General features: G+C 42.2%; 1 protein-coding gene across 6 annotated transcripts; it reads left to right on the forward strand.

Annotated features, from left to right (window-relative positions):
- The first annotated feature begins 17,154 nt into the window (after positions 1–17,154).
- Positions 17,155–106,325, forward strand: LOC135540234 (neural cell adhesion molecule L1-like protein). Of its 6 annotated transcripts, XM_064966750.1 has the most exons (28): positions 17,155–17,480; positions 77,421–77,635; positions 79,589–79,606; positions 80,117–80,225; positions 80,510–80,700; positions 81,231–81,353; positions 81,508–81,678; positions 81,992–82,030; positions 83,568–83,679; positions 83,811–83,992; positions 84,314–84,445; positions 84,546–84,686; positions 85,612–85,723; positions 86,106–86,272; positions 86,457–86,622; positions 86,733–86,857; positions 88,052–88,153; positions 88,482–88,679; positions 88,883–88,953; positions 89,951–89,995; positions 90,098–90,173; positions 90,869–90,984; positions 91,234–91,438; positions 91,586–91,708; positions 93,480–93,659; positions 102,790–102,921; positions 103,692–103,764; positions 105,103–106,325. In XM_064966750.1, the coding sequence occupies exons 2-28, from the start codon at positions 77,527–77,529 to the stop codon at positions 105,308–105,310; spliced, it is 3,426 nt and encodes a 1,141-aa protein (XP_064822822.1). In that variant the 5' UTR covers positions 17,155–17,480; positions 77,421–77,526; the 3' UTR covers positions 105,311–106,325. The 6 variants fall into 6 exon arrangements, with proteins under 6 accessions (XP_064822822.1, XP_064822816.1, XP_064822818.1 ...); XM_064966744.1 differs by having other exon boundaries at positions 89,951–90,173; XM_064966746.1 differs by lacking the exon at positions 81,992–82,030 and having other exon boundaries at positions 89,951–90,173.
- The last annotated feature ends 37,854 nt before the right edge of the window (positions 106,326–144,179 follow it).

The raw sequence follows: 144,179 nt of genomic DNA on the forward strand, positions 1-144,179 counted from the left end.
TAAGTATTGTCTCTTTTCATATGTGAATAAAACGTAAAACACTTGTGAGTAACTTGTTAGTAAGACTATTGCTATCTGTTGAAGTTTGTCTTGTAGGACAGTTGTACAGATCTCCTGTAGCTGAAGATGTATGGGAATGAAATGGGCTTATGGATATTTGTGCAGTGGTGGAAAAAGTACCCAATTGTCAAACTTGAGTAATAGTATAGATACCGTAAAAGAAAGTTACTCAAGTAAAAGTAGAAGTCATCCAGTAAAATACTACTTGAGTAAAAGTCTAAAAGTATTTGGTTCTAAATATACTTAAGTATCAAAAGTAAATGAAAAGTATGACTCATTTCCAATTCCTTCCATTTAGCAAAGCAGGCGGCCACATTTTCTTGTTTTAAAAATGTATGGATAGCCAGGGGCACACTCCAACACCCACACATCATTTACAAAAGATGCATTTGTCTTTAGTGAGTCCGCCAGATTAGGGACAGAAGGGCTGACCATGTGCTGTCTTGATAAGTGTGTGAATTGCACCATTTTCCTGTCCTGCTAAGCATTCAAAATGTAACAAGTACTTTTGGGTGTCAGGTAAAATATATTTTTTAAGTCATTTAGCAGACGCTCTTATCCAGAGCGACTTACAAATTGGTGAATTCACCTTCTGACATCAGTGGAACAGCCACTTTACAATAGTGCATCTAAATCATTTAAGGGGGGGTGAGAAGGATTACTTTATCCTATCCTAGGTATTCCTTGAAGAGGTGGGGTTTCAGGTGTCTCCGGAAGGTGGTGATTGACTCCGCTGTCCTGGCGTCGTGAGGGAGTTTGTTCCACCATTGGGGGGCCAGAGCAGCGAACAGTTTTGACTGGGCTGAGCGGGAACTGTACTTCCTCAGTGGTAGGGAGGCGAGCAGGCCAGAGGTGGATGAACGCAGTGCCCTTGTTTGGGTGTAGGGCCTGATCAGAGCCTGGAGGTACTGCGGTGCCGTTCCCCTCACAGCTCCATATTCTTTAGTCATGTCTTGGAGATACTCTGCCTTCTGCATCAACGATTACAGGCCAACATATGTTCTCAAGCTATTACTCACTTCCTTTCTTGCTAGCTTGTTGTCCATGTCGTCTTATCTATTCTATAATTGTGCCTTATTATACAGGCCAGATAAGCACGGATGAAGTCGGGACGCCGCCTCTCATGTAAGCAATTTCCATGTTTTGGCTTTGATCTAAACTTGCTGCTTCTCAGTGTCACTATACTTGTGAGGACCAGAAGTCCTCACAAGAATAGTAAACCAAGGAGAATTCAGACAACTGAGGACTGTTGACTGGTCATAAAATGGAAAAAGGCTATTTTAGGTTTAGGGTTAGAATTAAGGTTAGAGGTTTGGGGTTATAAGGTTATATATGGAGTAAAAAGTACATTATTTTCTTTAGGAATGTAGTGAAGTAAAAGTAAAAGTTGTCAAAAATATAAATAGTAAATTAAAGTACAGAAACCCCCAAAAACTAGTAGTACTTTAATTCTTCGGGATCGGTGTCCCTTCCATGGGACGGTTGAGCTAACGTAGGCTAATGTGATTAGCATGAGGTTGTAAGTATCAAGAACATTTCCCAGGACATAGACATATCTGATATTGACGCAAAGCTTAAATTCTTGTTATTCTAACTGCACTGTAGCTATTACAGTGAAAAAATGCCATGATTTTGTTTGAGGAGAGTGCACAATTGTGAACATGAAAAGTTACTAATAAACAAATTAGGCACATTTGAGCAGTCTTAATGCAACATTTTGAACAGGAAAACAATGGTTCATTGGATCAGTCTAAAACATTGCACATACACTGATGCTATCTAGTGGCTAAAGTCTAAATTGCACCTGGGCTGGAATAATACATTATGGCCTTTCTCTTGCATTTCATAGATGATGGTACAAAAAAATACAAAAGAACAGTTTTTTTTATTTGTATTATATTTTACCAGATCTATTGTATTATATTCTACTACATTCCTTTCACATTTCCATAAACTTCAAAGTGTTTCCTTTTAAATAGTACCAATAATATGCATATCCTTGCTTCAGGGACTGAGCCTCATGCAGTTAGATTTGGGTATGTCATGTTTTGCTTAAGTACTTTACACCACTGTCTTTTTGATGCTGAAAATGAAAATAAACTATGACATTCTGATTGTTGTCTGATTGATGAAAATAACCTGTGATGTTTAGCTTAGTCCATAGGACCTCACCTCGGGTATGAAGAGATGGTGTAGTACAGATGCAGGAATTGATATTTATTGCATAGTTAACGGGATCAGGGACTGGACCATGGGAATATTTTAAGAGTATTTATTTGTTAAGGGATGTTTTAGTATACATTACATTACATTACATTTAAGTCATTTAGCAGACGCTCTTATCCAGAGCGACTTACAAATTGGTGAATTCACCTTCTGACATCAATCAAAAGTTTGGACACACCTACTCATTCAAGGGTTTTTTCTTTATTTTTACTATTTTCAACATTGTAGAATAATTGTGAAGACTTCAAAACTATGAAATAACACATATGGAATAATGTAGTAACCAAAAAAGTGTTAAACAAATCAAAATATATTTTAGATTTTAGATTATTCAAAGTAGCCACCCTTTTACTTGATGACAGCGCTGCATGATCTTGGCATTCTGTCAACCAGATTCACCTGGAATGCTTTTCCAACTGTTTTGAAGGAGTTACCACATATTCTGAGCACTTGTTGGCTGCATTTCCTTCACTCTGTGGTCAAAATCATCCCAAACCATCTCAATCGGGTTGAGGTTGGGTGATTGTGGAGGCCAGGTCATCTGATGCAGCAATCCATCACTCTCCTTCTTGGTCAAATAGCCCTTACACAGCCTGGAGGTGTGTTGGTCCATGCCTGGAGGTATGTTGGGCCATTGTCCTGTTGAAAAACAAATTATAGTCTCACTAAGCTCAAACCAGATGGGACGGATTATTGGTGCAGAATGCTGTAGCAGCCATGCTGGTTAAGTGTGCCTTGATTTCTAAATACATCACTGAGAGTCACCAGCAAAGCACCCTCATACCATCACACCGTCTCCTCCATGCTTCACGGTGGGAACCATATGTGCAGAGATCATCCATTCACCTGCTCCGCGTCTCACAAATACACTGCGGTTGGAACCAAAAATCTCAAATTTGGACTCATCAGACCAAAGGACAGATTTCTACTGGTCTAATGTCTTCGTTCTGTAGTTATTATCTGAACCATTCTGACATCGGACCGTTGTCCTCACATCCTCGGAACAGGAGGTTATATTGTCGTCAAGGCTTTATATAGGAAGGGAGAGGAGGGCGTGTTTGAAAAGTTTTATAGCCCATGTCCCTTCACAGGGGCGGGCCACTGATTGAGCAGAGCCCTACCTTATGAAAACCCAAATCTCACATTTTAGAAGCTAAAATCACATTTCATCCCATGACAAATAATTTCATATTCAAACATTTAAATTGAACAACAATTCCATGTGAATCCGATAACTCTGATTTTAGAGTTTATGTCATCTTATCATTGATGAGAATGTCTAGGATGACAACCGAAATGACATCATATTAATTAAGTACCACCGCATATGTTCAATTGGTCGTATTACCAGAATATAATGCATTTCCTCCCACCTTTTGATGTTCCCAGAATCTCTATGTTAACCAAGGGTTTTGCAAATGTAACATCAGTAGGGTAGAGAGAGGAAAAAGGGGGGAGGAGGTATTTATGACTGTCATAAACCTACCCCCCAGGCCAACGTCATGACATCTGTTACTTGAACTCTGTGAAGCATTTATTTGGGATGCAATTTCTGAGGCTGGTAACTCTAATGAACTTATCCTCTGCAGCAGAGGTAACTCTGGGTCTTCCTTTCCTGTGGCTGTCCTCATGAGAACCAGTTTCATCATAGCACAGCAGAGGTAACTCTGGGTCTTCCTTTCATGTGGCTGTCCTCATGAGAGCCAGTTCCATCATAGCACAGCAGAGGTAACTCTGGGTCTTCCTTTCATGTGGCGGTCCTCATGAGAGCCAGTTCCATCATAGCACAGCAGAGGTAATGCTGGGTCTTCCTTTCCTCTGGCGGTCCTCATGAGAGCCAGTTCCATCATAGCACAGCAGAGGTAAGGCTGGGTCTTCCTTTCCTGTGGCAGTCCTCATGAGAGCCAGTTCCATCATAGCACAGCAGAGGTAATGCTGGGTCTTCCTTTCCTCTGGCGGTCCTCATGAGAGCCAGTTTCATCATAGCACTTGATGGTTTTTGCGACTGCACTTAAAGAAACTTTCAAAGTTCTTGAAATTTCTGGATTGACTGACCTTCAAGTCTTAAAGTAATGATGGACTTTACCTTTGCTTATTTGAGCTGTTCTTGCCATAATATGGACTTGGTATATTAGAAAATAGGGCTATCTTCTTAAGGATCCGCCCCTTGTTTTCAATTTTCACCTAAAATGACATACCCAAATTTGTCAACTGATTTAAGTACACCAATCAAATTATAGATGTATTTTGACATTATTGTATAGAGAAACGTGTAAATTACAGTTTTTTTAACACTGATGAATTGTTGATGTGATGAATAACTGAGATATTTGTACAGTGAATCTGTCCAAGTTCATATGTTGCAGAATGGTATTTGTCCCCTGGTAAAACCTGATGTGGCAGTGTGAGACTCCTCGGAAGCAGCTATAAGTTCCTGGACGCCATCCCCCCCAGGGCCTCTGCATGTTTCGGTCCTCTTATCCTTTTTTTACAGTATAAGGATTGCAGGATTCATTTTGCTTGAAAATGGTGTGTATTGCATGTTTATTTTGCTAGTCTTTATTTTTGTTGTGCTTTTGTATAGTGTGTTACATTTATAAGTAATTTTGTGTGGAGTTGTATAATTTATTTTGTGTCAAATGTGAGGACACCCAAAAAATATGGGGAAAGATGTCACAGGGTTGAACTGTCAACCTATTTTGAACACACAGGTCTGCCTGTGCCAGGTGTATGTGATTGTTAATTAAGAGAGTGTCCTTTTGTATAGACGCCTTCCTGTTTGTGTCCATCAGGGGAACACCTTTAGCATGTTAAGGTTGGCATGCCTTGAGGGGACAGTGTATCAAAAGTAAGTATGGAACTGTAGCAAATATAAACATAGTGTTTTGGGCTCAGTACCTTTGGTTCACCTTGACCTGCTCTCCTCCTCCCTAAGTAAGCCATCCATTAGTGTTGTACAACATACTTGTCTGTTTTCATATGTGAATGAAACAGATAAACCTAGTGATGTTTGTAAGACTATTGTCATCTGTTGAAGTCGTTCTTGTAGGACAGTTGTACGGAACTCCTATAGCTGAAGATGTATGGAAATGATATAGGCCTATGGAGATTTGTGATGCTGAAAATGAAAATCAACTTACATCCTGATTGTTGTCTGATTCCCATGCTCCACTCCTTTATTCAAATAACCCATTAAGTTAAATCCCCCATGTTACACTTTTCTTGGCATTGAAATAAACACATTTGCTTCCTTGGGATTTTATGGCTCCAAATTCATTCATAATTCACACTTGCAGTGTAGTCTTGTGCTAGCTGATTTTAGTCACGAGCAATGCTATCGTGTTTCCTCTGTGTAGTGGCGTTAGTAAATACGAAGGCTATTGTTTTAGGCCATAAAATGTATTTTATTCCAAGGTGAAAACCAGCAATTTTGCAGGTCTTTCTGCTGATGAGTGGCATGTCCCAGTGACGTCAGAAAAATTCCACAATATGGATGGGGTGCAATGCATTCTGGGTCCTTCTCCACAGAGCGCTAGTTGCCAAATTGGAGGGCTGTTAGCAAATGCTTTGGTATGTGAGGTTACACTGGCATTGATGCATGGCATGGGATTGAGTCGCCGTGGGTTTGAGTGGGATGCAGTTACTCTGCTGTATGCATATTAGTGTTAGTTTACACTGTACTCATATGTGTCTGTGGAGCCAGTTCATGCTTTCACTATTCCCCAGCCTCAGGGAAGAATGATAAATGTAAAGCAAGAGATCCCAAACAGTCAGCATACTGTATGGTTTACATGTTCCATTTCTCCCCTCTTGACTATGTGCATGCTGGATATTTATTTATACAAAAGATGAATTACGGAGGAATCACTGACCAGGCCTACTTTGCATAGGGCTGTAGTAGAAATGAGTGCCCTAATAGTGCTATTATAAAACCAGCATGATACCAGGGAATATCATAAATTACAGTCCCAGTTCAATAATTATTTACAATGTATGTAACATTTTAGACAGACTAATCCATTTGAACAACTATCTTTTCAGGGGCAATTAAGGACAAGAACATTTCTCAAGGGCACAAAAACCCCTCTTGGGATTCTATGTCACTGTTGGTAAATCACCAGGGCTTTGGCCCTCTGTGATAGCTCATGCTGACGTAGTGAAAACATGTTTAATTATACATTGAAATGAAATTGGTGGGAGTAATAATGGTAAGATCCCGAAGGCAAGGGGACTTCAAAGTCAAGGGAGCTAACAGTGTAACAGAGTAGCCTGCCTGGGTTAGTGCTACTATTATGAAGGAAAGAACAAAAATCATCTCCCTCTCAATGGCAATTTTTGGTCCAGTTAGTGGTGGAGTGTGTAAGGATTTCCTTTCTTAATGTAGATCATGAATTACGAATCCTATTTACGAGTACAGAAATGTATATCATGTGATAGAATGCAATGGAAGATTTTTGTCATTACTGAGTGCAAGAAACATTTTGTCCAGACAGGGGCGTTAAAGACAACACAATCTGTCAATCGGTTCATTTCAGTTTAGAGATAACAAGGGATACATTGTAATAGTGGAATAAAAAATATATTGTTTTAGTACAGTACTTAACAGAGAAAATGTTACTTATGGTGATGATTATTGAATGTCATGATTTATGACCAAATCACTAAGGAAAACTGTGCCTCTGCTCCTATCAGTTGTAATTACTATGACTGCCAGTGGGGAGTACTGTAGCACAAGCCAATTTTAGGAAAAGACCGTATAAACTGTAGGCACAGGGAGATTACATATGGTGGCTCTCCCTCTCTGGGCTATATGATTTTCCAGTCCCTATTTGATCCCTTTCTCTTGCCTTATTGAAAATGGTCTTTCTCGCTCTCTCTTTTTTTTGTGAAGATACTTTCAACAATCAGCCAATAACTCCATTACTCATCAAATTACATTAACTCCTAGCTCAATTACCTTACATGGAGTGCTGAGGCAGATACTGAAATGACTTGAATGTGATTCCACTGAAATTACACAAAGATATAGATGGTTTTGCATCAGGTCTGCAGGTAGCCTAGAGGTTAAACCAAAAGGTCGCTGTTTCGACCTGACTAGGTGAAACATCTCTCCATGTACCCTTGAGCAAGGCGCTTAAACTGCTACTGTAAGTCTCTCTGGATAAGAGTGTATACAAAAATGTAAGAAACATGTGAAACAATGTGAGAAACAAAGAACAGTACAAGTGTTTGTGGAGCCGGTGTATACAGTATCTGCGAATCAGAACAAACCACCTGTGAAGAATGGCCAACCCATACACCATTCTACACACCACTAGACAATATTTTGTCTCGTAGCAACCCCAAATATACACCATCCTTAATCTCTCCATTATTATGGCACCAAGAGACCACCAGCTAAGGAACCAGACATCCATTTTGCTATTACACAAAACTAAAAATATTGAATTCATAGCTTAAATACACCCGCAAAAAAGATAATATAACCAATGTTACAGTGCACTTATAAGGTGTTATTGCAGCAAAAGTATTCCTTATTCAGACTGTATTCATAACCTAGATATGAGAGAGACAGAGAGAAAGAGAGGGAGAGAGAGAGAGGAGAGAGGAGAGAGAGAGAAAGAGAGACATACTGATACTGTGTGGGGGAGCTTCATCTGAACACAAAGAGGGCAGACAGAAACTCGATTACTGGGAAATGTAACTCTGCTGTCAGTGTGACATTGCCAGTGTGGGGGGCAGGCTGTGACTCCCTGATGATACCATCAAAGTCCTCCTTTATTTGTCTTGATGAGGAAGCAATGCCGCATCCCCAGAGCTCCCGGGTGCACGCTGATGTCACCTGCCTGTCACCCACCATGACTGGAAGCCTCACTGCTTCCAGGAGTCTAGCACAGATTAATTAAGTCTGCTGCTCAATGCATCAGGTCTCACAATGTGACTGGTCAAGCCCAGTAATAACATCCAGAATATATTAGCATATTTGCTGTTATTAATGCTATGAGAATCACTATGATAAACCCACTATAACCACACTTAGCTAAGACTTCTACTAAAATGACTTCTACTGCTGGTGCTACTTCTACTACTACTACTACTACTACTACTACTACTACTACTACTACTTCTACTAGTAGTAGTCCTGGTACTACTACTTTTTCTTATTTCTTTGTTGTACGCCTTTTGTTGTTGACTGGCTATGCCCCGCCCTTGTTTCTCAGAGACACAAAAGCCAATGCCAGACAGAAAAAATGTGTGCTGCGCCTTTCCAGGATTTTGGGTGCACATGCACATTACATACAATCCTGCCTGCCCTTGTGTGTCTTTTGAATGTCTGAGTCTCAGGCAGCACTTTGTTGAGCCGACAGATTTATCAGCAAGCCTTTGTGAGTATCCCTTGCCTCCAGCACCTTTGGCTTCTACAGAATGACTGCAGACAAACACATGGTCTAACGAGAATATACCTAATTTGAGATGTAGAATGGTGGCTTTAGAGTGTTTAAAAGGCCCTCTGAATCCCCTGTATTCACAATGGTGACAGGTCACGGATTCAGGTTAACTGTTGATCGTCACTGTCCATTGAAGCACACTATAAAGCCGTTGTCCATTGAAGCACAGTAGAATAATTCTATGAATTGAAGTGAAGCATAAAGTGCTTCAATGTAAATGTCTGAAAATAAATCCTATATTCAGCTGCTTATCACTGCATGCAAGACAGTATATAATGACATACAGCTAGATTTATAATTGACTTCCTGAATTCCACCTAGCCTACGTCTCCATGGCAACCCCGTGGCTCTTTTCAAGGTTGCTGCAAAAGAAAAACAAAGTTCAAAACAGTCTTAGTCACTCCAGCTCACATCATGCCAGAGTCTCTGAATAGTAAATCAACACTTGTTTTTTAGGTGAAAAAACAAATATTCCAAACACTTTTTTAGTGTTGGTTTGAAATGATTTTGAAATCACTTGCACTATCTAGCTACCACAGATTTTTGTTGCAGTTATCATGTATAGCAGCTATCATGAATAGCAGTCTATGGCTTCTGGGAACTCGTAAAGAATGTGTCATTTAGGCACAGATGCACAGACATAGGAATCACAGAGAGGGCAGGCGTAGGAGAGCCAGGGAGAGATAGTGGGGGCTGGTTGTCAGAGCTGAACTCCAGTCCCCACTGACACTAACATGGCCTTCTCTGTTTTCTGTCATAGTGAGATCATCCAGTCCAGGCCTGACTCAATACCTGGTGTCCCACTCCTCCTCTGGGAGCCACTCTGAATCTCTCTCTCACTAGCACAGTGACCCCAACAGATCATGTGTCTACATCTGTGGGTATTAGGATAGCTTGTCTGCTGAAAAAATTAAAATAAACATCTTGTGCCATTGTGCAAGAACATAATTAAAAACAAACATTTGAAAACAAACTCTTGATTTGTTTAGGGGTTTCTGTAATCTCATTGTTATCAAACATGTTTAATCTGCTCTTCTTGGAACACAACCATCAGTTTAATTGTCCTCAGCCAATATGTTGTCACGGTTACTTATACTGGATTATCTTGGCAAATATGATCACACATGCAATGTCTTCTAATTACAGAGACCATTTCAACACCAGAGGAAAATGTGACTTGTCACCTAAATGTCATCTATGTCATCACCATACCACTGTTATTCTGTGCAGCATGCTGTGTGAAGGCAGAGTGCTGTGTGAAGGCAGAGTGCTGTGTGTAGTCAGAGTGATGTGTGAAGGCTCTCTTCACTGCAGTAAATGACATCAGATAGCTGTGGGGGATGTTCTTTAACACCAGGTCTGATAACAATATGCACTGGAACAAACTATTGTAGTAGAAGATAGGAATAGAGTGAATGTAGAGGAAACAACTCTGACAGAGTAGCACCCTTAGAAATGGACAATTCCCCCCTATTATGCTCTATGAAAGGACCCTAATGAGCACTCCTCATGGGTTTTACATGTTTTACCCACAGCCCTATGATGAAACAGGTGGTGCTGTTCCCCCTTCCTCTGTATCTACTCCATATGTCAGGGGGCATGAAGCACGAAGATTACAAATAAAATATTATTTGTATTGATTAGAATCTTTAATTTTCAATTAGGCCAAGTGGGCTGTGTTAGACTCTAAAACCACTCTCTTGCTAATAACAGATCTCTGCTGCCTCCCCCGTGGGCTGTGTTAGACTCTGAATCCACTCTCCTGCTTATTGCAGATCCCTGATGCCTCCCCTGTCGGCTGTGTTAGACTCTAAAACCACTCTCTTGCTAATAACAGATCTCTGCTGCCTCCCCCGTGGGCTGTGTTAGACTCTAAATCCACTGCCCTGCTTGTTGCAGATCCTGCTGCTTCCCCGTGGGCTGTGTTAGACTCTAAATCCACTGCTCCTGCTTATTACAGATCCCTGCTTTCTCCCCTGTGGGCTGTGTTAGACTCTAAATCCACTGTCCTGCTTATTAAAGATCCCTGCTGCCTCCCCCGTGGGCTGTGTTAGACTCTAAATCCACTTTCTTGCTTATTGCAGATCCTTGCTGCCTCCTCTGTGGGCTGTGTTAGACTCTAAATCGACTCTCCTGCTTATTGCAGATCCCTGATTCCACTCCTGTGGGCTGTGTTAGACTCTAAATCCACTCTCATGCTTATTAAAGATCCCTGCTGCCTCCCACGTGGGTGTGTTAGATTCTAAATCCACTGTAATTCCTTTGACAGATCCTTGCTGCCTCCCCATGTGGGCTGTGTTAGACTCTAAAACCACTCTCCTGCTAATTACAGATCCTTGCTGCCTCCCCGTGGGCTGTGTTAGACTCTAAAACCACTGTCCTGCTAATTACAGATCCTTGCTGCCTCCCCCGTGGGCTGTGTTAGACTCTAAAACCACTCCTCTGCTTACTATAGATCCCTGCTGCCTCCCCCGGGGGCTGTGTTCGACTCCAAATCCACTCTCCTGCTTCTTACAGATCCCTGCTTTCTCCCCCGTGGGCTGTGTTAGACTCTAAATCCATTCTCCTGCTATTTACAGATTCCTGCTGTCTCCCCATGTGGGCTGTGTTTGGCTCTAAAACCACTCCCATGCTTATTACAGATCCCTGCTGCCTCCCCTGTGGGCTGTGTTAGACTCTAAATCCACTCGCCTGCTTATTACAGATCTCTGCTGCCTCCCCCGTGGGCTGTGTTAGACTCTAAATCCACTCGCCTGCTTATTACAGATCTCTGCTGCCTCCCCCGTGGGCTGTGTTAGACTCTAAATCCACTGTAATGCTTATTACAGATCTCTGCTGCCTCCCCCGTGGGCTGTGTTAGACTCTAAATCCACTCGCCTGCTTATTACAGATCTCTGCTGCCTCCCCGTGGGCTGTGTTAGACTCTAAATCCACTGTAATGCTTATTACAGATCTCTGCTGCCTCCCCTGTGGGCAGTGTTAGACTCTAAATCCACTCGCCTGCTTATTACAGATCTCTGCTGCCTCCCCCGTGGGCAGTGTTAGACTCTAAATCCACTGTAATGCTTATTACAGATCTCTGCTGCCTCCCCCGTGGGCTGTGTTAGACTCTAAATCCACTGTAATGCTTATTACAGATCCCTGCTGCCTCCCCCGTGGGCTGTGTTAGACTCTAAATCCACTCGCCTGCTTATTACAGATCTCTGCTGCCTCCCCCGTGGGCTGTGTTAGACTCTAAATCCACTGTAATGCTTATTACAGATCTCTGCTGCCTCCCCTGTGGGCTGTGTTCGCCGTGTTACCAAACATGTAGTCTGCTTCTGATGGGGCCAGAAACCATTTGATTGAAAGTGACAAAATAACACCCCTGCTGTCCCGCGGGCCCATTTCTATTACCCTGTTATGAACTTCCCTTGGGGAAGAAGAAGCGCCTTGCATTCTGGGTTAGTGTGCAGAACAGACACTCCAGCATGATTCTGATCTTTAAACCTCATCTTGGGAATTATTCAGGGAATTTTAGAGCACAGAGAAGCACAGAACAGCCTCTAACGCCTGGAGGTTTCTTAGTGTATGTGAATCCTCCAGTGATAAAGCTAGTGAATGACATCCTCCTACAAGAATCAACCTTTCATATCATTTTTTTTTTTAAACAATCATTCACACATTAATGAGCTCCAATGTACAACATCACTCAGGGTGATTACTCTCTCTTAACATGAAGTCTTTGCTGTATTCACACAGATCAGATATGGCCATGCCTGCCAACCCATCTGGCTGAGCATGAGTGTAAAGACAATTATTTGCATGATTACACAGTCATTGTGTTGCATCCATCCATTGAGATATGGAATTATAGAAGGATGGAAGTGAAGACTGACTGCCATCCACTTTGATGCATGTTTCTCACTATGTATACAGTAACACACAAACCTTTCAATCCAAATTTGCCATATGTTCAGTAATGAACTTCAAACCACTTTCAATATTACATATTTGTATGGCAACCATATAACCCACCACTGGCTCTTTTGTTCCCCACCTATATCGGTCGGTTTCTTGTTGATGTTGTAGAAATATGTGTAGACAATATCATTTTTAACATGTAAGTGTAACACAGCAGTAAAATTACAAATATTAAATGGAAATATCGGTGACACTCTGGCATTTGTTTGCTATCTCACCTCAAATTTAATTTCCTCAACATTTTGATTGCTATGGTAACAACATATTAGCTCCCATATTTCCTGCCCCGACCCTGACCCCCATCTATCCACTGCCAGATCCTCCCAGATTTTATTGTGTGCAAGGAAGTTCCTTATTTCCCTCATTAAGAGTAAATTATCCCACGATGGCGGTATGATGGAGCTCATGCCAGCACTGGGTTGTTCTCCTGGGAACTCTCCTACGCATGCTGAAATCTGCCTCAGGAAGACGCCTGCCTCTCCCTGCCTGGTGATGATATTAAGTCCAAACCCTGGACAACATATGGCTGTATGATCTCAAGGCAGCACATCCCAGTCTCTGGCTCTGGGGCTGTGGGTTCATTAGAACACTAAGCATCCACAGATGGTTTAGGAACATTCTAATGCAAGATGGTGGCAAGGCAGATTGTAGGGCTACCTTTAATCCTACACATTGTATTCAACAAACAATTGGTTTGTTAATACCACTGAGGCATACATCTATGATAGCTTTCCCATTTAAAAAGAGATGTACGCTTTCTCCCCAGAGAATTCAAACTAACAGACAAGGACCTAATCCAAACAGACTATTTGTTGAATGAAGAAAACAATTGTTTTCAGAAATCTGTCATTCAAATCTGAGTTTTTAATCTCCCTGTTTCCATTTACTAAAAGCTGTGAATGGTTGCATCTTCAAGTGAAATGAATAAGCACTAGGCTTACCTTTGATCCTGCCCTAAAATGTCACAACAATAATACATATATGCCTAGACAATATTCATAATGATTTGTGGCAATGGCTCTAACATGTTTTTGAGTATTTTGTGTATTTTCTTATCAGGGGGGGTTGCTTGGGCTCCCCAGGGGAATATGCTCTTAGTCGATGAATGTGAAGCAGCCAATTTCCCTCTTTGACATCAAAGGTTTACCAAATAGAAGCACTAAGTGAGAGATTATCAGGGCCTCCTGAGAAGGGCTAGTGATCCCAACCGACTGTTCCACAAGACTGCTTACCCTCCTTCAGAGGTGGTCAATTGCAAAAGATAGACAGTAATATAATTCCTATTGAATGAAAGGTAAATGTCAATAATCAGATTAATATGTTTATTTTGCACCATTAACCCCAATTAAATTTGTATAATTTACGTCAATTAGTATACTAGCAAACAGAGTACAATTCATATTCAATTACTGCCAAATGGTATGCTCATCATCCATAACAATAAACAAATAAACTATTTACAATACATCCAATGGTACTTCTAAACATATTGAATGTAGTGTAACTGTATCCTCCAAAAGGGACCTTTATTCTGGGTAAATACAACACCATACAACATTGTGCTGCCTTTTGGCAACACAATATGTTTTCATTCTTTAGGAAAGCCTATGGGCTGACTGGTAAAGGAGCATCAGGCAGAAAACAGGCTGCATATTTCTTCCAGCTCATATATTCTCATTTTACAGCCCTTCAGACGTCAATGAGGGGATTTCTGCCCCACAGCGATACCCACAGTAGAAAAAAGGAAGGGGAGAGGGGAGAGAGTGAGGGAGAGTGAGGGAGAGTGAGAGAGAGAGAGTGAGCGGGAGAGAGAGTGCAAGAGAGAGAGATGCGTGTATAGATATCTGTAAAGGATGAGTGGTCAGAGTAACACAGGGACACAGAGGAATGAGGACGATAGGGCATATATTTATTCATGCTAGGCCTGTGAACTTTGACACCTCTGACAGAGGTTCCCTTTGTTTGCAAACCCAACTCTGACGACAGGAGCTCATTAATTTCCTCTCGCTTTGTATCCATAGGACATTTAGCATTCTGACTCATAATGTCATAGTGTCTGGTGGTGGCGGAAGTGATGCTGGAGGTGCTGATGATATCTTATTTTACTGTAGTTATTTACGGGCTAGTAACCACACAGAGTGTTCTCTCATTACTATCTCGGAATAGTGGATCAGTTGAGGACATAATCCACATTTCCAGTAAATTCTATTCACAATCTATGCTTCCCGTGAATTAATGACAAGTCATTTCATAGGCTGTCTTATCGAATGACCTTAGGTCACCTCCAGAGGCATTACTTCCAAGTGAAACAAGATCTGATTTGCAAAATGGGTTTTCCCAGATAGTCTTAAGGACTATGGCCCACTGCTCCCAAAACAAGACCGTGTTACTGCTATGTCTTCGACATTGCTGCTGTCACAACAGGTAGTGTTTTGAAAGTGTGTTTCAAAAATTATGTGAAACCCTTATTCCCTTAGCGCATTTCATATAATGCCATAATTTTGTTGGCACACATTTTAATATTTTGAAGGGAATCAGAATACATTGTATTGTATGTAATACTGTATGACTACTGTATGTAATGTGTCTAAAAACTATGACCTTTTCTCGTTTGGGCAAAAGACTGTTCTTCGTCCTCTCTTCTCTGTGACTAAGAAACTGATCGAGTGAAGTGGCCGAGTGCTCGAGGTATGGGACCCACCCCTGCTTGGGAACTATCCTCTACGAAACATGCCCTTACCCCTATTGCACATAGATCTACGTATAGCCCTGGTGGGAGTCTAGTACCCCCACTCAGGGACTCGGGACCTGCCCTCAGAAGACCCTACACCATAAGCCCGTCCACCTACGGATTTCGCACAGGACACACCCCCACTTGGGATCGATCCTACTACAGATCCTGCCCTTACCCCTATTGCATATAGGCCTACAACCGGTCGTATAAAAACAATGGGACTACTGAATAAACTCATGCTTTCTATGTCTGTATCCTATAAATTGTATTCAGCCTACGACCCTCTTCTCCCCAAGATGTCAGAATGAGTGGTAACAGGTGTAGGAACTTGCCTACCTTGTTTTGTGCCGGGCCCTGTTAAACTGATTCAGACTCTTCAGTTCAACTCTTCAGTTCAGTTCAAAAACTCAAACGGACAAGCAGAAAAAGCTTAAATCAAGTTGATTCAACCCACAGTGGAGAGAGGATACAGGAGTTAAGCAAATCTAATTGAGAAAAGTACAATATCTATCTCTGCTACACTGATTTCTATTCAATCCCTAAGTATTTTCTCACATGTAGCCTGTATGAGTTATGCATAGGCTGCCTCTAACACTCTGCATGCTTAGGTGGGATGGTACAGTCATTGTATTGTGGTAGTTAAAGATGCTACAGTACTGTATGTACAATCTGCTCTTCAAATAATGAGACAAGGTTTTTTCAGTATGACAAGAAATCAGATTGTATTTGATGGAGCACTCTTGGTATGTGCAGTCTGCCTCATATAAAGATCCTATTCCACTCAGTCCTCAGTGAACGCATTGTGTAATCCGGTCAATGTGATTAAAATGGCCTGAATTAGATTAGGTTTGATTCTATTCAGTCTGTTCATTTCCTCTCTCAGACGTATCAGGTTAAGCACTTGAGAGAACAGGATGAAATCTATCAAATAAGACCAATCTCTGGATATGAACAGGGATGTAGTGTTGAATGTAGCCTGTAACATTTTACAAGAAAGCCCAGGTTATGTACATAGGTCATGTTGTAGTAGTGTGTCATCTAATTACATCACTCTCAGCCATAAACATTGTTTTTCCAGGAATGATTGACCCTGTCCAGACCACACCCACAGCTGCCCAGTAGAACTGTATCCAACTATTTCCCATATGACCTAGTTGACAGCATTCATTTCCAATGTTTAGATGTACATTTCTCATCACTGAGCAACGCTGAGATGGCAGGTGTCTGCTGAAATCCAAATCAGCACCCAGTAATATGGTGGTGGTTGAAAAGCTAATTTGATTGCAAGCTGACCTCCCCCACCTCACACAGCTGTTCAGTGGCGCAGAAACAGAGTGAGTGCTTTAATGATGCTGCTGATGCTGCTGCTGCTGTCTGAAGTGCTGAAACAACTTGTCCACACAGAGACTAATATGTGGTCCGAGTCTCCCTCCCTAATCTGACCATTAGGTTCCCATAGGCTATACTGGGAAATAGCTGTTGATGTACTGACACAAATAATGTGAATGGTAATTTCAATATTTGTATTTTTATTATGTGGTTGCATATTTAGCCTAGCACTTGAATAATAATATCCTGTGATGTTGTTTGATTTACATTCACAATTCCAATTCCATTTTCCTTCCATTCAATAATCTTCATTCTAACAGCCTGGTTCTGTCACCCCCTCCCCCCCCCCCCACCCCCCAAAACCTGCGTGCCCATTCTGTGACTGGAATAATGCTGCTGTCATTGAGGGTCTTTTAACCCGGTCACAACATTGAGAAGTTGTGGAGGGTTTTCTCGGTTGCCATGGATTTCTAAAAGCTATTGACTGCGATAGGGTCCCTTTCTCTGAACGTCTTTGTAGAAGAAAACCTATTAGTTTTTCTTCTTTTTCACAAGGGGGGCGATAGCATCTACGCTCGAGGAAGCGTTTCGTGTCATTCTAGTTCTGTCTGACCAATTGCGCACGTTTTGAGATTCAGTAGTGCGATGCATCTCAGACCGCTATAAACTAAATTCAACCCCATCAAACGACTGGAACGATAGGAACTGCTCTTAAAAAGGTATGTGTATTTACTTTTGTAAATGTTTCTTTGCATTTTTTTCCCCGGTAAAGGCATAGTCTTGTAATTAGTTCTTAATTTTGTGATACTTTGCTCTAAAGTAGGCAGGCATACATTATCACAACCGGTACATCAAGTAGCCTACTTAGATATAATAACCAAAATAACCTATAGTGAATTGTCTATTATAGAACAACATACTCAATCAAATAGAAAATGTCAGATTGAATAGATAAATGACTCATAGGCAAATGACACTGTAGCCTAGAATGGATGTTTGCATCTATTTGCCTGGTTTGTTTAATTGTAATGATAAACAATGTTGGCTTAAATGCCTTCATCTCATTGATTTCAGTTACATCTACATGGATTTCTTAAAACAATATCCACTGATCTTACAGCATGCATAGTGCTTTATGTTGCATAGCAACATATATCACGGACAGTAATGTCTTGCAAGTCTTTTCACAATTTAGAATTATAGCCCACACAACTAAAGGACACTTTATGGACACCAGTATAATTTGTAATTGGGGGCAGGGGGGGAAACTAACCCCCTATCCCATTCCCACCCTCATACCCCCTTAGGCTACCCTCCAGGCATAATCAGACAGTAATATAAATAAGCAAGAATATGTGCAAACGGTATGTTTAGTTTGTATTTACTTTTCTTATAGTTAAATTATTTGTAACATACTTTTGATAGTACTTTGATATTACTTGCTGGTCATAATTGCTTGCTGGTCATTTCAGGAGGCTAGAGATCAGAGAGAAAAATGGTGTTCAACATTTCTTTATTGCAAGATGTTGGTGGTTCATCTCCTGACATGTTGAATATTCTCCTGAAAGACCAAGAAAAATACTGTTGTGTGGTCAAGCCCACAGTAGCCTTAATTACTTCCTAAGTGCAAACATGGCAAGAACTGAACTGAGTTTCTTCCTTTGAATTGCTAATGAAGACTGCAAATCACCTGTACAACTGTGTGTACTCTTCAAATCAAATCAAATCAAATTTTATTTGTCACATACACATGGTTAGCAGATGTTAATGCGAGTGTAGCGAAATGCTTGTGCTTCCAGTTCCGACAATGCAGTAATAACCAACAAGTAATCTAACTAACAATTCCAAAACTAATTTCTTATACACAGTGTAAGGGGATAAAGAATATGTACATAAAGATATGAATGAGTGATGGTGCAGAGCAGCATAGGCAAGATACAGTAGATGGTATCGAGTACATTATATACATATGAGATGAGTATGTAAACAAAGTGGCATAGTTAAAGTGGCTAGTGATACATGTATTATGTATCTTCGATTTGTTCTTCTGTCTTTTTGAATGATTCACTACCTAGACTACAATCAGGTAGATTAACAAGAGGCAAATGTTAGTGGGCAGACCCACACCGGATGCATCTCTGAGTACAGCAATCATCTGCCACTGAGAGCCCCTCCAAGATTCTTGATGACTTTTCCCCTTCGAGGAAATTCATCTCCATTTTATGCATTGGTTTGGATTATGGGGCAAGGGGTTTTTGTGGAGAGCACATGGCGTGACAAAATGATGAGTGATTTCTCTTTAATGAGTATGATTAGTCACTTTAGAAGTTCTCAGCAGATTGACGTTATTGCATTTCGGAGCTTCTACATTTCTTAATTGATTTTGTGCAAGATGGAACAGGTGATGATGATTTGTTTTTGTGTGAGTCTTAAAGATACCAGTGTGTACAGTATACTGCACACTTTGTTTTTGCCTCAACGATTCCTCCCATAATATGCTTTTGCTAATTAAAATAGGTAAGTAGTAAAAAAATAGCTCAGGAGGAATACGCCACCTTCAAAGATGTGTGTTTTGGTCAGTGGTTTCACAGCACACAGTGAAGTGCCTCTTGGGGGTTATTTGTTTAGAAAGCCTATATGCTTCTCCTATCATATTATTAAATTCCCTTTTCTTCGTGTGCTTGGGTGCAGCAACTCTTGCCAAGCCACATCAATTAGATGGACCTTGTGAAGATCACACTTCCATTTCTGGTCATAGCTCAGCTTGTCCCTCAGCACAGAAAAATAATAACAAGTTATTTTGAACTCCTTTTGGTAAAGGTGGATTGATGGGCCTATACCTTTTTATCCTGCAGTATGTATAATGAGTGTATACCACCTTAAGTGTGATATCCTGTCGAGATGTCATGCTGAACCAGTTAGTGCATATATTTCCAGGATGAGAGTCTATCATGGCACTTGGTGATCACGAGTCATCCCAAGCTTCTCAGTATTCAGGCCATTGGTGCTGTGTACCAAAAGGTTGGTTGAATACTTATCACCAAACAGGTTGAATGAAGTTCAGTGTAATTGGACAAGGAAGGGCTCCACCACCAACTACGTACCTGCAGGTCCATGTCAGTCAGGCAAACTTCTCTCACCACTTAACACGAGTCTCTGATCAGACAAATTTCATGCCTATTTTGTTTTAAAGGTAACAAAAATGCATGAAAAATACCGAATTGTGTAATGCTAGTAAGGCTACTGACATGGACTTTCAACATGGTTTGGACTGCACAGTAGACTCTAAAAAGTGACCAAGAATGACCAATCCCTCATTCATGCATGTGAATACATCCACATTATCATCTGGACTGTACCTGTCAGACAGTGTGACCAACTGACACGTACTCAGACAACATCAATTTCATTCACTTACTCTCTTTTCCATACACAGACCCTAATTCAGTCATACAAACAAACACCTGCACCCATAACTACGTCCACTGAATTTCTTTTTCATGTTCATGCAATCCTTAATACAAACACGCAATGCCTCCTGAGGCAGAATGACTTTTAAAGCTGAGAGACGCAGTGTGTGTATGCATGTGTATTTGTGTTTGTGCACACAAGCTTGTTTTCCGTGTGTGAGAGGGATAGAAAGAGGGCCTAGTGTCTGGTGGTTTTTGGTTATCCTTTCAATTAAAACCTAGATAAGCAGGTGAGGGGAGTTCTTTACTAATTAGTTACCTTCATTAATCAATCAAGTACAAGGGAGAAGTGAAAATCAGCAGACGCTCGGCCCTCCGTGGAATGAGTTTGACACCTGTGCTCTACAGGCACCCTGCTGACTGATGGAATACAGATTACACAGATACTTGTTAGAGATTACAGATGAGCTTGACAACGGGAAGCAGACATTAATTGCTATACAGATTTCATTGCCCATATATGATACCCCTTAATCTCTTAATCTATAAAACACTGGTGATTCATAACACAGATTAGCCTTTCTGACCGCCTCTGGACTGTGACAGAGAGCAATTATATTGACCCAGGAACAGATGCTGATATTGTAAACACTGATTATATGAAACATTGTGACACCTAGATGTACACCAGACAGCAGACTCTGTATGGTATGGATGACAGTGTGCTGGAAGATGTGTGGTGGAACCTAGCAAATATCTAGGCGTAATTGAACTTCAACTCAGGCTTCCGTTGGTACAAGCAATTACAGCGACGACTCCTGCTCCCTCTGCTGCAGCAGTACCTAAGCTGTCCTCTATCATGTAAACTGCTGGTGACAGGAAGAAGAAGCAGCATGTCTTGAATGATCTGGAAATATGTGTGGTTACATGAAATTATTCATTCATAATTTTCCACAATCTATGCCTGCTTTTCCGGAAATGTGCATATCTTTTTTTTAGTAGGATACCTATAAAATTGAGTCTGGGGAGAGATAGCGGCAAGGGAATTGTTCTGGCCATTCACCCTGGGGGGCAACGGGTTGGGTGGGGGATGATGAAGATGTAATGATAAGAGGTTGTGATCAACCAGAATTCACCTTCATATCTTATTTAACAGGCCGCTGCATTATTGGGGCCACTGGTGAATATGATCAATGGCAGCCTGCACTGCACGGACAATTAATCTGCAAAGTTAATACTGAAGGACAAACCTGCAACGAGGTCAATGTTATCACACATGTTCTGGAGTTCCTATCCCAGAACAACCCAGTGGGAGGGCGATAGGAGGCTGTCTCTCTCACTGGCAAGGTCCCCTGTACACTTCCGGGCTTAAGGCAATGGCTGGGCGTATCATTCTTCATCTTCTTTCAGTGCCACTTGTTCTGCCTCAGTACATGGTGAAAATGGCAACTTCTGGTACAAATTTGTACAGTTATATAAAAAACAAATCCACAAAATCATGTTAGTATTTTTCATCTTGCAATGTTTTCATAGGAATGAGAAGCAAAACCAATAGGATTAGATTTTACTGGAGGCCGTTTGAGCCAACTGTGCATTGCTTTTCTGAAAGAACAGGGTTTACAATCTCGCACTAAGCCACTGGAGCCCCTGCATGCCTATATTCAATCAGCATAGTGCCTTTTGTTTTTTGGTTGTTTGAATTTTCACAAGTGATTCTAATAAAAGTGTAAAAAAAAAAATGTCCAAAAGTACATCTCACTCCAAAATCATGGGCATTAATATGGAGTTGGTGTCACGCCTTGGTCTTAGTATTTTGTGTTTTAGTTAATTAGTTGGTCAGGCCAGGGTGAGACATGGGTTTATGTTTGTTGTATTTCTTAGTGGGGTTTTTTAGTTATTGGGATTGTGGCTGATTAGGGGTGTGTGTTGCATAGGTTTGGCTGCCTGAGGCAGTTCTCAATCAGAGTCAGGTGATTCTCGTTGTCTCTGATTGGGAACTGTATTTAGGTAGCCTGGGTTTCACTTTGGATTTCGTGGGTGATTGTTCCTGTCTCTGTGTTAGTGTTCACCAGACAGGCTGTATAGGTTTTTTCACGTTCCGTTTGTTGTTTTTTGTTATTTCGTGTATCGTCATTTGTTCCATTAAAAACATGAGTAACCAACACGCTGCATTTCGGTCCGACTTTCTTTCGACAAACGAAGAACGCCGTTACAGTTGGTCCCCCTTTTGCTACTTTAACAGCTTCCACTCTTCTGGGAAGGCTTTCCACTAGATGTTGGAACATTACTGCAGGGACTTGCTTCCATTCAGCCACCAGAGGGAGATTAGGACTGGGTCGCAGTCTGCGTTCCAATTCATCCCAAAGGTGTTTGATTGGGTTGAGGTAAGGGATCTGTGCAGGCCAGTCAAGTTCTTCCACACCGATCTCAACGAACCATTTCTGTATGGACCTTGCTTTTTTCACGGGGGCATTGTCATGCTGAAACAGGAAAGGGCCTTCCCCAAACTGTTGCCACAAAGTTGGAAGTACAGAATCATCTAGAATGTCATTGTATGCTGTAGCGTTGTGATTTATCTTCACTGGAACTAAAGGGCCTAGCCCAAACCATGAAAAACAACCCCAGACCATTATACTTCCTCCACCAAACTTTACAGTTGGCACAATGCATTCGGGTAGGTAGCGTTCTCCTGGCATCTGCCAAACCCAGGTTCGTCCATCTGACTGCCAGATGGTGAAGCGTGATTCATCACTACAGAGAATGCATGTCCACTGCGCTTTACACTACTCCAGCCGAAGATTGGCATTGCGCATTGTGACCTTAGGCTTGCGCTGACGTTGCTTCCGGAGGCAATTTGGAACTCGGTGGTGAGGTTTGCAACCAAGGACAGATGATTTATACGCACTACTAGCTTCAGCACTCGGTAATCCCGTTCTGTGAGGTTATGTGGCCTACCACTTTGCAGCTGAGCCGTTGTTGCTCCTAAACTTTTCCACTTCACATTAACAGCAGTTGACCGGGAAAGTTCTAGCAGGGCAGAAATTTGACAAACTGACTTGTTGGAAAAGTGCCACATTGAAAGTCTCTTTAGAACGGGCAATGTCCTTATGGAGATTGCATGGCTGTGTGGTCTAGAAGGATTTTATATGCCTGTTAGCAACGGGTGTGGCTCAAATAGCCTAATCCGCTAATTTGAAGGGGTGTCCACATACCTTTGTATAAATATGTAATGTATATTATATATTTTATACACCTGTCAGCAATGGGTGTAGCTGAAATAGCCAAATCCACTAATTTGAAGGGGTGTCCACATACTTTTGTATATATAGTGAATAAGGTCCTCAACGGTATAGCAAAATCTGACAGCCTTAACACAAAGAGTACGTTTTTGTTGTTGTTGTATTTTACCCCCTTTTTCTCCCCAATTTCGTGATATCCTATTGCGATCTTGTCTCATCGCTGCAACTCCCCAACAGGCTTGGGGGAGGTGAAGGTCGAGTCATGCATCCTCTGAAACATGACCATGCTCCTTAACCCGGAAGCCAGCACCACCAATGTATCGGAGGAAACACTGTTCAACTGACAAAGCCACAAAGAGTCGATAGAGCATGATGAGCCAAGTAAAGTCCCCCTGTCCAAACTCTCCCCTGACCCGGACGATGCTGGGTCAATTGTGCATAGTCCTATGGGTAGGACACAGCCTGGGATCAAACCAGGATCTGTAGTGACGCCTCAAGCACTGTGATGCAGTGCCTTAGACCGCTGTACCACTTGGTAGGCCAGAAGTTATTATCCTAAATAAAAGTCAGCTAAATTATTCCCATTTCAATTGCAGTCTCAATTCCAGATAACTCATGAATATAAGACTGAACAAAGATGAAAGACATAAAGGAGACATGGAATAGAGGGGATCACAGTCTTCTTGTGTGTGTTGTGTGGGCAAGGTTAGGAGGACCCCCTAGGGAAGTGGTGTAGAAGGGCTGACAGGATGAGGAGGACAGGACAGATGTGGACAGGAAAAGAGCCATTGTCTCAAGTGGTATGATAAGAGCAGGTATCAGACAGTTTCCCTCCCTTCCCTCTCAGTTGTTGGGTAAATGTAATTCGAAACCACTAGGTTAGAGATAATGGGGAGTGTAATTTAGGAGGATACATGAGGCTCATGTTTAACATCTACTACATGCAGTGCTATTGTAATAGAGCAGCCACAGGCCGTTTGTTTCTTGAGTGAATGGTCAGGGTGCCCAGAACATAATTACAAGTAATTTATAGACTGCAAATTGACCTAAAGAAGCCCAAACTGAAATAATATTTGACTAAAACATAATCATTTTGTCACGACTTCCGCCGAAGTTGGTGCCTCTCCTTGTTCGGGCAGCGTTCGGCGGTCGACGTCACCGGCTTTCTAGCCTCCACCGATCTACATTTCTTTTTCCATTTGTTTTGTCTGTATTTTACACACCTGGTCCCCATTGCGTTTGAATTATTTCCCTATTTAACCCTCTGGAGCCATCATGGTTTTGTCCGTGTTTATTGTTGTCAGTTGTCTCGTTTATGTGATTCTGGATTTTCGTTCTTCTTGTTGGAAGATTATTGTTGAGTAAAGTTACTATTATTACTCATCTCTGTGTCCTGCACCTGACTGCTGATTGCTGGGGGCTGTAAGCAGAGTTGTCTCCTGGCTGGCTAGGACTCTCAGCTAGTGACGGAGCTACATGCTGCACCCAGCCGCACCTAGAGTCAAACAGGGCTCTCCCATGACAGAGAACACTGACCAGCCATGATTAGAATAATGAAACAAGGAGGACATGCTGAATAGTTGGATGGGTTGCTATTACATGTGTAAACTCTTAATCTTCTCTCAGTTTGAAGGTGCGTCGATTCCTGTGTGCTATTATCCTTTGTTCGTTAGAAGTGTTTAGCAGCTGGAAACAAATTACTTTCTCATTTCAACCGAATGAGTGTTTTCAGAGCTTCTAATTTATCATAATGAAATTAGAATTGCTTTTCATAGTTGATTTCCCCAGCTCAATTTACAACTAGATGACACCCTAAGACTCATTAGCAATCAACTGAATATTATGATGCAGCTTTTTATTATAAAAGCCATTTTTCATGCCTACAAATTGACTGCTTTTTGGAGAAATGTCAGTGTATTTATTGGGGTTCTGAAAGTCTTTGTGTCTGTACCCAGCATACTGGGGATCAACTATACAGACACCCAGAACACAGCAATAGTCTACTTCTTAATGTTCTCGCCCCCAGACACGGCACATGTTGAGTAAAATTGCCAAACTGGTCGAGACTCAGCACCATTTATCAGCTCGGGGGTAACTCTTCTGCCCATTTCTACTAATCTAACCGTGGGACCACCTGCAGAACAGTGGAGACACTTTGACCTCATTATGTTTCCAACTTGGCTGGAACCATTCATTTTTATGGCACTACATTGGATTGGAGTGAACCTGCCACCTATCACCTTCCAGATTTGAATTATGTATTTTGCTAGTGCCTGGGGAGTGGTTTTCTATGGACTGGCTGCAGCTGTGTCTGGTTACATGAGGCTGAGGGGTTTTGTCTGCCAGTGGGTTAGGGGGCCCTGTCTTGATAAAACCACTAACTGAAATGCCATGGCGTCTTTCCTCTCAATCTTTACCTCATTATCCCCAATGTAGATAGAAACCATTCTCTGTGTGGCCACCCTTCAAGGCACAAGGCAAGTACCACTGATGCCATGTGAGGATAATACATGTGTCTATAACAAATCTATGGGATAGTATGAACTAGGGATGCACAATATATTGGTGAACATATCGGACTCGGCCGATATTAGCTAAAAATGCCAACATTGGTATCGGCCCGATGTCTCGTTTAACACCGATGTGCAAAACCAATGTCAAAACTTACGTGCATACCTATATAACGTAGGTACATGACGTAATGGTGCCATGTAAAATTTTGCGCTACACGTGCAACACAGCATTCTTAACTTAGCCCACAATGTCGGCTGTGTGGATCGAGCAGTCAACAAGTTGAGCAGTCATTTGAAAGAGTGAGAACATTTCAGCGAGACAACTCTAAGGTGAAATCCATTAACGCTAAGATAATGAAATGCATTGCCCTTGACAATCAACCGTTCTCTGTTGTGGGTGATGATGGCTTTCGCGACTGGTCGAGCACCGGTACACACTACCAAGTGCGCTATTTTTCAGATGTTGCCCTGCCGTAGTTACACAGTAATGGCGTCACTGGTATTAGTTTCATGACATACTATGGAATGCCGTTTGAATCTGTGTGTGTCAAAAAAGATACATGTATTAAATAAGCTTTAATTTGACACATCAAATAATTCTGTTATAGAATGTTGTGTGTTCTGAATTTGCACATGCAAGCCAAGTGCCACCACTACTATCAGTAGCACTGTCAAAACTGTGCAAAAAAGTCTGCCAACAAGCAAAACACCGGCCAGTAACGATGTGTTTACAATAACGCATTGGTAATAAAGCAGTATTTGTTTGACGTCAACTTTGACCAGTAGAAACTGCAGTCATTTTCATTATTTTTAGCAGTGATTTAGGAATACTTGTGAGTAAGTATTAGCTAGGTGTTGTTCGCCTATTGAAATTGAACTTCAGTTCATGAAAATAAATAGCAAGCCAGCTACTTAACCCTGTTGCCCAAAGCCAACATTATAAGCAGCCAGCTAGCTTCATCTGGCGAGTGAGGCTCGACCGTACTGGGTTATGTGTTGTGAAGCTAGCCACAATAAGGATTAGGCACAATAGTGGAATTTGCGATTTGCCTTCAAAATAAAAGTGTCTATTTGAAAGTGATGCAGAAGGTTACAATTGGTGGAATTTTTCCATATTTAGACTAGATAATGTTAAACAAGGTTTTAATGTGAAGCAATGAGATGTGGTATCAGTCTACTCGGTGACACCCACAGAACACAACTGTGAAGAGTTTACGCAAATATTAGCGTTGTAGGTTGTATTGCGGAACTGGGAAGTTGTGAAATCACCTCCCCATTCAGCCTATTGTGTGTATTGACATTCATATTTCATTGTACAGCTTTACCTAAGGATTGGGGATCAATGAAATGGAGTATCTGTCTCCTCAGTACCCAAGCTATTTTTCCCAACATCCTCCTCAGACTCTAAAATATCCACGCAGTATTGTTTTTCCTCAGGAATAGTGTTCAATACACATAGGTTAACAATAAATGTGGCTCAATTGTCACGCCCTGGTCTAAGTATTTTGTGTTTTTCTTCATTTATTTGGTCAGGCCAGGGTGTGGCATGAGTTTTTGTATGTGGTGTGTTTTGTATTGGGATTGTAGCTTAGTGGGGTGTTCTAGATAAGTCTATGGCTGTCTGAAGTGGTTCTCAATCAGAGGCAGGTGTTTATCGTTGTCTCTGATTGGGAACCATATTTATGCAGCCATATTCTTTGAGTGTTTCGTGGGTGATTGTCCTTATGTCCTTAGTGTCCTTATGTCTGTCGTGTATTAGTTTGCACCAGTATTAGGCTGTTTCGCGTTACGTTCATTGTTTTTGTAGTGTTTGTATTTTGATTCGTGTTTCTTCAGTTCATTAAACATGGATCGTAATCTACATGCTGCATTTTGGTCCGACTCTCCTTCACACCTAGAAAACCGTAACATCAATTCATAGTTGTTTCAGAGCGGCAGGGTAGCCTAGTGGTTAGAGTGTTGGGCTAGTAACCGGAAGGTTGCGAGTTCAAACCCCCGAGCTGACAAGGTACAACTCTGTCGTTCTGCCCCTGAACAGGCAGTTAACCCACTGTTCCCAGGCCGTCATTGAAAATAAGAATTTGTTCTTAACTGACTTGCCTGGTTAAATAAAGGTGAAATAAAAAAAAGAGTACCGCAATAAGAGCTATGATGCTAATGTTCTCTTGGTGTCACTGAGTAGACTGATACCCCATGTCATTGATCCACAATCCATATGTAAGCCTGTACAGTGAAATAAGTTTGCCCCCAATGCAATTCTAAAGTATAATACAGCCAGTGTGATTTCAACAGGTTTTTGTGAAGTTAACAAATTATTGTCTTTTGTTGATTTTATATCACAACATTCCAACCTCGTTTAGAATGATCTATTCAATTTTGACATAATTCTACAATTTGTATTAATTTGCATCACTGTCAATTAATACTTTTATTTTCGAGGCTAACCGCAAAGTCCACTATTGTGGCTAATCCTTATTGTGGCTAGCTTCACATAGATGGGTCCTACCACCATTAATCAAATAAGAACTGTCTTATAAATTAGGGTTATTTTAGATGATGACACCTAGCTATATAGTCAGCTAGCTATGGCTACTGAAACAGATTATGTCGTTTTGCTATGTATTGGGGGAAGAACATGGTTTGCATCCATGAGCTAGCTAGATTTTTTTATAACCGCACTGTAGGTGCCTTTACCAGCATCATAGCATATGTATCGTTGAATTGTTGTGACATATGAAATACGAGTGATAGTGTAATTGATGTGTAATAACTCCATAAAAAAATTATGAACGTGTTAAATTATTATTTGATGTGCAGTCATATTCGGGTCCTGATTGGTCAACAAGCTTATTTGACACATCAAATAGTGTTATTTGACGTGTATCTTTTTTGACACACAAAGAACCAAACGGCATTCCATAGAAATCCTGGTTGAGAATGAAACGACTGAACAAATGAACAATGAAACAGCACAGCAATAAGTGAAAGAAATAAGTTTTGATTATGTTTTACTGGTAATGGGGACATATGTAAATGCCAACAAAATAACATTTTGGTCAGTGTGTGTGTGTGTGTGTGTGTAACCTTTATTTAACAAGGCAAGTCAGTTAAGAACAAATTCTTATTTACAATGACAGCCTACTCCGGCCAAACCTGGACGACGCTGGGCCAATTTTGCACCGCCCTCCCAATCACGGCCGGATGTGATACAGCCTGGATTTGAACCAGGGTCTTTCGTGATGCCTCTTGCACTAAGATGCAGTGCCTTAGACCGCTGCGTCCATGTGTGTGTGTTAACTATTTAACTGTACTAGAAAGATTTAAAGACCGCTAAAATTTTAAATATCGGTTATCGGTATCTGTTTTTTTGGGCAAGGAAAATATCGGATATCGGTATTCTGCCTGTTGCTATTGTTTAAGACTCTTCAACTGATAATGTCTTCATCATGTCTTATTATTGACACTTCCCTCCCAGAGGAATTGAGCATATGCTTTAGTCCAAATCTACATTTGCCGTTCAAATGTGCCGTGTAAATTACAAATTGACAAACAAAAGAGCATGAAGGAAGGGGCAATCTCTGTGGTAAATTGTCTTTAATTGCATTAGTTAATCAGTACACTGCAGGTTTCCCTGAATGTTGCAACAGACTGACTCTACTGGAGTCATGCAAGGCAGTTCCATCAACATTTAGCTCTCATTATCATTTGCGTATCAAATTAGCATACACTAGATTGGTATTTAGGCTGTTGTGTGCTTGTTATTTGGGGAAAGAGCTTGGATATATTGGGAACAAAATATTCAAAGTACTCTGAAAACACAATTGTGATATTCCTTTTTGGAGAATGATAAGAGTAAACAGACCATAATGCTTTGAGTTCTGTTGTCTGTTGCCCTTATATTTAGCATTTACACGTGCCCTTAGGTTTTCCTATCTTATTTTCAAGTAAACCATCTCTAAGTAGCATCTGTGCCATATTTCTCTCTCAGTGATTGAGCTTGGGGGTTCTGAAGGATTCCTCAGTATGCAAAACCTAAGAATGAAATCTCCTGAAGGGGAGGGTACGAAATAAAACAATAGAATAGTAATGCCATGGAAACAATGATACCAACATGCACATAGAGGAATCTTGGTTTGGTTTAGGGACTTGAGAGAACAAATTTAATTCCAAATCCACTATTCTTTAATGGACTTTCATTTTTCAATACAGTCAGCACATAGACAGACCTCACACAGTCCAGTGTTATCTAAGTGCTTTGTGGATTTGAAATGGCTGTGAGGTTCCAGGCAATGTTTTGAAACAAAAACAGATCAATAGAGGTGATCTAAAATAAATTCTGCTTTGATATCTGGGGCTACAGGCCAGGAAATGTTCCCATCAGTCTTTGTTGAGAGTGCAGCCAGGTTGCTCAAGATTCCACTGCGAAATTCAACATCCGTCCAGGTAAGCAGGATGTCAGGAGATTATTTTGAAAACGCCACTAGGGGCAACAGTAAGCCGCAGGCTCTGGTTCTGAGGGTCGCATTTCAATCCCAGTGCTAGGCACTCCTTTAAAAAAAAGTTACCTTCATTTTTTTATACCCTTACCTTTAACCATTTGGAATGAATGCCTAAAGTTAACCTTCGAAATTTGACGTTTATGGACAAATGGTGGATTCTGCAGTGAGACTCTCCCCTGATTGGATGGACAGCCTGCGCTGGTTGTCATTCCATTGACCCTGCCAGTTTCCTGTGGCTTCTCTCAGTCAGACTGTGTATCATTTTTCCGGTGCAAGCGGCAGGTAGGCCTTCTGTTGCTTGAGTTACTTGAAACGCTAAAATATAGCTAATTGGGATGCAGCCGCAGCTTTGTAAGCATTATGTCGTCTACTCGCAAATGACAACACTCCATGGAACTGATATTTCACAGCTCAAATTCGTTAATGTCATTCCGATGTGTTTAATAGCACACTCTGAAGAGGGAGAGAGAGACTGTCGTGCAAGCATGTCTACATGTGTGCCTATTATTGTATCCTATGCCGTCATCTTAAATTGTCTTTTGTTTTCAGATGAAACCGTATTCTACAGGCGCAAGCAATCATACTGTCTGACCCATTATTGTCTGAATAGGGAGCTTTTTATCTATTCAGCATCATACACACAATAACTTTTCTCATGAATGAATTAAACTCAAAATATTGTGCGAACGAACATAATGTGCCTGAGACAAGAGGCTTTATATGGAGGATCTGCCTGCAGCTCTCGTCACCATTTGACAGTTATTGCCTCTGCTCCAGAATCTCCTCAACCTGTGCACACAGTAATCAATGCAGGGGGTTAAAGGTGCCAGACTGGGGCTCATGGTAATTGGGAGAGCATGTTGCTCAATAAAATGACAGGGTCTACAGAGGGTGAGCTCTGGTTTATCACCAGAAACCAGGTATGATTGACAACCTCAGCCTTGGGGACCTATCAATTCCCTCAGGCACTTAGCATTTAACTCTTCCCTTCTATAGCCTAAGTAAATAAGGCTTCCTCTTTATAAATTATTTTACACCTCAGTAATTCCTTGCTACTATTGGCTGCAGCTGAGCCCGTTTCCATTGGCAACCTGTGCCACTAGGAACATGTGATGAAACTATCAGAGTGCGAGGTGCCTGTGGCTCTGGCCCATATGTTCTCACACAACAAACCTGTCCACAAATGCTTTATGCCTAGGGGGCCCTCACCTTCTTGCTGAACACACTTGTATGGCCCCCATGTCCCCACCCCTGGGTTAACTCACCTGCAGTTGAGATGTTTGGAGCATGTTTAAATACTTTCCTGTTGGAGTTGCCCACTAGCACTGGAGGCAGAGAGAGATTGGGGGGTATGGACCACAGTCAGGTTCCCCCCTGCTGGTCCGAACCTAATGTCATTACTGACTCACAGAGGCTCCCTTAGTTACCCTCCCTCTGTTTGCCTCTGAGAGTGAAACAACAATCTCTGCTCACCCCACCCCGCTCACCCCAACCACCTGTGGCGTGAGTAGAGCTTGAGTAGAGCTCTAAGTGTGCCAGGTCACCCATTAACCCCCTGCATTATCCTATCTCTTTATGCCAGTGTATGAAGGGCACTCGGACAATCTCTTCCCCATTCATTAGAGAATAGTCTGCATTCCTTCCAGTGAAAATGGACATGGTTTGCTGGCCCTCGAAAAGCTTTCATTCCGATTGTGCTTCTGAACAGTAGCACCACTGTTCCCCCCATATAGATAACCCTCACAGTTCAGCACCGTTTGGACCAAATATACTCCTCCTTTCCAGTGGGCTCCACAGTCCAAAACAGTAAACATCTTTTCAATTCACTCTCTCAGGGCCCACATGGCCCCGGTAGGAGGAAGGTGGTAGGAAGTAACTTAAATGAACTATTTAAATTGTCGCTATTGTTCAGATAATGCATTTTAAGTGATTATAAGGTTTGGAACCCTTACTCAATTTACTACATTTTAGTGCCTGCCCACTGGGCACACACTGGTTGAATCAAGGTTCTTTCCATTCCATTTCAATGAAATTACATTGAACCAACATGGAATAGACGTTGAATTGACGTCTGTGCCTAGTGGGTGGTTAGCATATTCCGGAACACATGCAAGCAAGTGAGCATCAAGGCTAAGCAACTCAAATGGGTTAAATTAGTTATGGCTGATGTTAATTCAATTAACATTCCACCCTATGAATTCAGAGAACAAGAACATCAACAATCAGAGTCTCTCTGTTGTAACATTTGACCTGTGTCTACTTATGCGTACCACAAAGAGGACGAGTCAAAACAGTGTTCTCAGATGTTCTTGTGTTTTTCAGCATTATCAGTGTAGTCACGTCTACCTGTCTGTGAGCTATGAGGCTGTGAAGTGGGGCTGAGACTGCGAGCCAACACAGGGAGTGCTAGTACTAGCGGTGCATGCTAAGGGGGACTTCCATTACCTCGCTCAGCCAGGAAGATCTCTCTACGCTCAGCTCAGACAGGAACCAAGGGGGATTTGTTTTCCTCAGTATGAGCAGCAAATAACATCAAAATAGTTTCCCCCCACAGAGTGCCTGATACATTGGCCTGTGTTTCTTCAGCTTCTTGCTGCTGCTGGAAAGAGGGGAGATGGCTGATTTAAAGAGCCGTGTCTCTCTGTCACTATCACTGGACGGTAGATTGGGTGATGAGAGAGGTAATTTCCGTCTGATGCTTTGATTTGTTCCATTAGTGGAATCCAGAAGCCGGAGTCTGTAAACGACATGTGACTAAATGTTCTTTCCTCCATATTTCAGTTTGGTTTAAGGTTTTTATGAATGAGTGCAAATGTATCGGTGTGGTACATTTTTTTTCCTAAATGGCTTTCCTCAACCAACATGTTAACACCACATCCTTTACATTAAAGCATACAAGCTGAGTGCCTTGGGATGTTGCATATAAGGATAGCAGCAACCCACTCAATCAAAGAGGTTGGTTCAGACAGAAAAATACTATCTGGTCAGTAAATATTGTCAGCTAAGCTCCAGTGCTTTGCTGCGCCACAGCGATTATATTTTTGGCCGACCGGTTCCTCCCTGTTGGGCTGGTGAATGAGGAGAGACAGGCCCATCAGCAGCAGAGACCCCAGAGGGAGACCCCACTGTCAAAAAGGATCCTGAAGGCTCTGGGCTCATTTTGAGTAGAATGCAGAGCACAGCATTCTAGAACTCCGCCAGCTATCATCATTGAAGCGTCACTGTTCCAGATCATAATGGCTATCCCTGCTCTGTTCTGCCACCTCGGCACTTTCTGAGGGCTCATTGGAGACCGTCTAGTGTAAAGTCATGAATTAATAGTGTTATGCTATGTATAGCCTTCACCCCTTTTAGACTATAGGATGCATTGAGCAGCTCTTTGAGGAACCAACCATGGTGAATGGTTTGAAGGTAACGTCCTCTCTCCACCAAGCCCACATCCTCAAAGGCAGCTAATTGGGTCTTTTTGCCCTTGTTTATCTTCATTTAAAGACTGGAGAGAATATTTTTTGTTTACTGGTTTCAATATTGAGTTGGGGAGCAGGCTGGGGAGGAGTAGGGGCAGACAGTGGAGGCAGTGTTTGGCTTGGGGGATGGGGAGCTGATTGGTGCTGGTGACCTAATGAACGTGCTATCCTTAGACTCCTAATTACATTGGAAGAGATTTCAGATCTTCAAACACAGAAAGCATATCACTTTTCAAGATAAGTATTATCTTATTAAGATCTATGGTCTTCATTAATCATGATACTGTTGAGTGCCATAATTTTTAATCAATACAATGCCATGACCCATTAATCAACTGTGTTTACTGTTAGTCTTATTGAATGCTTGTAGTCTTTTTCCAATTATGTGCTGTAGAAGGATGTATAGTGGTGTAACCTTCCCCCCTTTTTCATCTTTTTGGAGGAGGTATAGATTTTTAGCCGGCCAAATGAACTGTTTGCTGAAGAGCCTGCAGTCATTGTGCTTAGCTGCTTTCCCCCTTTTTAAGCACACTCATCCCCAACTCCAAATGTACACTTTGCAGATCAATAACCTTCCAGTAATTTAACACTGTCTGCCCCAGAGAGGTTGAGGTCAATCCTCTCCCAAGTCATTCAGTGATTCAGTGTGGTTTAACGTCGACCAACCAGCTGTTGCTATTGAATAGGCTTGTTTGACATAGTCACAGAAAACAACACATTTGCAATTGTCGCCATGTTTTTATCATGTATTTTGAATATGGTAGCAGGCAGTCATTTAATTTGGAGGCAGCCATGAGAGGAACATGTTCTTATTCCTGATTTTTCTCTCAATCTACTTGTGACTCCCTTCTGACAGTGTATGAATCATCTCTGGTTGTCTTGACGTGATTCGTATCTGTGACTTGGTGCATCATTAATACTGATTAACCTGTGGCTGTGTTGTGGTCTACCTGATGTTGATCAATACTTATATTCCATTGGATCAATGTCCTGTGTCGTCAGTTTGGAAGTAGTGAACTACAAATAGCTCTACTGTATTTTGCAGTTGGTGGTAGTTGAACTAAATTATAATCTTGGTAGTGTTTTCAGTAGTGTATTACATTTTTTTGTAAATTCTCACAAGAAACATAGTTTTTTTGTTTAATAGGCCAAATTACACATTCAATTAAAGGCCCATTTTTATATCAATACGAAACCATTTCTGGGTAACAATTAAGTACCTCAATGTAATAGATATACGTTAAATGGGAAAACATTTATTTTTAGCAAATAAATATTTTTCAAGAATAATTTTGCTAGGACTGTTTGGGATTGGTCTGGGTGGGTAGGGGTACACAGAAAACTAGCTGTTATTTGCAGGGACTTTGAAACTCTCTTCATTATTGGTCTATTAACCAATTTACAGCATGGCAATGTCACAATGGAAAGCCAATTCTCCCGCTCATGCAAACCTGATGATTAGAAGGTCCTGTGTGGATTGTATTTTCAAACAGAAACTATCAGGAAATAACACTGCTACATGTTTTCATACTTTTACAGTGTTAAAGATGCACCATGCAGAAATCACTCTGCCATTTCCTATTTGCTAAAATTCTAATACTTTGCTTAATGTCAATTTATGTGACAAAACAAGCCAATATAGTGTAGAGAATTGCATTGAACCGCTGTGAAAATGTATTTTTCATAACCAAACATATTGTATTTTCAGCTCTTTGAAGCTTGTGTACTAAACAGAAATAGCGCACAGAGAACAGATGTACTATTTCTTAGACCTGCTTTCAATGCGAATGACAAATGTACAACAGCCATTCCTATGTGAAAGTTACATATTGCAGCTTTAATTTCATCAGCTGTTGCACAATATGAGGAAAAAATACATTTTGACTGCACTATTACATTTCAGATTTATATATGGTAATTAATCATGAAGTAGTTTGGATGAAATTAACTACTTTTTCAAAGTAGCTTTAATTATGTAAACTATATTTGTCTTAAGGGTAGCTTTAGTGTATCCAGTGTGAAGTAATTGGTAGCTTGTTAAACTATATTTTCAGAATAGCTTCCCCAACACTGTGTTGTCATGCAGAACAGGGGTTATTTGTTTTTAATGGCATTCCCTTTTCATTCCTGACCAGTGATCAAAATCAAATCAAATCAAATGTATTTATATAGCCCTTCTTACATCATGTAACGGTTTTCATGAGGTGAAAGAGTGTCGGACCAAAATGCAGCGTGTAGATTGCAATCCATGTTTAATGAACAAAACGTAACACAAATCTAAATACAAACCCTACAAAACAAAGAACGTAACGAAAACCGAAACAGCCTATACTAGTGAAAACTAACACAAATACAGGAATAAGGACAATGACCCACAAAACACACAAAGAATATGGCTGCCTAAATATGGTTCCCAATCAGAGACAACGATAAACACCTGCCTCTGATTGAGAACCACTTCAGACAGCCATAGACTTAACTAGAACACCCCACTAAGCTACAAACCCAATACCAACACACCACATACAAAAACCCCATGCCACACACTGGCCTGACCAAATAAATGAAGATAAACACAAAATACCTCGACCAGGGCGTGACACATCAGCTGATATGTCAAAGCGCTGTACAGAAACCCAGCCGTAAACCCCAAACAGCAAGCAATGCAGGTGTAGAAGCACGGTGGCTAGGAAAAACTCCCTAGAAAGGCCAAAACCTAGGAAGAAACCTAGAGAGGAACCAGGCTATGAGGTGTGGCCAGTCCTCTTCTGGCTGTGCCGGGTGGAGATTATAACAGAACATGGCCAAGATGTTCAAATGTTCATAAATGACCAGCATGGTCAAATAATAGTAATGAACAGGTCAGGGTTCCATAGCCGCAGGCAGAACAGTTGAAACTGGAGCAGCAGCACGGCCAGGTGGACTGGGGACAATAAGGAGTCATCATGCCAGATGGTCCTGAGGCATGGTCCTAGGGCTCAGGTCCTCCGAGAGAGAGAGAAAGAAAGAGAGAAAGAGAATTAGAGAAAGCATACTTAAATTCATACAGGACACCATATAGGACAGGAGAAGTACTCCAGATATAACAGACTGACCCTAGCCCCCCGACATATAAACTACTGTATCATAGATACTGGAGACTGAGACAGGAAGAGTCAGGAGACACTGTGGCACCATCCGATGATAGCCCTGGACAGGGCCAAACAGGCAGGATATAACCCCACCTACTTTGCCAAAGCACAGCCCCCACACCACTAGAGGGGTATCTTCAACCATCAATTTACCATCCTGAGACAAGGCCGAGTTTAGCACACAAAAATCTCAGTGATGATGTCTAATCTTATTAATAAAATGCTTTGCTCTGTGGTAAAACCCATGGGTGCACTGAGGGAGACAGCCATTTGTTCAAGTCTGTCCTACTGTAGCCTACTTCCTCCACCTCTTCTCATCGCCCCCCTCTATCCTCTGATGGATCCTCTACCTCTGCTGCCTCTGCTTCTGTTACCTCTGATTATTACATGGCATTGTTGAATACTCCTTTCTTGGCTTGAAGGGCTTTCTAGTGCTTGCATTAGATTATTCAGAACATCAGGCAAAGACCTGTTCCTCAGCTGTATATATAGGACTCGTTTTAATACCTTTGTGTGGGTGTGCATCAGTAATTCAATTACACATTCACCAGGAGTTTGCAAGTTCGAGAGGGTTACAATATAATGTTATAAATGTTAATGGATTAAAGGACTGGTGGGATGCTTTTGAAATCTGCACTGTGTAGATAGATTGTATTATTGGTATGGGCTGAATGTTATTGTAATCTAAACTGTATAGATAGATAGCATTACTGGTAGGGATTGAATGTTATTGTAATCTGCTCTGTGTAGATAAATAGCATATTGGTATGGGCAGGCTCACATAAATTTTGCAATCGACTGAACTTTGCATGCTCTTCCTCTATATTGTAGGTTAATCTGCTTAAAGCTAAGAAAACCATGCCAGCAAAACCACTGCCAACATCAAACATGGAACACGTCCAAAACTAAATGGACCAAGCCACTTCTACAGGCTCTCAGATGAGAGCACTCTAGTTCACTTCGGTTTTGATCAATTCTGTTTTTTAATAACCTCTCTTCATACTGTAGGGCATTACTGCGAATAGGGGCTGAAACCCACCCACTGCGAGCTGGACATACATGCACAGTGCTGTGGCACACCGTGTCTGCCATTATTAACAACCAGACACAATATTTAAAGGATGCATGCATTATGTATGATGTGGTAACATCAAATCGTAGTTTTCTACGGTTGAAGCTTTTGGCGTACCAGGATGAAAGCGTAAGGGAAAACCAGCTAAGGTACTTCCCTGGACTGACAAGGGGTCCTGCTGGGTCCAAAGCGTGAGCCCAAACCAGAGATGAATTGGAGCTTTCATTAGTGCAGATTACAGCAGAGGATAATTATGCTCTATTTATTACAATACCAACCTCTTCAAAAGCATTGAGATTCAAATCAATTAAATACAGCTGTGACATTTCAGATCCTTTGGTGTGTGTGAAAGCAAGATTATACGTGTCAGATTGAAGGGTAAGTATATCCTATGATGGCATGTTAAGGGCAGATGTAGTTTTTGCAGGTCTATTTAGTTCTCTGGGGCACGGAAGGTCACAATTGAGGATTATTTCACTTTCTTATTGATTTGTTTGACTGGTAAATCTCAACCTTTCAATCCCCACATAACACTGTCTATTAAGATCAATGCACTATAATGGTAAAATATTTGACAATATTTGAAAGTGCATTGTTTGGATCTTAGAAAGCTGTAGCACATACAGTGCATTCCGATTTTTTTCCACATTTTGTGACGTTACAGCCTTATTCTAAAATGGATTCATATATTTTTTTCATCGTCAATCTTACAAACAATAATTTTTTTCACCTTTATTTAATCTTTCCGATATCGGAACCCCTAGACAACATTCCGCTGAAGAGGCAGCACATGAAATTCTAAAATATTTTTTAGAAATATGAAATTTTCACACATTAATAAGTCCAATACAGCAAATGAAAGATAAACATCTTGTTAATCTACCCATCGTGTCCGATTTCAAAAATGCTTTACAGCAAAAGCACAACATATGATTATGTTAGGTCATAGCCACGTCAAAAAAACAAACAAGCCATTTTTCCAACCAAAGGTAGGAGTCACAAAAAGCAGAAATATAGATTAAATGAATCACTAACCTTTGATGATCTTCATCAAATGACACTCATAGGACATCGTGTTACACAATACATGTATGTTTTGTTCGATAATGTGCATATTTATATCCAAAAATCTCAGGTTACATTGGCGCGTTACGTGCAGTAGTGTTTTGATTCCAAAACATCCGTTGATTTTGCAGAAATACTTATAATAAACATTGATAAGAGATACTAGTGTTATTCACAGAATTAAAGATAGACTTCTCCTTAATGCAACCGCTGTGTTAGATTTCAAAAAAACTTTACGGAAAAAGCATAATCTGAGAACGGCGCTCAGAGCACAATCCAGCCAGAGAACTCTCCTCCATAATTCCATCCTCCTGATTCCTGCTTACAAGCAAAAATTAAAGCAGGAAGCACCAGTGACTAGATCAATAAAAAAGTGGTCAGATGAAGCAGATGCTAAGCTACAGGACTGTTTTGCTAGCAAAGACTGGAAAATTTTCCCGGAATTCCTCCAATGGCTTTGAGTACACCACATCTGTCATTGGCTTCATCAATAAGTGCATCGATGACATCGTCCCCACATTGACCAGAAGTACATATCCCAACCAGAAGCCATGGATTACAGTCAGCTTCCGCACTGATCTAAAGGCTAGAGCTGCCGCTTTCAAGAAATCCTGCTATGCCCAATGAAAAAACCATCAAACAGGCAGAGCGTCAATACAGGACTAAGATCGAGTCGTACTACACCGGCTCTGACTCTCGTCAGATGTGGAAGGTCTTGCAAACAATTGCAGACTACAATGCAAAGCACAGCCTAGAGCTGCCCAGTGACTCAAGCCTACCAGACGAGCTAAACTACTACTATGCTTCGAGGCAAATAACACTGAAACATGCATGAGAGCCCCAGCTGTACTGGAAGGCTGTGTGATCACGCGCTCCGCAGCCGGTGTGAGTAAGACCTTTAGATAGGGCAATGTTCACAAGGCCGCAGGGCCAGAAGGATTACCAGGACGTGTCCTGCGAGCTTTGACCAACTAGCAAGTGTCTTCACTGATATTTTTAACCTCTCCCTGTCTGAGTCTGTAATAGCAACATGTTTTAAGCAGACCACCATAGTGCCTGTGCCCAAGAACACTAAGATAACCTGCCTAAATGACTACTGCCCAGGAATGCTCACGTCTCTAACCATGACGTGCTTTGAAAGGCTGGTCATGGCTCACATCAGCACCATCATCCCAGAAACCCTAGACCCACTCCAATTTGCATACCCCCCCAACAGATCCACACTGCACTCCACACTGCCCTTTCCAACCTGGACAGAAGGAACACCTATGTGAGAATGCTATTCATTGACTACAGCTCAGTGTTCAACACCCTAGTGCCCTCAAAGCTCATCAATAAGCTAAGCACCCTGGGACTAACACCTCCCTCTGCAACTGGAACCTGGACTTCCTGGCGGGCCGCCCCCAGGTGGTAAGGGTAGGTAACAACACATCTGCCACATTGATCCTCCTCATGAGTGGGGCCCCCTCCTGTAATGCCTGTTCACTCATGAGTGCATGGCCAGGCACGACGCCAACACCTTCATTAAAATTGCCAATGTCACACGATGAGACAGCCTATAGGGAGGAGGTCAGAGACCTGGCCATGTGGTGCCAGGACAACAACCTCTCCCTCAACCTACTCAAGACAAAGGAGATGATTGTGGACTACAGGAAAAAGAGGACATAGCATGCCCCCATTCTCATCGATGGGGCTGCAGTGGAGCAAGTTGAGAGCTTCAAGTTCCTTGGTGTCCACATCACCAACAAACTAACATGGTCCAAGCACACCAGGACAGTCGTGAAGCGGGCACGAGAAAACCTATTCCCCCTCAGGAGACTGAAAAGATTTGTCATTGGTCCTCAGATCCTCCAAAGATTCTACAGCGGCACCATGGAGAGCATCCTGACTGGTTGCATCACTGCCTGGTTGCATCACTGCCACTCTCTGTTGTCATCTATGCATGGTTACTTTGATAATTCTACCTACATGTACATACTTCCTCAACTGGCCGGTGCCCCCACACATTGCCTCTGTACCGGCACCCACCCTGCATATATTGTTATTTTTTGCTGCTGCTCTTTAATTACTTGTTACTTTTATCTCTTATTCTTATCTATATTTTTTTTAAACTGCACTGTTGGTTAGGGGTGTTGTAAGTAAGCATTTCACTGTAAGGTGAATTCTCCCAGGTGGCGCAGAGGTCTAAGTCACACTATCTCAGTGCTAGAGGCGTCACTACAGACACCGTGGTTCATATCCAGGCTGTATCACAACCGGCCGTGATTGGGAGTCCCACATTGCAATGCACAATTCGCCCAGTGTTGTCCGGGTTTGGCTGGTGTAGGCCGTCATTGAAAATAAGAATTTGTTCTTAACTGACCTTTCTAGTTAAATAAAGGTTGAATTTAAAAAAATGTCTATGCCGGTTGTATTCGGTGTATGTGAATAATAAAATTTGATTTGATTTGAAACTCTCTCCCCTTGCAATTTCAATATTAGCAAAACAGGGGGTTTCTCAGTAAGCATTCTACCGCGCTCCACACTCCCATGCTCCGAGTGCATTCTCAGACGATGTTCTCTTGAGTACATTCTTGTGAGGATGAGATTGTGGAGAATGCATTAAACATCACATTTGAGATGCTCTCGCACTCCCCCTACTTTATTATCTCACGCTTCACCTCCCCATTCACTGAATCTTCTTCCAGCCAGGACAATAACAACAATAGACAAAACTAAATATACACAATGGAAACATTTTACTTCATAATTATTAGCTAGATATCAGTTAATCATAATAATCTAGCTAGCCTGCTAGTTAAGGAGCCAAACATTACCTATAACTAATGTTATGCAAGGTAGATGCACATTTTTTGTGGGTAGCTACCAATTCTTCATCATGGCTAGCTACAGTGGCTAGCTACAGTAGCTAGCCAGTTAGCTCTATTGACCTATAGACTTAGCCATTCACTGAACAGTCTTCCAGCCATGACAAAGGCAATAGAGACAAAACAAGATATACACAAAGAAACCGATACACACAAAGAAACTATCAGCTCACTGTAATTGAATCATAATAATGTATCTAACCAGATAGTTTAACAGACAAAATTACTTAAAACTAATATGATGCAAGATAGATGTAAATTCTTCATGGGTAGCTAGCTAACAATTCTTTGTTGCTAGCTAACAGCGGTAGCTAGACAGTTAGCCCTGTTGACTTAATTATTGGCGTTGGCAGGTAAACATGCCAAAATTAACACAACATATATTTATTAACATATCAAGATAAAGTATTGTAGTCAGGCAACATATGAGATGTGAATAGGCAACATTTAATTTCCGAAGTCGGAGTGCATTAACTCTCACTTCAGCTCAATTAATGCTGTTGATTTGAAGAAATTGTATGTTGTTTTTTATGTGGTTGTGTCATATTTCTTTGCACACATTCCATTGAAGCTTGTATCGATATTTTGATTTGGACTCCTACTCCAACCCTCCTGTGCTCCAATTTGCATGCTCGGAGTAAGGTTGTATGCATTTTCAGAAACACCCAGAGTGATCTCTAAAGCTCCTTTTAATCGAGTCTCAGGGAGGTGCAGGAAGAGAAACAAACTCACCCATTCAGCTTCTTCCACAATGCTGCCTCTGGCTCTTAACACTTTTTATTGGGGTTCCCATGTCAATACATGGCACAGATTGCCCTAATGGTGCTAGCGAATAGGGGCTTCGTGGAAAACATGGACATATTTTCAACAGAAGAAATGTGTGACAACAACAAGTGGAATTGTGGGGGTCTTATTATGTCCCTGTCTTTCATTCACAAAGACACATGTAAGTGTACGTAACACACAAGCTCACAAAGTGAGCCTCTATATTACTTTTCTAAACCTTTAGGCTATTTGGAAAAATATCAAGATTGCATTTGGCCTTGACATTTAAAATATCTTGTAGAAGTTCTTGGCATTGTTGGCGACTTGGCGCTATAACAACCTTCACATATTTCCGGGTGCTGTGGGACCTTGTGTGCTGGTTAGAGGGAGAACAAAGGCATTTCAGGGCCGACAGAACAGGTGCTTTTGTTGAGACCCAAGGCAATTTCAGAGGATGAAATTTAATTCCAGCAACTCTGTGTTCTCTTTGTCTTTAATGATGGCAGGACCAGTTCTGACTTGAGGAGAAACACGAGGTTGTTAATGAGTGAAGGAGATGCAGAGGACAGTCATTGCAGGGGAATAAATGATTTCCTTATCTAAATGGGTTTCCTAAAGTAGCAGGAGTAAAATAAGCAGTGCTTCTTTCTTTCTGGTACTGATGAGAAGAAACAGTACTGTTGAGCCAATACAGTAAATGTGGAGGAGGAGTTAAGATGGGCTGCTACTAGGACTGTGGCGGTCATGACATTTTGGCAGACGGTTATTGTCATGCAAAAGATGGCCAGTCTCACGGTAATTGACCGCTGATTTTTAATTTCATTTTACTTTTATTTAACCAGGCAAGTCAGTTAAGAACAAATTCTTATTTTCAACAACGGCCTGGGAACAGTGGGTTAACTGCCTGTTCAGGGGCAGAACGACAGATTTGTACCTTGTCAGCTCGGGGGTTTGAACTCGCAACCTTCCGGTTACCTTCCGGTTACCTTCCGGTTACCTTCCGGTTACCTTCCGGTTACCTTCCGGTTACCTTCCGGTTACCTTCCGGTTACCTTCCGGTTACCTTCCGGTTACCTTCCGGTTCCTAGTCCAACACTCTAACCACTAGGCTACCCTGCCGCCCCAGGGCATGTTTAGTATCTCCAGGCCTCCATACGTACAAGCTGCATGCAAGCCGCTGATGTGCAACTTTGCGACATCAACATTTAAAAGAGTATAATAAATCAATTGAATACACACCATCACAATACATCCATTATTTATTTTAGTCAGGTCTATAAAAATATATTTCAGAAAACAGAATATTTGTATTTGTATATATTATGGATCCCCAATAGCTGCTGCCAAGGCATCAGATACTCTTCCTGTGGTCCGGCAAAATGAAGGCAGTTATTCAGTTTTTAAAATATTACAATACATTCATTATAGAATTCACAACACACTAAGTGTGTGCCCTCAGGCCCGTACTCTACTACCACATATCTCAACAAAATATCCATGTGTACGTGTAGGTATAGTGCGTATGTTATCATGTATGTGTCTGTGCCTATGTTTGTGTTACTTCACAGTCCCCGCTTTTCCATAAGGCCTACTGTATGTTATCTGGCTATGCTCTATGCTCTTGTTCGTTTAGCTCAATAAAATAGAAAGGATATTTTCCCCATTCTGGAGCGAAGTGAATGTGTTGGGTGTAAAAGTGATGATTGGAAACAGGTCTTATATGCCAGAACTATTTGTTATTTGGCAACTTTAGTTGTGAATGATGAAAACCTTACAATGTCTTAGAAATCCCAACATATATGGGCTGCATGATGTGACTATAGGCTATTGATCATTTGAGACAGGAGAAAAAAAAGCTTTCACTCTGTTCCTTGCCTCAGGCTGCACAGCTGTTCTCTCATCAAGTGATCATATTTTCACCCATCAGACTATTCTCACTTTAACCTTGTCTTTACTAAAATGTTTAAAAAAACAACAACATTGATTTAGAATAGCCCATTATCAAATGGGCAGGAACAGGGGCAGGGGACAGTTAAATGTTGAGTCTTGAATTATAGGCTAGACCAATTATGCACCAAAGACATCTTAAATCAGTTTTGTTTTATGTTTTTCTGCCATGCCTAATATGCGGTAGGCTATATATTGTATAATGGCACAATAATACTTTTTTGGGGGCTTGGGCTCAGAAGCCTTTGGGTATTTATATGCTCTAATATGCATATGGATGTTTTGAATTAATCATCACGTTAGAAAGCTGTCCATTTCGTTTTGTTAGGCTTTGAAACAACATCCACAATGACCATAATTTACATTCCGTTTCAAACCTGCCATTGAACTTCTTTCTTCAAATTGATCATATCAGTGGGGTGTGTTTTAAAAGCATGATACTGTTTTGATGAGGAGTGTTTGATGTGGATTTTCGAATGCATTTGCATTGATGCCAGAGTAGTTAGAGGAACAATAGAGCCCTGAGTACCAGACCATTAGGACCTGATGGTCTTTAGCGAGTTGGGTACTACCAAAGCATTCCAGAGTCCATAACAGGAGATTAGCGAGACTCAACAGTCACACTGCCGGTGTGGCGGTAATACAGTCAACGCAACAGCCTTAGGTGCTACATGGGTGACTTAAGACAGGAAGAATGGTCTGGTGTGCTTTTTTAGGCAGAAGCCAGCAGAGAGGCACTCAACCCGTGCCCAAGAGCTTCACTAGGTTTATCAAGTGCTTGATGTCTTTCACCAAGTGACCTTCACATAAAGCTACATGATCGGTCATACTTCCTCTCTATGAAGTTATACAGACGTAGGATCTTAATTCTAGATAATTTTCTACAGCACAAAAATAATCCTGCAGCAACAGGACATTTGTATTATTATGTGGATTACAATTAATGGACAGTTTTTTTAAGGGCAAATCAAGTCAAACATTTTAAGGGAAAATTACAAACTTTAGAAGCCTTTTTTATACCTCAAATACAATACAAGTTTGCATTTCCTACTGTGTAGGAACATTCTCTGCAACAAAATAGTGATCAAATTAAGATATTGCATCTGTAACCTACCCACCAACAATAGGTTGATGAAAAGAATAAGAATAAGGTGTTTTTAGTCAAATCAAATCAAATCGGATCAAATCAAATGTTATTTGTCACATACACATGGTTAGCAGATGTTAATGTGAGTGTAGCGAAATACTTGTGCTTCTAGTTCCGACAATGCAGTAATAACCAACGATTAATCTAACCTAACAATTTCACAACAGCTACCTTATAAACACAAGTGTAAAGGGATGAAGAATATGCACATAAAGATATATGAATGAGTGATGGTACAGAACGGCATAGGCAAGATGCAGTAGATGGTATCGAGTACAGTATATACATATGAGATGAGTAATGTAGGGTATGTAAACATTATATTAAGTGGCATTGTTTAAAGTGGCTAGTGATACATGTATTACATAAAGATGGCAAAATGCAGTAGTTGGAATAGAGTACAGTATATACATATGAGATGAGTAATGTAGGGTATGTAAACACTATATTAAGTGGCATTGTTTAAAGTGGCTAGTGATAATTTTTTTTACATGTATGGCAGCAGCCACTCAATGTTAGTGGTGGCTGTTTAACAGTCTGATGGCCTTGAGATAGAATCTGTTTTTCAGTCTCTCGGTCCCTGCTTTGATGCACCTGTACTGACCTCGCCTTCCGGATGAATGCCGGGTGAACAGGCAGTGGCTCGGGTGGTTGTTGTCCTTGATGATCTTTATGGCCTTCCTGTGACATCGGGTGGTGTAGGTGTCCTGGAGGGCAGGTAGTTTGCCCCTGGTGATGCAATGTGCAGATCTCATTACCCTCTGGAGAGCCTTACAGTTCTGAACAGTTGCCATCCTAGGCGGTGATACAGCCTGACAGGATGCTCTCGATTGTGCATCTGTAAAAGTTTGTGAGTGCTTTTGATGACAAGCCAAATTTCTTCAGCCTCCTGAGGTTGAAGAGGCACTGCTGCGCCTTCTTCACCACGCTATCTGTGTGGGTGGACCAATTCAGTTTTTCCGTGATGTGTATGCCGAGGATCTTAAAACTCTCTACCCTCTCCACTACTGTCCCGTCGATGTGGATAGGGGGGTGCTCCCTCTGCTGTTTCCTGAAGTCCACGATCATCTCCTTTGTTTTGTTGACGTTGAGTGTGAGGTTATTTTCCTGACACCACACTCCGAGGGCCCTCACCTCCTCCCTGTAGGCCGTCTCGTCGTTGTTGATAATTAAGGTTACCACTGTAGTGTCGTCTGCAAACTTGATGATTGAGTTGGAGGCGTGCATGGCCACGCAGTCGTGGGTGAACAGGGAGTACAGGAGAGGGCTCAGAATGCACCCTTGTGGGGCCCCAGTGTTGAGGATCAGTGGGGTGGAGATGTTGTTACATACCCTCACCACCTGGGGGCGGCACGTCGGGAAGTCCAGTACCCAGTTGCACAGGGTGGGGTCGAGACCCAGGGTCTCGAGCTTGATGACGAGTTTGGAAGGTGTTAAATGCTGAGCTGTAGTCGATGAACAGCATTCTCATGTAGGTATTCCTCTTATCCCGATGGGTTAGTGCAGTGTGCAGTTAGGTTGCGATTGCGTCATCTGTGAACCTATTGGGGTGGTAAGCAAATTGGAGTGGGTCGTGTGTCAGGTAGGGTGGAGGTGATATGGTCCTTGACGAGTCTATCAAAGCACTTCATGATGACAGAAGTGAATGCTACGGGGCAGTAGTCGTTTAGCTAAGTTACCATAGCTTTCTTGGGAACAGGAACAATGGTGGCACTTTTGAAGCATTTGGGAACAGCAGACTGGGATGATTGATTGAATATGTCCGTAAACACACCAGCCAGCTGGTCAGCGCATGCTCTGAGGACGCGGCTGGGGATGCTGTCTGGGCCTGCAGCCTTGCGAGGGTTAACAAGTTTAATTGTTTTACTCACGTCAGCTGCAGTGAAGGAGCTTCCGCAGGTTTTGTTAGCGGGCCGTCAGTGGCACTGTATTGTCCTCAAAGTGAGCAAAGAAGTTGTTTAGTCTATCTGGGAGCAACACATCCTGGTCTGCGACGGGGCTGGTTTTCTTTTTGTAATCGTGATTGACTGTAGACCCTGCCACATACCTCTTGTGTCTGAGCCTTTTGAATTGCGATTCTACTTTGTCTCTATATTGACGCTTAACTTGTTTGATTGCCTTGCGTAGGGAATAGGTACACTGTTTGTATTCAGTCATGTTTCTGGTCACCTTACCCTGCTTAAAAGCAGTGTTTCGCATTTTCAGTTTTGCGCGAATGCTGCCATCAATCCACGGTTTCTGGTTGGGGAATGTTTTAATAGTTGCTGTGTGTACGACATCGCCAATGCACTTGCTAATGAACTCGCTCACCAAATCAGAGTATTCGTCAATCTTGTTGTTTGATGCAATTCGGAACATATCCCAATCCACGTAATTGAAGCATTCTTGAAGCGTGGAATCAGATTGGTCGGACAAGCGTTGAACAGACCTGAGAGCGGGAGCTTCCTGTTTTAGTTTCTGTCTATAGGCTGGAAGCAACAAAATGGAGTTGTGGTCAGCTTTTCCGAAAGGAGGGCGGGGGAGGGCCTTTTATGCGTTGCGAAAGTTAGAATAACAATGATCCAGGGTTTTACCAGCCCTGGTAGCACAATCGTTTTGCTGATAGAATTTAGGGAGTCTTGTTTTCAGATTAGCCTTGTTATAATCCCCAGCTACAATGAATGCAGCCTCAGCATATGTGGTTTCCAGTTTACATAGAGTCAAATAAAGTTCGTTCAGGGCCATCAATGTATCTGCATGGGGGGAATATCTGCTGCTGTGATTATAATCAAAGATAATTATTTTGGTAGATAATTCGGTCGATATTTGATTGTGAGGAATTCTAAGTCAGGTGAACAGAAGGACTTGAGTTCTTGTGTGTTGTTATGATCACACCACATCTCGTTAATCATAAGGCATACCCCCCCCCCCCGCCCCTCTTCTTACCAGAAAGATGCTTGTTTCTGTCAGCGCGATGCTTGAAGAAACCAGCTGGCTGTACCGACTGCGAAGACATTACTTGCCCCCTGTATTCTGACTCCCTTGCATGGCAGTCCTTATTCTTATATTGCCACTGAAATGGCAGTTGATTGAGCTAACATTGGAGTCAGATTATTGGGGAAATTAAATCAAATTCTATTAGTCACAATACAACAGGTGTCGGAAGACCTTACAGTGAAATGCTTACTTACGAGCCCCTAACCAACAATGCAGTTTAAAAAAAATATGGCTAAGAATAAGAAATACAATTAACAAGTAATTAAAGAGCAGCAGTAAAATAACAATAGTGAGACTATATGCAGGGGAGTACCGGTGCAGAATCAATGTGCGGGGGCACCGGTTAGTTGAGGTAATATGTACATGTGGTAGAGTTATTAAATAGTTATTAAAGTGACTATGCATAGCCTACAGCTGGGGATCTAGCCTCGATAACAGTATTGATGACTGATTAATCCTCTGCACACTCAACATTAGTGTAAATGGAATGTTTTCACTACAGAAACAGAGTGAAAACCTGATATTAATGCCACCTGAGATTCTCCCAAATCCTGATCATTAGCAATATTATGTTTTCATCTTAAAAACAGACGGTTGAATTAAATTGTTAATCCATCAGTGTTTTTATATGATACAGTACTGCATATTATAAAAACATTTATCTCTGGTTTTATATGGATTGTATTCATTTAATAACTCGAAAGGGTTCAAAGCCCTCACTTTTAGCATATATGCATTTTTATGAGTAGTGTCGGGGGACCTAACCTATTTTTTTTGTTGCCTTAATATCTATTTTACCTACTTTAGCAAGTTCCAAAAGCTCAACTGAGAGGAAACTATTTCCAGTTCTCTGAGTGATATTTTGATTCTGGGTTTCACTCAAACCGTGTGTTATTGCATGTGTGTGAAAGCAATGCATTCATTCCCACACACTGTGTAAAGCCTGCTGTTCAAATGCATCAGTAACCTCTAAGGGAGTGGCCCAGTCAAACATTTGACGATGCTGTCATGATCAAACATTCTATGGATCATATCACATCAAAGTGTGTCTTCTGCCTGGACATTTTATTGTAGATAAACTGTTCCATTGCCCGGTTGGTTGTTATTGTTGCACAGTTCTGTTTTTTCACTCCCTTGGTACATACAATACAATACAATACATCATCCACCTTGTTTGATTTAGACTACACGATACAGACTTTGAAGTGCCCTGCCTGAAACCCATTCCAAATCACAGTTTTTGTATTTGTTATTTGCTTTTAGATTACCTATTGTGGAGTTCACAATGCTTTCTGTTCAATCACTAGCTAACATTATAACCCAGCTGCTCCCAGTAACTATGCTACTGCTACAGAGAGGTCACTGGATGGGATTTAGCTCTGGCCAACCGCAACTATAGCCAAACCTCTCTTCCGCTCTGTAGTATTTTACCTCGGGCAATTACAATGCTGAGTACTCTATCCATCTTTTTAACTGCATTAACAATGTCAGTATACCTTGCAACAACTATGACCTATTCAACCAATCCATTTTTTTCATGGCAAAAATATCTCTTCAGATGACATTACGATTATATCCCACCCCACAACTGGTCATATCTCTACAGATGGCATTATGATTATATCCCACCCCACCCCTGGTCCTATCTCTACAGATGGCATTATGATTATATCCCACCCCACCCCTGGTCATATCTCTACAGATGGCATTATGATTATATCCCACCCCACCCCTGGTCATATCTCTACAGATGGCATTATGATTATATCCCACCACCCCTGGTCATATCTCTACAGATGGCATTATGATTATATCCCACCCCACCCCTGGTCATATCTCTACAGATGGCATTATGATTATATCCCACCCCACCCCTGGTCCTATCTCTACAGATGGCCTTACGATTATATGCCACCCCGGCCCCTGGTCCTATCGCTACAGATGGCCTTACGATTATATGCCACCCCGGCCCCAGGTCCTATCGCTACAGATGGCCTTACGATTATATGCCACCCCTGGTCCTCCATGAGTATCGATTTTATGATTCAGCAAATGTTTCCTAAATAAGATTAAATTCCATTTAGCTCAGAGCTAAACAGATAAATGCATTTACACTGTCTGTCACAGTAACATTTACACTGATACGAAGGACATCAGTGTCCTTTTGCCCAATCACTCCAAACTTAGAGACCTCAGTTAACCCTCTCTTTGCTCATATGAACGGCAGACCCTTACCATGCCACTTACATTGCCTTGCAAAAGTATTCATCCCCCTTCACATTTTTCCTACTTTGTTGCATTACAACCTGTAATGTAAATGGATTTTTATTTGGATTTCATGTAATGGACATACACAAAATAGTCCAAATTGGTGAAGTGAAATGAAAAAAAGAACCTGGTTAAAAATAAAAATAATAATAATTAAAAACAGAAAAGTGGTGCTTGCATGTGTATTTGCTATGAAACCTGTGTGCAATCTAAGTATCACATGATCTGTCACATGATCTCAGTATATATACACCTGTTCTAAAAGGCCCCAGAGTCTGCAACATCACTAAGCAAGGGGCACCACCAAGCAAGTGGCACCATGAAGACCAAGGAGCTCTCCAAACAGATCAGGGACAAAGTTGTGGAGTACAGATCAGGGTTGGGTTATAAAAAAAATATCAGAAACTTTGAAAATCCCACGGAGCACCATTAAATCCATTATTAAAAAATGGAAAGAATATGGTACCACAACAAACCTGCCAAGACAGGGCCGCCCACCAAAACTCAAAGGCCAGGCAATGAGGGCATTAATCAGAGAGGCAACAAAGAGACCAAAGATAACCCTGAAGGAGCTGCAAAGCTCCACAGCGGAGATTGGAAAATCTGTCCATAGGACCACTTTAAGCCATACACTCCACAGAGCTGGGCTTTATGGAAGAGTGGTCAGAAAAAAAACATTTGGTGTTTGCCAAAAGGCATTTAGGAGACTCCCCAAACATATGGAAGAAGGTACTCTATTCAGATGAGACTCAAAATTTAGCTTTTTGGCCATCAAGGAAAATGCTATGTCTGGAGCAAACCCAACACCTCACATCACCCTGAGAACATCATCCCCACAGTGAAGCATGGTGGTGGTAGCAGCATCATGCTGTGGGGATGTTTTCATCGGCAGGGACTGGGAAACTGGTCAGAATTGAAGGAATGATGGATGGCGGGAAATTCTTGAGGGAAATCTGTTTCAGTCTTCCAGAGATTTGAGACTGGGACGGAGGTACACCTTCCAGCAGGACAATGACCCTAAGCATACTGCTAAAGCAACACTCGAGTGGTTTAAGGGGAAACATTTAAATGTCTTGGAATTGCCTCGTCAAAGCCCAGACCTCAATCCAATTGAAAATCTGTGGTATGACTTTAAGATTGCTGTACACCAGCGGAACCCATCCAACTTCAAGGAGTTGGAGTAGTTCTTCCTTGTCGAATGGGCAAAAATCCCAGTGGCTAGATGTACCAAGCTTACCCCACGAGACTTGCAGCTGTAATTGCTGCAAAATGTGGCTCTACAAAGTATTGACTTTGGGGGGAGTGAATAGTTATGCACGCGCAAGTTTTCATTTTTTTGGGTCTAATTTCTTGTTTATTTCACAATAAAAAATATTTTACATCTTCAAAGTGGTAGGCATGTTGTGTAAATCAAATGATACAACCCCCCCAGAAAAACAATTTTAATTCCAGGTTGTAAGGCAACAAAATTGGAAAAATGCCAAAAGGGGAATACATTCGCAAGCCACTGTAACTTACTATATCCTCTGTAAACCCTTTCACTGACACTTACACAGATGCAAAGAGTAGCACATTCAACAAAAGAGTGTACGAACTATATCATATACAGCTTACATGTAAATTAATATATTCAACATACCACTTGAATCCTGTGATCCTTGGTATGAATATTAAATGGGAATCTGGAACAGAACACCCTTTGTTTTGGCACAAAATGTTTACCCAACCACAGCCATGAATGCTGGAGCCAGAATACCACCAGAAGGTTCCAAAAGTATACATCATTATACATGTGTCCATGGGAAAAAATAATAAGTAATAATAATGCCTTTTTCATTTATTTTGCAGATAGACTAGAATATGTTATTTTGTGGTAGGAATCACTTTCTAAATGGGTATTGCACTGGCACCAAAAAACTATTCACAATATGCTCTTTACACACTCTCGGTGTAGCCCAAAAAATGTTTAGGACTGAGATACAGTTTCTGTTCTGTTTCAGTGTGTATCTAATATGACATACATGAGGACTGAACATCCTTACTTACAAATCTTCTACGTAACAAAAATACACCACAATGCGTGGGAAAAGTAGTTCCTTCTACTCTGCGTGATTTTTAGAGTAGCAAACAACAAACTTTCACTCACACGCAGACAGACAACACAATGCAATACTATTCTCTTTCCAGGCGGGTTGTTTGATGTGAGCTTGACAAAGACAGCACTCTAAAAGGTCCTTTTGACTGGATTATTTAATGCTCCTTCATTCCTTTCAAGTTTCAGAAAGATACATTTCCGGGTGTGCATAGTGTTTCAGTGAAGCAGTTTCAGTGAAGCAGGCATTTGTTTCATTGATGTGAGAATGCTTTCAAGTGGCACAGGCTCTCGGACTCGGACAATAGAGAGCTTTTCAATCATTCTATTTTCGGATTTATCCCACGTTATACAGTGTGGCTGGTTAATATCCAATCTATAGGTTCAGATATTATTGATGAATGGGGTCATTATTAATGGGGTCATTGCTAAATAGTAGGTATGTATTAAGATAATTAGAACTTCTGTTTACTAAGCCCATGTAGCCCACCTGCTGCATTGCTTGCATAACAGATTTAATAGTGATGTTTTTGGTTTGAGATGAAGCTTCATCAGGTCAAACAGGATAATACATGTTGTTCCATGTTCTTCGCTGCTCCTTAATACTATCAGAACAGTAGGCCTAAACTGTTTCACATGGCTGTGTATCAGTCGGTTATCTGACATCAGACCCTTAAAAGTACTAGACTTTAATGTTCCATAGGGTTTAGAAACACCAGATGTGGCTTGCAGATGCAGTTTTATACCCCTACATACATTTCTTTAGTTGTCTTTTGTTTGGTAATATCTCCATAACTATCCTACATTTTGTAGAATAATGTTAAGCGCTGACAGCGTGTTTTCTCAACAAGACCCTCGGGCACAAAGGATCAAGTGCCTTATTGCTGTTGGTTAAATTGATAGGGAATATGGCTTTAACTTGAGAGCCTAAAGTTTTCTATTTTCTACATCAATTCCCCAAAAACATGGTTGGATTGAATAATTAATACAACAAGCCCTCTTGCCCCAACAAGCAATTGAATAGTGCAATCCATCAGGTATACATGAAATCACAAGGGACATTATTTGCATGGTAATGCAGTTTCCTGGTGCACCTTTATAGAATTGTGCCTATGGGCTCCTCTTCCTGACAATGGCTAATTGGCTATGGGAAAAGTAGAACGGCCTAACACTGAGAACCATGAAGATACGTCTTTCCCACCACTGTGGGGTAACCATGGACAGACAGTTTCATGGTACACTTAGAAAAAAAGGATCTGTCAAGAACCAAAGAGGGTTCTTCAGCTCTCCTCAGAGGAGAACCCTTTGAAGAACCCTTTTTGGTTTCAGGTAGATCCCTTTTGGTTCCACCTAGAACTGTTTTGGGTGCCATGTAGGATCCTTTCCTCAGGGGTTTCTACATGGAAGCCAAAAGGGTTCTACGTGAAACCAAAAAGGGTTCTCCCTGGGGCCAAAAAGGGTTCTCTTCTGGGGACAGCCGAAGAACCTTTTTGGAACCCTTTTTGCTAAGAGTGTATGTTCTCGTAATGTACGGTGTCCCATGAATTAGAATGGTCCTCATTTATAATGTCTCCATACATGAATACAATATGTAGTTCTACAGAGGATTCATACAGGCAAAGAAAAACATCCAGTATTACAAAGCATGTCTTAACTATGGTACAATAAAACACACGTCACCATTTTTACTCATCAATTGACAGTAATGGTGCAGCTTGAAGGGTTATGGAACTGCACTGCCTGTAGTGACCTGAATTTTTTATTACAGTTGACACACAGACACACCTACACACGTACACACACACACACGCACGCACGCACGCACACACACACACACACACACACACACACACACACACACACACACACACACACACACACACACACACACACACACACACACACACACACACACACATTCATTTCCCCCAAAATATTGGACTGCCTCTTCATCTCGAGATGCTCATTCATGTGAGACGGATCCCTGAGATATTTTCCACAGGAGGATTAGCAGTCTACCACGACAGGAAGGCACCTCAGTTTCTGTGCTCTGGCCCCCGTGCTGTCTGTGTGGACAGACGGCAGGCAGGCAGGCCACTCCTTAAAAGGTCTGAGATGCTCACTGCTTATCATGAGGGCTCTAGCTTAATTGCTTTCCCTTAATAGGTCTCTGGGATAAAAAGTCTGTTTTCTGGAAATAATTAATCCAACTTGTTGGCTAAATCAGATAGAAGGGAACAATAGTGGCCTTTGGTGGAATGAGGGTTCTGCCTGAACTGGTTTATGAGACAGCTCCTCTATCTGACAGACAGGTGGGCTGCTGCTGCTGTTCGCTGCTGCTGTGTAGACGGTGATGATGATCTGATCAGCAAGGCCCCTGCCTGCAGGATCCAACCATTAGATTACAATTGAACTGCTCCATTTGGAGGAGAGCTGATTCAATGTAGTCCACTGTGTGTGTTTGTGTGTGTGTGTGTGTGTGTGTGTGTGTGTGTGTGTGTGTGTGTGTGTGTGTGTGTGTGTGTGTGTGTGTGTGTGTGTGTGTGTGTGTGTGTGTGTGTGTGTGTGTGTGTGTGTGTGTGTGTGTGTGGCGAGCCCTGCGACCATTTGGAATGCTGGGTGTTTTGGGTGCTGGGTCTACAGGTTGAGCAAAGCTTCGTTGCTCGGTTGCCTTGCATACATAGTTGACTGAATGACAGCACAGTTATTTTAATGAATTTGTCTTTTCAGACGTCTGTTTGTGCTGTATTCTCAATCTGCTGTCTACACACTGAAAATATCAGCCTTTGAGACCCTTTCCTTTGTTAACAGTGACTTTTGGGGAAATAGCTCATTGATTTCTGGGGTAACATGATTCAGTGGACACTTCATCTGAACTAGATAAGAGGTGGCATATAGGAGCCATTATTTTTGTCCTGGTGGTCTCAGACTATAAGTTTCACTTTCTTTCACTTGTATATCACAGTTTTCAATTTTTAAAGGACTGTAAAAGTAATATAGGGCCAGAATCACCATTTTTTTTACTACTACCAAGCACACACTCACACACTCACAAACCAGTTACCCTATTGCTGTATCTCAGCCAGTGCTGTAAGTGCAACAGACGCTAGCGTGCATGCAGCTTTCAGTAGGTGTGCTAATCATGAGGAGTGATCCCATGATGACAGCCATGCTCACTGAGCGCACCATCTGTGTGGCTCCACTGGGCTCTCCACCGGCCTGGTGTCTCACTGAGCAAGCTGGATGCCTCTCTGGCCCTCCTGGCCTACACCATTGTGTCCTCCTGTCCTCCTGTCTGTCCTGGCAGGGTTGTAGTCAGTCAGGGCTCGTCCTTGCCGTATGGCTGTAGTGATCGACTCACCTACTGCTGAACTCACACACAGTGCACAATACCTTACCACCTGCTGGAACAACTTAACATGTTCAGAACAGCATGCAGTTTCTTAAGCTGCGACAATATATTGTTGTGTGTAAGGAATTATCAGAAAGATTTGGGATTTATAATAGGCACATACTTGTTATACAATCTGTACCAATTTGAAAATATATCCTTTTTCTCCCCCTGACTTATCTGGCGTGAGCTTTATGCTTTTGATCTGATCGGATGTTCTCTTTCTAGTGGATAAATTGCCTATAAACCTGGATCTGGAAAGAATTGTAGAGGCCATTAAAGTGTCAAGGTATAATGGAAAATTGCATGGGCAATCAAATAGGTGGAATTTAATCTGCTTTTCATGTGCAGTCGGAGGTCACGTACAGTACCCATCAGATATCCGGCAAATTAAGTGATTTCAATATGTTGGATGAAATAGAGCTGGATGTTGTTTGTGATGGGATTCGCAAACTGTGAAACAAAAACATCCTCCAAACATCAGGGGTCAAGATTTGGACTACGGCTAGTTGTCCATACATAGCTGTGGAGAGCGTTATCAAAGTGATCTGTATGGTGATATCATAAGCTGACTAATGTCACCGTAACGAAAATACACAGGAAAAATACTTTGTGGAAACACAGTAACTGTATTCTCTTAGTCACTTTCAGATTAATGCATACAGTGATTAACAATAAACCATGTCAGATAGCAGTATTAATATATAAAAAAAAATCCACACATTGACTAGCAGATGAGTTTGGGGTGAAAACAACAACATTGGGCTATCTGCCCAAAGTTCAATTAAAGAACTTCATACTGTGTACAGTGTGTATATCTGCCAAGCCTCTGAACTAAATTAGCTTTAGTGCCGCCTCATCAGTGATCACTCTTTTCCCAGTGGGGATGTCCTTCACTGACCCCAACTTACTTTACTTTCAGTCTGAGGCTTTGAAGCGATGTTTAATGCCTGAGCATAGATCTCCTTGACGGGACAGAAGGAGATACTCAAGACCCACCTGAGCATAAAGTGCCGACTGTCTGATATCTATGGTATAAGGGTTAAACCGAGGTTAGACACTGCTGGTGGACACACCTGCTCCCCTCCCTCTGTTTCCCCCTCGTTCTGGCTCCCTCCCTCTGCCCTCCCTCCCTCCCTCCCTCCCTCCCCCTCCCTCCCTCCCTCCCTCCCTCCCTCCCTCCCTCCCTCCCTCCCTCCCCTCCCTCCCTCCCTCCCTCCCTCCCTCCCTCCCTCCCTCCCTCCCTCTGTCTCACAGGCTCCTCTTCCCTCCCTCAGTCTCCTCTTCCTTCCCTGAACTGAAAAAGCGCGTGCGAGCAAGGAGGCCTACAAACCTGATTCAGTTACACCAGCTCTGTCAGGAGGAATGGGCCAACATTCACCCAACTTATTGTGGGGAGCTTGTGGAAGCCTGCCCAAAATGTTTGACCCAAGTTAAACAATTTAAAGGCAATGCTACCTAAATATGAATTGAGTGTATGTAAACTTCTGACCCACTACGAATGTGATGAAAGAAATTAAAGCTGAAATAATTCATTCTCTCTACTATTATTCTGACATTTCACATTCTTAAAATAAAGTGGTGATCCTAACTGACCTAAGACAGGGAATGTTTTACTCTGATTAAATGTTAGGAATTGTGAAAACTGAGTTGAAATGTATTTGGCTAAGGTGTATGTAAACTTCCGACTTCAACTGTATATAGGACAGCAGCCTCTAAGATGCAGGATTTAGTAACCGGGTGGTAGCCGGCTAGTGATGGCTATTTAACAATCTGATTGCCTTGAGATAGAAGCTGTTTTTCAGTCTCTCCGTCCCAGCTTTGACCCACCTGTACTGACCTCGTCTTCTGGATTATAGTGTGGTGAACAGGCCGTGTCTCGGTGTTTGATGTCCTTGATAATCATTTCGGCCTTTCTGTGACATCAGGGGCTGTAGGTGTCCTGGAGGGCAGACAGTGTGCTCCCGGTGATGTGTTTGGCGACCCCTGTGTCTCCCTCCCTCCCTCAGACTCCTCTCCTCTCCCCTCCCTCCCATAATCCTATCTTCCCTCCCTCAGTCTCCTTTTCCCTCCCCCAGTCTTCTCTCCCCTCCCTCTGCCTCCTCTCCCCTCCTTCTGTCTCCTCTCACGTCCCTCTGTCTCGTCCCCCTGCCTCCCCCTGTATCCTCTCCCTCATTCTCCTCTACCCTCACTCATTCTCCTCTCCTATCCACTCCCTCATTCTCCACTCCCTCAGTCTCCTCTCCTATCCACTCCCTCAGTCTCCACTCCCTCAGTCTCCTCTCCCCCTCCCTCTCCCTCTTTCTCCTCTCCCATCCCTCCCTCTGTATCCTCTCCCTCTGTCTCTTCTCCCCTCCCTCAGTCTCCTCTCCCCTCTCTCAGTCTAGCCTCCCTCAGTCTTTTCCCTGCTATCAGGGTACAGGGCAATATGAGAACAACATGTCTACTATGGGGTGTGGGGTTAAAGTTGTTGATGCAGGCTATGCTCTTTCCCGTGTCCTTCTGTTTTGCTATATTCCAAGTTGCCTAAGGGAACTCTGGTATGGACCATGTTTCTAATTCCATTACATTGACTTGATAGGATAGATAGGCCTTTTTCTCACTCTGGCCAGATAATATTTGTTGATTGCTGCCTGGAGGAGAAAATAAATGTGTTGTAAATTAAACATAATTGAAAACATTTTCTCTCACAGAAAGATCAATGGAGAGTATCTGCATTTTATTTTCTATGTTCCAATTTCTTGGTCATGTGCATGTGTATTATAAATGAACTGTATCACATTTAGACCCACAAGCAAATATCCCAGCAATGGCACACTATTAAAGAGATTCTCTTGTACTTTTGTATACTTTTTTAGCCAGTAGTTCTGAAGTAGGGCTCACGAGCCAAAAGGGGTCCCTGGAAATTGCCTACTATGTCACATACAGTACCAGTCAAAAGTTTGGACACACCTACTCATTCAAGGGTTTTTATTTATTTGTTACTATTTTCTACATTGTAGAATAATAGTGAAGACATCAAAACTATGAAATAACATGTATGGAATCATGTAGTAACCAGAAAGTAGTAACCAAAAATATATTTTAAACTTGAGATTCTTCAAAATAGCCACCCTTAGCCTTGATGACAGCTTTGCACACTCTTGGCATTCTCTCAACCAGCTTCACCTGGAATGCTTTTCGAACAGTCTTGAAGCAGTTCTCACATATAATGAGCACTTGTTGGCTGCTTATCCTTTACTATGCGCTCCATCTGGTGACTGTGGATGCCAAGTCATCTGATGCAGCATACTATCACCCTGTCTCAAAAAAAAACCCACCGCGGTTGGAACCAAAGTCTAAAATTTGGACTCATCAGACCAAAGGACAGATTTCCACCGGGCTAATGTCCATTGCTCGTGTTTCTTGGCCCAAGCAGGCCTATTCTTCTTATTGGTGTCCTTTGGTAGTGGTTTCTTTGCAGCGATTTGACCATGAAGGCCTGATTTACACAGTCTCCAACAGTTGATGTTTAGGTGTGTCTGTTACTTGAACTCTTTTATTTGGGCTGTGATTTCTGAGGCTGTTAACTCGAATGAACTTATCCTCTGCAGCAGAGTCTTCATAACTCTGGGTCTTCCTTTCCTGTGGCAGTCCTCATGAGAGACAGTTTCATCATAGCTCTTCATGGTTTTTGCGACTGCACTTTAAGATATTTTCCGCATTGACTGACCTTCATGTTTTAAAGTAATGCTGGACTGTCGTTTCTCTTTGCTTATTTGAGCTGTTCTTTCCATAATTTGGTCTTGACCTTTTACCAAATAGGGCTATCTTCTGTATACCACCCCTACTTTGTCACAACACAACTGATTGGCTCAAACATTAAGAAGGAAAGAAATTCCACAAATTCACTTTTAACAAGGCACACCTGTTAATAACTGAAATACATTCCAGGTCTCATCTCATGAAGCTGGTTGAGAGAAGGCCAAGAATGTGCAAAGCTGTCATCAAGGCAAAGGTTTGCTACTTTGAAGAATCTCCAAAAGAAAATATATTTTGATTTGTTTAACACTTTTTTGGTTACTACGTGATTCCATATGTGTTATTTCATAGTTTCAATGTATTCACTATTATTCTGCAGTATAGAAAATGGTAAAAATAAAGATAACCCCTGGAATTAGTAGGTGTGTCCAAACTTTTGACTTGTACTGTATGTGCAGATTTACAGTATGCACCACATTATTGCTCTCTCTCTCTGCTGTGTGTGCATCTTGCTAGCTGTCACTCAAATGGCCAGGGGCTGAAACTCATTGGTTGAAACTAGAATTGCTAGGGTGTTGGCCCATGTGGGGGAATATTTTTGGAAAATAACTCCGCACAGCTTCCAGAAAACAGTCGCTTTCAAACTATGGATTTCGTGGCTAATTGAGGTAAGACAGTAATTCTGCTCATAGATTATGCATGTATGAACTACACATTCAGCCCAAAGCGGGAGGTTTAACAAATATTTACTCTTCACCGAAGTTATGGAGCTTGTCTTTAAATATGTTAGATGACACAAAAAAAGCTTATTACAGCATCCAAGCTCCGGTCGATCTCCATATACTGTGTCTCCCACAGACGTCTCCATGGCATTTTAACTAATGGCTTTAAGTGGAATAAATGTTTGCTTTTGTGCCACTATAAATCATGTCCCATTCATGTAATCTGTGGGGGCAGAGGTGTGAATGGGTTTGAGCGGTCGAGAACAGAGGGGGAAGAGGGGAAGAGGCAGTCCCCGGGGCAGTGCTCAGGACAATGTCAGGTTTGTCTGGCCTGAGTGTGTGAACACTAAGCTTTTGGGAACTGGCAGCTTACCCCGGTACCTTCCCTCCCGTCGTCCTCGCCTCCAGAGCTGTCCAGCTCCAAGCATTAAGCATTTGTTTAAAGTTCATAAGGCTTGCCTCTGTTTGTGTGGCTATAATCATGGCTTCTTCCTGCTGCTGCTCAAAGAGAGGTCTGAGGGTCTTGGAGGACCTGGCTTACCGCTGGCTCTGGCTCTAGATCTGTCTCTGCAGAGGAGAGGCATGTGAGTGTTCTCTGTGTCTGGCGCTGGCAATCTGCTCCTCACATTATGAAAAGGCCAATGTCCTCCTTCGACTGTCCAGAACACATCCCAGCCATTGCTTCAGCTCTAAATTATGACTTTAAGGTCAAACCCACAGAAAATTGTGCATTGATACAGGTAACTGCCAAAATAAAGAAAATGCCAACATGAAGTGTCTTAGGGCGTTAGCCCACAACAAGCTAGAACAACTTCAATGCACCTTGGCATAGATTCTATAAGTGTCTGGAACTCTATTGGAGGGATGCGACACCATTCTTCCATGAGACATTCCATAATTTGGACTTTTGTTGATGGTGGTGGAAAATTCTGTCTCAAACCAGGATGGTTTTTATGTGAGCAAAGTACATGTTTGATAAAAAATGTCACGACAGGCCTGATGGAAACAGCAAAGGTGGGATCTTTTTGTTTCTGTAAAATTATATGTAATTATGGTGAACTAACCCTTTAATATAACAAGTTGGAGTCACAGAGGATGAACGTTATACTACCTCAGAATGGAATGCACTTATATGAATCAATCATAATACAATTTCTAATGAAAATAATATAGTCTCCATGTACAGCATATAATGCCTTAATGTACTTAATGTGCATCTATCCACTAGCAAAGCGTTGTAACGGCTTTGCTAGTGGATAGATGGGAGAGTCGGACCAAAATGCGGCGTGGCTATTTAGATTCATGTTTTAATGAAACAAAGGAAACACGAATCAATACAAAAACAACAAACGTAACACAAAAACCGAAACAGCCTATGCTGGCGCAAACTAACACAGGAACAGGAACAATCACCCACGAAACACTCAAAGAATATGGCTGCCTAAATATGGTTCCCAATCAGAGACAACGATAAACACCTGCCTCTGATTGAGAACCACTTCAGACAGCCATAGACTATGCTAGAAAACCCCACTAAACCACAATCCCAATACCTACGTAAAACCCCAAGACAAAACACACTACATACCAAAACCCATGTCACACCCTGGCCTGACCAAATAAATAAAGATAACACAAAATACTAAGACCAGGGCGTGACAAGCGTCCAATTATCTAACGTGTCCATTTGAAACATTAAAGGTATACAATCTAATTTCCACCATTTTACAACTGTCAGCACATGTGAAGCACAAGTGATAAGAGCCCTGCAGTGGGCCTGCACAAACAGTCATGCCTTTGGTAGGTTTTTTGCTGCGGATTTACGACCTGCATCAGCATAATTCAAGCATGACCCTCCGCCCCCCCTTTCCATTTTCTCCCTTTCTCCTTGTTAAAGCCCAAGTCTCAGACCTGGGTCCACACAATACATCATCCAGCCTGTGCAGCTCCCTTCCCTTCCCCCCGGTGTCGTGAGAGCGAGACAGTGTTTTTGTCGGGCTGTGGAGGTATTTTATCGACAGTCTCAGCACACTCTCTCTGCTCTGCTCTCTGCTTCCTCCCCACAGGTCACACATGCTCTACTCTCCCCATCTTTGGACTCTTGGAATCTTGTCTGTGCTCACCAATCTGTGTCAATGAACGTCTCTAAACCAGTCACTCAGAAAATCCCAGTTTTCATTACATGCTCAATGGTTCTTCTGGTAAAACAAACAAAATATAATCTCCAGCCAAATCATTATGCTTCCTTTGGCCAGGTGGGTGAGGTCAACAGCAGACCTGGTCACAGATGTCCTGTATGGATACTGTAGCCTCGTCTTCTGTAATGCTGAGAGACAATCTCCACAAACATGATTGGAAATAAGGATATTGTCCCTGTCTGCAAAGAGGATTGCTCCCTGAGAACTGTAAATAACAATGTAGGAGCATTCACTCACCAGACAACACTCAAAGGCTGATTTCTACCATCCTGCTCCCATCTGTGCTCTTGTGTGTATTCTGTAACACGTGTGTGCTTAACACTATTAAACAGCACTTTAAACAAAGCTTCAGGTGCAGCAAACATATTGCTGGGCAGGACAGGGAGGGGGTGAGATGGAACTTGCATTCCTCCACTTTTCCTCCTCTCTTTTGTACACAGCCAGTGAATAGCCTTTCGATTGAGCTTTGTGAGAATGATTGTCAAAGGCTTAATGAGCTTCTTTGCCAAGCTAAAGGCTTTGGCAACATATTTGTCTCCAACAGCACCGCTCTCACTCCGTCCCCAGCTTGTGTGGCATGATCCAGTGCGAGTGGACACATCCAGAGCAGTCCCTGGGATTTTGATAGACCTCTTCACTGTTCTATGCTCTGATTTTCCCTTTGGATTGGATTGGATTGGATTGATTGCCTGTAGACGGAATGGTTGTTCATAATGTATCTCGCAAGGGACCAGCATGGAGAATGAAGTTAAGTCTTGCAAGTTCTGTCTTGTCTTGGGATGTTTCTGTGTGTGCGGCACAGAAGCTGGCTGTTGGATGTTCTGGTCTTTGCATGTGTGGTGAGGCGTATTAAATAGGGTCACCCCCTCACAGAGAGGAGAGTAGGAACATTGCCTGTTCATGTGGTGACAGTGCCTTCAGAAAGTATTCATACACCTTCAATTATTCCACATCTTGTTGTGTTACCGCCTAACTTCAACATGGATTAAATAAATACACATCATACACCGTAATGTTGAAGTCAAAACATGTTTTTAGACATTTTAGCAAATTTTATGAAAATTAAAAAACAGAAATATCCAATTTACATAAGTATTCACACCCCTGAGTCAATACTTTGTAGAAGCACCTTTGGCAGCGGTTACAGCTGTGAGTCTTTCTTGGTAAGTTTCTAAGACCTTTTCACACATGGATTGTGAAACATTTGTCAATTCTAAAACCTCTGTCAAATTGGTTGTTGATCATTTGTAGACAACCATTTTAAGGTCTTGCCATACATTTCCAGGCAGATAAAAAAAACCAGTAAAAACAGTAAAAACTGTTACTCGGCCACTCAGGAACATTCACTGTCTTTTTTGGTAAGCAACTCCTGTGTAGATTTGACATTGTGTTTTAGGTTATTGTCCTGCTGAAACGTGAATTAATCTCCCTGTGTCTGGTGGAAAGTAGACTGAACCAGGTTTTCCTCTAGGATTTTTTATCCAGTTCTTAATGATAACAAGCATACCCATGACATGATACAGCCAACACTATGCTTGAACACATGGAGAGTGTGTTGTATTGAATTTGCCCTAAATATACCACTTTGTATTCAAGACAAAAAGTTAAAGGGTGTGACTACTTTCTGAATGCACTGTATATCTTGTTGCCATACAATAAGTATGGTGAATTCATCTCCCAGTGTCTGGTGAAAAGAAGACTGAACCAGGTTTTGACCGAAAAGAGCTTCTGGACATCAGAACTGTGATTACTCAGAGTAGCTACATCTGGTAAGATGAGGGGCTGGGCTGTGTGTCTATTTGTCAATAACAGCTGGTGCGCGATGGCTAATGTTAAAGAAGACTCGAGGTATTGCTCGCCTGAGGCAGAGTACCTCATGATAAGCTGTCGACCACACTATCTACCAAGAGAGTTCTCATCTATATTATTCATAGCCGTCTATATAGCGCCACAAACCGATTCTATGCGATGGACTACAGGAAAAGGAGGGCTGAACAGGCCTCAATTTACATCGACGGGGCTGAAGTGGAGCGGGTTGAGAGTTACGAGTTCCTTGGTGTCCAGATCACCACCAAACTATAATGGTCCAAACACACCAAGACATTTGTGAAGAGGGCACAACAACACCTTTTCCCCCTCAGGAGACTGAAACAATTAGGCATGGGTCCCCAGATCCTCAATGTTCTACAGCTGTACCATCGAGAGCATCCTGACCGGTTGTATTACCACCTGGTATAGCAACAGCTCGGTTTCTGACCGTAAGGCGCTACAGAGGGTGTGCGTACAGCCCAAAGCATCCTGCCATCCAGAACCTATATACCAGGCTGTGTGATTTTACACTGCTGCTACTCGCTGTTTGTCATACTCACTTTCCCCCTAGCTACATGAACTGTATACGTCAGTGCATAAGGCTGGGTGACGTTTACACACTTAGAGGTAACATTATAACATAATGTTCAAACATTATACATTATACAATGTTTGAAAGAACTTAAAATAGCATATACTGCCCCTAATATCTCTCCAAATAGTGGAGGAAACTGTAGCATTGTATAAATATTTTCATCTCTGATACTGAGCTCACCCCATCCCATTCCTCCATAACACCATACACCACAAACACACACACACGCACACACACACGTACACACGTACACACACACACACACACACACACACACACACACACACACACACACACAGTCCCTCAGTCCCTCAGTACTGGACCATATTTCTGACAGCTGTGTCAAACAGCTCACCCTGCGAACGCTGTCCAGATGCCCTGCTGTAGAGCACAGGAAGTACAAAATGGATTGCAGACAGCATATTCCCTGTAAATCACAGATCGGAGCAAGGAATTTCAATGTGTAGAAAAGGGACCTCAGGGGAGAGGAAAAAGGGTAACAACCTGCCTGGTGTTTTTTTATATTTCTCTGTCGCAATTCAATATATGACTGTACTGTATCTGAGTTGGGGCATCAGAACATACTTGTGTTGGATGGGAGTAAATTGCTTTGGGGTTTGATGGAGGAGGGGATTTGGGATATAAGTCCCATCCATCATGTATGGCTGTGGCACAGTTTCATCAACAGTTTCAACCTGGGAAATTGACAACATCTGTCAAATGGAGTGAATGGAGGTGGGGAGGACCTCACTGTGTTTGTTCACACAAAATAATATCCCTGTCCCCACAGTCCAGGCTGTGAATCCATAACAAACCTCTCCTGGCTACTCAGTGAGGATCCTAGACTAATATGATGATTGTCCTGGGCTTGGGGCGCTCCTCTGTGACTCAGGACTTCAAAGAGACAAGAGCTGGGAGAGAGAGAAAATGAAAGCTCTTGGCTCACCATTCTGCAGACAGACAGACGGACAGGAGCGATATACCTTTTGCGGCACTAGTACTTGAAACGTGACAAGTTGAGATATTCTGTCAGGAATTTCTCCCAACCTTTGAGCTCTCAAGATTGACACTTTTCAGTTAAATACCAGCTATAGTAAGCTGTTGTGTGATATTTCTGCACATTTCCCAGCCACATTCGCTTCCTATTACAGTGATGTGTGTCTTTAAACAAAAAACATTGAATCTCACCTTATCTTGAAATGAAGACTAATGGTGAGGTGGTTGGGAGAGATTGCAGCAGTATTAGCACTGAAAGTTTATGTCCCTGCTGTTTCTTAATATGCTAAGCAGGCCTCCATATTTCACTGAGACAAATAAAGCATTCAGCAGCTAGCAGAGCAGAGCAGAGCTGCACAAATGAACAGCTCACCAGAGGAAGAGGAAAACCTTCACCTCACCTTTACTCATGAAAAACACTAATCACTCAGCAAAGATTAAATAGACAGGAAGGAAGATGCAGAAACAAATCAAATCAAATATTGAATAAAATGTTATTGGTCTCATACACATGTTTAGCAGACGTTATTGCTGGTGTAGCTGTCACGCCCTGACCTTAGAGCCTTTTTTATTCTCTATTTGGTTAGGTCAGGGTGAGACTTGGGTGGGCAAATCTATGTTTCTATTTCTTTGTTGGCCGAGTATGGTTCCAATCAGAGGCAGCTGTTTATCGTTGTCTCTGAATGGGGATCACACTTAGGCAGCCCTTTTTCCCACCTTCAGTTGTGTGATCTTGTTTTTGTACAGTTACTGTGTAGCCTGCAGAACTCTACGTTCGTTTGTCTTTTTTTTCTTTTCTTTTGGTGTTCATCAAAATAAAGAAAGATGTACGCTTACCACGCTTCACCTTGGTCTCATTCCAACACTGAATGTAACAATAGCTAAATGCTGTCACGTTCTGACCATAGTTCTTTTGTGTTTTCTTTGTTTTAGTGTTGGTCAGGACGTGATCTGAGTGGGCATTCTATGTTGTATGTCTAGTTTGTCTATTTCTATGTTTGGCCTGATATGGTTCTCGATCAGTCAATTAGTCATTGTCTCTGATTGGGAACCATATTTAGGTAGGCTGTTTTGAGTTGGGTTTTGTGGGTGATTGTTTCCTGTGTCTGTGTTTGTGCCACACGGGACTGTTTCGTTGCCAGTTCACTTTGTTATTAAGTATTTGTGTTCATGTTGAGTTTTCTTATTAAATAACATGGACACCTACCACGCTGCATATTGGTCCGATCCTTGCTACACCTCTTCTTCAGAGGAAGAGGAGGAAATCTGTCATGACAGAATCACTCACCAACCAAGGACAAAGCGGCGTGGTAACCGGAAGCAGCAACAGCGGCCGAGGACACAAGACTCCTGGACGTGGGAGGAAATCCTAGAGGGAAAAGGTCCCTGGGCAGAGCCGGGGGAATATTGCCGCCCCAAAGCAGAGCTGGAGGCAGCGAAAGCAGAGAAGCGGCATTATGAGGAGCTGGCACGGCAGAGCAGCTGGTAGCACGGGAGGCAGCCCCAAAAATGTATTGGGGGGGTGGCACAGGGAGAGTGTGGCAGAGTCAGGAGTCAGACCTGAGCCAACTCCCCCTGTTTACTATGAGGAGCCAAGAATGGAATCAGAGCAGTCAGCGAAGTTGAGGTGTGCGTCTGAGAATGTGGAGGAGAGATTGGACAAATTGGAGGAGAGTGAATGGAGGGGAGATTATGAGACATTCGAGGAGTTGTTGATAAAATTGGAGGAGAGTGAAGAGAGAGAGAGCTGTTGGTTTGGCGTAGTATGCACGGCATTCACCCTGAGGAGCGTGTTAGCTGTCTGATGCCACATGTGTCAGTTCCTAGTACTCATCCTGAAACAGGTGTTAAAGCTCCAGAACAATTGATGCCGGCTATACACAGCAGGTCTCCAGAGTACCATCACAACCCATAACCCATAGTGTTCTGTTCCTGCTCCCCGCACTCGCCCAAAGGTGCGTGTTCCCAGTCCGGCACCACGCATCAAGCCTACTGTGCGCCTCCAGAGCCCAGTACTCCCTGTTCCTCCTCCCCGCATTCGCCCTGAGGTGCGTGTCCTCGGCCCAGTACCACCAGTGCTGGCACCACGCACCAGGCCTACAGTGCGCCTTGCCTGTCCAGAGCTGCTAGAGTCTCTCATCTGTCCAGAGCTGTTAGAGTCTCCCACCTGTCCAGAGCTGCTAGAGTCTCCCGCATGTCCAGAGCTGCTAGAGTCTCTCGCCTGTCCAGAGCTGTTAGAGTCTCCCATTCGTCCATAGCTGCTAGAGTCTCCCGCCTGTCCAGAGCTGCTAGAGTCTCCCGCCTGTCCAGAGCTGCTAGAGTCTCCCGCCTGTCCAGAGCTGCTAGAGTCTCCCGCCTGTCCAGAGCTGCTAGAGTCTCCCCACTGTCCAGAGCCGCCAGAGCCGCCAGTCTGCAAGGAGTCGCCAGAGCCGCCAGTCAGCCAGGATCCTCCAGAGCTGCCAGTCAGCCAGGATCTGACAGAGACGCCAGTCAGCCAGGATCTGACAGAGCCGACAGTCAGCCATGATCTGCCAGAGCCGACAGTCAGCCATGATCTGCCAGAGCCGTCAGTCAGCCAGGAGCTGACAGAGCCGTCAGTCAGCCAGAAGCTGCCACAGCCGTCAACCAGCCTGAGCTATCTCTCAGTCCTGAGCTACCTCTCAGTCCTGAGCTACCCCTCAGTCCTGAGCTACCCCTCAGTCCTGAGCTACCCCTCAGTCCTGAACTACCTCTCAGTCCTGAGCTACCCCTCAGTCCTGAGCTACCCCTTAGTCCTGAGCTACCTCTCAGTCCTGAGCTACCTCTCAGTCCTGAGCTACCCCTCAGTCCTGAGCTGCCCCTCAGTCCGGAGGAGTTTGTTTAGTCCAGTGGGGCCCTTTAGTACGGTTGCAAGTCCAAGGTCGGTGGCGAGGGTCGCCGTTCCTAGGAGGACACTAAAGCAGACAAAGACTATGGTGGAGTGGGGTCCACGTCTGTGCCAGAGCCACCACCGCGGACAGATGCCCACCCAGACCCTCCCCTATAGGTTCATGGTTTTGTGGCCAGAGTCCGCACCTTGTGAGGGGGAGGGGGGTACTGTCACGTTCTGACCATAGTTATTTTGTGTTTTCTTTGTTTTACTGTTCGTCAGGACGTGAGCTGAGTGGGCATTCTATGTTTTGTGTTTCTATGTTGGGTTTGTTGTTTGGCCTGATGGAAACTGATGGTTCTCAATCAGAGGCAGGTGTTTGTCATTGTCTCTGATTGGGAACCATATTTAGGTAGCCTGTTTTGTGTTGGGTTTTGTGGGTGGTTGTCTTCTGTCTTTGTATCTATGTACCAGATAGGACTGTTTCGTTTTTTTCACATTTGTTGTTTTGTATTTTTGTAGTGTTCACATTTATTGACCTTATTAAACATGTTGAACACTAACCACACTGCATTTCGGTCCTCCTCTCCTTCAATGGAAGAAAACCGTTACAAATGCTTGTGTTCCTAGCTCCAAAAGTGCAGTAATATCTAACAACACACAACAATACACACAAATCAACAATACACACAAAGCCAGATAAGGAGGTCCTGGGCTGTAGTGGTTACACATGGTCTGCGGTTGTGAGACCGGTTGGACATACTGCCAAATTCTCTAAAATTACGTTGGAGATTGCTTACAGTATGGTAGAGAAATTAACATGAAATTCTCTGGCAACAGCTATGGAGGAAATTCCTGCAGTCAGCATGCCAATTCCACGCTCTCTCAATACTTGAGACATCTGCGGCATTGTGCGGTGTGACAAAATGGCACATTTTAAAGTGGCCTTTTATTGTCTCCAGCACAAGGTGCACCTGTGTAATGATCATGCTGTGTAATGATCATCTTCGTGATATGCCACACCTGTCAGTTGGATGGACTATCTTGGCAAAGGACAAATACTCACTAAAAGGGATGTAAAGAAATGCATGCACACATTTGAGAGAAATAATATTGTTGTGTGTAAGGGAACATTTCTGGAATCTATTATTTTTCAAATCATGAAACATGGAACCAATTATTTTTTATATTTTTGTTCACTGTATATACAGTGCATTCAGAAAGTATTCAAACCCCTTCACTTTTCACATCTTTGTTATGTTATAGCTTTATTCTAAATTGGATAACATGTTTTTTTTCCCTCATCAATCTACACACAATACCCCATAATGACAAAGCGAAAAACAGGTTTGTAGACATTTTTGCAAATGCAAGTATTCAGACCCTTTGCTGTGAGACTCAAAATTGAGTTCAGGTGCATTCTGTTTCCAATGATCATTATTGAGATGTTTCTACAACTTGATTGGAGTCCACCTGTGGTAAATTCAATTGATTGGACATCATTTGGAAAAACAGACACCTGTCTATATAAGGTCCCACAGTTGACAGTACATGTCAGAGCAAAAAAACAAGTCATGAGGTTGATGGAATTGTCCGTTGAGCTCCGAGACAGGATTGTGTCGAGGCACAGATTTGGGAAATGGTACCAAAAAATGTCTGCAGAGCTCCAGAGTTCCTCTGTGGAGATGAGAGAAACCTTCCAGAATTACAACCATCTCTGCACCAATCAGGCTTTTATGGTAGAGTGGCCAGATGGAGGCCACTCCTGAGTAAAAGGACACATGACAACCCGCTTGGAGTTTGACGAAAGGCACCTAAAGGACTCTCATACCATGAGAAACATGATGCCCTGGTCTGATGAAACCAAGATTGAACTCTTTGGGCTGAATGCCAAGCGTCACTTCTGGAGGAAACCAGGTACCGCTCATCACCTGACCAATACCATCCCTACGGTGAAGCATGGTGGTGGCAGCATCATGCTGTGGGGATGTTTTTCAGCGGCAGGGACTGGGAGACTAGTCTGTATCGAGGTAAAGATGAATGGAGCAAGTACAGAGAGGTCCTTGATGAAAAGCTGTTACAGAGTGCTCAGGACCTCAGACTGGGGCGAAGGTTCACCTTCCTACAGGACAACGACCCTAAGCACACAGCCAAGACAGTGCAGGAGTGGCTTCGGGATAAGTCTCTCAATGTCCTTGAGTGGCCCGGTCAGAGCCCGGACTTGAACCCAATCTAACATCTCTAGAGAGACCTGAAAATAGCTGTGCAGTCACGCTCTTCAACAAAGAACAAAGTACTGCTTCAACAAAGTACTGCGTAAAGGGTCTGAATACTTATGTAAATGTGATATTTCCATTGTTAAGTTTTAATAATTTTGCAAAAGTGTACTAAAACCTGTTTTTGCTTTGTCATTATAGGGTATTGTGTGTAGATTGATGAGGGGAAAAAACATGTAATACATTTTAGAATAAGGCTGTAATGTAAAAGATGTGAAAAAGTGAAGGGGTCAGAACACTTTTTGAATGCTCTGTATATACAGTATATATATGATTAACAGGAACCTTGAAATTATATCACATAAAGCTGGTGATTTGGATATCCTTTTCTAAATATTTAACATCATCAAATAGCCCATATTTTGACAAAGGAAATACTATAGACACAGATTAGATGCGGTAGAACAATATTTTATTCCAGAATGGTTAATGCTGGTTTTTAAAAGCAATGACTGTGCCCTTTTCGTCATATGGTGTCACTGGGGAATGTGTCCCCTTCTGTCCCTGGTCACAAAAGTTCAAGAGGGCCAGTAAGTTAATTTGCCATATCTCCATTTGAGACAGAGGTCAGCGACCCTGCAGTTCATCTCAGAATTGACTTCAAATCCACATCCATCCCTATAGCCTGATTCCCTCATTCCTTTACGTCCCAGGCCCTCTTGTCATTTTTCTCTTACCCCCCTCCGCTCTCCCTCCGACCCAGCCCCAGCCTCATCCACCTGCTCTATGCGCAGACAGACTCCTGCAGTTTTCTCTTACCCCCCTCCGCTCTCCCTCCGACCCAGCCCTAGCCTCATCCACCTGCTCTATGCGCAGACAGACAGTTTTAATGGTGTGGTAATTGAACTGTTCACTCTCATGCATGCATGCGAAAGCAGAATGAAATTGAGCCACATCTCAATTAGACAAGGTTATTATTTAATATTGTGCTGACTTCCTAATCTCATTAAGGGCCTTGTTTGTGTTTTGCTCCTGCTGCTTCTGCTGAAGTTTTAATAATGAATGAACTCCTCCCACTCATAAGCATGTAGAAGAATCTCGTCTAGCCAGAGGTCAGAATGTAACCCATTGCAAATAAACAGGAACTATTATTATATTATATTAAGTTAACGGAATGCATCCAAATAAAACTACTTTTAACGAAATTCCAGAGATCTACTTCCCCTTTAGTAGTTCATTATTAAAAATAGTTTTAAAAGAATTCAAACAAGATGTGGGTGTGTCTTTGCAGGGCATTACTTACTCTATTAGTCAGTACAGAGCTACACCCTTACAGTATGTTTGTTGTTGTTGTCTAGAATCAGTCTCAAATCAGTTGTATAACTGAGCAATTGACTTGGCAAAAACAGAAATGAAACCAAACAAAAAATGCCTAATTACCGGCAACAGGCTAATTGCTGTTTAATTATAACAAATTCTCCCAATGCTTTAATTGTACTTCAGTGATTAACTGGGATTCAGTGCTGAACCATTACCAGGAGTGTGTAGGGAGCGTGCGCGTCTTCCCAGTGTCGCAGCTCTTTAGTGAGGAGAATATTTTAATCCAGCTTGACACGAAGAGGATCTGCTTAATCCCATTACAGGCTTGCAGCACATCAAACTATAGAAGGCCTGTGGAGACACAGACACTTCTGCCTGTCATACTGCAGAGCAGAATGCATATAAAAGAGACAGACTGCAGACAACATAACAGCAAAAGGTTGAACAGCATAGCATCTTTCAATGGCAACCGATAAGGACACTTAACAGTCCTTCAGCAGCGCTTCACCATTTTCATTTAGCCAATTTGACTGCTTTGTCTATATCTTGAGAATGCCTCATACTGCAGAGCCTGTAGACACTCTCCTATCTGTCATACAGCAGAGTTTTGCATGTAAAAGAGGCAGACTGCCGACAACATAACGGCAAAAGGTTGAACAGCATAGCATCTTTCAATGGCAACCGTTAAGGACACTTCTGAGTCCTTCAACAGTGCTTCACCATTTTCATTTAGAAAATTTGACTGCTTGTCTATGTCTTGAGAATGCCTCCTGTCAATCAGAAAGTGTTGAAGTGTTGTGGAAAGTGTTTTTATTATGTTGTAGGTGAGGAAATAGTGAATCCCACAGTTAATCAACAGACCCTTGACTTTGGTGTATAAGTCAATGTTAGGATTCCATGCCAGACCAGATGGCTGAGCTAGGAGACTGAAGGAATAGAAAGCATGCCAACCAGAACACTGTGCCGTTAACATCTCCTTATGAAGAGAGACGTGGGTGTCTGATTCAGCCTGGAGCCTGAATGATGAGGATGGGGCTTCTCAATCAAATGAACCAGCAGGTAGAGTGAGCATGGAGCAGACGTGACTTCCCTCTCTGCCTGTCTCTTACATTTCCTCTGTTATCAGTCTTGTGCATGGGGCTCATTCTGAATGAGAAATGTTTTTTGCACATCTTGGCAGGTAGCCCACTGTAAATGAGAGAGAGCGAGAGCAGAGCAGCACACTACAGTATGTCAATCTTAGCTGAGTTTAAAGCATGGCTCCAGACTTCACATGGCCCAGATTCGGCCCGTGTCCCCTGTCCCTCTGCTTCAACCCCAGGACAGCTTCTGTTCCCTCTGAGCCTCGGCTAAGGGAGGTCAGAGTTCATATTGGCCTTCTCATGGTGAGCAGCTTTTAACTTAGCCAGCTTCATCAGCCTCAGGCTCATGCTATTGCTGCTGAAGGAGAGGATTAAGAACAGCCTGCGGTCTAGAGCAGGCTCGCCCCGGCCCCACTCAACTGATTCATATAGCCCCTGTAGCCTATACTGTATGCCGGGTTAGAGATAGACATCCCAGTCTCCCACCAGTTTAGCCCCTATATGATTTATTAACCTCCCTCAACCAGATGGCCAAGTTGGATCTGGCTAAATGCTCAACGAGTGGGGAAATTAATTAAATCAGATGGCAGGTGATCAAGCACAGTTTGAACAGAACATAATCCATCTAAGTGGTGTTAGGTTGGTTGATAAAGGCCCGAAGAGAAACGCATTGTCTTGGAGGGATTGTAAAAACCTCCCTCTTAAACTCACCAATCCTCCCAACAAAGCACTGCTAATTAGCAGAGCGCGGCGTCCTATCTTTTGATTTTAATCTGTAGTTTGCAACATAAATCACAATGTGTGGGAAAAGAGTGAAATGTGAGCAACATTATTAAGCCTGGGGCATTTCTCCAGTCCGGACTCATGGATCATAACAAAGCCATGTGAGTCTGAGTTTGGAGGAAAAGTCAATGTCCTACAGTAGTATTGTGATTAAGAGGGGTTGTGTATTGCACACTATGTTGTCTGTGGCTCTGCCGGTGACATCAGGGAGGTCACCCACTAGGTCAGATTAGCCAGGATGGACTCACAAAGGCCCCAGACAGAGTTAATACTATTAGCATGAAGCATGGGGAGAGAGTTCAGGGTTCGTGTCTATTTTTAAACAGAGCCTCCTAAAGAAATGAATTAAATTGACTCTTTCACTCCTTGGTCAATTATTCAATTACTTCTCGTGAACTGCCATTTGACCTCTGTGTTTCCTATTGAATTTGGTAACTGAGAGAGAAGATACAAAAAAGAGGAGCAGTGTTTTTGGTCAGAATGATTGAAAACACACCAGTAAAACATTAGCTGTTTGTTAAAACTACCGGGCGTGTGGGAGCGTGGCTATCTCTCCGGTTTCGCTCCATCCTGCTGAAATAAAGAGCTTAACACACACAAATTCCCAGACAAATCCATTTTTTGCCATTAATTGGAAGCTCCATCTACATGAGAAGAGACACACACTGTAATTACTGGATTTGTATGCTTGTGATGAGAAGTGTTCAGCTATTTCCATTTTTGTCAGTGGACATTTGTGAGGACTCCCATGAGCATTATAATTAGGCACATTTTTTTGTCACCAATTTTCGTATTACTAGTGTGACATTATTCAATGTGGCCTGGTCTATCTGCTACCCTGCGTTCAACCAACTAAATTCCTGACTAGAATGACCCAGTGACCTGCAGTAGGTCACAGCCAACTTGAGGCAGGCTAATGAACAGATACCCTAGAGATTCTATTATAGAACAGAGGCTGGTGGGCAACAATGCCGTCGAGGTGAACATTCCTGCACAGAGCTCTATCCCCACAATTCTGTGCTCTTGTCATACTGTACACAGCTCATTAGGATTCAAGCCGCTGGCCTGTTAAGAGGAGAATGACCCGTGCCCTCTGACCCTGAGACCCACTGGTTATCAGATATGAAACAGATAAAAAATACTATTGCTAGTGTCCTCCTGAGTGGCGCAATGGTCTAAGGCACTGCATTGCTAGTCCAGGCTCTGTTGTAGCCAGCTGTGACCCGGAGACCCATGGGGCGGTGTACAATTGGGTTAGGGGAGGGTTTGGCTGGCAGGGATGTCATTGTGCACTAGTGATGCCTCTGGTGGGCTGGGTGCAGTGCACTCTGACAAGGTTGCCAGGTGTACAGTGTTTCCTCTGACACATTGATACTTCCGGGTTAAGTGGGCAGGTGACTTGGTTGTGTTTTGGAGGATGCATGGCTCTTTACGTTAACCTCTCCCCAGTCCGTACGGGAGTTGCAGTGATGAGACAAGACTGTAACTACCAATTGAATACCACAAAAAGGGGTAAAAAAGGTATATATATATATATACTATTGCTATTCTTTGGAAGAAGATTATTGCTAAGTCTGAGAACCATGTGTGATCCTCATGGCTGTGTTGTGTTCTCTTTGAATATTCAGAGAGGAGCCCACAGACACAGAACAGGAACAGCCTGATGACAAATGCTGCAGCAGGGTTGTATCTTAATGATGTAAATCATTCACTCTGTTGTGGAAGGAATTCATAATTTTCACTTTGAAATGTGGAGCATGTATTAATATAACCACTGCCTCATGTATTTATGTATTTAAACTCTTGTTCTATGGTGCATGAAAAACTACTCGCTCTGGCTGCCTAGCCAACACACTCCAACAGACAATAAACAAGAAAACAATGTGTGTCTCCAGGGAACAGAGTGATATAGAGATGCAATAATTAGATTTTTGTCACAGTAGCATTTTAAAGGGGTAATCAGCAGTTGCTACATCAATTCTTTCACTTTTAAGTTAATTGTATGAGCCTATTGATTCTTGAAGAATATAACTTAGAAATGCCTCATGAGCTAAATTCAACGGTCACACTCCATGAGAACACAAAATATAAGCTTGTTTTACTCCAATGTTTGTAAACAAAGTAAATGTAAACAAGCACTAGATAACCTAAAAACATGGTTCAAACTATAATTTTGATATCATGGATGGTCAGTTATTGCAACTATAGCTCTGGTTACTAATTTAATAAAAGTGGTTACATTTCCCCAGCCCCATCCCTCAGCTTTTTACCGAAACGGCTGATTGCCGCTTTAAGCATGAAGCCCAGAATGTGGTCCCTGCTGATGTGAGTGACTGCTGTGCTGGAAACTTGTGTTGTGCCTGGCTGAGCATCTCTCTCGGTCACCGGGGGTTCTCTCTGCCTTGTGTGGGATAGCCTGACTGTCTGTCTGCCTGACGCGTGGGTGGATCTGGATTCATGGGATGCCACTCTCACTCTGTTGTCTGTGTTGCACTTGCAGGTCCGACGTCTTCTGCATGCCATAGAGATGAATTGAGAACTGGAAGAGAGCAGCGTGTGTCACTTCCCCCAAGATTAACTCTGAGATTGCTGTCTGCTGTGGCGTGATGAGGATGAGGTCGTCGAGGTGGAGCCCAAGATTGGCTCTCCTGGTCGGTGTGGTGGCCGGTGTCTGTGCCTTTCACCCCACCACTGCCATAGACATACCACTGGAGGGTAAGCGCTCACTTTCCATTGAAGTGCCTGGGCAGGATACCATACAGCTTTGTAAAGTACAGTATATTGATTTTGTTTTCCAATATATTTAATGGTCAAAGCCGTATATATTGTAATGGTCATCCTCATGTATTCTTTGAAATATTTAGTATTCTGTAATTCTGTATCATACCAAAATCAGTTCTATTATATTCATGGATGGAACACATCCTTGGCTGGGTTTTGATTTCTTGTTTAAAACATCTTATGGCTTGAATCCCTCTAACGGGATTGAAAGTGCAGGGCGCCAAATTCAAAACAACAGAAATCTCATAATTAAAATTCCTCAAACATAGAAGTATTTTACACCATTTTAAAGATAAACGTGTTGTTAATCCCACCACAATGTCCGATTTCAAAAAGGCTTTACGACGAAAGCACACCAAACTATTATGTTAGGTCTGCACCTAGTCACAGAAAAACACAGCCATTTTTCCGGGCAAAGAGAGGAGTCACAAAAAGCAGAAACAGAGATATAATTAACCCTTAACCGTTGATAATCTTCATCAGATGACACTCATAGGACTTCATGTTACACAATACATGTATGTTTTGTTCGATAAAGTTCATATTTATATACAAAAATATGAGTTTACATTGGCGCGTTATGTTTAGTAGTTCCAAAACATCCGGTGATTTTGCAGAGAGCCACATAAATACTCATAATAAACATTGATAAAAGATACAACTAATATGCATGGAATTATAGATACACTTCTCCTTAATGCAACCGCTGTGTCAGATTTCAAAAAAAGCTTTACCGACAAAGCACACCATGCAATAATCTGAGTACAGTGACAACAAATCAAGCCATACAGATATCCTCCATGTTGTGGGGTCAACAGAAGTCAGAAATAACATTATAAATATTCACTTACCTTTGATGATCTTCATCAGAATGCACTCCCAGGAATCCCAGTTCCACAATAATTGTTTGATTTGTTCGATAAAGTCCATCATTTATGTCCAAATACCTCATTTTGTTTGCGTGTTTATCCCAGTAATCCAAATGCTCAATGCATGATTGCTTAGTTCAGAAGAAAAGTCAAAAAAGTTATATTACAGTTTGTAGAAACATTTCAAACGATGTATAGAATCAATCTTTAGGATGTTTTTATCATAAATCTTCAATAATGTTCCAAACAGAGAATTCTTTTGTCTTCAGAAATGCAATGGAACTCAAGCTAACTCTCACATGAACAGGCGTGGTCAGCTCATGCCACTCTGCCAGACCACTGACTCATTCAGCTCTCATTCCCCCTCCTTTACAGTAGAAGCATCAAACAAGGTTCTAAAGATTGTTGACATCTAGTGGAAGCCTTAGGAAGTGCAATTTGACCCCATAGACACTGTATATTCGATAGGCAAAGAGTTGAAAAACTACAAACTTCAGATTTCCCACTTCCTGTTTGGATTTTTTCTCAGGGTTTTGCCTGCCATATGAGTTATGTTATGCTCACAGACATCATTCAAACAGTTTTAGAAATGTCAGAGTGTTTTCTATCCAATAATGTGCACATATTATCAACTGGACCTGAGTAGCAGGCAGTTTACTCTGGGCACCTTATTCATCCAAGCTACTCAATACTGCCCCCAGCCATAACAAGTTAAATCAGGTTTCTTCATTCTCTTGTATTTGGGCTGTGTATCTTACAGTTTCCTTGGAAACAAGTATCAGGTTTTCCTCCATCTAAATTATTCATAAATCATCTCTTAAGGGCCCGCAGATAAATAACATTTCAGAAAAGCAACCCATACTTATGTTGATGCAAGGTGATTCATTTCCTGCAATCTCCTTAAATGTGGGCTGAAGTGTTTAATTTATAAATGTCTACAACCAACACAAAACTGGATTATGCTTAAACTTCTGTCTGTATTTTGTTTGTTGTCTTCCTGCTGCCATGGATATTCTAGTTGTAGGTCATGTAAACAGTAAGTTCGCTCTGACGTGCCCTGTCCCATTCAGCATTAGTGACCGCCTGTCTGTCCTCACTTAATCTCTTGGCTCAGTGGTCAGCAACACAGCAGCTGTACCATGTGGTCATCTCGTGAACGATCTGCATCTCCATTTATTCACACAATCAACATCTTAGAATTGGATTGTCTTGAACTCTCACCCCTTAGTGGCATGTAGTTTTAACCTGCATCACTGGTCCTACTGGCCTGACCTCATGATGCTAGTTTTACTGTTGCTGACATCTGTAGTTGTGTAGTATATTTCTAACACATATCACTTAAACAAGAAAGCATGGACAAAGCAGAACAGGTTCAAACAGGATGTCACTGTGAAATAGAACTATTGGAAAAGAAAATATCATCATAATGGAAACTAATCATCCCCTAACACCTAATACTAGAGTGAGATATGATGCTATAATAAACCTGCAGTAGGTATATGGAGTTTTCTTCATTAAGGTGCTGTCCCTGTTGTCTGTTGTCCAGTTGAGCAGCTGCCCACCATCACAGAGGCCTCCCCCAGCTCTCTGATCGCCTTCCCCTTCGATGAGAGCTTCCCCATAACGTGTGAAGCCAAAGGGAACCCCAAGCCAGAGTGAGTAATGAGTATCCTACTCTACCATTCCATACCCAGCAGATGGGAGAGGGACTACCCAGGAGAGCTCGTTAGCAGCCCAACAGACAGCCTACCACCGGCCATCGATTTGGCATGTCAACTTGTTTTTGGCTGTTTGATTTCATGGTGTGAAGTCTTGCACATACTGTGAGTGCCAACATTGGACACTGAACACACTGTGTACATTTGGCTGAAACACATTTGACATTTTCAAGGTTTATTTTGAATGTTATCAGTGGCTGATTGAACTGTTGATTTTGTAGATTCTGGTGGACGAAAAATGGGGAAGAGTTTGACCCTTACCAGGACCCAAGGCTGATCAAGGAGAAAAACTCGGGGACGTTTGTGATCCCCAACACTGGGAACCTCACAGAGTACCAGGGAACTTACCGCTGTTATGCCTCGAATAAACTAGGGACAGCCATAACAGAGGAGGTTGAGTTTGTTGTGCCCCGTGAGTAGCATCCCTAAGCTCTGTGGTGCTCCATTACAATTATTTCAAAGTGATTCAGGTCCTGGAATCCAATATTGTTTGTTGTATTGGCCATGGCAGAAAGTCATTGAACCTCCAAAACATTCCACACCCAGTTGCATCTACCCATATGGACTGTGTGGCAGAAGGGAGACTGATCTAGCATCTCCATCATTTCACTTGATACATTTTTCATTTAGTTCCAAAGCATAGTACATACATCTTCAAAGAAATCCAGACAGAGGGGAACTGTGACTAAATTTGTCCATGCTTCAACCATCCAGGGTGGCTGACATGCAGCACAACAGTAGTAATGACGTCTATTTTTTTCTTGCAAGCCAATATATAAAGAAGATGCTGTAAAATCCAATTCACTGGCTCAACACAAGCGCCTTCACACACAACCAACAAAAAACACTAGTATCATAGGACTGCCACCTGCTGGAGAGAAAGGCAACTACACTAAATGACTGACAAATCATTGTAAACTTTTGTTTATTTTTGGGGGTTAGATGTACCGAAGTTTCCTAAGGAGAAGATTGATCCCATTGAGGTGGAGGAGGGACAGCCTGTCATTCTGGAGTGTAACCCTCCTAAAGGAATCCCTCCTTTACAGATCTATTGGATGACCATCGGTAAGTGACTAATGGCTTCCCAGACCTGACACCCTGACACGCCCTGGACAGAGGCCTGTCTGAGTCATGTCAAATCCTTTGTGTTGACACCTGCAGTTTTATTGATGCACAATAGCTAAAAAAATGTACTCAAATGTGGTTTTCACCTTCTCAGGCCTTCAGCACATAGAGCAGGATGACAGGGTGTCCATGGGTCTGAACGGTGACCTGTTCTTCTCTAATGCTCTGGAGAAGGACAGCCACAGAGACTACTGCTGCTTCGCTGCCTTTCCCAAGATACGCACCATCGTACAGAAGAATGCCATGTCTGTCATAGTCAAGAGCAGTAGGTATCAATCTAAAAGACTGTGATTAAGTTTATTTATGATCTCAGCAACAGCAAGGAGCTTGTTATGGTTAGGAAAAGGCTTTGTTTTGATCACCATAATGGTCTCAAGCTCTGATCCAATGTATTTGTCATTATGATCATGTATATGATTAAGAACATACCCAATATCCAACAGCATCTCCAAAGTTGTATTTGCCATGCTCTTGATGCCACTGATGTTTTAATTCATTTAAACCACAGCATTGTGTGTCACTTTTGTTCTATGGATGCTTTGTACATTTTCATATGTTACTACCCACCTTCATTTCAGAAAATTCAAACAATGACTCAAGTAGCAGTCCAGGTCATGGTAAGTTACATTCCCTCTCAATCAGAAAGATTTCTGGCTCCCAGGTGTCTTTTATACAGGTAACGAGCTGAGATTAGGAGCACACTCTTAAAGGGAGTGCTCCTAATCTCAGCTTGTTACCTATATAAGACACCTGTCCACAGAAGCAATCAATCAATCAGATTCCAAACTCTCCATCATGGCCAAGACCAAAGAGCTCTCCAAGGATGTCCGGGACAAGATTGTAGACCTACACAAGGCTGGAAAGGGCTACAAGACCCTCGCCAAGCAGCTTGTTGAGAAGGTGACAACAGTTGGAAGAATGGAAGAAACACAAAAGAACTGTCAATCTCCCTCGGCCTGGGACTCCATGCAAGATCTCACCTCATGGAGTTGCAATGATCATGAGAACGGTGAGGAATCAGCCCATAACTACACGGGAGGATCTTGTCAATGATCTCAAGGCAGCTGGGACCATAGTCAACAAGAAAACAATTGGTAACACAATACACCATGAAGGACTGAAATCCTGCAGCGCCACAAGGTCCCCCTGCTCAAGAAAGCATATATACATGTCCGTCTGAAGTTTGCCAATGAACATCTGAATGATTCAGAGGACAACTGGGTGAAAGTGTTGTGGTCAGATGAGACCAAACTGGAGTTCTTTGGCATCAACTCAACTCGCCTCGCCGTGTTTGGAGGAGGAATGCTGCCTATGACCCTAAGAACACCATCCCCACCGTCAAACATGGAGGTGGAAACATTATGCTTTGGGGGTGTTTTTCTGCTAAGGGGACAGGACAACTTCACCGCATCAAAGGGACGATGGATTTCCATGTATCGTCAAATCTTGGGTGATAACCGCCTTCTCTCAGCCAGGGCATTGAAAATGGGTCGTGAATGGGTATTCCAGCATGACAATGACCCAAAACACACAGCCAAGGCACCAAAGGAGTGGCTCAAGATGAAGCTAGCCAGTCTCCAGACCTTAATCCCATAGAACATCTTGGGAGGGACCTGAAGGTTCGAGTTGCCAAACGTCTGCCTCGAAACCTTAATGACTTGGAGAAGATCTGCAAAGAGGAGTGGGACAAAATCCCTCCTGAGATGTGTGCAAACTTGGTGGCCAACTATAAGAAACATCTAACCTCTGTAATTGCCAACAAGGGTTTTCCACCAAGTACTAAGTCATGTTTTGCAGAGCTGTCAAATACTTATTTCCCTCATTAAAATGGGCGTTTTTCTGGATTTTTTGTTGTTATTCTGTCTCTCACTGTTCAAATAAACCTACCATTAAAATTATAGACTGATCATTTCTTTGTCAGTGGGCAAATGTACAAAATCAGCAGGGGATCAAATACTTTTTTCCCTCACTGCATATCTGTCTACAACACCCATTTTTCCATACCAGAATGTTATTTGAGGATCCAAAGACTGCGTTGTAGGTTAGCAGTTCAAGCGACCCATTCATTGCCTTCTTTGAGAAATCACTTTAGTATTTACCAGTTTCACTAACTAACAGCATAAAACACTGATTGTTTCTGTTCCATTCTCAAAGCCAATTCAATCATGGAGAGAAAACCAAGTCTTCTGATGCCCTCTGGTGTCAAGTCGGAGACACAGCTGGTGAAAGGTGATGAGCTCCTACTGGAGTGCATTGCAGAGGGCTTGTAAGTAAACCTACCTCTGTATTCTACCAAGGACTGCTTCAACATGATATCTGCTGTACATGTAACTGAATGTAAAGCAATTACAACAACCTGCTCATACAACATTTCACTGCCCCTCTTCTTTCATTCAGTCCAACTCCCATGATTGAGTGGTTGAAGATAGACCACAGGCTGCCTGACAGAGTAACAATAGAGAACCATGGGAAACTCCTGAGCATTGACCAGGTTGATGAAGATGACAAGGGGAAGTACATGTGTAAGGCTACGAACATCCACGGAATGGCCGTCCACTACTTTGACGTATCAGTGGAAGGTATGTGTGTGTATCTGAAAAATATGCTGTATAGCTTAAACTGCATTTAGGTTTTACTGTAGGAAGATACCTCATAATAGTAACACATTTTCATGAGAAATAGTGCCATCTATGGTACATTGAACAAACTGCTTTTCAAGAGGGCATCAAAAAGTCACAATTTCAGAACTGTCTCTGGGTGGTAAGATAACACAATCAAGTATTTTGTGATTTCCATGTAAAACAAAAAAATGAGGCATTTATTGAGATGTGTAAACTGTGGCCTGGTTCCCTCCCTTGTTGCAGATGTTTTATGTCTGTATTTGATGTTGGTCTTTCCAGAGCCTCCTCAGTGGGTGTCTGAACCTGAGAGCCAGCTTAGTATGATTGGCTCAGATGTGCTCATCAATTGCTCTGCCACGGGCACTCCTCAGCCCACCATCCAATGGATGGTGAATGGAAAGCCTATTGAGGGTATGTTCTCAGTGTACCTCAACAAGACATGCATCTTGTTGAGGACTTCACCAGGACTTCCTATTGGTGCACAGTTAATGGATTTCATTGTTTATTGCAGAGGTCCCAGCATCTAACAGAAAAGAGTTTGATGACAAAATTGTCTTGCACAAAGCCAACTCGACTGACAGTGCCGTCTACCAATGTGAGGCCTCCAACAGACATGGAACCCTGCTAGCCAATGCCAATATCATGATCATGAGTAAGTTTATGGGGCTTCACTGGTTTTAATCTCCACCTCTGAAAATAGCCTTTACTTTCATCTGAGGCTTTATGTTTTATTGGTTACAAATAAATAGTTGCTAAATCTCAGTCTTAATCACTCTGTTTAACCAGATGTGCCCATCTATTTATAGTTACCCATTATTAAGCATGAAATTGTATGGCACGGAAAGTGCAGTAAAGAATCCAACTGGTTGCTTGGCAATAAAACGGGCAGCATCTGTTTCTCTGTAATTGCCAGACATTGGTGTTAGGCAGTGGAAGATGGTCTGTGAGTGGTGTTGTGTCTGGTTTGAGAGACAGGTCTGGCACGGTCTCTACCCTGCAGCTCTTGGGCCATGGTGAAGGAATGGCTGCCTGAGCACCACGGTCCTCCATAAGGATTACCCACCCACATCCCCTGTGATTCACTCCGCATGCTCCCAGGCATTTATATGCTAACCCATTTCTCCAGTCAATTCAGAATTCAATGCCATAACACTAACATGTGCTGCTTTTATAAGAGCCGATAAGAAATTATTTGCTCTTTTTGGCTTTTCAGAAATGTCTGGAGTTTGTCACTGGTCTGTTTCTGGGTGCAAAATCACAGCTTCCATGGAGTGAGACAGACACAGGATGTTTTGGCTAGAAATGATAAGACGCATTTATTTAAAATTTAGTGCTCATTATTCTGTTTTCATTTTTTCTATTTTTATTGACAGTCCAGCCATTCTTTTAAAATAAATGGTAATTAACAAAGAAGGATGACAACATTTTCACAAATTTTAATTGACTTTAGCATTAACTCTTTATAGCCAAATACTGGAAGAAGTAGTCTGTTCAAGTGGAGGACCACACTTAAATCCCTTCATATCTCATTCATATCCCAAACCCTGAATCACTCACTGGAATGTCTCTTCCCACAGATCTGCCTCCTATGATCCTGACAGAGGAAGGTCTGGAGTATTCAGCGGTGGAGGGGAAGGTTATAGTGATGCACTGCAAGGTGTTCAGTTCTCCACCCTCTGCTGTTACCTGGTGAGTAGACTCTCCCTAACCCTGGTCCCAGATCAGCATGGGCTTTATCCAGCTCATTCTGCTATTGCTGTCATGTGATGTCATCATTGGCACCCAGGCAATACCAGGCTAGTCCAGTTCCAACCAGTCCTCTCAAAGGCCAGTAGAGAGCAGTAGATATCAACGTGTCAAGAGATAGTTATGAAACACCTGTGTACAGAATCTGTTTATCGGTTGGTACGCCACTGTTTATTGAGGAAATATACAGAAAGAAAGCATCTTACACATGCACAAAAACTTTAATGAAACATTTTTTATCTTGTGATGTGCTCAAAAACATTCTTCTGTAATTTAATTAAATCGCAAGTGGAGACTTTAATTGATTGCTTTGAATGTTTTACAGGAACAAGGAGGACTCCACAGGATCTTTGGAGGGACCAAGGTTTACAGTTCACCAGAATGGATCATTGGAGATCTATAATGTGGAAAAAGAGGACATGGGCCAATACACATGTTACACCAAGAATACTGAAGGGATGTCTGCTATCACTGCCTTACTGGATGTTAAAGGTATACAACTCAATAAAAGAAAGCATTTTTTTAAACACCCTAGTCTAGGACCATGTGTTTTTTCTAACTATGTGACCTGAAAACGGTCTTACCTAGTTTTCCCTGCTTCAGTCACGTAGTCAGAAAACATTGGGTCCTAAACATAACCCTTTACATATACAGTTGTGTGTTTGAACTATCCAAGATCCCACAAAGATATTCCAGGCCCCGGAAGACGTGCAGGTCCTAATAGGAACCACAGCCCAGCTCTCCTGCCTGGCGGTGTACGACAACTCATTCAGTGGCGACTTTGAGATTGTGTGGGAAAAAGACGATATGGAGATAGCACTAAACCACACAGAGAATTCTGGGTAAGATAAGCCTTTCTTGCGGTGTTACATATATAAGCCGAGCAGGAAAGTTCACTTGCTTTTTAGATGGCACAGATCAATTGGTTGTCTCTCTTTTTCTCTGCCGATAGATATTTCATAGAGGATGGTATACTGCAGATTGTCAACGTCAGCCACAGAGACCAGGGCATGTACAAGTGTGTGGCCAGAACTCCAATGGATCAGGACACTGCCTCTGCACGACTCATGGTGCTGGGTGAGCAGATTATGTCAAATACATCAAAGCCTGCTCAGACCTAAAGGCTCTACGACACCCAGCACAATAGAAATGCATGTCACAGTATGGATCCATACCGTATGATGAAGCCAAGCGTGCCATGGCATAGTACTCAGAGCAGAACATGATTACACATGTCTTCAGATTCAGTCCTTGGCTCTGCATTTACAGTAAAATGCATTTACATTGTTTGATTCCTTTTCAAAAAACAATGGCTGCATTCCAAACACTTAAAAGACACACTCTATCCCCTCAGCCCTCAAATTGAGTAGACACTTCTGATGACGTATCATGACGTCTGACGGGTATACTGTACACTTGCAGGACAAGGGGCGAGGGAGGAAGGAATCATTTTTAGAATGAACCGCCCTTGTCCAGAAATTGGTCACTTGTTCATTCCGCGATGATTGTGTTTTCAGCCTCCGGTAGCTTGTGGGTGCTTTGTATGCGCTACAGTCAATTATGACTGTATGTCTACTTATATTAACTATATCATTATTAATATACATCTACCATATTATAGCTACCAAAATAATTAGCTAACTAAACATTTGCCTGCCTCGCTGGAACTTATGAAGAAGGAAAAAATATATTTATACAATTTCCAAAAGTTAACCAAACAAAAACATCATTACTTTTACGAGACGTGTTTGTGCCGTCATGTGCATTAGTAGCACAATTTCTAACCTTTTTACATTGCTTTTTACTTACACTTGTGTGTTAACTTGTCCATATTGACGTTGGGGTTTTAAGTTTCGGATGACTTTTCTTAGTGGATGTACAATCATCGCGAATTGAATTATGGGGTGTCTCAGGCCTCGAAGTGAACATAATAGTAGACTTGCAAACTCGATCAAAAACGAGGGCTGAGGGGCTTACGTTGCAAACTTCCCTTGTTTGTCTAATCGTTTGGACTGACGTACAGGATGGTGAGGGGGATTCCCCCAAGGGCATACGGCGAGGATAAGTGGACGAGGGTGTGTCTTTTATGAGTTTGAAACGCAGGCATGAGATGTCTATGACTACGTTACTGCATCATAGTTTTCACTTTCTTTCTTATCAATTGGTCAGTTTCTGCTTCAAATGTTTTTCCTCAGTCCTTTTCCACTCCAGAGGATTCCCTGTCTTTGTGTGTCATCAAAGCAATGTTGTTGTGGTGGTGGTGTTTTCCAGACATCCCACATGCACCTGAGAACTTGGTGCTGTCTGAGCACAAGGGCAGAAGTGTGAAGCTCAAATGGATCCCTGGGGAGGACCACAACAGCTCAACCACTGGTAATAATCTGGTCATCCACCTGGCTCTTCAAACACAGCAAACACAATACGCAGCTCTGCATGCATGTTGGAGCATCAGGCCTGTAGTATACAGTATATACTGACAATAACATATTTACTAAGAAAATTTGAATTAGTACTTTATTATTGTGTTAGTCTCATGTCAACATCCCAATACAAATGAGTAGTTTCATCTTTTGGAGCAAGTATCCTGCTCAGTGCAGGGTCTGAATAGTTTGCTGCATTGCTGGCTGTTAGGTAAACAGCCCTTTTGGCAAAGGGCTTGGGCAGATTGGGGACTGGTCTGTGTGTCTCACCCTGTCAACAGAGTTCATTATTGAGTATGAGGAGAGCCAGTGGGAGCCGGGGACCTGGAGAGAGCTTCAGAGAGTTCCTGGAAATCACGGCTCGGCAGTCCTCAAACTTTACGGACATGTCAACTATCGCTTCCGAGTGTCTGGAGTCAACACAGTGGGCAGAGGGCGTCCCAGTGAGCCCACAGAGAGATACAAGACCCCTCCCGCAGGTAGGAATTCCTCCACTCATGTTGCCTTGTCCTCCTCCTTCATATCACCGTACAGGCCACCCGAGCTGCCTGCACTGCTCGTTGAACTTTAAAACACTCATCATGTGAGATAATTGATTCCACTCTTGTTGATACCAAGGTCTCTTATGTGCACATTTCACAGGAGATTTCTGCCAAAATCCATATTTCTTCTCTCTCACCAGCCCCTGACAAGAACCCTGAAAATATCAAAATTGAAGGTCATTTGCCACATGAAATGGATATCAACTGGGAGGTAAGAAACGGCATGTGGTTCCATATACTGTACCGTCCCTGAATACGTATGCACCTCTCTGAATACTGAATATTTCACAGGAGTTACATTTTTGTGGAAATCAAAAACTCTCTTCATTCAAAGAGAAAATAAGATAGAACAGTGTACACTCAGAAAACAAGGTGCTATCTAGAACCTAAAAGGGTTCTTCAGCTGTCCCCATAACCCTTTGAAGAACCATTTTTTGTTTCCCAAGTAGAACCCTTTTGAGTTCCATGTTAGATACACTACATGGAACCCAAAAGAGTTATACCTAGAACCACACAGGGTTCTCCTATACTTATAGGGACAGCTGAAGAACCCTTTTGGAACCCTTTTTTCTAAGAGTGTACATGCAATTATAAATAAGAATCCCTCAGGAATCAAATATCCATGCTGTTGATATATCATATTGTTGATTTATAACTTTAGAAGAGCTATTTTGATGGTGAATTGGATTGCTATCAAAGCTGCTCATTGTGGTGCTTTTATTAGAAAGTGAAAAGAGAGGAGAGAAGATTTCTTACATGTACAGTAATAAATTCAGCTTTATTGTAAAAAGATTAATCTCACCCCCACTTATTATCTTCCTGCTCCTGCAGAGTAATGTAGCTTCTGAATTGATGAGCTCTCTCATTGTTAATGATTTGCTTTTGTGGATAATAGTGTCTTATTCTATTTCACATCATGGTCAGGCAATTGTGAGGAAACACTAGATCTCTCTACAATGTGTGAAGCCTGCTCTTTATATCAGAGGTGTGGCTCAGAGCTGCCTGGACCCAGCACCCAGCCAAATGTCTAATTGTTTTATATTATCAAAGCCTCATTAGGATCCAAGTGTTTGGGCTTGTCATTATAATCCTGCAATAGCCTAGATGAAGAAAGACATATAAAGAAATCCTTGCTTAATTGTTCAAGTTCCTATAAAATGGTAATAATCTGTGTGTTACTGTTATTCTTACCTTCCCCACTCTTGCAGCCATTGTCCCCCATTGAACACAATGGGCCAGGTCTTGAATATAAGGTGAGTTATAAGAGACAGCATGTGGAGGAGGACTGGCAGGAGCATGTGGTGAAGAGACACTGGTTTGTAGTGAAGGACACTCCCACGTTTGTGCCATATGAGGTCAGGATCCAGGCTAGGAACCACCACGGATGGGGACCTGAACCCAAAGTGGTGACGGGCTACTCTGGAGAAGACTGTGAGTGACTTAAACAGAGAGTTTCTATGTGTATTTCACAATAATTATACTATTGAAATGCACAAGGATAATACGGTACAGTATGTACCATTCAGCTGTGTGTATGGTAGGCTATAGTCCTTAAAATATAGACTATTTTCTCTGAAAAGGCTGATGAAATGTGTGATATGCATGTAGTAGCTTTATTGAGCTAAAACTCTCTTCTAGAAGTCATAAACCACTTCATTCCATGCTGGTTGGTATTTATTTATATTTCTATCTTCATCTTTAGCTTTCTTTTGGACTTGCCCTCAGGAAGTTACCTCAGGTGGTCAAATACAATGTTGTAGATTTTTAAAAAGCACCTCAACCTTGTTAAGAATGTTTTGTCTTCCTTTAGAGGTTTCGTAATACTTTGTTCTCATACTGTCTGGTATCATCGCTTAGGCAATAGTAGTGAGCCCCACACTAGTTCCTACCTTGTGAAAGTGGTATATCACAGATGCCGTCACTGATCTATAGATTCATATTTTACAGAAGCATATATTTGAAGCATCTAAATACTCAACCCAGCCAATACTAAACATATATTATGATCTGGTGGATCATTCACCATAAAGCTGAGCTTATATTTCACATGTTGGGTTGATATTTACAGTACTTAGTGTGACATACGGGCTGAATGGACTGTGACGTGAGTGTATTTGGCCCTGCAGTCCCCTCTGCGGCTCCTGATGATGTAGCGGTGGAGGTGATGAACAACTCGCTGGTCAAGGTCAGCTGGATGCGTGTTCACAAGGACAAGCTGCATGGACATCTGGGAGGCTACAGGGTAATTCTTTAAAACAGCCCTGAAACGTTCAGACACAGTTTAAAGGGAGAGACTCTGACCTCGCTGGATCTCCTGGACCTCTCACCCCACTTTGTCTCCCTAACGCTGGCAGCGCACTGTTACCTTACACAGGCGCAAAATACTATAACCCAGACTATAGCCTTCCCCATTCAGGATGTATTGTCCTTTTCTCACATACGATCTGTTAGATTCATAACACTGTGTGTCCTTCTGTCATGGCGGTGTCAGATAAGCTGGTGGCGGCTGCGTAGTCTGCTGGACTCAAAGAAGACTCACGGGGACAAACACACTCTGACATTCCCGGGGGACCGGAACCATGCCATGGTACCAGGGCTCACGCCCTTCTCTGAGTACAGCCTCATCATCATGACCTTCAACAGGCGAGGCAATGGGCCAGGTAGCCACGCCGTCAACTTCAAAACCCCAGAGGGAGGTAAGACAGGAGGGGAGAGGAGCGTGCCATGGAACATATTAATTCACTACTGTGCAACTGAAGAAGAAAATAAACTATCTGGACACAAGCTTATTGTGTTATTGTGTTAACACTTTTTTACTACTTGTATATTTGTTTGTTTCCCAGTTCCAGAGAAAACCCCAGTTTTCAGGGTCACAGATGTTCAGAAGCACACCGTCACTCTCACCTGGGCACCTCCTCTGGAAGCCAACGGAGTCCTTACAGGATACCTGCTAGAGTATCAGCTGAGTATGTACAAATCTTTCCACTTCCCTGTTATTAACCTGCAGTCTGACATGCACCAGGCTCCCTTCATTCAATATGTCTAGCAACTCCTTGATCTTACCACTATGATATATTGCTGTGCTTATGAGTGGTGCTACAGTGCATTTTGTAATGCTTGTTAATGATGGTATCTAGTTTAGCTCCTACAGCTGGTGTGAAATGTTTGTCTTAATATAGAAATGTGAGAAAATAAATGCAGAGCTTTGATAGTGAAGATCCACAGGTTTAAATCTCACAAGTTGTTGCATGAGAATATGATCAAATGGAGAACAAATACTCAGATGAAAAATACCCTCAAGGAGAAAAGAATGAGGGTTGAATACAGCTAAATGTTAAACGTCTGTTATTGGACGGCATTATTGGATGGCATCAGAAAGCATGGAAGTGGATATCCAGTGTGACTCATTGATAGTATGAATGTATAATGACCCCATTGGTGAGAGAGGGGTCAGTATCTGGTCAGGGTGTGGCCTGTGTGGTGTGTTGTGATCCGGCACCAGCAGCGCTGACCAAGGCCAGCGTGTCACAGCCTTTTAAGGTCTTGGTTACTGACCCCATCCTGTCCACCGGGGACTTCGTCACAACCAACGACCCAGATTAAACAGTCATAGGACAAGAATAATGTGCATGTGTGTGTCCCTCCCTGGCCTGAAACAATACCGATGATGAGGCTGATTACAACATTTCAAAGACAGCTTTGCAAAGTAACTCTCCCTAATGGTTTTTGATTTTTCTAATGCACAAGAGGGTCAAAAGTGTCATGTTGTATATCAGAAGAAGGGACGTTTTCATTGTGCAATCATGATAAAGCTGATGGACTCTTTTGAAGTGAGGGGTTTTGAAGGAAGTGATGTTAATGGTAAAGATAATGCACCAGAGGAAGCAGCAGAGGAATTGAAAGGCTGCTGCAAAGCTGTTCCAGGGCTGAGCCCAGCTTCTTAGAGGTTATTTGCTAACTTAATATTTCACAGGTTTCACAGGACCTACACTGTTAGATTGATGGCCAGTTCCATCTCTAGGGAAGGAAGAACCAACTACCAATGCAAATCAGATGTTGTTCATAGGTTGCACCTCCATCACTCGGTCGTGTCATGCCATTGTTGTGAATAGTGGTGTCCTAAAGTCGTGATAAGCCCAGTCATTCTGGATGGAGGCTAACGACTGTTTCGTCTAAATTACACTATAGTGCCTGGAAATACGACGACATTGCTAAAGTAGTCAAATGTTCAGTAGGAAACAACAGATGGAAATGTTGTCATTTGCTAGCAAAGTTTGTCAAGAAAAGCTAGCAATGCTAACAGTAGCTCGCTAAAATCCGGTGTCCTCCCCTCAATCTTAGCTAACTAGCTAACGTTATACTGCATCTAAAGCCAACCTGGCAACATCAAAATGATTAAAAAGATTTTCCTTGTAATTATTTGCCTCCTTTTGAATGGCATTGTATTTCTAAGCCACTCTAATGCACCTTTGATTCAATCTTTATCAGCGCTCATTGACATTACATTGAGTAGAATGCTCAGTTGGCCATCAGTCCAAAACCAATGTTCAAAACAGCATTGTGACAAAACATGCAACCCATGATTACATGCTCACACAATGTGGTCCTATATCTACCAAACCCACCACATTTTATGAGTGTCAATCAAATGCTTATTTTGTCCTTCTGTATCAGAGATATCCTTTGTGTCCATTAATATATGAAGACACGTTTAATCGAGTCTCTGTGTGTGTTTAGTCAACGACACAGAGGAGGTGGGTGTCCTGCAGACTGTGGATATCAGCAACCCTGACACCACCATGTGGGTCCTGCAGAACCTGGAGGCTATCAGCAGATACAAGTTCTACCTGCGCCCCTGCACCAGGGTGGGCTGTGGACCCCGGGTCAGCAAGGAGAGCACCACCACGCCTGAAGCACGTAAGTCACACAGGCCGAGGTGTGGCAGGGGGATCCTGGTGGAAAATCTTTGAGAATGGAAGGGGGTATGGGTTTATTGTTGGGGGAAATAACGAGACGTGGTAGCAGGACTTTATTAGAGGGTTGATGTATTCTGTAAATGACCAAGCCTGTACACTGTAGATGACCAAGCCATTTCAGTAATGTATTAGCTCATTGAATTTCAGGGAATGTGATATTGGCTCCAACTGCCAGGCTTTTCATATCTCCATCTAAGTAATGTTTGTGGGTAAACAATATCATAAGGGTGTGAGAAGGGGTTTCATTCATCATTGTCATAAAAGAGCAAATGCTTATTGATTTGAAGGAGAAAGCGAGATATGAAACAAACGGCTGGAAAAGAGAATTGCCTTCAGCAAGGGAAAATGCACATTTTCTGTATCGTATTGTATAATTATATAGGAATTGGTAAAGTAAGTAGATTGCCATTGCAATGTTTGGCTCATGCATATGACACAACATTTTCATCTTGTGAATTCTATGTCAGTTCTACTTCAGTGGAGTGGTAGATGTACTCTGTCGGAACCAGGCCAAGCTCAATTCAACTGAGTCTTTGGGAGTGGAGATAAGGGGGTGACACCATTCAAAGATGATTAGAATCTAATGAAAATAAGCAAGTGCACTTGAATGTGTAATGGAGGGTCTGCACTGTGGTGCCACATCACACATAGCTTCTGTCTAACAATAGTAATAATTGATTTGGGTACTCTCTAATAATAAGGGCTTGTAAATTCATATAAATGGTTAACAAAACATAGCATTCTTTTCAATCAAACACAGTAAGCAGGCTTCTGGGATTAATTAAATGCAAGAATGCATGTTTAGATTGATTTACAACAAAAAAACACCATTATGGTATGAAATCCAAATAAATATACTTTCTCCGTGTGTGGGAGTAATGTCAAATCAAATCATGTTTTATTTGTCACGTGCTTTGTAAATGACAGGAGCAGACTAATAGTGAAATGCTAACTTACGGGCCCTTCCCAACATTGCAGAGAGAATAATAACACAAGGAGTAAATACACAATGAAGTAACGATTGCTTGGCTACATACACGGGTTCCCAGTACTGAGTCAATGTGCAGGGGTACGAGAGGTAATTGAGGTATATGCACTGCCTTCAGAAATTATTCATACCCCTTGACTTATTCTACATTTTGTTGCTAGACATCATTGCTAGGCAACCATTTTCAGGTCTTGCCATAGATTTTTAGTAGATTTATGTTAAAACTGTAACTCGGCCAGTCAGGAACATTAATTGTCTGCCTGGTGAGGAACTCCAGTGTAGATTTGGCCTTGTGTTTTAGTTTAATGTCCTGCAGAAAGATTAATTCATCTCCTAGTGTCTGCTGAAAAGCAGACTGAACCAGGTTTTCCTCTGGGATCTTGCATGTGATTAGCTCTATTCTATTTATTTATTTTTATCCTGAAAATTCCCAAGTCCTTAACCATTAGAGGCATACTCATAACATGATGCAGCCACCACTATGCTTGAAAATATGGAGAGTAGTACTCAATAGGGTTGAATATTTTCCCAGTATTTTACAAATGTGCCCGCCAAAACGAAAGTGTTATTCAAAAGCGTTATAAAGCATATAAATATGTCTGGATTTGATTGGATCTTTGTTCAGCATGAAAATTCAAACCTGATGCTACCTGACCCCGATGAACCATATATTAAATACATTAACAACATTTAATGAGCCCAAGCCCAAAAAATACTAAATAATTGTGTCTTTATCCAATACATATATGTGTAGGCTACTGCAAATTATGCTCAACAGAAAAACATAAAAGCCCGTGGATGTAGCTAGCTGTATGCTATCTTGGGTAAATAAATGAATCTAGCTGCAGTAGGCTAATATTTTTGAGTGTGAACTTTTACTGTATTATATTATATGGACTGGAATTACGCACATCTTTCAAACCATGATAAAGCAGAAGAGAACATGTGATTCTGGTGCAGCACATGCAGTATACATAGTTACAAGTATAGGCTAGCAAATTTGATTATATTGTTGAAATATAATAGAGCCTATTTGTATAAGTAGTATATATACCTTTCATAATATTTCCCCTCATGTTATTAGTTTACCCCCTCTTTCTCTATTGTTGCTTTGTTCCTTCCTCACTTTCAACAGTTAATAGAAATATGTTTCGTTGTCCTTATCTTCATCATTCTAATGAAATCCTTGAGTAATATAGAACTAGAATTAGATGCAGAAGGCTTTGATTTCTCGTCACAAAGATTGAATTGTTAGAGGTCTGAATAAATAATTGCTACAGCCTACCGCCATAGCGTATTCACTATTTCAAACTATCCGTGAGTTCTATTGGCTGCTGTATTTAACATTCAGCAAAAAGAGCTTGCGTCCCTCTTCGAATAGTCTATTGGTATAAGAAATGCAAAAACAAAACAAAAATGTCCAGCAGGCTATTCTAGTCTAGCTTTTCCTGCATGGGACTCCAAGAGCTAAGGAGGGTTTGTTACAGAGAGAGGTCAGCGGAGCACAGGTGTTTGGGTATTGTGCAAGAGACAGAGGCTATACGTTAGAAGCTTATAATGCATAACCCAGCATAAATGTGCTAAATATAAGGCTAATACTGCATTGAACAGGATTGTCTATTTTGGATGCCATTTGAAAGGTGTTAATGGAGAGAGAGGAAGACTGTGAGAGAGTGCTCATATGTGCACTGATTTAAATCAATGATATTCAAGTGATAGGCTATTATATAAGTCTGCAGCTGCAAATTAAAAAAGTACAAAACTTTACTGTTAGGCGGAGCAGCACAGGGGAACCCAAGAGCAGACTCAGACCAAGAAACAGGGATGAATAAACCAAGGTATTTATTGTAACACAGGGGGATATGGAGTGCAGATCTGGGGAAGCTCAGATGAGTGGTAGGAAACTAATGTGGAGGCTGAGGTTGGAGTGAGCTGGGTTGGAACAGGGTAAACAGGTCCGGAGAGAATCCAATGGAGTGGTGGTGTGGTGAATCCAGAACAGGGTAGCAGGTTGGTGAGATGTGGAACAGGAGACAGGAGCCAGGAGCCAGAGTCAGAGCGGCAAAACTGCAGTGAGAGGATAAACAGCATCAGGCAGGGAAACAGACACAACAGGGTCTTGAATAATCATAAATAGCTAGAATCATAAACTGACTGAGCAGAGATTACGATCTGGCAGAGTGGAAGATGCAGGACTGAGTATTTGTGGAGATCTTGATTATGGAAGGGGTTGCAGCTGGTGAGGATCCGCTTTGGCTCCAGCACACCTGTCTCCAACCACACAATCACAAACAAACAGAAAGGGAGAGAGAGAGAGAGAGAGAGAGAGAGAGAGAGAGAGAGAGAGAGTGTACTGGAGAAGTGGCTGCAGGTCAAGGTGACACCGGATGTCCACTAGGGGGTGTGGCAGGAGCAGATGTGACATTCACAATTAAAAAACAAGGTGACCCCGCAAGCCAGATGATTATGGGTACAGTAAATTGCATTCGGTCAGTAAGTGCATTCGGTCTTTATATTACTGTAGTATAGGCAATGCTGAAACAAATGTAGGCCTACCTGTCACAAGAAAAAAAGTTACCATGATGAGATGATAGGTCTACATGCATTGTGAATTGCACTCCATACTGAGATGGGTTGTCTGTCCCCAACCTGAGCGTTGATTCATCATGCAGAGTCTGCAGAGAAGCCAGATTTAGACATTTCACATAATTTAATAGTTCCATTTCAATCCATGCTGTTCATAAAAATTATGTATAATATTTTACCGGTTCCTCTGTTATCCCGGGAAAAGATTGTGGTTTTGGGAGGAAAAATCCTGGTAAATCTAGATACCCGGGTTCCCGCCGTTCCCGCCATTCAACCCTAGTACTCTGTAATGTATTGTATTTGCCCCAAAATTAACACTTTGTATTCAGGCATCCTTCTTTTCTCTCTGTCAATTAGGTTATTATTGTGGAGTAACTACAATGTTGTTGATCCATCCTCAGTTTTCTCCTATCACAGACAGTAAACTCTGTAACTGCTCCAAAGTTACGAGTGGCCTCATAGTGAAATCCCTGAGTGGTTTCCTTCCTCTCCAGCTACTAAGTTAGGAAGGACGTCTGTGTCTTTGTAGTGACTGGGTGTATTGATAAACCATCCAAATTGTAATGAATAACTTCACCATGCTCAAAGGGATATTCAATGTCTGCTTTTTTAAAGCATGCTACTTATTATTTGACTTGTTAAGCAAATTTTTAATCCTGAACTTATTTAGGCTTGCATAATAGAGGGGTTCTTGAATACTTATTTACTCAAGACATTTCAGCTTTTCATGTTTTATGAATGTAAAACATTTAGAAAAACGTATTTCCACTTTTACGTTATGGGGTATTGTGTTTAGGCAAGTAACACATTTATTTTTGTATTTTTTATACATTTTAAATTCAGGATGTAACACAACAAAATGTGGAAAATGTCAAGGGCTGTGAATATATTCTGTACATACAGTATAGATAGGGGTAAAGTGACTAATGTAATATTGTTTTGAATATATACCCTGTAAACTCAGGAAAGACGGAGATGGCCCTGAGTTGTAATCTACTTAATATACATGATTGGATCTCCCATCACATTTATGTAGGGAAACATTTTGCATCTTTTTCATGCTTATATTGCAGTTTGTGTCAGCACATGTTCTTGCTGTGCCATGCTGAAGTACGTAAGGCTTTTAACTTATGCAATTGATAATAATGTGTGCCCGTCAGGTGGGTATCCATCTTCTTGATGATATGTTCACTGTGTGGTGTGGAAGCTAAAACCACTTTCCATACATGTATCTGCTTGGTAATGCTTTCCTTTCTTATTTTCTGTCTCCTCACCAGTTTCCACAGTGGTATCCACTGTCAGTATGTAGATTTCTGTTTATGTGCAGCACAAAGCAACTTCTGTAGTCTAACACTGATGTAAATCACCCCTACAGGTATATTCTCTGCGAAATAACTACATTGATTTATTTCTGCATGAGTCATCCATGAATTATTTGTATCAAATCCTTGGTGGATACTTGAGTAGTACTGTAGCTCTCACATTCCATTTCTGACAGAGACTATTCTTCTATCTGTTAGTATGATATCTCTAAGCTATACTGGATGCAGTTTCTTTAACATAAACTAGTTGTGAGTGCATGAATATGGATAAAGGTCTGAAATACAGGTGGGAGGTGAATCTTGGAGACAGCAGCTCCTGGCCCAGTTGCCTGTATGGTTAACTAGGTCAAGAAGGCATTTAGAAAAACAAGCCTGATGTCAGCAACCATTAAGACACATAATATTTCACACAAATATGGAACTAAGATGATGCAGATACTCCCCTCATCTGTGAATAATTGCCCTTCTCTGTTGCGTGCCCTTGCCATCAGCGCTGAGCACTCTGATGCCTCCGTTCATTAGTAGACCAATACAGACTCCGCTGTTTTCAGACAAAGTTTGTGGATTTCTCTGCAGTAACAATGGTAATGAGGATCCCGTTTATAAATTCATATGAATCCAGGCTCATTAGTGAATCTGTAAATTAATATTGACTTTTGTTCCAACAACATTAGGCTCAATGTCACACGTATTACAAACAGAGGGATCAAATTAAGCTTTCGGTACAGCATACAGGAAGTCTATCAGACGTGCATATTCTGTATATTGTAGTGTCAATAAAAGTTCAAATGATGACGTCTTTGTTTCATCAGAGGAAAAGTCCCTTCCTGTAGTATAAATCATTACCAATGATCACCTCTAACCACACATTAGACCTTATTTGCTTGTTGTTTGATGGTATTCATTGCTCAAGCCACGATTGCGCACCCCAATTAAAAGTCAGACATGCTTTTAAGTTATGTACCCAGTAGCTCTCTCAGGTCCTCTGGCACTGGCCGTTTAACTTTCCCAAAGACTAGGACCAAGATGCATGGAGAGGATACCTTTAGTTATTATGCCCCCGGCCTCTGGAATAGCCTGCCAGAGAACCTGAGGTGGGCCGAAACTATGGACATATTTAAAGGAGATCTTAAAACACGTACGTTTTTTTCCCCAATAATCTTCAGGTGTCTTCCTTTTCAGGCCAGTCTGCCTCCCCCTCACATCCAAGCACTACAGTCTCCCATATGGCCAAGTTCACCCGCTCCAACATAGGTATTCATATAACCAATTGTGTTCAATATGGCAATGATAGCCATAGGTGAAAACCACAGGAGGCTGGTGAGGGGATGAAGGCTCATAATAAATGAGAATGGAATGGCATCAAGCACATGGAAACCATGTGTTTGATGTGTTTGTTACCATTCAATTATTCCGTACCTACCATTACTATGAGCCTGTCCTCCCCAATTAAGGTGCCACCAGCCACCTGTAGTGAAAACACTAAACTCTAGTGATACCATATGATAAAAATACTCTTCTCTATTTTGAGCTTAACTTCAATCAATAAAAAGTAGCTTAATAATTGATGTTGAGTTAAAGTCCCGCAAACATCTCAACAAACTCATTAAGAGACAGTCCTGTTTTTTAAGGGGCGGCAGGTAGCCTAGTGGTTAGAGCATTGAGCCAGTAACTGAAAGGTTGCTAGATTGAATCCCTGAGCTGACAAGGTAAAAATCTGTTGTTCTGCCCCTGAACCAGGCAGTTAATCCACTGTTTAAGAACAGTCATTGTAAATAAGCATTTGTTCTTAACTGATTTGCCTAGTTAAATAAATAATCTATTCCATACCTGAAGGTGTGAGTGTAGTTCAAAAAGGATAAATGGAAATGTCTGGTGATGGCTTGGTCAATATCTTGCTGTGTAAAGGAGGACTTTGGCCCAACAAATCAATTAGACATATTTGTTATATGTCTAATTGATTTGTTGGGCCAAAGTCCTCCTTTACACAGCAAGATATTGACCAAACCATCACCCGCCACCTTCATTTAACCTTCAACTGAGGACACAACAATAGTGCTGTTGGACAGGCAACTGTCCATACAGTAGCAATATTTGAGCTGAAGGAAATGTAGGCCTAGTCAGGCCGAGTGAGGAGGAGGAGCAGGAGGTGTGAGCTCTTACAGAGAGGGTGATATTTAGGGGAAACTGAGATAAGTGGATAAGTGGAAACTGTTGATAGCTGTACATCAGAATATTTAGTGTACTGGGCTCAGCTTTAAAAAATCTCCCTGACTTTGAAGAGCCATTTTGCAGGCGTTGTGGCAGGGCCAGGGCTGCGCTCCCTGCTGTGGCAACAGATGCTTTCTGCAGCCTTTAATACCAGGCTGAGCAGTGCAATGACAGACACGCCAAGCCCTGGGATATTTTTTGTCACTTAGAATAATCATACTAAGCAAATTATGGGAATTACCATAGTTACAGAGTCATACACCAGCTTTACCCATGGTGTGTCATTTGTGCTCACAGGGATGGGCAGCCCAGACACAGGTGTCCTTGTGTTCTGAATTATCACCTGAGCAAACACCTGAGCAGGAGACACAGTCGAAGATTTGCATGTTTGCCTGAGGGAGATGAAGGGGATTGTTTGCCGTTGACCTGTCGTACCAAAGCTGTGCAACCTTTCTTTTCAAACTTGCAATTTGAAGTGATGCATTATTCTCACCCTCCCTCCAGCTGCAGTGGTTCTTTGATTTCCTGGAGTGTCAGTCTTCAGAGACTTTATTAGTCTGTTATTGTCTAATGTATGCAGCACTGCTGTGTACATGAGTTAAGCTGCAGTGAGGCACAGGGACTTCTGCTCACCCCTGATATTTAACATTTCCATCGAAATATATACTGTTGTAGAGAGAAGCACAATCTATGTGATTTGAAAGCAATAGCAATCAGTTGTATTAAGAAAATGAACATTCAAGGTCAATAAGCAGGGTTTTGGATTGTTCATGTAGTCTGCATGTTTCAATGGACACATACTCTCTTCAGCTTTGCTGGCTTTCCTTGGCTTTCCTTTTCCTTTGTTAATTTCATTACAAGTGATTCAGGAAATGTGCCAGTTATTGATAAGCCTTCATTCTATATCCTCCAGTAGTATTAAACATGAGACACATATGTTAGACTATATATACTGCACTGTATGTGCATAAGCAAATGGATTGACTTCATCAACAAGTCCCTGGCCACCTTTAGATCCATGTTTTTTTGTGTGTACTGTCCTTAATCCTTTACTAACCCTGTTCTGCCATGTATCCCCTCTTCCTCCTTCATCTGTCTGTCAGTCACAGCCCTGTTGAATATTAGTTCCTCAGTTCGTGACAACTTTGCAAACATCAGTTGAATTCCAGGAAACTAACAAACTCTTTGTTGCATATATGAACAATTGTAAGCACATTACTTCTATGTCCATTTGTAGTATATTTTATAGCGGTATACTTTTAAGGTGATTTTGAATGTATTGGTAACATCTGAGACATCTCCATACAGTTCTACCGTTACATGCTAGAAATTGTGTCCTGTGTTATTTCATCGAACGCTCTGTAAATAACCCTTTAACCCTTCCGCCTCATGAGTACTAAAACCCTCCCTGATTGTGCACCTAGGTAAAGGTAACTCCTCTAAGACTTTCCACGTGATTGAGGGGCTGGAGCTTGGGACTGTGTACACTGTGCGACGTATGACTAACAACTGGGTTGATAATATTAGTCTTTTTGAATATGTAATCAGGACCAGGGCTAAAGTGAGCAGGGATGCTATTGGAAAAGAAGAAAAAGCTCTACCACCCCCCAATCAAATCCCTACACACACAATCTCCATAACCAATTGAAGTTTTATTAAGTATGCAGGTGCACCAATGTCCTTGAACATGTCTCAAGGTATCATGCATGGTTCTCTGTGTCAATAGGATTTTTTTATATATTTTTTGTGACTTGGTGAAAGGAATTCCATTGGAACAGCCTCCTCAGTTGATTAATTAGACAAGGTGGATTAGCTGTTTAATATTAATACTGGTACATTTCCATTTCAACATCACCTGCTGCCTCTGCATCCAATAGACTTTGTCGATGTAAACATTCAATCAATTGTCCTCGTGAAAGGCAGAGTCAAAGTCAAAGTGTTGTTGTTTCTTCTCCTCTCCTCAGGTCTGGCAAGCATCCATGGAGGAATCTCTACCCAGGGCTGGTTCATCGGACTGATGTGTGTCGCGGCTCTCCTCACACTCATGGTGTTAATCGCCTGCTTTGTCAACAGAAATAAAGGAGGGAAATATTCCGGTAGGTACTCAAACACACACACGCACACACATTGCACCTTATGAATGCTAACTAATCACTGCACTAGGCATAATTATATTTCCATTTAGAGTATTTATTACCAAAGAGAAATGATCACTCTGGACACCATTATAGACATATTTAAGCTGATATCTTATTAGTAGTAGAAATATACATCACACCACTGTTCAACATTTCAATGCTGATATTTACAGTATAATGAGAACTTAAATTAATGGGAGCATATGCATTTATATTGATAACATTTAAATAAATACAGCATATTTGAAATATGCAGCATTTGAATAACAAAACATAGAATGCACAGAATACACAGAAGATATGTAAATGTTATGGTCACATGCCAGCGGTGGGGATCTTAATGCCAGTCCTGTCTGTGGGGGATAGGGGGTCATTTACAGTACCTTTCATCTTTATTCACTTATTGAGCGCCAGGTTCAGCTCAGCTAATCGCCTATCATATCAGAAAGACAGTCTAAATCCCAGGGCTTTGTTCTGTGATGCATTCATTAAACACTACCTCCTGCACTTTCACTGATAGTTAGCTTTCCCTTTTTGAAATTCGGATTCAGTTGTTACTCATATTGTTGCTGACATCAAGCACTGAGTATGTTGTACTCAGGAATGTGTGAGAACTTGTAAGGTGTTTTAGCAGAACATTACTTTGTCTTTAACATGGTATAAAGTTGTTTATTGAATGTTGTACTGTTCTCAAGGTACCCTAAACATTGATCTTTCTCTCCGACCAGTAAAGGAGAAAGAGGATCTTCATCCAGACTTAGAGTCCCAGGGTATCCATGATGACACCTTCTGTGAATACAGGTAATCATACCACCAACCACCATTGTATCAATAATTCAGAAATCAGCTCATATATTAACTTTGTTTTGAATTGTATCACATTGTATAATTCTATCTCTGCATTTCTCCTGATTTAAAAAGAAAACCCTACATGCATGAGCTTAACACAGACCTTCACAGACATCCCTGTTCAAGACATGTGATGGGCTGAGTAACATGTATTCTAAACATGATGTGGTAAACAGCAACAAATACCCCCATTGTTGTTTACACATCAGTGATGTTGATGTGGTATCACCCTATATTGTACATTGTTATTAGGTAGATGTGTCCTGGTAGAGCTCAGGTCATTAGCAGTAACAGCCTCATTGTTCAGATGTTACTATTTGTTTCTGAATGGAACTCAATGAAGGAAGGCTGCCTGGCCACAACACAACCCAGCAGGAGGCTAAAACCAATATGTGTAATTGAATGCAGCTCATCTCCGGGGCAGTAAAATCTGTGCTCAATTCATTAATCTTTCACTGGTCCGATTCAGATCACACTCACAGAGTGCAACTCAGAGACCCACACTTCACTTCAATCAGTAGTCTCACACTCTAACTGGAAGTTATGAATCAGAAGTAGCCTAGACATCTTCATCATGTGGTCACAGTAAAGTTGTGAAGTAGAATGTTGCTTCTGGTCCTTAAAATATATGGCTCCCAATGTCAGACCACGGGAAAGCACATTTATTGTATTTTTACTCCAAAATCAAAAAATGCTCAGATCCCTGAAGCACCTGACTTCACCATCATTAACCATGGAGGAGCAGCATGATGCCAATCCAAACCATTAGTCTATACAATCAACCCTTTATGTGATCAGTCTCGTGTTAAATAATTCAATGAAAACTACAGCCTGAGCATCTCTCCCCATACAGACAGGGTTAAAATGCACCTTGTGACTGCAGCATGTGCACGGTCGACATCTGCATCAGCCTGACAGCCACATCAATACCCCATCTTCTTTTAATTATCCCATTCATCGTCACATACATTGATATACTGTACATGTAAGGTTTAAGTCACCAATTTGTAAGTCGCTCTGGATAAGAGCGTCTGCTAAATGACTTAAATGTAAATGTAAGTACACTTGACAGAAGTGCCCTTTACTAGTGCACATATCTGATCATTTTTCATCCGTCTGTCAATCAGAGGTAAACATTGCTGCCAATCACCGAAGCTCTTCATTTAAGCTCTTTGGGTTCAAACCTGCCTGTGTCCCTGTCCTTAACAATAAAGCCCATAGAGTTAAACCATGAGTGAAATTAGGTGGTTTTGAAATCCCCTGTCTTTGTGCCGTCATGTTGTGACACAGTGACAATGATGAGAAGCCACTGAAGGGCAGCCAGCACTCTCTGAGCGGACAGATCAAAGCAGAGGACAGTGGGGACAGCCTGGTGGACTATGGGGATGAGGACATCCAGTTCAATGAAGATGGCTCCTTCATCGGCGAGTACGCAGGTCGCAAAGAAAAGAAGGTGTCCATGGAAGTCAAAGGAACCACGAATCAGAGCACAGCGTGAGAGCAAGGAAAACGGTCCATCATCCATCCTTAGGACAATACTTTCATTAGACTGGTGGAGGGGAGGGGACATAAAGTAAGTAGATGACATAATCCGTACCAATCACAAATGTAATGTGTCATTGTCAGCTGCACTGCCATCTTCATTTTATAAAGCTGTTTGTTTTATCAAGCTGTAACAGAATGCATAATTTCCAAATGTATATATTATTGTATGTGGGAGTGTTTTATATTACTGCAAATCAGTGAAAACCTTTGAGGCTTTTTGCATTTTTTTTTGTCAAATGCAACAACTGTTTGAAATCAATTCAAATGTAAAAAGGAAGAAAAAGAAAACTCCAGTCCACATTGATCCTTGTCTTATACTACCAGATCTCTCATGCCCAGTCATCATTTAGCAAACTACACCTGTATGTGAGCAGATGATGTCAGCCTCTTTCAGTTGAAGCAAATATTGGCATTTTATATTTGAAAGGCATTCATTAAATATGATTTTAATATGTGTACAAAGGCTGTTCATCAACTTATTTCCTGGTTTTATACATGACAAAATAACAATACAAAACAGATGCCTCAGTTATATCACATGAAATGCCAAAAGATCTAAGGCAAGGGCTCTGAGAACTCTCAGTTGATAACAGGAAAGTACTTCTGTTGTTTCCACAGTGAGGTTATGATTCAGTGGTTTTATGTGCCAGCTCGCTATAACATGCAGACAATTATCAACCGAGTTACCACTTGATCTATTCTAGCTCATCAAAATACCAAGTAAAGCATTAATGTTGTTCCCATGTTCTTAGAACAGCCTTGCTCATTACAACTTGCATGTCACTGTAGACAATGCCATTCAACTCCAAAAAAGTAATCATAGTAAACCTGTTTGAAAGTCAACCTAAACGTTACCATGATGATCGCCTTCGATTGCATCTTTGTACAAATGCATCAAATATAGCTATTGTATGTTAAAGACTGTTTGTGGATGTTTTGATGTTATTAAATTGTTTAACTTTTCATTACCATTGGCTGTAGACTGACTGTCCGTCTTTAAACTGCATACAGAAAGAATAATTCAACATAAATATACATTGTGCTTTGGGGTTTGTAATGAACTCTGCTTCTGCAGAAAGCTTTTGAATGTCATTACAACATGCCATATTGTGAAATTAGTAAATCCACTCCTTAGCTAGCTATCTAACTAGAAGAACAAGGAGACGGTAGTTCATGTTGCAAACCATATACTAAGCTATATGGAAGGTCATACCAAGGATCATTTAGCTATTTGATTTAGAATTTTAAGACCTCTTGAAGTATCAAAAATATATATAAAAAAAATGTTTGGATGAAAAAAAGAGTTTTGGTGTTACTGCTATTAGCCCATCGAAACAGTTCAGATGCTATAAACTAAAATTGGTAGATCGGCTCCAGTGTCTTCAGACGAGTCTCCTGACACTTGTGGAGGTCATAGAGCAAAAGGCGACATAGGTGGGTGCGGTGAATTGAGAAACATCCAATGCAAAAAAACTGATATCTCTAGCTTAATCTGACAGAATTGTGTATTATGCTAATTACATTTCCGCGCGGGCGTGGACATCGACCTTAGGGGGCTAACAGAGGGTTAGGAGGGCTGCCCATAACAATAAAAGCATCTAGCTGTCTAATAACTGTAGAATGGTGGTGGGGGGGGGGATTTGTATCTGAAAAGGTGTCACTTTAAGTTCTGTCTCCAAGGTTGTTTACCTTTCAAGCGCAGTGGAACCCCTCGACAACATTCCGCTGAAAAGGCAAATTATTCTTTTAAAATATGTAACTTTCACACATTAACAAGTCCAATACAGCAAGTGAAAGATAAACATCTTGTTAATCTACCCATCATGTCTGATTTCAAGCACAACATATGATTATGTTAGATCACCGCCAAGTCAAAAAAAACACTGCCATTTTTCCAGCCAAAGATAGGAGTCACAAAAAGCAGAAATATAGATAAAATGAATCACTAACCTTTGATGATCTTTATCAGATGACACTCATAGGACATCATGTTACACAATACATGTATGTGTTGTTCGATAATGTGCATATTTATATCCAAAAATCTCAGTTTACATTGGCGCCTTACGTGCAGTAATGTTTTGATTCCAAAACATCCATTGATTTTGCAGAAATACTCATAATAAACATTGATAAAATATACTAGTGTTATTCACAGAATTAAATATAGACTTCTCCTTAATGCAACCGCTGTGTCAGATTTCAAAAAAACTTTAAGGAAAAAGCATAATCTGAGAACGGCGCTCAGAACCCAAAACAGCCAGAGGAATATCCGCCATTTTGGAATCAACAAAGTTAGAAACAACACCATAAATATTCACTTACCTTTGATGATCTTCATCAGAAGACACTCCCAGGAATCCCAGTTCGACAATTAATGACTGATTTGTTCCATAAAGTTCCATAATTTATGTCCAAATAGCCACTTGTTGTTAGCGTGTTCAGCCCAGTAATCCATCTTCATGAGGCGCAGGCACTTCATCCAGACAAAAACTCGAAAAGTTCCATTACAGTCCTTTAGAAACATGTCAAAAGATGTATGGAATCAATTGTTAGGATGTTTCTAACATAAAACATGAATAATGTTCCAACCGGAGAATTCCCTTGTCTTCAGAAAATGCACCAGGAACATGAGGTAACTCTGTCAGGAGCGCGCATCATGAGACCAAGGCTCTCTGCCAGACCACTGACTCAAAGAGGTCTCATGAGCCCCTCCTTTATATTAGAATCCTCATTCAAGTTTCAAAATACTGTTGACATCTAGTGGAAGCCATCTAGGAAGTGCAACCTCATCCATATCTCAATGTGTATTCGGTAGGCCAAGCTTTGAAAAACTACAAACCTCAGATGTCCCACTTCCTGGTTGGATTTTTTCTCAGGTTTTCGCCTGCGATATGAGTTTTGTTATACTCACAGACATTATTCAAACAGTTTTAGAAACTGCAGAGTGTTTTTTATCCAATACTAATAATAATATGCATAAATTGCATCTGGAACAGAGTAGGAGGCAGTTCACTCTGGGCACGCTATTCATCCAAAAGTAAAAATGCTGCCCCCTATCCCAAAAAGGTTTTAACAGGTTTTTTAAAACAACTTGTGCCTCAGGAGATAAACATGGGAAATCAAAGGGGTGGTCTAAGCCAGTGGATAAAGGAACAAGGCTATAATCACATGAGATAAGCAGATAGCAGAGAGAGGGCCCTAGTTACTCAGGTCAAAATGAACTGACCTTTTTCTGTTTGACTGAGCTTTACAAGTCACATTCCCTCCTGTGTGAATGACCACGTGTGTTCTTTAGGACTCAGCAGGCAAATGTTGATGAAACAGCAAGTTTTGGGTTATGAATAACCCACTCCATTGTGCTCCCTTACCTCTAGTGTAATGTAATTGACTGTCAGGAATAGGACTGAACCCCTGTGGTAGTATTGCTGAAGCTACTGAGGAATGAATGCAGGAGAGGAGAGGTCAATGACTCGGAGCACAAGCTGGACCTTTAAGAGCCCCAGAGAGCATTTTATAACAAAGCCCTCCCACATCGTTTCATCTAATTCACCAGGAAAGTAATAAATAAAACTCGGGTCAATGTCAACATTTGCCTAGAAGGCCCAGCACAGGAACAAATGGCTGGATTAAGTAGAGAGGAAAAATGGTCTCTCCCACAATATAAATCCTTTCCTGTGTCACCAGTTCTAGGTTGTTTCAGATATTTAGGTTGCAGCCTCCAGAGGAACTGTACTATAGATGTGATTATCACCTCTTCGGAGAGCACGTTAAATCCTTAATGTTGGAACTGACTAATGTTTTTGCTGATATACTGGCATTGTCATTATGAGGCCAATTTGTGGAAATAATTGAGAACATTATGTAACTTTTTATGATTTGTTTCAGTTTCATTATATCTCTTCAAGCATATTGGAACAATTTGGAAACAGTAGAAACTATCAATGTCTGCCAGGGAAGGAGTAAATGTTTTCATCCATTTTGCACGGTCATGGTTTAAATTGTCTTTGGGACTTGAAAGGACTGAAAGTCATTGTTAAATTAAATTACACATTTTGTTGCTTCATTATTTCCATTTACTTAAATGTAATGTGTTGTTAGAATTGAAGACATAAACATAATATGTGCTTAACAGGTTGATTTCCAAAGTGAGTACCTATATATTACTTTTTTTGTATTTTAATTTAACCTTAATTTAACTAGGCAAGTCAGTTAAGAACAAATTCTTATTTACAATGACGGCCCACCCCGGCCAAACCAGGACAGCGCTGGGCCAATTGTGCGCTGCCCTATGGGACTCCCAATCACGGCCAGATGTGATGCAGCCTATCATTTCAGTATTTTCTGCAAGTAAAATGACTACTCTCTCACTCTGTCTTAGCAAGAGTTAGTTACAGCCCATATTCGTATAAAGTAAGGAAATCCTGCATTACAAGTGCCGTGAGCTCTAAAGAGGTGATTCATTACCAAAAATGGTAATGCCTAGGCAGGCCTGTGACTCACTCAAAGCTCTGATGCAGCTGGGGCATCTAAGGGAATGATCTCAACATATCGCACTCATGCTGCAAAGGAATTGGTCCCCAGGTCTCATGGAGCTGTTAGCAACTCACTTTGTATGACTCCTTCATTCATCAACAAAATCTTCCCTGTGAGCAGCAACAACAACACAAATATAGAGCAAAACTTTTATTCCCTGGCCTATTTTTTGCATAAATCCTGCTGTAGGCACTGCTGGACATTTCAGGAAACACATTATGAACAGGAGGCGGTTGGAGCTTGCCCCAGTCGATCTAAAATGAATTTGGCCTGGTCTTCTGTTACTCTGCTCTTCTGAATGATATGTAGAAATATATGATTATGACCCTATGTGGCTTAGTTGGTGAAGAATGGTGCTTGCAATGTCAGGAGTGTGGGTTTGTATCCCACCATTATGAAGATGTATGGACATACTACTACTATAAGTTGCATTGGATAAAACCGCCTGATATACTGTATACTGTCATCACACTTACAGTATGTACTGCAATATCATAAATCAATCTTTTTGGCCTATGGCTGGATTTACAGTGTCTATAGAAAGTTGACACCCCCTTGGATTTCTTCACATTTTATTGTGTTACAAAGTGGGATTAAAATAGATTTTTTATTTGACCTTTATTTAACTAGGTAAGTCAGTTAAGAACAAATTCTTATTTTCAATGATGGCCTAGGAACAGTGGGTTAACTGCCTTGTTCAGCGGCAGAACGACAGATTTGTACCTTGTCAGCTCAGGGATTTAAACTTTCAACATTTCGGTTACTAGCCCAACGCTCTAACCACTAGGCTACCCTGCCACTTTAATTTAAATACATTTTTTTGTCAACAATCTAATCAAAATCCCGCCCCACCACCATTGGCAGTAATTACAGCAGTGAGTCGTCTTGGGTAAGACTCATAAAGAACTTTGCACACCTGTATTGTGCAATATTTAGCCATTATTCTTTTCAAAGGTCAAGGTGTTACGGATCATGACTAGATTGCAATATTGAAGTCTTGCCATGTATTTTCAAGCAGACTCTCACTGTCAACTGTGTTTATTTTCAGCAAAATGAACATGTGTAAATATTTGTATGAACATAACAAGATTCAACAACTGAGACATAATCTGAATACATTCCACAGACATGTGACTAACAGAAATTGAATAATGTGTCCCTAAACAAAGGGGGGTCAAAATCAAAAGTAACAGTCAGTATCTGGTGTAGCCACCAGCTGCATTAACGTCTTGGATATAGGGGGCGCTATTTTAATTTTTGGATGAAAAACGTTCCCGTTTTAAGCGCGATATTTTGTCACGAAAAGATGCCTGACTATGCATATAATTGACAGCTTTGGAAAGAAAACACTGACGTTTCCAAAACTGCAAAGATATTGTCTTTGAGTGCCACAGAACTGATGCTACAGGCGAAACCAAGATGAAATTTCAAACAGGAAGTGCCCCAGATTTTGAAGGCGCTGTGTTTCAATGACTCCTTATCTGGCTGTGAATGGGACACGAATGAGCTTACACTTTCCGTCGTTTCCCCAAGGTGTCTGCAGCATTGTGACGTATTTGTAGGCATATCATTGGAAGATTGACCATAAGACACTGCATTTACCAGGTGGTCGCTTGGTGTCCTCCGTCGCAATTATTGCGTAATCTCCAGCTGCAGAAACCCAACTACCACGAATGATTTATCATCGAATAGATATGTGAAAAACACCTTGAGAATTGATACTAAACAACGTTTGCCATGTTTCTGGCGATATTATTAAGTTAATTTGGAAAAAAGTTTGGCGTTGTAATGACTGAATTTTCGGGTTTTTTTCTTAGCCAAACGTGATGAATAAAATGGAGCGATTTCTCCTACACAAATAATTTTGGGGAAAAAATGAACATTTGCTATCTAACTGAGAATCTCCTCATTGAAAACATCCGAAGTTCTTCAAAGGTAAATAATTTTATTTGAATGCTTTTCTTGTTTTTGTGAAAATGTTGCCTGCTGAATGCTAGGCTTAATGCTATGCTAGCTATCAATACTCTTACACAAATGCTTGTGTAGCTATGGTTGAAAAGCATATTTTGAAAATCTGAGATGACAGTGTTGTTAACAAAAGGCTAAGCTTGTGAGTGAATATATTTCTTTCATTTCATTTACGATTTTCATGAATAGTTAACGTTGCGTTATGGTAATGAGCTTGAGGCTATGATTACGCTCCCGGATACGGGATTGCTCGACGCAAGAAGTTAAGTACTGCAGTGCACCTCCTCCTCATGGACTGCACCAGATTTGCCAGTTCTTGCTGTGAGATGTTACCCCACTCTTCCACCAAGGCACCTGCAAGTTCCCGGACATTTCTGTGGGGAATTGCCCTAACCCGCACCCTCCGATCTAACAGGTCCCAGACGTGCTCAATGGGATTGAGATCCGGGCTCTTTGCTGGCCATGGCAGAACACTGACAGTACTGTCTTGCAGGAAATCACGCACAGAACGAGCAGTATGGCTGGTGGCATTGTCATGCTGGAGGGTCATGTCAGGATGAGACTGCAGGAAGGGTGATGTCTTCCCTGTAACGCACAGCGTTGAGATTGCCTGCAATGACAACAAGATCAGTCCGATGATGTTGTGACAAACCGCCCCAGACCATGCCGGACCTTCCACCTCCAAATCCATCCCGCTCCAGACTACAGGCCTCGGTGTAACGCTCATTCCTCCGACCATCACCCCTGTTGAAACAAAACTGCGACTTGTCAGTGAAGAGCACTTTTTGCCAGTACAGTCTGGTCGAGCGGCGGTGGGTTCGTGCCCTTAGGCGACGTTGTTGCTGGTGATGTCTGGTGAGGACCTTTTTTACAACAGGCCTACAAGCCCTCATTCCAGCCTCTCTCAGCCTATTGCGGACAGTCTGAGCACTGATGGAGGGATTGTGCGTTCCTGGTGTAACTCGGGCAGTTGTTGTTGCCATCCTGTACCTGTCCCGCAGGTGTGATCTTCAGATGTACCGATCCTGTGCAGGTGTTGTTACACGTGGTCTGCCACTGCGAAGAAGATCAGCTGTCCGTCATGTCTCCCTGTAGCACCGTCTTAGGCGTCTCACAGTACTGACATTGCAATTTTTTTGCACTGGCCATATCTGCAGTCCTCATGGCTCCTTGCATCATGCCTAAGGCACGTTCACGCAGATGAGCAGGGACCCTGGGCATCTTTCTTTTGGTGTTTTTCAGAGTCAGTAGAAAGGCTTCTTTAGTGTTCTGGGACGTTTCTTAGAGGATATATATATATATATTTAAATGTTCTTTTCACTTTGACATTATGGAATATTTTGTGTAGATCAATGACAAAAAAATACACTTATAGTTGACATACACTCAATTAGTATTTGGTAGCATTGCCTCTAAATTGTTTGACTTGGGTCAAACATGTCAGGTAGCCTTCCACAAGCTTCACACAATAAGTTGGATGAATTTTGGCCCATTCCTCCTGACAGAGCTGGCATAACTGAGTCAGGTTTGTAGGACTCCTTGCTCGCACACGCTTATTCAGTTGTGCCCACAAATGTTCTATAGTATTGAGGTCAGGGCTTTGTGATGACCACTCCAATACCTTGACTTTCGTTGTCCTTAAGCCATTTTGGAAGTATGCTTGGGGTCATTGTCCATTTGGAAGACCCATTTGCAACCATGCTTAAACTTCCTGACTGATTTCTTGAGATGTTGCTTCAATATATCCACATAATGTTCCATCCTCATGATGCCATCTATTTTGTGAAGTGCACCACAACATGATGCTGCCACCTCCCGTGCTTCACTGTTACGATTGTGTTCTTCGGCTTGCAAGCCTCCCCCTTTTCCCTCCAAACATAACAATGGTCATAATGGCCAAACAGTTCTATTTTTGTTTCATCAGAGCAGAGGACATTTCTCCAAAATGTACAATCTTTGTCCCCATGTGCAGTTTCAAACCGTATTCTGGCTTTTTTTTGTGGCGGTTTTAGAGCAGTGGCTTCTTCCTTGCTGAGTGGCCTTTCAGGTTATGTCGATATAGGACTCGTTTTACTGTGGATATAGATACTTTTGTATTGGTTTCCTCCAGCATCTTCACAAGGCCCTTTGTTGTTGTTCTAAGATTGATTTGCACTTTTCGCACCAAAGTACGTTCATCTTTAGGAGACAGAATGCGTCTCCTTCCTGAGCGGTATGATGGCTGCGTGGTCCCATGCTGTTTATACTTGCGTACTATTGTTTGTACAGAAAAATGTGGTACCTTCAGGCGTTTGGAAATTGCTCCCAAGGATGAACCAGACTTGTAGAGGTCTACCATTTCTTTTTCCGAGGCCTTGGCTGATTTCTTGTGATTTTCCAATGATGTCAAGCAAGAGTCAATGAGTTTGAAGGTAGGCCTTGAAATACATCCACAGGTGCACCTCCAATTGACTCAAACAATGTCAATTAGCCTATCAGAAGCTTCTAAAGCCATGACATCATTTTCTGGAATTTTCTAAGCTGTTTAAAGGCACAGTCACTTAGTGTACGTAAACTTCTGACCCACTGGAATTGTGATACAGTGAATTATTGTCACACCCTGACCATAGTTTGCTTTGTATGTTTCTATGTTTTGGTTGGTCAGGGTGTGAGCTGAGTGGGCATTCTATGTTACATGTCTAGTTCGTCTAGTTCTATGTTTGGCCTGATATGGTTCTCAATCAGTGGCAGGTGTTAGTCATTGTCTCTGATTGGGAACCATATTTAGGTAGCCTGTTTGGTGTTGGGTTTTGTGGGTGATTGTTCCTGTTCCTGTTCTAGTGTTAGTTTGGTCCGACTCTCCTTCACATAAAGAAAGCCGTTACAGAATCACCCACCTCAACAGGACCAAGCGGTGTGGTGACAGGCAGCGGCAGCAGGAGCTACGAATTCTGGAGTATACGACTTGGGTGGAAATAGACAGGTGGGTGGTCGACACAGGGAGAGTGCCGGAGCCCACATGGGATTCGCTGGAGCAGTGCAAAGAGGGTTACAGGAGAATGGATTTGGAGAAACAAGCACGGCGGCGTGGATGGAAGCCCGAGAGTCAGCCCCAAAAATGTATTGGGGGGGGCTCACAGGAAGTATGGCGAAGCCAGGTAGGAGACCTGCGTCAACTTCCTGTGGTTACCGGGGGGCTAGAGAGACCGGGCAGGCACCGTGTTATGCTGTGAAGCGCACGGTGTCCCCAGTGCGGGTGCATAGCCCGGTGCGATACATTCCAGCTCCGCGTATCGGCCGGGCTAGAGTGGGCATCGAGCCAAGTGCCATGAAGCCGGCTCTATGCATCTGGTCTCCAGTGCGTCTCCTTGGGCCGGCTTACATGGCACCAGCCTTGCGCATGGTGTCCCCGGTTCGCCTGCATAGCCCGGTGCGGGCTATTCCACCTCGCCGCACTGGCCTGGCTACAGGGAGCATTCAACCAGGTAAGGTTGGGCAGGCTCGGTGCTCAAGCTCTCCAGGGCGCCTTCACGATCCGGTCTTTCCGGTGCCATCTCCACGCACCAGCCCTCTGGTGGCAGCCCCCCGCACCAGGCTGTCTCTCCGTCTCATTCCTACAGGTGCTCCCGCCTGTCCAGCGCCGCCAGAGTCTCCCGTCTGTCCTGAGTCGCCAGAGTCTCCTGTCTGTCCTGAGCCGGGGTGGAGCGGCAGACACACGCATCTCGACCATGCTCCCTCTCATCCATAATATGTAGACTGATTGGAGGAAGCATGGTCGCTGTGTCGCGATGTGTGGGTTTGCTGTTACATTCTACTCCATTCCATTTTATATATATACATACATACACACACAAACAGGCTATGGGTCATTCACATACATACAAAGATACCACCACCCACAACGCATAGCCAATTTGTACTTTACACATTTCATTACATTTCTTTATATTGCAAATAAAATGTTTAAAAAAAATCACAAATAATATTTCATATTATTAATTTCAAACAACAGCATTATCATGAGAAGTCCAAAACAATGTCCTCTCCGTTCAAAAAATATGCTTCCATTTTGGAGTCATAGCTATGGTCGCAAACTGAATCGTCTTCCAAAAGAAGATCTGTTTCACTGTCACGATCAATTTCCTCTGTAACTTTATCTACATTTGTATATCTAGTCTTAGATTTAGCTTTCCCTGACTTATTCGCCATGATGTTCGATATATAAACAGCTGAAGATGCGCGTTACCGAAATAGTGCTGTGCGTAACAAGCTTGGCTCCTTCCAGTATGAATCTTCAATGGCGAATGACCATATTTACGCAGGAGTTTACTACATGGGTTGGTCTTCCAACACATAAACATTACATATTGCCGTTTACCTCAGCTCATTGGCTATCTACCCAGCTAGATTTCAAGACGATCAGTGGACATTGGGTTAAAATACAGTCAATCAACGAAACAGTGGTCATGTAATTGGTGCACAATGATGTCATTACATGTTGTCTTCAAATCGGTTTCTTTCAATTAATACATCCCACGAAATGACCCGTCAAGTTTGGTTGTGTTACAAACAAACCAGGTGATTGCAATGAAACCAAACATGACTGAAAGTCACGTTTAGTGTGTGTATTTACATTGAATGTGTCGTGGAAAATTGAATGAGACGGAATTCACGACACAAGCGGTTCACAAAATGTTTCGTGTTAGGCTATAAAAATGGATTTTATCAAACAAAAGACCATTCATTGTGTAACAATGAGCATTGGGATTGCAAACAGAGGAAGATCGTCAAAGGTAAACAATTTATTTTATTGCAGTTTGTGATTTTGTTACGCCTGTCCTGGTTGAAATAGTTTTTTTTATGGGGCTCTTGTCCTCAGATGATTGCATCGTATTCTTTCGCAGTTCCTTTTTTACATTTGACAACGCAGTTGGATTAGCAAGATTCTATGCTTTCGAACCATGTGAGACACTTGTATTTTCATGAATGTTTAATATGATTATTTATGTAGCAATCACCGTATGTTGTCGAATGTAATCGCGCTAACGGGTTCGGTGTGCAGAGAGGAGGCAACATCTAGAATTGACTCAAATCGAATTTTAGACAACTAACTTCACATTTCATCTTTACCAAAACATTCTCTTTGATTTGGACATTTTCCATACAACGTACAATGTATAAACGTCAAACATATACTAGGTAAACTGTTGATGTTTCAATGTTTTCGTAATAACGTCATCTATTAACCTTTAATAACAAAACAAAAATGACATACATTTTCATATTCCATGTATCGGCATGACCACCATTGTGGCTGATGGTAAACATTGTTCCAAAGTCCCTTTATTTCATGTTTAATGTTCTGAGGCTGTTTCTCCATAGTAACAGGACAAAAGGAATTTGTCTGTGGCGTAAGATTTACTAGGGGCGTGAGGGGTCATAAAACCCCCACATCTTCAGACCCCTAGATCTCTCCTCCTCTGTTGGGGTTGAGAGATAATCTGTAGGGCTGTGGTCTCCTGTAACCTGACCTGATCAGGACAGTCATGACAGTAGTTAGCTGGCTAGCTTCAGTTGAGGGATTCCAGATCCGAAGTAAATAGAAGTACTTTAGAAAAAAACAGATCCACGCCACATTGGGTGAGGCGTGATACAGGAGAGTATTTAGAAGTTGAGATTTATTTAATTTAAATGTTTTAAAAAGATATGCGAAGAAAAATACGTAAAAAGATATATACAAGGGACACGACAGGACAAAGACGTCTGACTGCTACGCCATCTTGGAAGACGAGTAAATATTTGATTTTCTGTATTTCTTGAACTGCATTGTTGGTTAAGTGCTTGTAAGTAATTATTTAATGTTATGTCTACACTTGTTGTATTCAGCGCATTTGACAAATACAATTTGATTTGAGGTATCTGCATTTCTGACTAATTATCTACAGACCAGATGCATGTACTCTTACTGACAGACTTTGCAGAAGCATTTGTGATGCAGTGATGCTGAGGTTAATGATGATTACAAAGACATCTCACATGTCTGGTTCTGGCTCTTGATGGTGTGAAATTTAGGGGCGGATTGGCCATCTGGCATTTCAGGCAAATACCAGATGGGCTGGTCCATTTTTACCACAGTAGGCCTGTCTATCATGGGGGTTTTGTGCAAAATTATAATTATCTGTCTAATACTGGGCGTTTCAAGGAAATAAATGGGCCAGTGTGGAGTGGTCAAGTAAAACAATTGTCTGGTGTGGGGGCCTCAAGGAATTTAATGGTCCGGTGTGTTATAAATGCCAGGGCCGATTTCTGATCGCAGTCCACCCTGGAGCAATCTAAACTGTTGTAGGTTTAGTGGCTTTTTCAGTGAAACAGTTATTTGAAGTTGTAATGTCAAGAGTATTTTCCTCAAAGCTTTAAGTGCTGGGACTAGGACATCTTCCCAGTATTTCTGGAGAAGGCGTGAAAAGGCTAACCCCAGACTGACGTATCTGGCATAGACAGATGCTGTACTGTGACTCTGGTAGCACGGACTTGGGAATTTAGGCTATGGAGGAACACATGGCAGGGCAAAGGTAAGCAGGTCCCCCTGGGGGGCAGACAGATGGGGGTATATGACACATCTGAGATGGCTCCTGGCCTGCTCTGGAAACGGCCCAACACTGTCAGGTCAGAGCACTGTAGCAGAGGTTTCTGCAGTTCAGACTGGGGCGACTCAATGTTCGACCCGGAATCTCTGTTCTTCTCGGTTCCAAGTCTCCACATATCCTCTACTATACGTGCCTCAGTTTCTGTCTGTCTGTCTGTCAGTGTGTGTGTGTGCTTGTGTTTGTGCGTGTGGTCTCATGGGCATCACAGTGTCTGCCCTCTAGGTAGTGCTACAGTATGGCCTTCTCTACTAGGGGGCAGGTTGCCTTAGCTTGTATAATCCATTGGTTTCATGAAACGTGAAATAAATAAACAGAAATATTACCATTCTACACAGACCTCCCCTTACCACAAATGTGCAACTGGATGCATGCTTCGAAGTGGATTTGCATATTTTACTCTCTTTGTTATTAATACACAATGCAATGGGGAAAATAAATTCCAAACCCATTTACAACTCATGCCTTTCTGTCGCTATGAAAGGCTTATGGAGAATATCACCTGGAAGAATTACTGATTTACAAAGGTCAAAAATGCAGATACACATCCAATCAGGAATACGAATGACAGATACTACTGTACATGAACATACTGGAAAGTATATGCAGGAAAGGGGGAATCTAAGAACTGGCCAAGTCATAAATGGAATCAAAGAAATGAAATTTAAGGTGCTACTGTATTATTTATAGATATGCTGATGAGGGCATTAAACAGCTTCTCGTTATTGCCCTAATGGTGCTCTGTAAATCCTTGCCCTGGGTCTTTAGAAATAGCATTATTACTTGTGCCAGAGTGCCTTACAGATGGGGAAATTCCCACTGGTTTTTAAATGCAGAAATATTCTCGACATTCAAGTAAAAAACTACACCATGTCCGCCTGACTTTATGAGCAAAAACAATGTTTGTGTTTTTTTGTGCTGAATATTGCCACAACATTTCAACTGCACAGTGTAAAGAAACACCAATGAATGTGTGTGACAGATGTGTTACTAACCATGACTCCAAAATATTTAATTACATTGGTGATAATATATAGCCTAATATTTCACCTGTCCAGGATTTTGATTGATTCTTTTTGATTTACAACAGAAATGCAATGGAATGAGAAGTCAAGCTTCAATGAAACATGTATTACAACAACAAAGGGAGCTTGCCAAGTAAAGTTGAAATACTATTATTGAGATAAATATAGCTAATTGAACAAAAATGATCCCTGGTTAATTGAACAAAAAATCTATTGTGTCTGCTCTCAGAGGACCAAGTGATATTTTTTCAAGATTTTTGGGATGTTGATCAAATATTCTAAATGTTGAAAAGCATTGACTGGTCTTACAAATGCTTCCAAGTATGATGATGTTGACAAATGTCAATTTAATACAGTATATAGAGAAACAAACTAAAACACATTTTACATTTCTGAAAAAAAAACTAAACTCATCGATTGAATGAGACTTTCACTTTTACCAACACGTCATGTACGGTATGTCTCAATTGTATTACACAGTTCAGAATAATTGTATTTGCAAGGAGCCTATACTAAAGATGTTTACTGCTATATCTTGTGTGAGGAGACGTAGCTCTGCCCTTGGCTTTTCAGAAGACCTATATAATGACTTAATGACTTGAGTGGACAGAGCCTCCACCTCACCCTGGCTTCTGGCTTCTACCTTCTTGCTCACAGCTGGCGAGGAGACCGCAAGAGGAGTGGTTCTCTGTCATCCAATCAGGTGAGGAGGCCGTTATCTGCTGTGTGCTGGGCTGTTTAGCCAGCCACCTGCACAGGGCTCCCCACCAGGGGCTGTAGACAACGCCGGAGGAGCAGAGGCTCTCACACATTCTGAACACATTTTTCACACCAGTTACTCCAGGATAAGCTGTAAGCCAAAGTCCTACCAGCCCAATTTCAAAAGCCCTCACACTTAAGAGGATCAGCTTCAGAGCACTACAATCAAGGCAATTCTGCGCTCAATTGCTTTGACCTTCAGGGGTAAAGAAAGTGAGTAAACTGTGGGAAAAAAATTGCCTGGCACAATAATTGTATTATCGTATAATCAACAATTATGGACAATAGACATTGGCAGTATATACCATATACCGGGTATTTTGAAATATCAATGTTATGATTTTCAATACCGTCCCCCCTCCCCCAGATTTTTTTTATCATGAGGCAGTCACATGGTGTGTTTGTTAACAAAGAGCACATGGAGCAAACAGAAGTTTTATGATGTGATGATCACTGTTGAGCAGCACAAGAGAGGTGATCAAGTTACACTTGAAATTCACTATAAAATGTTTGCCAGATAAATATCTTATAAGATAACTATTCTGTCTAAAATGTGCAAAATACATTTTCTCCAGCTCAGGGCTCCAGCTATGCATTTGGTTTCTGGCTATAAGTGGCTGGCTTGCAATATCAAACTTCTTGGTTAAAGCAGAGAAAATCAATCCTCTCCTGAATCAAGTGTGAGTGAGAAGCATTTTGAGATAATTGTATAACTATGTAACCTTCTGAGCTAGGTTGTCTGTCTTTGAATAATAATGGCAGTTTTTATTTTTTACATAAAGAGGGTAAAGTTGGCAATTTCTCATTAAGGACAGCAATCATTTTGCAAGCTGTGCGGCACAGTTGAGAGGAGAAGCTTAATTTCCTAAAGTGCTAAGTGGTCATAACCATTTGTTTTTTAGATGGGGGTGTCTCCAAAGCTGTGTTGCATTCATTAATATAGTATTTCATAGATAATTTTTAAAGATTAAAATACATTGCAGGTTCACTGCAACAATGATTATTATGACAACAACTGTGGTCATGTGTTACAACATGTGTGTAGGTGGCAGGGAATTCAGGCTCAGGAGAATCGAACTTGGCATAAATGGAATTGTTTAGTACACTTAACAAAAACTCCAAAACCAAAATACAACATAAATTAAAAGTCGCGCACCGATACATATACACGACCATACAAACAAACAATCTGTCACGAACCTCGCCGAGGATGGTGCCTCTTCCTGTTCGGGCGGGGCTCGGCGGTCGTCGTCGCCCGCCTATTAGTTGCCATCGATTTCCTTTCCGTTTGTTTTGGTTATTGGGTAATTGGGTACACCTGTTTTGTATTAGGGTTTGTTTGTAGATTATTTAAGGGCACTAGGCCCGCTGGGTATTTGTGCGGGCTTGTTTTTTGTTAATCTGTGTTGGATGGTGTTATTTTGTTCATATCCTTATTCGCCGGACTATTTCTGTCCTATTGTTTGGACTGGCAATTTATATACGCCCTGTGTGTTGGCGTAACCGTTTTTGTTGCGCTGGGGAATAAATTTGACAAAACGACTGAACCCTGCTCTCTGCGCCTGATTCCACCCACCACTCCTAGTTATTGTAACACAATCAGAACATGGTGGGAAACAGAGGGTTAAAAACACAACATGTAATTGATGGGATTGGAACCAGGTGTGAAGGAAGACAAGTCAAAATCAATGGAAAATGAAAAATGGATCAGTGATGGCTAGAAGATTGGTGACGTCAACCGCCGAACAAGGAGAGGGACCAACTTCGGCGGAAGTCGTGACGTCATGTACATGCCAATTAATAGATAATGTAATAATCAAGTTTCAAGTTGTATTAGTTGTATGTACTGTATCTAGTACAAGGCATCATTAAATAATTAAATAACAAAATTGTGGAGAAAAAGGGGTAAAATTTAAAAAAAAAAGAAAAAAAAAGATGATCAAAATGCATTTGTTACTCACAAAGTATGTAGCTTCACTGAGAAACTATATTCGTTTACTGCTGTCATGCCCAGTGTGCACTTCCAAAAAAGGTATAAAATACATTTACAAGCAACCCCAAAAGATTGTCTAGAAATAATCTATGTACTGTTTTTCACCAAGTGCGCATGAGCCAAATCCACCTTTTACATGAAATATTATTGCATTCCATGTAGCGCGTGTGAAACAATAGGTTGGTAGGTTGATATGATGTATGTGATGAAATCAAAGATCTTTTGGGATACTGTACAGGATACTGTACATGGCAGTAATGAGTGATTTTCATTGGAGGTGCCGACATCATTCAAATCAATGATGGTTTGGAACTTTAAAGCCAATTATATAAGAATCATCTTTTTGGAGATTTAATCTCACCATCCCAAGCTCTTGATTTAGTGAGTAACAAACTTTTTTGACATTATAACACTTGCAGAGCTGTCTTGAGGGAAAATCTATTGTAGCAAACTGGGTTAGAGAGCAGACTTGTCGTATTCATTGTCTCCTCCTCTGCCCAGATACAGGTAGGAAAGTGCTTAGAGAGCATAGAGGACTTCAGAAAGTATTAAGACCCAGACTTTTCCACATTTTGTTACGTTACAGCCTTTTTCTAAAATTATTTTTTTAAATCCTCAGCAATCTACACACAATACCCCATAATGAATAATCAAAAACAGGATTTTAGAAATTTTAGCAAATGTGTTAAAAAGAAAAGCAGATAATACCTTATTTAGAAAATTATTCAGACACTTTGCTATGATACTCGAAATTGAGCTCAGGTGCATCCTGTTTCCATTGATCATCCTTGAGATGTTTCTACAACTTGATTGGAGTCCACCTGTGATAAATTCAATTGATTGGACATGATTTGGAAAGACACACACCTGTCTACATAAGGTTCCACGGCTGACAGTGCTTGTCAGAGCAAAAACCAAGCCATGAGGTGGAAAAAATTGTCCGTAAAGCTCCGAGACAGGATTGGGTCGAGGCACAGATCTGGGGAAGGGTACTAAAAAATGTCTGCAGTGTTGAAGGTCCCCAAGAACACAGTGGCATCCATCATTCTAAAAAGGAAGATGTTTGGAACCACGAAGACTCATCCTAGAGCTGACTGCCCGGCCAAACTGAGTGATCAGGGGAGAAGGGCCTTGGTCAGTGAGGTGACCAAGAACCTGATGGTCACTCTGACAGAACTCTAGAGTTCCTCTGTGGAGATGGGATAGACAATACAACCATCTCTGCCGCACCCCGCCAATCAGGTCTTTATTATAAAAAAATACTTATTAAAAAAAAATACTTTGCAAATACTTATTCCAGTCCTCAGGTTGGTGTTCGGCCCCTTTTGGAGACAATGTTTGGTAAACTAGCAGTGTGCTCCGATTGGCTGGTCATAGCGGAGTCGAGAGCACAGGTGGAGCTCCACTCTGCGATGCTGGTTTCCCATATTCAGTCTCTGGGGTTCATAGTGAATCACAAGACAAGTTGTTTGGCTCAGCACATTCAGTTTCTGGGTCTCGTTTTGGACTCGGTTCTGAATCATGCGTTTTTGTCCTAACAGAGGAGTGTCGCATTCCTGCTCTGTCTAGTACAGTTTCAGATGGGGCACTTATTGCTTATTCTTGCAGTCTGATGGCCTCTGATGTGTGTGGTGCCTCTGGTACTTCTGTTGATGCATCTGTTTCAGCGTTGGGCGATAGCCGTCTCTCTCTCTCTCCTAAACCTGGCACGTGATTTGCTCGTATGGAGCAGTGTCGCTCAGGGCAGCGTATGTTCCTGGATCTCTTAACGTGGGAGCCAATATATTTCCAGGGGGAGTCCTATCTCTACAGAATGGAGACTGCATCCCTCTGGGTTGGCCCAGATATAGGACCGGTTTGAAAAGGCCATCATAGATCTTAAGCATTGCGAGAAAACTTGCATTGTCTTCTGTTCTTCTCAATAAGGAATCTGGGCACTCAATTGGGATCGGTTGCTTTGGCGTATCATTGGCCTCGAACCCTGCGCAATGCATTCCTCCGGTGGAACTGATTCAGGCCACCGTAGAGAGGGTCCGCCAGGAGGGTCTGTTGTTGATTTTGGTGGTTCCCATAGATGGACCTGGACCCATGGGGCATTTCGTGTCATTGTGATCTATTGTCCCAGGAGAATTTGGCACCAACGACTGCAGATCTGTGGGTTTTCCCCCTGAAAGGTTGAATTTGAAGGCTAGGGGTTTACCCTCGAACGTGATTACGATTGTACAGTCAGCTTGTGCACCCTCTACGGGAGGGTTGCATACATATAAGTGCCGTGCGTTTAAGGGTTAAAGGACTGTCTCCTTGTTCAGAGCTCTTTGGTGGACATTTTGAAGTTCATTCATGCAAGACCGTTTTGAGCAGGGCCTTTCTTTTTCCACATTGAAGGTTTATATTGAAGCCATCTCGGTTAGTCATGTAGAGATTGACAGCTCTTCCCACTATCAGGACACCTTCACTGCAGTGAGACCATCACCGCAGTGAGACCCCGGTGTGCTCACCAGGAGACCTCGGCTGGCTCTCGACCCGTAACCTGCCCATCTGCCTGCCTTCCCGGAAGCTGGGTCCGCGGGTTGTGGGGCCATTTAAAGTCCTGAGGGGGGTGAACGAGGTATGTTATAGATTACAGTTTCCCTCTGATTATCTTATTATCGTGGTGGCTGGTCTGCTCCAGGAATCTGAGGTGCGGGAGGTCCCTCCGCCCCCCTTTGGACATCGAGGGGGCGTACATCATTCGTTCCTTCCTGGATTCGAGGCATGGGGTGGGAAGCCTTCAGTACCTCGTGGAGTGGGAGGGGTACGAACCGGAGGAGAGGTGATGGGTTCCGGTTGCAGATGTTGTGGATCATGAATGCTGCCGGAGTTCCACCGTCGCCGCCCGGATCGCCCTGCGCCTCATCCTCCGGGTTGTCCTTGAGGCCGTTGTTGGCGCGCCACTGGAGCAGCGCGTGAAGGGGGGGGGGTACTGTCGACTTCTGCCGAAGTTGGCTCCTCTCCCTGTTCGGGCGGCGTTCAGCGATTGACCTCACCGGCTTTCTAGCCATCACCCATTTTTCATGTATCCATTTGTCTTGTCTTGTTTCCATACACACCTGGTTTTCATTTCCTCAATCAATCTACTTGTATTTAACCCTCTGTTTCCCATCACGTTTCGTGTGTAATTGTTTCATGTTATGTGGTGTTAGTTTACGAGCTTTACTTTTATGTTCTGTTTCTTGAGCGCGTTTGATTTATGTAGTGCTCTCGTTTTTGGAACTTTAATAAAAGTACGCCTGTTCATTATGCTCTGCTCTGCTGCACCTGACTTTGCCTCAAATACACCATTGACAGTCGAGCACTGCAGTAGTCTAACCTAGTTGAAACAGTCTTGATATGTTCGTCAAAAGAGAGATCAGGGTCCAGAGTAACGCCGAGGTCATTCACAGTTTTATTTGATTAATTGTCAGATTCAACAGAAGATCTCTTTGTTTCTTGGGACCTAGAATTAGCGTCTGTTTTGTTCGAGTTTAAAAGTTGAACATTTGACATCATCCACTTCCTTATGTCTGAAACACAGTCTTCCAGGGAGGGAAACTTTGGGGCTTCACCATGTTTCATCAAAATGTACAGCTGTGTGTAGTCCGGGTAGAAGTGAAAGTTAACATTATGTTTCTGAATGACATCACCAAGAGGTAAAAAAATATATAGTGAAAACAATAGTGGTCCTAAAACTGAGCCTTGAGGAACACCAACATTTACGGTTGATTTGTAGTTGACCATCTACAGAGACGAACTGATATCTTTCCAACATATAATATCTAAATCAGGCCAGATCTTGTCCGTGTTGACCAATTTGGGTTTCCAATCTCTCCAAAAGAATGCGGTGATCAATGGTTTCAAAAGCAGCACTAAGGTCTAGGTGCATGAGGACAGATGCAGAGCCTCAGTCTGAACCCATTAAACGGTAATTTATCACCTTCACAAGTGCAGTCTCAGTGCTATGATAGGGTATAAAACCAGACTGTAGCGATTTGTGTACATTGTTTGTCTTCAGGAAGGCAGTAAGTTGCTGTGCTTTATCTAAAAAAATTGAGAGGAATGATAATTTTGATATAGGCTGATCGTTTTTTATATTTTCTGAGTCAAGGTTTGGCTTTGTCAAGAGAAGCTGCAACTTTTTGTGAGTTTGGTTCACATCCTTTGGATAGAGAGCCGTTTATTATGTTCAACATAGGAGGGCCAAGCACAGGAAGCAGCTCTTTCAGTAGTTTAGTTGGAATAGGGTCCAGTATGCAGCTTGAAGGTTTAGAGGCCTGATTATATTCATCAATGTGTCAAGAGATATAGTATTAAAAAACTTGAGTGTCTCCCTTGAACCTATGTCCTGGCAGTGTTGTGCAGACTCAGGACAACTGTGCGTTGGAGAAATACGCAGATTTAAAGAGGAGTCTGTAATTTGCTTTCTAATGATCATGATATTTTCATCAAAAAGTTCAAGAATTTATCACTACTGAAGTGAAAGCCATACTTATCAGGGCTACCACAGTTCCCTGTGGGTTTAAGCCTTGGTCTGCCATGGCAGCACTCTATTATTCTGTTTCCCCCATAATATGTTATACCTCGTTCCCTCTTTCAGGGAACAGTAGTTATATTCATAACTGTAAGTTAAACTGTAGCATCATGCAGAGATCAGCTCTGCCCTGGCAAGGTACAGTTCACTGCCAAAATAATGGATACACCAACATAAAGTGTCTTTAATAGGACCACCACGTGTTGCCAGAACAGCTTCAATACGCCTTGGCATACATTCTACAAGTGACTGTAACTCTATTGGAGGGATGTGACCTCATTCATCCATGTTGTTTTGTTGATTGTGGTGGAAAACTCTGTCTCAGGCGCCGCTCCAGAATCTCCCAAAAGTGTTCAATTGGGTTGAGATCTGGTGACTGAGACAGCCATGGCATATGGTTTATATTGTTTTCATGCTCATCAAACGATTCTCGGACCACTGTGGATGGTGGCATTGTCATCCTGGAAGTGACCACTCCCGCCAGGACAGAAATTATTCACCCTAAGTTGGTGTTCACTCAGAATGGCTGTGTATTTGTTGGCGTTTACCTTGCCCTCTAAGGTGTTGAGTGGTCCTAAACCATGCCAGGAAAATGTCAGAACACTACATACTCAAATGTTTCCTTTATTTTGGCAGTTATCTGTACATTCAACTACAAGCAGAACCAGACTGGAATACACCGACATGTGAGAAAGTTGTTTACCACAATCACCCCATCATTGACATTGATCTTCTCTTCATGAGAGGAGATGAAACTAGGTGGCTGCTGATGCTTATCTGATCTCAGACTGGATTATCATTTTTTATATATAATTGACTTGGATACTGCTGTGAATGTTATTCTACCCCAGAGGTGGAGTATTGTATCTCACTGCTTTACCTCAGTCCCTGATTTAATCATATTTGTTTTTCATACTTTAATAACTTTGAGGCTTGTTGGCTATTAGTTATAACAACACTTTGCACTACGTACAACTTCATTTAGTGGCTTCAGACAATTTGGAATAAACCATAACATGATATTTAGTGAGCGCAAACGTTCAAGAAAAAAAGCAAAATAAAAGTCATGGTTCATTATTTATAGGCAACCTCTGAACAGGTAATTCTGGGAAACATGCACACAGAACATGAATTAACTTTGTTTAAAAGATGTTTTCCTACAGTTTTCACTGCATTATCCAATACCCAAAGAAAAAACTGCAAGTCAAATGAAATTAGGCCCTCATCTATGGATTTCACATGACTGGGAATACAGATATGCATCTGTTGGTCACAGGTACCTTAAAAAAATGGGCCTCAGGATCTCGTCCGGGTATTTCTGTGCATTAAAATTGCCATCGATAAAATGCAATTGTGTTCGTTGTCCTTAGCTTATGCCTGCCCATAGCATAATGCCACCGTCACCATGGGGCACTCTGTTTACAACGTTGACATCAGCAAACTGCTCCCTCTGCAACTGGCTCCTGGACTTCCTGACTGGCCGCCCCAGGTGGTAAGAGTAGGCAACAACACATCTGCCATGCTCATCCTCAACACTGGGGCTCCTCATAGGGTGTGTGCTTAGTCCCCTCCTGTACTCCCCATTCACCCATGACAGCGTGGCCAAGCACAACTCCAACACCCTCATTAAGTTTCTGAAAACACAACAGTGGTAGGTAGGCCTGATCACCGACAAAGATGAGACAGCCTATAGGGAGGAGATCAGAGACCTGGCAGTGTGGTGCCAGGACAACAACCTCTCCCTCAATGAGAGTAAGACAAAGGTGATGATCATGGATTATAGGAAAAGGAGGACCAAACAGGCCTCCATTAACATCGACGTAGCTGAAGTGGAGCGGGTCAAGAGTTTCAAGTTCCACATCACCAACGAACTATCATGGTCCAAACACACCAAGACAGTTGTGAAGAGGCACGACAACACCTTTTCCCCCTCAGGAGACTGAAAAGATTTGGCATGGGTCCCCAGATCCTCAAAATGTTCTACAGTTGCACCATCGAGAGCATCCTGACCGGTTGCATCACAGCCTGTTATGGCAACTGCTCTGCATCTGACCGTAAGGAGCTACAGAGGGTAGTGCGTACGGCCCAATATATCACTGGGGACAAGCTTCCTGACATCCAGAACCTCATACTAGGCGGTGTCAGAGGAAGGTCCAAGTCACCCAAGTCATAGACTGTTCTCTCTACCAACGCATGTCAAGCAGTACTTCAGTCTAGGACCAAATGGTTCCTTAACAGCTTCTACCCCCAAGCCATAAACATGCTGAACTATTAATCAAATGGCCACCCAGTCTATTTACATTTACTCCCCCCCCCTTGTTTTTGCACTGCTGCTTCTCACTGATTATTATCTATGCATAGTTACTTTACAAATTACCTCGACTAAACTCTACCCCCTGCACATTGACTGGGTACCGGTACCCCCTGTATTTTTGAAATGTTTTATTTTATTTAAAAAAAATCTCTTTAGTTTATTCAGTAAATAAATCTTGAACTGCATTGTTGGTTAAGGGCTTGTAAGTATGGTCAGGTCTACACTTATTGTATTTGGCACATGTGACAAATAAGATTTGATTTGATTTGCGCTGGCGTGGTTACATATGGTCTGCGGTTGTGAGACCAGTGGGACGTACGGCCAAGTTCTCTAAAACAACGTTTGGGTCAGATTGTGGTAGAGAAATGAACATTCAATTATCTGGCAACAGCTCTTGGACATTCCTGAAGTCAGCATGCCAATTGCATGCTCTTGACACTTGAGACATCTCTGGCATTATGTTGTGTGACCAAACTGCACATTTTAGATTGGCCTTTCATCATCCGCAGCACAATGTGCACCTGTGTAATGATCATGTTGTTAATCAGCTTCTTGTTATGCCACATCTGATTATCTTGGCAAAGGAGAAATGCTCATAAACATGGATGTAAACAAATTTGGGCACAAAATTTGAGAGAAATAAGCTTTTTGTACGGATGGAAAAAATGTTGCGTTTATAGTTTTGTTCAGTATAGAGTCAATGCACAAACAGCAACTACTTATGAACTAAGGGCCTCCATGTCTGTGGACACCTATGACGAGATTATCTAATCTCATTATATTATAGAATTTGTTGCAGTCACTTATGGTGGATAATGGTTCATGTAAGACAGCTTGCTTGGTTATATTTTGAGGGGTTGTCAAGTTAAGTGATTGATTGATTGATTGATTAACACTAGATCAGTGCTGTGTTTCACTTCCTGAATCTGTGATTAGTGTGAAGTTTAAACAGAAGTGACAGGTCACTATCCTGGCAATGAACGCAAAACATTAAAAAGCCATTTGGCATTGAGTCTTTTTGGCATCCTAAAAACAGCTCTTCAATTAATAAAGCTCAATGCTGTTAAGACAATAATTATGTTCTACATTTAGGCCTACTTGAATGCCTTGACGTATTCCTTTCAGCTCCTAGTGGAGGAAATGGACTCAACAGTGCAACTCCAGCTAACTCTTATGGGGGATTTTCTGGACAATCCACTGGGCACAGACTTCGATTCATGGTCTAATCCACGTGGAACAAACATTGATTCAACCAGTGTGTGCCCAGTGGGTACATTCCAGGTTTTTCCTTCCTTCTTCCTTTCTGTGAGATAGTTAAAGGTGTAAGAAATTACATTAGTTTCACTGAACAAAAACATAAATGCAACATGTAAAGTGTGCTGAAATAAAAGATTCTGGAAAGTTTCCATACACACAAAAAGCTTATTTCTCTCAAATTCTGAGCACAAATGCGTTTACATCCCTGTTAGTAGACATTTCTGATTTGCTATGATAATCCAACTACCTGACAGGTGTGGCATATCAAGAAGTTGATTAAACAGCTTGACAATTGGGGACAATAAAAGGCCAATCTAAAATGTGCATTTTGGTCAGACAACACAATGTCTCAAGTTTTGAGGGAGCATGCAATTGGCATGCTGACTGCAGAACGTCCACTAGAGCTGTTGCCAGATCATTTAATGTTAATTTCTCTACCATAAGCCGCCTCCCACGTGATTTTTAGAGAATTTGGCAGTACTTCCAACCGGCCTCACAACCGCAGACCATGAGTATGGCGTCGTGTGGGGGCGAGCAGTTTGCTGATGTCGACGTTGTGAACAGAGTGCCCCATGGTATTGGTGGGTTTATGGTAGGGGCAGGCATAAGCTACAGACAACAACCACAATTGCATTTTATCAATGGCAATTTGAATGCACAGATACCGTAATGAGATCCTGAGACCCATTGATATGCCATTCATCCACCGCCATCACCTAATGTTTCAGCATAATAATGCACAACCTCATGTCGCAAAGGATGGTACAAATTCCTGAAGCTAAAAATGTCCCACTTCTTCCATGGCCTGCATACTCACCAGAAATGTCCCCCATTGAGCATGTTTGAGATGCTCTGGATCACGTTATCAGTTGGTACAGCCACCTGGTTTCATCATGCATCGCTCTGACAGAAACAAATATCTCTCTGGTAAGAAGAAGGGCGGGGGTGTATGCCTTATGATTGGCGAGTCGTGGTGTGATCATGACAACATAGAGTAACTCAAGTAATTTTGTGCACCTGACTTAGATTTCCTTACAATCAAATCCTGACCGCATTATCTTCCAAGAGAATTCTCTTCGATTCTAGTCACAGTCGTGTACATCCAAACCCCCAAGCAGACACCTCGAAGGCTCTGAAATAACTTTATTGAACTCTATGTAAACTGGAAACCACATATCCTGAGGCTGCATTTATTGTAGCTGGGGATTTTAACAAGGCTAGTCAAGGCATATCGAATGTGCGAACCGGGCTGGAAAAATTCTGGATCATTGTTACTCTAACTTCCGTGACGCATACAAAGCCATCGCTCGTGCTCCTTGTGGCAAATCTGACCACGACTCAATTTTGTTGATCCCTGCCTATAGACGGTAACTAAAACAGGAAACGCCCATGCTCAGGTCTGTTCAACACTGGTGCAACCAATCTGATTCCACGCTTCAAGATTGCTTCGATCACGTGGACTGCGATATGTTCCGGATAGCGTCGAACAACAACATTGATGAATGCGCTGATTCGGTGAGCGAGTTTCTTAGCATGTGCATCAGGGATGTTGTACCCACGGCGACAATTAAAACCTTCCCCAACCAGAAACCGTGGATTGATGGCAGCATTCAAGCAAAACTGAGGGCAGTTTTTAGTCAGGGCAAGGCGACCGGAAACATGACCGAATGACCGAACAGTGTAGCTTTTCTCTCCGCAAGGCAATCAAACAAGCTAAGCGTCAATATAGAGACAACGTAGAGGCGCATTTCAAAGGCTCAGACACGAGAGGTATGTGGCAGGGTTTACAGTCAATCACGGACTACAGAAAGAAAACCAGCCCTGTCGGGGACCCTGATGTCTTGCTCCCAAACAAACTAAACAACTTCTTTACTCGCTTTGAGGACAATACAGTGCCACCGACACGGCCTGCTAACAAAACCTGCGGGCTCTCCTTCACCGCAGCCAACGTGAGTAAAACATTTAAACTTGTTAACCCTCGCAAGTCTGCCAGCCCAGACGGCATCCCTAGCCGTGTCCTCAGAGCTTGTGCAGACCAGCTGGCTGGTGTGTTTACGGACATATTCAATCAATCTCTATCCCAGTCTGCTGTTCCCACATGCTTCAAGAGGGCCACCATTTTTCCTGTTCCCAAGAAAGCTAAGGCAACTGAGCTAAATGACTAGCATCCCGTAACACTCACTTCCGTAATCATGAAGTGCTTTGAGAGACTAGTTAAGGATCATATCACCTCCACCCTACCTGAATACCTATGTAAGAATGCTGTTAATCGACGACAGCTCAGCATTTAACACCATAGAACCCTCCAAACTTTACCACCATAGTAGCCTTAAGCTCGAGACCATGGGTCTCGACCCCGCCCTGTGCAACTGGGTCCTGGACTTTCTGACGGGCCACCCCCAGGTGGTGAGGGTAGGAAACAACATCTCCACCCCGCTGATCCTCAACACTGGGGCCCCACAAGGGTGCGTTCTCAGCCCTCTCCTGTACTCCATGTTCACCCATGACTGCGTGGCCATGCACGCCTCCAACTCAATCCTAAAGTTTGAGGATGACACTACAGTGTTAGGCTTAATTACCAACAATGACGAGACGGCCTACAGGGAGGAGGTGAGGGCCTTCGGAGTGTGGTGTCAAGAAAATAACCTCACACTCAACGTCAACAAAAGGAGATGATTGTGAACATCAGGAAACAGCAGAGAGAGCACCCCCCTATCCACATCGACGGAACAGTAGTGGAGAATGTGGAAAGTTTTAAGTTCCTCGGCGTACACATCACTGACAACCTGAAATGGTCCACACACAAAGATACCGTGGTGAAGAAGCCGCAACAGCGCCTCTTCCACCTCAGGCGGCTGAAGAAAACACTCACACTCACAAACTTACCACCTGGTAAGGCAACTGCTCTGCCCACAACCACAAGGCTCTCCAGAGGGTAGTGAGGTCTGCACAATGCATCACCAGGGGCAAACAACCTGCCCTCCAGGACACAGACACAACCCGATGTCACAGGAAGGCCAAAAAGATCATCGAGGACAACAATCACCCGAACCACTGCCTGTTCACCCCTCTATCATCCAGAATGCGAAGTCAGAAAAGATGCATCAAAGCTGGGACGTAGAGAATAAAAAACAGCTTCTATCTCAAGGACATCAGACTGTTAAACAGCCATCACTAACATTGAGTGGCTGCTGCCAACATACTGACTCAAATCTCTAGCCATTAAACATTTATTACATCCGATGTATCACTAGTCACTTTAAACAATGACACTTTATACACTGTTGGAAAAATAAAGGCAACACTTAAACAACACAATGTAACTCCAAGTCAATCACACTTCTGTGAAATCAAACTGGCCACTTCGGAAGTAACACTGATTGACAATACATTTCACATGCTGTTGTGCAAATGTAATAGACAACAGGTGTAAATTATAGGCAATTAGCAAGACACCCCCAATAAAGGAGTGGTTCTGCAGGTGGTGACTACAGACCACTTCTCAGTTCCTATGCTTCCTGGCTGATGTTTTGGTCACTTTTGAATGCTGGCGGTGCTTTCACTCTAGTGGTAGCATGAGACGGAGTCTACAACCCACACAAGTGGCTCAGGTAGTGCAGCTCATCCAGGATGGAGCATCAATGCGAGCTGTGGCAAGAAGGTTTGCTGTGTCTGTCAGCGTAGTGTCCAAAGCATGGAGGCGCTACCAGGAGACAGGCCAGGACATCAGGAGACGTGGAGGTGGCCGTAGGAGGGCAACAACCCAGCAGCAGGATCGCTACCTCCGCCTTTGTGCAAGGAGGAGCAGGAGGAGCACTGCCAGAGCCCTGCAAAATGACCTAAAGCAGGCCAGAAATGTGCATGTGTCTGCTCAAATGGGCAGAATCAGACTCCATGAGGGTGGTATGAGGGCCCGACGTCCACAGGTGGGGGTTGTGCTTACAGCCCAACACCGTGCAGGACGTTTGGCATTTGCCAGAGAACACCAAGATTGGCAAATTCACCACTGGCGCCCTGTGCTCTTCACAGATGAAAGCAGGTTCACACTGAGCACATGTGACAGACGTGACAGAGTCTGGAGATGCCGTGGAGAATGTTCTGCTGCCTGCAACATCCTCCAGCATGACCGGTTTGGCGGTGGGTCAGTCATAGTGTGGGGTGGCATTTCTTTGGGGGGCCGCCGCACAGCCCTCCATGTGCTCGCAAGAGGTAGCCTGACTGCCATTAGGTATCGAGATGAGATCCTCAGACCCCTTTTGAGACCGTATGCTGGTGCGGTTGGCCCAGGGTTCCTCCTAATGCAAGACAATGCTAGACCTCATGTGGCTGGAGTGTGTCAGCAGTTCCTGCAAGAGGAAGACATTGATGCAATGGACTGGCCCGCCCGTTCCCCAGAGCTGTATCCAATTGAGCACATCTGGGACATCATGTCTCGCTCCACCCACCAACGCCACATTGCATCACAGACTGTCCAGGAGTTGGCGGATGCTTTAGTCCAGGTCTGGGAGGAGATCCCTCAGGAGACCATCCGCCACCTCATCAGTAGCATGCCCAGGCATTGTAGGTAGGTCATACAGGCACGTGGAGGCCACACACACTACTGAGCCTCATTTTGACTTGTTTTAAGGACTTTACATCAAAGTTGGATCAGCCTGTAGTGTGGTTTTCCACTTTCATTTTGAGTGTGACTCCAAATCCAGACCTCCATGGGTTGATACATTTGATTTCCATTGATATTTTTTGTGTGATTTTGTTGTCAGCACATTCAACTATGTAATAAAAATATTTTATTCATTCAGATCTAGGATGTGTTATTTTAGTGTTCCCTTTATTTTTGAGCAGTCTATAATGTTTACATACCCTACATTACTCATCTCATATGTATATACTGTACTCCATACCATCTACTGCATCTTGCCTGTGCCGTTCAGCCATCGCTCATCCATATATTCATATGTACATATTCTTATTCATTCCTTTACACTTGTGTGTATAAGGTAGTTGTTGTGAACTTGTTAGATTACTTGTTAGATATTACTGCATGGTCAGAACTAGATGCACAAGCATTTCGCTACACTCGCACTGACATCTGCTAACCATGTGTATGTGACCAATGAAGTTTGTTTTGATTTTATCAACGTGCATGACTGCGTGTTCCCGTTAATATCCAGCAACTTCGCACAGCCATTTAAGAGGAGTGGGACAACATTCCACAGGCCACAATCAACAACCTGATCAACTCTATGTGAAAGAGATGTGTCGCGCTCCCATGAGGCAAATGGTGGTCACACCAGATGCTAAATGGTTTTCTGATCCAAGCCCCTAATCTGTGACCAACAGGTGCATATCTGTATTCACAGTCATGTGAAACCCATAGTTTTAGGGCGTAATTAATGTTTTCAAATTGACTGATTTCCTTTTATGAGCTGTAACTCAGTAAAATATCTGAAATTGTTGCATGTTGCGTTTATATTTTTGTTCATTGTAATTAATTAGTGGATGATTGGCACAATTCATGTCAGATTGGGTGATCTTTGTGGATGTCTGCACCCCACAGAACGTTGTACAGTCCATAGGACCGTTGACTCAGCTTATTTGTGACGAGGGTCGTATGTGTGCATTTGTCTTGTCTGGTTTTTTGTTGTATATATGTTTTTTTTTTTTTGTATTGTATAGGTCTTTGGTGGCCTGAATTGGTTCCCACTCAGAGACAGCTGTTCATCGTTGTCTCTGATTGTGGATCCTATTTAGGTTGCCATTTAGGTTTTGTGGGTTATTGCCCATGTGTAGTTGCATGTCAGCACTAGTTGTTTATAGCTTCACATTCGTTTTGTTAGTTTATTTAGTGTTCTTCGTTTTAATAAAAGAAGAATGTATTCCAATCACGCTGCGCCTTGGTCTCCTCATTACGACGGACGTGACAGAATAACCCACCATAACAGGACCAAGCAGCGTGAAAAGGAGAAGCAGACGTTATGGACTTGGGAGGAGATTTTGGACAGAAAAGTATCCTGGACATGGGAGGAAATACTAGATGGAGCAGGACCCTGGACGCAGCCTGGGGAGTATCGCTGTTCTAAGGAGGAGAAATACCGGAGAATAGAGGAAGTGTGACGATATGAGGGTATACGTCTAGCACGGAAGCCTGAGAGGCAGCCCAAATATTTTTTGGGGGGTTGGGCACACGAGGAGATTGGCTGAGTCCAGTGGGAGACCTGGAAGGAGACCAACTCCTCGTGCTTACCGTGGTGTTGTGTCTTTGGTTATGCCGGATTAATTGATATGACATGCTATTCTATAAAATAATTTCTCTGTAATTAATATCACCTGATTGAGCTAATCATGTAAATGTAATTAACTAGAGTCGGTCACCACGAAATAATATTTATAGAGCTGTTATTTTCCGAATAAACTCTTAAAGACCTAGTAATATTTTACATCACTAGCAGTCAATATCAATCGTTGTCTTAATTCAGTCTCATCTGAAAGTTGTAAATTATTTTATCTGTACGAACCCTGGGTAACAAGTTGAATCAGCAATACAAAATTGGGTTTAATTATTTATTTACTAAATACCTAACTAATCATCACAGAATTACACACAATTAATCATAACTTGATTACAAATTACGTCATAAAAGAAAACGTCCCTAGCGGGCGGAACAGATATGACAGCTTGTTACACAAAAGAAAAGGGCTGGGTTTTAGTGAGAGAGCGGGAAGACTGAGTAACAAAGGAAGAAGCTGTGCTATCATAAATACAGTATCTTATGCATTCTAAATTACCACCCATTTGGAAAAGGAAAATGCAATAAATATTTACTCTAAGCTGCGCTTCAGTAGGTTGGTTGTAGATGGAAGGCTGTGTTTCCCAACCGAGTCCTTTGAAGAATGTCTCTGCTGGTAAATTGGATACGTTGTAGTAATGTTGTTGTGTGGTAGACGGGATACTCTGTCTCTTCCTTCCTAACTTGCGTTTGCAGCTGCTGTTGCTAACTCAACAGCGAGGAGGTATCACTTCTGTAGTGAATAAGAGTTCAAAGTTCATACCATTCACAACCAAAGCTCATGCTGATGTTGGCTTCGTTCTGTAGTTATTATCTGAACAATTCTGACATAGGACCGTCGTCCTCACGTCCTCGGAACAGGAAGTTATGTTGTCGTCAAGGGTTTATATAGGAAGGTAGAAAAGGGATGTATTTCATAGTTTACAACCTCTCTTCACGTGGGCGGGCCACTGAGTGAGCAGCCCTATCTTATGAAAACCCACATCTCACATTTTAGCAGCTAAAATCACATTTCATCCCCTCACAAATAATTTCATATTCAAACATATAAATTGAACAACAATTCCATGTGAATCCGATGACTCTGATGTGTAGACTTTCCACTGTAGAGTTTGTCATCTTATCATTGATGAGAATGTCTCAGATGACAACCGAACTGACATCATATTCATTAAGTACCACCGCATATGTTCAATTGTTCGGATTACAAGAATATAGTTTATATCCCCCAACCTACTGATGTTCCCAGAATCTCTATGTTAACCAAGGGTTTTGCAAATGTAACCTTAGTAGGGTAGAGATAGGAAAAAGAGGGGAAGAGGTATTTATGACTGTCACAAACCTACCCCCAGGCCAACGTCATGACAGTGGTGAGCATGTAACTGGTCAGACACCGTGTTATGCAGAGATGTGCACGGTGTCTCCAGTGCGCTATTCTAGCCCGGTGCGCTCTATTCCAGCTCCTCGCATTTGCCGGCTAGAATGGGCCTCCAGCCAAGACATATTGAGCCAGCTCTATGTTCTGGATCTCCAATACGTCTCCACGGTCCAGTGTATCCTGTGCCTCCTTCCCGCACTCGCCCTGAGGTGCGTCACCAGCCCGGTACCACCAGTTCCGGCACCACGCACCAGGCCTCCAGTGCGCCTCCAGGGTCCAGTATGCCCTGTTCCTCTTCACTGCACTCGCCCTGAGGTGCATGTCACCAGCCCGGTACCACCAGTGCCGGCATCACGCACCAGGCCTACAGTGCTCCTCGGCAGTCCAGAGCGTCCGGCGACAGTACCCAGTCCAGAACGTCCGGAGACAGTTCACAGACCGGAACCTCCAACGACGGGCCACAGTCCGGAACTTCCAATGACAGGCCACAGTCCGGAACTTCCAACGACGGGCCACAGTCTGGAACCTCCAACGACGGGCCACAGTCCGGAACCGCCAACGACAGGCCACAGTCCAGAGCCTCCAACGACGGTCCACAGCCCAGGGTCTCCAGCGACGGTCCACAGCCCGGGGTCTCCAGCGACGGTCCACAGCCCGGGGTCTCCAGCGCCGGTCCCCAGTCTGGGGTCTCCAGCGATGGTCCCCAGTCTGGGGTCTCCAGCAACTGTCCCCAGTCCGGGGTCTCCAGCAACGGTCCCCAGTCCAGAACATCCGGCGATGATCCATGCAGCGAGGGTCCCCAGCCCTGGGCCTACGGTGAGGATCCGCAGTCCAGAGCCTCCGGCGATGATCCACGGGTCTGTGCTACAAGAGCAGACTCAGAGTAAAGAAGGGGGGCGACGTCAAGTACCAGAGCCGCCACCGAGGTTAGATGCCCAGCCAGGCCCTTCCATATAGGTTTAGGTTTGCGGCCTTGAGTCCGCACCTTTGGGGGAGGTTACTGTCACGCCCTGACCTTAGTTATCTTTGTTTTCTTTATTATTTTGGTTTGGTCAGTGTGTGACGAGGGTGGTATGTGTGTTTTTGACTTGTCTAGGATTTTTTGTATATCTATGGGGTTTTGGTATTGTCTAGGTAAATGTAGGTCTATGGTGGCCTGAATTGGTTCCCAATCAGAGACAGCTGTTTATCGTTGTCTCTGATTGGGGATCCTATTTAGGTTGCCATTTTCCATTTTGGTTTTGTGGGTATTTGTCTATGTGTCGTTGCATGTCAGCACTAGTTGTTTCTAGCTTCACATTCGTTTTGTTGTTAGTTTATTTATTGTTCTTTGTTTTAATAAAATAATGTATTCCAATCACGATGCGCCTTGGTCTCCTCTTTACGATGAACGTGACATTATTGGAGTTGTTTGGGCATGGTTTTAAGAGCCAGACATCCCAGATACCTGCCTTTTACTGTGTGGATGAAAACAAAAGCAAAACTATATATATATATATATATAAGGTATTTCTGGTCTAGCCAGCCACTGTGTCATCAACAAAATACATCTGATATCAGGTTGATATGGTAACCAATCGTAAGATTTGCTCGTTAATCTTAATTTCCCTGACCAGTCTCCATTTCTTTTTATTTGCTTCACGAGTTTGCTAATGGAACGCTTCTCTTTACAAATGTGCATAATGGCCCCACTATAATACTCTGTAACTGTGCTGCTGATTTTTCACAAGTTCAAACCAACTAGACACGTGTGTCATGCATTTATTTTCTTGAAATTTGTTTGGGAATTTGCAAATGTTTCCTTGTTAATTTTGAGTATTCTGATTGAGGCAATAATAAACGATACATAGACCTGCATCTGAATGCAAATTATATTTTTTTGTCTGTGGACAGATTGGGAATATGGGTCATTGTTAATGCAGGATTTTAATGACTAAGAGATATGCCTAGTCTTTATGTTATTGGGACATCTCAATAAGTATATTCTTGTTCTCTTCAAATTTTAGCAAACAGTCGGGTAGCAGCTTTAGGCTTGATGAATAGGAGAGCAGGTTGGCTTGTAGATGTTGCAGCATGAAAACAGTGACAAATGGCTCTGGGCCTAGTGATTACAAAACATAGTCAACAAAGCTGGCGCTGCCTGCCACTGCATCAAACAGACATCTTCCTACTGTATATACAGTACTACTCACTTCACATCATTCATCTTATTCATGAGCTGATGAAACTTTTGGAAGCATACAGCAAGGAAGACAAGTTGGTGTACTGTAGGTAGGCGTCTTACTGTAGCTCATTGCAGCCTGCTAGGTCCTCGTTTGTCACAAAGGGATTCTACACTTTCGATACAGCTGTTCAGTCTGCCACAAACTGACATTGTACCACTACTACATAATGCCAAGCAAAGGCAACAATATAATACTTAATGAATTAGCTCAACATTCTAGTTTACTATAATTATCGATAGTGTAGCATAAGTGATCATCCTGAATGGGGTCAGCTACAGCAGAGTACTATGAGGAGTGTTCATGGCACACTGGATATAATAATGAGCCAAACTACAATAATACACTAACTATCACTAAGAAGAACACATTGTGAAGATAATTGCATCATTGCCTCAAGAAAAGACTAAAACATTGTTTTTATAAAGCCTCTATTAAAATGAATGTTAACAAAGAGCGTATTCACCAGATAATCATTGCCTGCAGGTTGTGTGCAATGAGGTTAATTAGAATCCTCCTTCAGAATGAAATATAACAATAAATTACATCTGCATTGGAAAGAACATATCCATGTGTTATTCTCAATACAAAAAAAAATACTCGTTTCTACCAGCAATCATTTCCACCTTTTTTTGTAAAAATGTATAAACAATGTTTGGTTATAATTCAAGTACTGTCAGAAGGGACCTAGGTTTGATTCACATGTAAACTTTCACGGTAAGCTTTCCTAGCACAATTGCTCAAGCGCAATTGTTCCAAAAAAATGGTTTTGGCCCTGTTACCCGAGATCTTGACGTGAACACAGTCAAAACACGCAGGCTGAAACAGGAAACAAATAAAGGACTGTGGTTTCGCAACCAGATATGTCCATTTCGTTTAATCGATTAAAGGAGAGAGAACAGACATGCACAGCTAGTTTAGGACTTAACCTTTCAACCTATCTTTTGTACACTGAATTAATTTATTCTGGATATCAAGACTGCAGAGGTTGTTATGGATAAATGGAATACATGCAGTGGGACATAGACAGCTCAACATTAGGACACTCTTAATGTATGAAAACGTTTGACAAAGTTTGTTACAATCCCCTTAAAGTGATGCTCCAGAGATTTTGATCATTTCAGTCAGTAGTTTTGAAAGGGCTCACAAGCCAAAACGGATTAAACTACTTACTCACATCACAGACGCTGTGAGACGTATGAAATGGGACAGGATGCCAGATAGGATAGTGTGTTACTGCCACCAACAGCACGGGTGGTGAAATTACATTTAGAATTAGAAGCTAAGTACTAGCTAGCTAGTGTGTACTAGTTAACTGGTGTGTACTATGTTGCACATGCAACTAGCTGCACATACAATAGTGGTTAACATAACGCCCTGGAACAGAGCTAGTTCACCGACTGGTATGTGCTTAGTACACCAACACCATGGAACAAAGCTACTGACTCACACGATACACTAGATAGGCAAACATCTACAGGTTGAGCGCGCACATACCATTTGAGATGCATACCATCTGAGATGTACATGCAAGCCCTTTGCGGTATGCAGACCATATGGTGTCAGCGCGCATACTCTGCAGCTGAATGCTTCTCGAAAATTGTGCACGATTGTGTACTACACCATCCATTTCATATGATACGTTAAAATCTACAGTAAATAAATGTACAATGTGTTATGAATTTGGAAGTGCTTTAGATCCCAGACTGCATCTTTAAGTAGCAAGTATCCTTTTTTTATGATGAGAGAGGATTAAACTTCATGGGCTGGTAGCCTTCTGGCTATGCCTTGTTTCTCTCCTGCTGGTTACACTTACAGTATGGATCCAGTGGGGTACTGTGAAGTATATCCCCAATATCATGTTGCAATAATTCATGGATGTGTTTTGATAAACTAAATATGAAGGCTACATTTCATAATGTTATATACTGTACTGTACATGGCTTCTTTTACAGAATAGCTTCACCAGTCTCAGAGTCACAAGATATTATTTAACTGAGAAACCTCTCATTTATGTATGCTGTTTGACATGCAGTACAATACTAAATTAAGTGGTGTGACTCTTAAGTGTAAATTATTATCAATATCAAGCTAGGAAATGAAACAGAGCTTGGAAATGTTGTTTTATTGAAATGCGTAAATTTTAGGTACACGAAACCTAATAAAACAAGATAGTATTCGTCATGCAGTTTCAGGTTTACCAAAAAACTATTACTGTATGAAGAGCTCATTATTTCTTAGTGTAGTCATGGCTACAGCCTAGTGAATCTTTACAGTGAACTTCACTGGCAGTTTACAGCGAGAGTAAAAAAAGAGACTTGAATCAAGTGTACAAAGTTCGCTGATAGCAAAGCCACATAAAAAGTGAACGAAACAAACAATGCCTTGTAAAAAGCCCAGCTACTATTTAAAAAAATGTTATTGTTCCCAAGGGTGGTATATTTTATTTTTCTTATCTCGGCACATTGACGGCTGTCACTGAGGAGAATAGTGCAATACTGCACTCAAGGATGTATTCGGCATTCAACGGGCTCCTGAGGTGAAGTCCTTACTTGGTATTGAACAGTCCAGTAACCATGACTTTGAGTTGTGTTTGAGGCCATCCTCTCATCTCAAATGCTTTCTTTTGTAAGGTTTCACGTTATAAGAGCTATAGCAGCTTCCCCCATCTCTATGGATATCAATGCACCCCTCTCTTAACAGTAAGTGTCTGTTCTTTGTGATGTACAAGCATGGCTTTACCAAAGATGTCAGAAGCTCTCTGGGATCCTTTTGACAGCTGTTTTTTACACAGAAAAAGGAAGTCAAAGACCTAGTTATTTCATGCTTTCATGCAACTGAAAGAGGAGAGAAGGGAAACTATAAACAATTTTTCTATGCAGTTATCTTCATATGTTTACTATCACATGAATTTAGGCTTGCTGCCAATTTCCCTCAGCCTTCATAAATTGCACATTTTGTGCAATGTCACATTAAGTACATGTCATGGCCGGAATTGCTGTTAATGTCATCAGCAAAGTGGAAAAGTAGCATTCAGGTAACTATTTTTATAATAGTTTTCTATCATCAACAAAGAACCCCCCGATCAACAAAAACGTTATCTAAGGTCCCTCTGTAAATGGCTGATTTCCGTAAGAAAAAAGGTACTTACATGAGGTGTCACAAAGCTTTTGTCATTCGGTTCGATTTTCGGTACAATGTGTTACCACATCACCCCAGGAGCAGTGAGGGAGAGAGTCTGTGGAATTTTACCAACATACTAGCCGAAGACTAGGGCGTCAGGTACTGGTCAGAGCATTGGGCCAGTACCTGAAAGGTCGCTGGTTTGAATACCTGAGTTGACATGGTGAAATCTGTTGATGTGCCCTTGAACAACTTAATCCTAACTTGCTCCAGGTGTGCTGTACTACTATGGCTGACCCTGAAAACTAATTTCACTGCACCTATCTGGTGTGTGAGAATAACAGGGTCACACTTTGGCATCAATCTACAGGAGCTACTACTTTATCTGGAAATGTATTTGAGTTTTAAGAACTTTCAGAGACTTTCATAATGGTAAACAGGTAGTGTTGTGGTTGGTCTTTAGTTCCAGGGGTGGGGCGTAAGGATTCCTGAGACCGGCAATGATTTCCCACAGCGATGCATTTGTCTGCATTTGATAGGTTTTGATTTGACTTTATCAAGTACAACCTTGACAGGGAAATAGATAATTTTATTTGAAGGATGATTATTTTCAATCTACAGGGATTAATGTTTTGACCACATTCACCAAGGTAGTAGCACAATTCTGAACAGTGTATCATGAAGGACTCCAGGCATTTTTCATTTTCAAACCTTTCCCTAACCCTTACCTAAACCTAAGCTAGGGGAATGGTCCAACTCGATGTTTGCTGTTTTCTTCAAAAATTGCCAGT

Source organism: Oncorhynchus masou, chromosome 5 (assembly GCF_036934945.1).
Source record: "Oncorhynchus masou masou isolate Uvic2021 chromosome 5, UVic_Omas_1.1, whole genome shotgun sequence".
Lineage (NCBI taxonomy): Eukaryota > Metazoa > Chordata > Actinopteri > Salmoniformes > Salmonidae > Oncorhynchus > Oncorhynchus masou.

Bases quoted from the DNA above. Each gene is read 5' to 3' on its own strand.
- LOC135540234 (XM_064966744.1), top strand. From the start codon at position 77,527: ATGAGGATGAGGTCGTCGAGGTGGAGCCCAAGATTGGCTCTCCTGGTC. The intron at 83,993-84,313 runs GTATGTGTGTGT...TGGTCTTTCCAG, and splicing joins CTTTGACGTATCAGTGGAAG to AGCCTCCTCAGTGGGTGTCT. The intron at 90,174-90,868 runs GTGAGTGACTTA...TTGGCCCTGCAG, and splicing joins GGGCTACTCTGGAGAAGACT to TCCCCTCTGCGGCTCCTGAT.